The sequence below is a fragment of the Oncorhynchus masou genome, chromosome 18 (genome assembly GCF_036934945.1).
Source record: "Oncorhynchus masou masou isolate Uvic2021 chromosome 18, UVic_Omas_1.1, whole genome shotgun sequence".
NCBI lineage: Eukaryota > Metazoa > Chordata > Actinopteri > Salmoniformes > Salmonidae > Oncorhynchus > Oncorhynchus masou.
This window is the reverse complement of record NC_088229.1, coordinates 21434690-21575860: the sequence shown is the minus strand read 5'-3', so window position 1 is coordinate 21575860 and position 141171 is coordinate 21434690. Positions and strand designations below refer to the sequence as shown.

Below are 141171 nucleotides of genomic sequence, written 5' to 3'. Positions count from 1 at the left end.
GGGTCTGATTATGTCTGTCTGATGCTCTCATCTTACTGTTGGCTGGATGTCTGTCAAACGTTCCCTTTTTAAATTGATTCAGTCTGACATGAGACTCCACTTTAATGAGAAATGTCGCTCAAACAGTGTGATTGTTTTGACTCAGCGGAGATAACTGGGGAATCAATGCCTGTTGAAGCATGGTGGTGGCCGTGTACAGTGCAATTTTGGTTGTGAGGCATTCGCCGCATGAATGAGCATGTGAGCGGTGACACGATTATGCTTGCAGAGCATCCATAAAAAACCTTGCCAAGACCTTCAAACGGTGTCTCCATCTTGGCTGTAGTTATAAAAGAGCTACAGCTCAGACGGTAATCATATGATACAGTCCGTCTGGATGCCTTTCATTTTGTTTTCACTTGCATTAGAATGGATCATTGAATTTTGGAGGTCAAAGCCAGTTATGATGGTTGGTTTTGAATATGATTGATGGGGTTATTGTTGACTAGAGTGTTGGCTATAGGCCAGCAAATGCTGCGACTGCATGTAGCCTATACTCAGCTGGAAATTGGTGTCTGTCAGCATATGAAAAATATATATGCAGTTATTGTATGCAGTCGTGTTAGTCATAGTCATGAATCTAAATATGACCCGGAGCGTGGGTCAACCCTCTGGTTACCTAGTATGCATGTGGTGTGATGTCTCTTTTATGTTAGATTATTATAAACACATGATCTGAATGGGCTTTAAGATGTAGTAGGGCCTACCTTATCTTATCAGCCATAAAAAAACGGCCTCCTCTTCCTCCTCTCATCTAACAAATGCTCTCCTCCTCCTCATCTCAAAAACAGCCTCCTCTCATACCACTGAGTCTCTCAAGCCTCTCAGTCATGACTGGGTGCTAGTGCTGGAAAAGTTGTCACAAAGATTGCAATGATATGGTTTCTCCCATGTGGATCTTCACGTGCAATTTCAGGTTATTATTCTGCTTGAATCCTTTGCCAGTGGACAGTGGAGAGGTCAGATGTTGGGGGTTCACTGAACCAGTGCCCCACTTATCTTTGGCAATATCACCCATATTGAGGTCCCGAAGAGGTGAGGAGTGGATTTTCTTTCTACCGAGAGGAGAGGTAATGTTTTGTTTTGTAGTCAGGGAGACTGCAGGTGTTATGCAGCATTCACAGTTAGTTATCCCCATTCACAGTCAATAAGCGTGTAATGGTTTTATTCATGTTTGTGAGCAGACATTATGTAAGACTGGAGCATGCAACTGTCCATGAAATCTAAAAGCTAGTACTAACATCTGCCATTACGTTTTTCATTTATGAAATATGCAATCTACAAAAGTCCAGCTAGACACAGTCCATTGTTGCCTTGATCTAATCAGTAGAGACCCACAACACAGAACATCTAAATCTACTCCAGATAGTGCTTCAACCTTATTGGATAACATCCAGTTATATTAACTCATGCATGGACACATACGGCACTGCTGACACACTTTTGAATCCTGCTTTTTCAGCCGTTCCCCTGACAACAATATTACATCAGGTGATATGTCACAAACACTTAATTATAGCAGTACCAAACTAACCATTATAAACTGGGTCATTCGAGCCCTGGAGGCTGATTGGCTGAAAGCCGTGGTATATAAGATGGGTATGATGCAAAACTACATGTTTACTGTTCTAATTACGTTGGTAACCTGTTTTTAACAGCAATAAGGCACCACAGGGTTTATGGTATATTTTTTTTTACCTTTATTTAACCAGGCAGGTCAGTTAAGAAAAAATTATTATTTTCAATGACGGCCAAGGAACATTAGGTTAACTGCCTGTTCAGGGGTAGAACAACAGATTTGTACCTTGTCAGCTCGGGGGTTTGAACTCGCAACCTTACGATTACTAGTCCAACGCTCTAACCACTAGGCTACCCTGCCACCCCATATGGCCAATATACCACGGCTAAGGGATGTATCTAGACACTCCGCCTCACATCGTGCCTAAGAACAGCCCTGAGCTGTGGTATATTGACCATATACCACACCCCCTCGGGCTTTATTGCTTAAACTATAACATCTTTGAGAGAGCACAAGAAGGTAGACAGACAGACAGACAGACAGACAGACAGACAGACAGACAGACAGACAGACAGACAGACAGACAGATGAAGAGAGCGAGCTGCATCAGCAACAGTGATCCCCTGAACCAGCATTGTAATCCTCTAATCCCCAACACTGAACTGACAGTAGACCGACAGGATCCGCCATGCAACCAGCCCCACACTCTGCCTAAAGCCCCACACCATGCAGCCCCACACCGTGCCTTTCTATGGAACCTACCTTCCAGGGAGGAGATGTGTGTCCTCAGATAAACTCATGGAGGCCAGGCGGAGAGAAGAGCAGGACAGAGCTCCTACCCGGCTACACGGGAGACACTGGACCCTAGTTAGGTCACTCACACTGCAGAACCCCAACGGTAGCCCTGTTGCCTCTTCCTCTTCTAACACATAAACACTCACAATGCAAACATCCAGCCAGGAATGCATTAACAGAGACCGGCACACACTCACTCATTCACACATACATACATAGACAGACAGTGCATCTGCCTGAACACATTTCATTGGAGATGCAGTGGGTCCTCGTAGTGTAGCCAGGAAGAAAAGCCCAGGGAGATGCCAATCCAACCAGAGAACCAGAGAGAGAGAAATCAGAATAACACTGACTGGGAGGCTCTGAGTGTCACAAATGAAACAAAGTACCACCGTGCCCTTACCCCTTTCTCTTTCTCCCCCTTCTCCAAACAACTCTCACTCGCTCGCTCTCCCTTCCCCTTTCTCCCTCTCGTTCTTGCTCTGACTCCCTCACTCTCTTTTTCTGACTCTCTCCGTCCCCCTTTCTCTCCCCCCTTCTTCCCCCTCTCCCCCTCTCTCTCTCCTCTCTCTCTTTCCCCTCTCTTGCTCTCTCTCTCGTTCCCCCTCTCTTTCTCTCTCTCTCTTTCCCCCTATCATTCTACCTCCCTCTCTCTGTCCCTCTGCATCTATCTGTTTACTACTCCCCCTCTCTGTGTGATGGCATATTTTCCTGTCTGTTTACAATCCTACTGTATCTCGCACACTTGCATCAACATTTCCTGTTTTTTAAACACCTCAAAATGACACCATCAGACAGATACTTATATTTAGCAAACATTAAATGCCCATTTTAAATGCATGGTTGACATTAAAATCTGCATAAATTAATTACTAATGTATTGCCACTTGACCATTCAAAACTGGCAAACATCTGAACACAGGAGAACCAACTTGTCACTGAACAGATACATAACAGTAGCAACTTCTACTTATATCAATCAATAGCATCACAGTACAGCAAACCGCTATGAAAAGCCTTTCCATTATAATGTTATTTGTTCACTAATAAGACAGTCGCAGGATGTGGAATGGAGATGGACATGGGTGCCTGTCCCCATCAGCATCGCTGCTTGTCTCTTATTCAAGTCTCAATTTGCTGGGTGATGCATGAGACTGACTCATTGGCATACAAAGCTCTAACCTGTTTACTGTGTGCCTGTGTCTTACTTTATGCCAGAGAACAGACAGCCCATAACCTGAGAATATAGATGGACCAAACTGGTTGTCCAGAAATCCACAAACTGACTGTCCAGAACAGATTGAGGCAATCACTGATATCAGGGTACTTTTTTATCAAATGTTCAAGTGGGTACTTCAAAGAAATCCTTCTCTGAATAGAGTATTTATTTTGAATAGGATATTAAGATGAAAGGACGAAGCAGTCATTGAAGCAGTCATATTAACAAAAGCCGAAAAGGGTAGAAACGTGATTATGTGCGAGCCAACATGTTAAAAAAAATTATACAGTTGAAGTCGGAAGTTTACATACACTTAGGTTAGAGTCATTAAAACTTGTTTTTCAACTATCCACAAACTTGTTAACAAACTGTAGTTTTGGTAAGTCAGTTAGGATATTTACTTTGTGCATGACAGAAGTAATTTTTCCAACAATTGTTTACAAACAGATTATTTCACTTATAATTCACTGTATGACAATTCCAGTGGGTCAGACGTTTACATACACTAAGTTGACTGTGCCTTTAAACAGCTTGGAAAATTCCAGAAAATTATGTCATGGCTTTAGAAGCTTCTGATAGGCTAATTGACATCATTTGAGTCAATTGGAGGTGCACCTGTGGATGTATTTCAAGACCTACCTTCAAACTCGGTGCCTCTTTGCTTGACATCATGGGAAAATCAAAAGAAATCAGCCAAGACCTCAGAAAAATAATTGTAGACCTCCACAAGTCTGGTTCATCCTTGGGGGCAATTTCCAAACACCTGAAGGTACCACGTTCATCTGTACAAACAATAGTACGCAAGTATAAATACCATGGGACCATGCAGCTGTCATACCGCTCAGCAAGGAGACGCGCTCTGTCTCATAGAGATAAACGTACTTTGATGCAAAAAGTTCAAATCAATCCCAGAACAACAGCAAAGGATCTTGTGAAGATGCTGGAGGAAACCGGTACAAAAGTATCTATATCCACAGTAAAACTAGTCTTATAGCAACATAACCTGAAAGGCCGCCGATCAGCAAGGAAGAAGCCACTGCTCCAAAAGCGCCATTAAAAAAGCCCAATTACGGTTTGCAATTGCACATGGGGACAAAGATTGTACTTTTTGGAGAAATATCCTCTGGTCTGATGAAACAAAAATAGAACTGTTTGGCCATAATGACCATCGTTATGTTTGGAGGAGAAAGGGGAGGCTTGCAAGCCGAAGAACAACATCCCAACTGTGAAGAACGGGGGTGGCAGCATCATGTAGTGTGGGTGCATTGCTGCAGGAGGGACTGGTCCACTTCACAAAATAGATGGCATCATGTATGGATATATTGAAGCAACATCTCAAGACCTCAGTCAGGAAGTTCAAGCTTGGTCGCAAACGGGTCTTCCAAATGGACAATGACCCCAAGCATACTTCCAAAGTTGGGGCAAATGGCTTAAGGACAACAAAGTGAAGGTATTGGAGTGGCCATCACAAAGCCCTGACCTCAATCCTATAGAAAATTTGTGGGCAGAACTGAAAAAGCGTGTGTGAGCAAGGAGGCCTACAAACCTGACTCAGTTACACCAGCTTTGTCAGGAGGAATGGGCCAAAATTCCCCCAACTTATCCTGGGAAGCTTGTGGTAGGCTACCCGAAAAGTTTGACCCAAGTTAGACAATTTAAAGGCAATGCTACCAAATACTAATTGAGTGTATGTTAACTTCTGACCCACTGGTAATGTGACAAAAGAAGTAAAATATGAAGTAAATAATTATCTCTACTATTATTCTGACATTTCACATTCTTAAAATAAAGTGGTGATCCTAACTGACCTATGACTGGGAATTTTTACTAGGATTAAATGTCAGGAATTGTGAAAAACTGAGTTTAAATGTATTTGGCTAAGTTGTATGTAAACTTCCAACTTCAACTGTATTTGTCAGCTTACCTCAACCCCAGGTAGCAGTTCAGTCAGGGCTTGAAGTAAGAAAGAAGGACACAACATCAATATATTGAGCTTTTCCTTCACTTTGTGGTCCAACTCATCCCAAACCACCTCAATTGGGAGGTGTGGTGATTGTGGAGGCCAGGTCATCTGATGCAGCACTCCATCACTCTCCTTCTTGGTCAAATAGCCCTTACACAGCCTGGAGCTGTGTTGGATCATTGTTGTCCTGTTGAAAAACAGATAATAGTCCCTCGAAGCGCAAACCAGATGGGAGTGTGTATCGCTGCAGAATGCTGTGGTAGCCATGCCGGTCAAGTGTGCCTTGAATTATAAATAAATCACTGACAGTGTCACCAGCAAAGCACCCCCTCTATCATGCTTCCCGGTCTTACAAAGACACAGCGGTTGGAACCAAAAATCTCAAATTTGGACTCATCAGACCAAAGGACAGATTTCCACCAGTATGTCCATTGCTCATGTGTCTTGGCCCAAGCATGTCTCTTCTTATTGGTGTCCTTTAGTAGTGGTTTCTTTGCAGCATGAAGGCCTGATTCAAACAGTCTCCTCTGAACAGTTGATGTTGAGAAGTGTCTGTTACTTGAACTCTGTGAAGCATTTATTTGGGCTGCAATTTCTGATGTGCAGTTAACTCGATTTACCTTATCCTCTATGGTAAAGGTAACTCTTGGTCTTCCTTTCCTGTGGCGAGACCCAGTTTCATCATAGCGCTTGATGGTTTTTGTGACTGCACTTGAAGAAACTTTCAAGTTCTTGAAATTTTACAGATTGACTGACCTACATTTCTTAAAGTAATGATGGACTGTCATTTCTTTTTGCTTATTTGAGCTGTTCTTGCCATAATATGGCTCAAACGCAGGATTGGCTCAAATGCATAAAGAAGGAAAGAAATTCCACTGTCACGTTCTGACCTTAGTTCTTTTGTTATGTCTTTGTTTTAGTTGGTCAGGGCGTGAGTTGGGGTGGGTTGTCTATGTTCGTTTTTCTATGTTGTGTTTTGTGTTTGGCCTGGTATGGTTCTTAATCAGAGGCAGGTGTCGTTAGTTGTCTCTGATTGAGAATCATACTTAGGTAGCCTTTTCCCACCTGTGTGGGGTGGGTGATTGTTCCCTGTTTTGTTCTTTGTGTCACCATTCAGGACTGTTTCGGTTTTCGTTTCAATTCACATTGTTATTTTTGTATTGAGTCGTGTTCAGTTATTATTAAAGTATCATGGACACTTACCACGCTGCGTATTGGTCCGATCCTTGCTACTCCTCCTCAGAAGAGGAAGAGGAAAGCCGTTACGTCCACAAATGAACTTTTAACAAGTCACACCTGTTAAATGAAATGCATTCCAGGTGACTACCTCAGGAAGCTGGTTGAGAGAATGCCAAGAGTGTTCAAATCTGTCATCAAGGCAAAGGGTGGCTACTTTGAAGAATCTCAAATATAAAATATATTTTGATTTGTTTAACACTTTTTTGGTTACTACATGATTCCATATGTGTTATTTCATAGTTTTGATGTCTTCACTATTATTCTACAATGTAGGAAATAGTCAAATAAAGAAAAACCCTTGAAACTTTTGACTGGTATGGTACCTGGCTACCATTTACATGGGATGGGTTGAGTGAAGTCCTGGATGACCCCAGAATGATTACCAGCCATCTGGAAAACAGACTTCCCCCTAGGCCAAAAGGTGTCCCCCTCTCTGTTCCTCTAATGTTGAGCCCCACTGTAACAATGATGAACATTTAAACACCACCTGGAACACTCAGCCATCACAGTTTATCACTCACACCCATAAGGCTGGTTGCATAGAGCTCCAGGACTGGGACTGACAGCCATGGAAACAGCTTAGATCTGTGCGCTCTCTGCTCTGTGAGCTGCTCTGTGGCTTAGGGGCTGCCAGGGAACCATCAAAGAGCCATAAAGAACAAAGGTGCTGCCATATCAACTCAACGCTCCCAGAAGGGGATTGCAGTTCTCACACACTCAGAACACCCACTCTGGCTGCCACCACTCTTCAATCAACTTGATCACTGATACATGCTTTTTTTATAGGGGCTGTCAGTGACTCATGCTGATCTGGTGAGCTGGCAAGCATGTCCATTTTGTGGCAGCATAATGATATGGGTATGCTTGTCAGGGACTGTGGAGTTTGTCACAATCAAACTAATTAAGAATGGAGCAAAACCCAGGTAAAAAGTTAGAGGAAACATTGCCTCAGTCTTTTGAATAGCTAACCCTGGGATAGAATTTTATTTCCCAGCAGGACAATTACACAATGTTAAATGCCAAAGACACACCAGAATGGCTTTCCAAGAGGTGTTGAGTATTCCTAAATGATCCAGTCTTCGTCCTGACTTAAATATGCAGAGACAAGGTTTGAATATTGCTGTCCATCAATGATCCAAAACCAAATTTACTGAGCTTGAGAAATTTTGACAAAAGCAATGGATATATGTTGCGCTAAGAGCAAAGTTGGTAGAATCGTATTCAAAATTATTCACCGCTGTAATGGCTGTCAAAGGTACAAAGGTAATTTGTCTATAATTTGTCTTTCACTTTGGAAATGTGGAGTAGGTTGTGTGGAACGATAGGGAAAAAAATCTAATTTAATATATCTCCACATTTAATTTTAAGGCAGCAAAATGTGCCCAGGGCGTGTAGACTTTCACTATAGGCCCTGTACAGCTACAGGGCTCTGGGCTACACATCCCTTGGAAGATTTTATGCTTCCATTCCATATGTCCTGATGGAAGTCAAGTTTTAATATTAGAAATGTAAGGTTGCTCTGACATTAGATTCATGTGTGTCAGAACCAGGTTCATTGATTCCAGCACGGTGTGTGCTTTTCAGCTTTACCCCAGTTGATTGATCATGTATCAGTTATTAGCAGAAAGACTGAATGAAATGAAGGTTTATAAGATGACAAATTCAAGGCTTAATGTGTCATTATGGCATAAATTCATACATATCTCCTTTTATGAGGGAAAGAGTGTTATTATAACAGTAGGTCTGAGAACACTCAGTCCTCACAAAGCTGTCTGTTTATTACACACCATCCATCTTATTCTCACCATGTTTCAACATACCTTTGTTATTAATACTCACTGGACACACACTGGCTGAATCAACGTTGTTCCATGTAAGTTCAATGAAATGAACGCGGAATAGACGTTGAAATCTAACTCTCTCTGTCAGTGTTGAACCAATTGATGTGATTCTTCTTTTGCCTTTCGTTGATCTTCTATATTTACAGTAAAATAATTGTTCATTGCCTAAAGCTAAAGGATTTATGATTAGTTTTGGTTACACAAGAAGACAAGATAATGGCAGGATTATTGTAAAACAACAAAAGGGCACCTGAAACACCTATGATGTTTGTCTGCGTGTCTCTGGTAGCAGAATGTTTCTGAGGAAGCATGTACATGTCCAGGTTCTTAATCAAAATCTTTTTTCTTTCTTTCTTTTTTCTTTCTTTTTTTCTTCATTTCTGTGAGGTGAGGAGGATGTCAGGTCGAGCTGAGCACTGACTGAAAACTGCCCTGTCCTCTTCACCCTGGATGTTTGACTCATAGGGGGCAGATTCTGTTTCCCCTTTGTCATGTGTGTGTTTATTCACAGCAGTGAGTCCCGATGATCTCAAAATGAGGCTTCTGCTCCTTTTTGTCGTCTTTTTTCTTGTACAGTTATTTAATGATTTAGACCCGGTAATTTAGACCCGGGAAGGCTAATGAGCGCACTGCACTCTCTGACCAGTAGTGACATTTATTGGTAAATTAAGTGTTGCAGGATTGCAACCTGTTCAACGATGTTCTAGCGGAGTACAAGCCAGCTCTTCTATGTAATCTAAGGGAGGAAAGAGCATAAAAGCTGCCTGTCAAGATCACAGCAAGAGAGAGACAGAGGCAGAAAAGTTGAAGTGGTAGAGAGAGAGAGCGATAGTACACTGAGATGAGCCCAGATAAAGAGCTCAGCCCAGAGATGTGTTTCTCCCCCATCATGTCCTTCATATACTCAAGGAGGGGAGCAGTTCTGTTCTGTAGCTATTGTTGGTTCAGTAATTTCCCCTTCTCTAATCTATGTTTTTCTTGAATCATCTTCCCACCATTTATCGGAATGTTTGTAGGCCAAGCCCAATAGCCACACAGCCAAATAGTCTCTGTCTCATCAGAGTTTAAAGGCTCAGAATCATGGGCTTATTCATATGGACCTTCGTGTACAAATTACATTGATTGACCTGTACTCTGTACTGGTACCCCCTGTATATAGCCTCATTATAGTTATTTTGTGTTACTTTTTATTTTATTTTTTACTTTAGTTTATTTAGTAAATATTTTCTTAATTATTTTTTCTTTAAACTGAGTTGTTGATTAAGAAAGCATTTCACAGTTGTATTCGGCACATGTGACAAATACAATTTGATTTGATGGATGCATTCAACCCCCTACTTTACTTTTCACAAAATGCTACATGATGTGTGAGGAAGGATGAGGAAGCAGTAAGGTAATGTTGTCATAAGAGCACTGTTAGTGGCATCACATCACAACCTTGCCACAGCCAAGAGGAGATGTGTGTTTAGAGATGGCGCCTCGCGCAGACAGCCTTTATCTCTAAAAAAGTTGATTTTCTGTCATGCGGCTTCCTTCTCTTCATCTTCTAACAACCATGTTCACAAGACATAATAACGTTATGCCAGAATGAATTTTTGATGGAAAGGGAATTTCTTGTTGCTCAGCCTCTTTAATGAGATATCGAATGCTGTGTTTGTTTGCCCCGAGGAGAAATGCGATTGTGATTTGATTACGAGAAATAGGATTATGGGATGAATTTGTTTTTGTGTGCTGCTGATGAAAAGGAGGAAGTGGGTGTTGGTAAATTAAATATCTGTTATATCAAACTAGGGAGTGAATTTAATATGGCAAACTTTAATACTCATCATAAATAGCTTCCACATCTACAAACTGGCTCCTAGCCAATTATTTATTTACTCATTAGCTGTCTGCACTCAGAGGCTACCAGGTGAAGCAGTTCAGGTCCTTGAAATCATTGCTCCACAGTCAGATGTGACACCTCTATGTCCTCTGTCTTTATGCCAGCATCGCCTCCTGTTAATTGATGAACATAATGACTGTGTGTTTGCCACAGCACAGGGCGTTAGGAGCCTAAAATAGAGACAGTGAACTGTAGGAAGGACTCTCGGTCTGAGGGCCTAATCCAACAGATTAGTGATAATTTACAGTCCAACTATCCGGGTTGAAACAGACCTGATCGGTGCATAGGGGGTAGATGGAGAGAGAGAGAGAGAGAGAGAGAGAGAGAGAGAGAGAGAGAGAGAGAGAGAGAGAAAGTGGAGAAAGTGGGAGAGGGAGGGACATACAGAGGGACAGAGAGGGACAAGGGGCGAGAGAGAAAATGGATGAATTAAGTAGTGAGAGAGAAAAGGACAGTTATGTGGGGGAGAGAGAGGAGCGGGTGCCTAAGAGAATGGTCTGAAGGTGATAACGTGCGGCAGGACCCCTCTGGGTACAACTAACCATAGTGCTGTTGCGTGCATGCAGATGACTCTATCCTTCAGCACCCAGTCTAGCCTCCTACATTTCCTATCTCTGTCTTTTTTTCTCTCCTCTCTCTCTCTCTCTCTCTCTCAGGCATCGATCAATTACAATGCACCACCATTCTCCACCTCTGTGTCCAAAACTCTTTAACACAACAGCAGTTCATTTCACACAAATCAGGCATTTGGTGGGATGTCCAATGGGGAACAGGGACTGATAGGTGGGTGTTAGTAGGAAGGTCACCTATGAGCCATCATAATGGACCGATCAGAGATGTGCTTGGAGAACAGAATGAGTGAATTAGTGGGAGACAGGATGTCTGGCAGATAGTCAACAGTCTCTAGTGTATGTCTAGTCCTCACCCTGATGATGCTTTTAGTCTCATTTCATATACATTATATACATTCAGAGGAGTCATACACCACATGTTTATGAGGGGGCACTGGTGGTTTAATTCAATATTTTGTTTGAATAATACATTCAGTGTATAAGAAACTTCTATTTTACATTCCACATATGGATGAGATTGAAGGTGCAAGTGACCGTTCAGTGTCAACGGGCTTTGCCAATATGTGTAATAAACCAGACAGACTGATTTGACCATACTTGATTCTGCTCACAGATTATTCTCAATGTGTGGTGACAGAGGAATCGAATGCCTCTCTGTTGCCCTCTGGTGGCTTTAAATGTGGCCTAATATGTCATGCTTTTGCTATTGTGTTCACTCACGGACATCTTTGTATTTACTGTTGTCAAAGTATTACTTATTCTTATATAAATTTCAGACTAGCAACAGTGACATACCACCTCTTTATTATACAGACAACACTTTAACAGCTAGAGGAATGCAGATCATAAAGAACTTGTAATGTTTTATACAAAATGTAAAATACAAAAGACAATAATCATACAAAATAAAAACGTAGTATCTTGGATACCTGTAAACTCATATGCCTACTAAACAACGGTAAATCTAATCTATATAAAAGTGTCAATATAAAACATTTTGCTAAACAACATTCTATAAAAAATCATCTATGGCACACCAGTTGGTTGAAACATTGCCTGTTTGTTTCTATGGTCTCCAGCTCACCCACCAGCCATTTGGGGCTCAAGATAATTGTCCATTATCACTCAGTACAGAACTCTGGCCTCCCTCTTACAGTAATAGATTTCATGACAGGTTACTGGTCTTCTCTTAACTGTTCTGGCTCTAGGAGGTACAGGCTCTGCTGGGTGGGCTCTGCATTCCACGTACAGTTCCTGAGTTCCTGTCTCAGCTCAGACAGCTGGTAAGCGTGATTAGTGAGGGTACCGTTGACCTGGGACAGGTATCCATCTGACTGCCTCTCCAACTCCGCCCTGATCCTCTCCAGATCCTTGGCCAGGTGACTGAAGCCCTTACACTGGCCCTCCACGCTGGCCACGCGGCCCCCCACCTCCACCACCTCCTTTTGGACTCCAAGCGCAGTGGAGCGGCAGCCCTGCACCTCCCCGGCCAGCCGCCTCCTCAGTTCCTGGAGCTCTCCCTTCATCCGGGTCAGCCTCTTCTCACCCACCCCCAACATGGAGGCCTGGCGCCCCAAAAGCTGGACCACACCCTTCACCTGCTGGGCCAGGCGCTCTTCCCGCTCCTGCCAGGTGGTGTTGGCGCGCCCCACATCCTGGACCACCAACCCTACAGAGTCCTTCAGGCCCTTCAGGGTGAGGTTCATGGAACGGGCGTTGAACTTGAGAAGCATGATTTCACCCTGGACTGAGCTCCCCTCCTCTCCCTCCTGGTGGTCTTCCCTCTGGGACAGTCTGGTCAGGAGGCTCTGCAGGGTGACATTAAGGCTGTTCAAACGGTTATTCTCCATGTCCAGGAGACCATTCTCCTCTCCTCCTCCTGTCTTATCCTCCTCCACCCTGTGAGTGTTTGATGTGGCTTCGTCTCCCTGGAGAATGGGCTGAGAGGAGGATGTGCAGAGTAGTTCCAGGCCGCTCAGCTGTTTCTGCACTCTGTCCACGTCCACCTCTAGCCTCCTCCTGAGGGACTCCACTTCTGTCTCCAGTGTGGGCACGACATGGCCCTCCAGCAAGGCAGGGGCTGTAGCATTCTCCAGATCCCCCAACGCTGTCAGCAGACGACCCTCCAGAGCCTTCAGCTTCCCCTCCAGACGGGCCTCCAGGCTGCCTGCCCCGACCTCTCCCTCTGAGCTACTGCCCAGGACCCCACCACTACCACTGCTGCTTGTGCTCCCACCCCTGACCTTTCCACATTCAGTCAGGTTGAGCTTGGCCTCCACCTCCTCCAGTCTCCCCTCCAGCATTGCCTCTACATGGGCCTTGTGCCCACCCAGCTCCACTCCCAGGTGCCCCTGGGACTGGTTGAGGCCTGCCACCAACTGTTCCAGCAGATGCACCCTCTCACCTAGGCCAGTGACTCTACCACAGCAGCCCTCTCTCAGGTCATGTCCCTGGATCTGAGTCTGCAGGTATCCAAGCTCCTTCCTAAGCCCAGTGGCGCTGACCTCCAGGGCCAGCTCCATTAGATCCTGTCTCTCCTGCTGCTCCCTGTGGCATTGTCGACTCACCTCCCTGGCCCTCTCCCCACAGCGGCTCTCTGCACTCTCAATACACTTCTTAAACTCCCCCAGGATCTCCGTCCGGGCCCCGCCAAGCTTGGCATCCACCAGATCCTCCATTGCCTTCTGGGTGTCTCTCGCGTCGGCCCTTGTCAAGCTATCTGCACCACCTGACATCTTCTTGAGGGTTCCGTCATGCCTGATCACACTGCCTCTCAGCTCCTCCAGCTCAGCAGCCTTGGCCTGTAGCTCAGTCCGGAGCCCCTCAACCCGCCCTGTCAGCTCGCTCAACCCTGGGAAATCCTGGCCCACATCCAGCCCCTCTGCATCGGGGTCTCCTCCAGGGATGTCTGCAAAGCCTACAGTGGAGTGGGGGGAAGAGGACAGAGCGGGGGCGGGGACAGGGCTTGGTGCTGCAGACAGCAGGGCGGAGAGCATCCTGTTGGCGTCCTCCCATAGTGAGGCGCGCAGGCCATCCTCTAGTCCGTTCACCATCCCCCTAAGCGTCTCCAGACCCTGGGACAGCCTCCGCACGTCCTCCTCCATCCTGTTCAGACGCTCAGTAGACTCACTATCCACTGTGTCCCGAGGCTGGCCTACAGAGGGGAAAAGAATGTTACAGACACAATCATACTCACAAGAGTGCAGGGAGAGAGCGAGAGAAAATGTAATGTAAGAATAAATGTTCATTTTTAAGGATGTTAAGTCTTTGAAGAATGTTGCCAAAATCAATGGAATTTCAGGACAGTTAAGCACTCTAGATACATATAGATATTAACTTTAAAGCCAGCAGTAGAGGACACAATGTTAGAATCTTATTAATATTGAATGTCATATTTATGTTGTGTTGCAGTACAGAATATGCATTGGAATAACACTCCCAGTCTCACCATCCATTTCTTGGCTGCCAGCAGGGGGAGCTGTTTCATCAGTGACAGGCTCCAACTCTGAGTGAAAAGGATGATCAGTGAGGTCTGGGTGATCAAGATGATCTGGTCCAGGCTGCTGGTGATTGTTTGGCTCCAGATCTGGTTCAGGCTGGTGATGGTTTGGTTCATGCTGGTCTGGCTCCTGGTGGTCTGGTTCAGACTGGTGATGGTCCGGCTCGTGGTTGTCTGGCTCCTGGTGGTATGGCCCCTCCTGGTCTGATTCAGGCTGGTGATGATCCGGCTCGTGGTGGTCTGGCTCCTGGTGGTATGGCCCCTCCCGGTCTGATTCAGGCTGGTGATGATCCGGCTCGTGGTGGTCTGGCCAGTGGTGGTCTGGTTCAGGCTGGTGGTAGTTTGGCCCCTGGTGGTCTAGTTCAGGCTGGTGGTGGTCTGACCCCTGGTGGTCTGGTTCAGGCTGGTGGTAGTCTGACCCCTGGTGGTCTAGTTCAGGCTGGTGGTGGTCTGACCCCTGGTGGTCTGGTTCAGGCTGGTGGTGGTCTGACCCCTGGTGGTCTGGTTCAGGCTGGTGGTAGTCTGACCCCTGGTGGTCTGGTTCAGGCTGGTGATAATCTGACCCCTGGTTGTCTAGTTTAAGCTGGTGGGGGTCTTGCCCTTGGTGGTCTTGTTCAGGCTGGTGGTAGTCTTGCCCCTGCTGGTCTAGTTCAGGCTGGTGATACTCTGTCCCCTCATGGCGGTCTGGTTGGTGGTGGTGCTGTGGCCCAAAGGTGTAAGGCTTGGAAGATGACCCTCGGTAGGAGGGGTGGGTCAGAGGAGGCCCAAAGGGACGTTTAAGGTAGGACTTGACGTTGCTGGGAGGAGGGCCTTTTGCTTTCACTGGGTATGACTTCATAGGAGGAGGTCCCTTCATGGGAGGGCCCTTGGTAAGCATTGGGTACGATTTCATGGGAGGATGGCCCTTGCTCTGACTCCAGGGGTTTCCTTTAATGGGTGGGCCTTTGAATGGTGGGCCCTTGAATGGAGGCATCGCCTTAATTAGGTGTTGGGAGGCTGGGAGTCCCACCATGCAGCCGTAGCCAGAGTATCCTGGACAGCAGTGCCATTCCAGCTCAGTGAGAGTCTTATGGGCAACTTTATAGACAGGCTTGTACATCACATGATATCTGAGGGTTAATGAAAGAAATAACATAAGCACAAGCAACTACCAAGCTGACACCTGTGAATGGTGAGAGGAGACGTTACAGCCCTATTTTCATACCGTTTTCATATGGAAAGAGCAGCAGAACTAATAATCCGGTTGTTTTTACAGCAGTTTTACAGCAGTTTTACAGCAGTAGTCCTCGATGTAGATGTGGCAATAACAGTAGTAATTGTGGATTTATGATACAATCTGTAATAGTTATATCATGTAGTATCAATTATGAAGATGAACTCACATGAGGGTTGGACACTTCTGACCCCAGGCACACTTGTTGTACTGAGCTTTGACATAAGGAGCTACCCCATCCTGCACGGTGAATGAAACAGTCTTCTCAACAACGTAGGCACAGTGGTTTCTGTCAGAGAGAAAAGAATGAGAGAATAAGATCACACACTTTAGATAAGATTCTTAAACTTGCCCCTTTTTCTAAACCTAAAAACCCTCTTGCATTTCCCACTGGCTTAGATATTAAAATGAAAACAAAAACAAACAGACTGCTACACAGTAAGTTAACCAGCTTTAACTGAGCATCAAAAGCGAAGCTAATGTCCAGCGCCACCTCCCCAGAGGGAACAGCCCAGTTTATGTTCAGAACGAGTACTCACTTGAGCCTGCTGGTGGGCTTCCCATGGACATAGGGATGAGGATTGGGCCCAGCCTTGTAGAGGATGTACTCGGAGGGTCTGTAGAACTTGGCATCAGTCAGAGACAGAGTGGCTGACAGGAGGAGGATGGGAGGTAATGCCACTGCAATGTGCATTGTTGCTCCCACGCAAGGAAAGGTAGATGAAAAAAATCGAATGAAAAAACTGCTGCCTGAAGTCAGAAGCAATGGCAGTATAGCTTTTAAAGAAAAAGTAGGTCTGCCTCAAAGTCAAGTTTCAACCCGCGTGGGGGGAATCATACAACTTAATTTTTCAATGGCATCAGACAAATGTAGAAAGGATGTATAGTTGAGATGCCAGCATCTCACTAAAAATACCTCACAGAACTAGAAAACATGAAATTCTAAAGAAAAGACTTCATTCTTAGTTACCCGATTCCATACATGAGAAGAAGACATGGAAAAAGGTTGTCACAGAGAGAGAGTTCTTCAGCACTCAAGTCAAGAGCCAGTCTATTAATGTGGTCCTGGTGCAGTCTGTGGCTATGAGTCTCTGTCGGGGTGACAACAGTCCACTGTGAGCTAAAAGGGCTGCTGTTGGACCCTAATAGGGAGCACCCTCTGGCATTATTTGCATATCCCCCTCCCACATTGCCCTCCTGAAAGTAACACAAGTGTGCGACTGGAGGGAGAGGCCTGAGTCCCCCATATGTGTAAATGCTCATTAATAGCATATAACAGTGCTACCATGAATAGGTCACCACCATTACTGTGTCTGCTGCTACTTCAACATGTATTATGACATAATACACCTCTAGATTAACAGGGTCGGACAAACAGTCACAGATCCTTTACCCAACATACACAGCTACTGTCTCAGGTTATAACTAATAACAGGGCACTGAGGCAATATCTATTTTTCGGAATCAGTAATGTTATGGATATTCTATGAATTACTTGATCTTAGCCATAATGACCCATGTCTAATAGTATGATTATCTCAATGAGTGAAAGGTCAGCTGAAGAGACAGCCAGGGTCAAGGAATTAAATGCAACACGTAATTGAATGTATCTCTATGGTCATGGTTATGTCGTGGGTTATGCCTTTGAATTTTAGGCTACTGCTAAGGGGACATCAGAACACCCTGTCACCCTTACGTAATAACCAGTAAGCACTTTTTCTGTTCCGATCATCACAGCACATTTGTTAAACAAAATAAACAGCTAATGATGGAAATGAAGCATGGCAGTTGGCATTTCCCCTGCTCTGGCCATTTCATAGGCTTCATAGATACAGTATATTCTACCCACCACTCTACTCTACCCAGCACTGAACACATCTATGAAACATGGCTACTGCTACACAGCTGGTCTCTCACCCCACTCTCACACCCACACCCCACCCAGACCTAATGGCAAACTAACAGGACCAACCAGGAACAAAGACAAACAAATAGCCTGGGTTGTAACACACCCACCCCTCTTTACCTCCTCCCCCAGAGAACCCACATACTCAACACTCAACCACAGCATCTGTGTTTGTTCAGTGCATCAGTGCCCAGTAAGGTGGCTAGTTAGTGGGTATATCACAGGTGGAATGATTTAGATGTAGATGTGATTTATTAGGATCCCCATCAGCCGACGCCAATGGAGACAGCTAGTCTTACTAGGGTCTGACATATAATGAAAAATACATTACAGACAAAAGACTTTATGATTGACATATATTTAATTACATAAACATGTAGTGTGTGTGTGCGTCAATCAGTTAAACATACATAATGTAGTCCTACAAGCAATGTACATATACGTTCTCAATAACCTGAGTCCCCTAAATCCTGCAGTCATTGGTCTTGCCCAGGAGTCAAGTCCCTGGGTTTACTTTGTGGTTATTTAGGCTAAAAGCATACCATTAATTTGAGTATTTATAGAAAACCATGTTAACATATTGCTGTGGACTGTTTCTAACCCAGGAATGATTTATTAGCTGGACCTTGTTAGCCTCCTGTCTCCTGTTTGTGCCTGGTCCCACCTTCTTTACCTGGGAACTCCCTGTCACCTGCTGATGCACAATAATAGAACTGTGTGTGTGTGTGTGTGTGTGTGTGTGTGTGTGTGTGTGTGTGTGTGTGTGTGTGTGTGTGTGTGTGTGTGTGTGTGTGTGTGTGTGTGTGTGTGTCTTTACGTGTGCATGTGTGTGTATAACACACATATTTGGTGTATAAGTGTATTTCCAATCCCTTAGCTCCAAGCTACTCCACCATTTGTTCTGTAAACAAGTCCTCATTGTTCCATAGGCAGGACCTGACATACTCCAAAACACAGGAGCTGGGTTTGGTCCTGGACTAGTCATGCATCACAAGCACACCTTTATTCTAGTAGAGCAGGCCACTCCACCGGAAAGGGCACCGAATGACATCACAATGTAACAGCTGTTCCAGGCTCGACGTCTCTGCTCACCTCCCCATCGTAACGCTCACTTCAGATTTAGAATGTTCACATGCCTATCATCATGAAAAGGGAGAGGTCTAATTTACCTGCCACACACTTTTCTGTGTGGAGTCGCCAGTGAATAGATAGAATGGAGTGTGTGTGTGTGTGTGTGTGTGTGTGTGTGTGTGTGTGTGTGTGTGTGTGTGTGTGTGTGTGTGTGTGTGTGTGTGTGTGTGCCCACATTTGTTTAATTACTCTGCTCTCTTTCTCTTTCTGACTGTTTACCATTGACACCAGACGTCTACATTCTGAGCCTGCCTGTAAACTCTTTAAAGTGAGGTTTATGTTTTCTATGTTTCACCAAGGTTATTGTGTCTGAAGAAGAGTGTGACAGTGTTTAACTTGGAATCATCCATCAGATTACATCATAAAAAGTATGTTACTGACAACAACAACATAACCTTAATCATTTTACATGCAGGAAAACCCCCATCAATTGTACACTAATGAGATTGTATTTTAGTGCAGAGAGATTACTCCAGGTTCGGGAATTATCTGCAGCTCTCTTTTTCAGTTGTTTGTTTGAGTGACCACTTTCATTTGTGTAGGCCTATGTTTCCTCTGCCGCTACCACCACTAAGTACCACTATCATGCTTTAAAAGGGAAAATGTTTGTGTTCAGTATTATTGTCTATGTATGACAGAGCTGTGTTTTGCACATATACTATGTCTGGGTTATTAATCACATTATCTTGGTATTCATTCATTATGAGATAATATTGATGTAGGACAAATGTTGATAAGAGCAAACCTCATTTAATGGCCACATGGGGAAGCAATAGCTTGTGGCACACCCACACCCATGTGAGAAGTTCGGTGTGTTTGTGTTAATCAGGCCTCATGGCTCTGTGTCCACATCTGAAGACAGGCAATACCTACCTGCACTTACAGAACACCTCTCACTCAGTCCTACCACTATTATTGCTAGTCAATGGGAACAAGAGACTGTAATGAAAGTTCCATTTCATAGCAGAACCTGCTGGGTCTGTAGCAATGGGTGTTTGACCTTTCTATAGATGAGAACAATGTTTGAGGCTCTGCCCCTGGTGTAGTGAAACCATTTAGAGACGCTTGATAATCCTGCTTGTCTCCACAATGTTTGGTAAATCCGCCTTTAGTTTAAATGCACCACAGTTATTGAATACCTCACAAAACAAATTACACCTGAATTCCCTGGTGCCAATAGTGCAGTTTAAAACGGTTGTTAAATGAGTTCACTAAAGTGTGAAATTGTTTCAATTGATTATTTTATAACTTGTTGTAATAACCTGATGTAATTTATTTATAGCTGTCTTGTAGTTTTGTTATATTTTTGTTGTTGCTGTATTTATGTAATGTTTGTCCTCAGGGCACCATTGTAAATGAGACAATGGTCTCAGTTTAGTTCCCCTGAATAAATACAAGTTAATCAAAAATATATAATAACAATGTGCCAAAGTATTATTTTTCCTTCAGAGAGAAAAAGTTTGTCCATTCTTTTTGTGTGCTGAGCCTCTCGGCCAAATGAGTTGTTAGTGGACCATGTCTTTAAACATTTGCATTTGAAACTGTTGGAGAATGAATCATTATCCATTGATACACCATGAAACAAAAGGCTGGTCCTCTGCAGACCAGCCTTAACCTACTGTTAATATCCCAGGCTCTTTGATGTTCCCTCCAGTTCCCTTTCATATTTTAGGCCTCTTACCAGGCCAAATGTGCCCATGCTAATACATTAGCCCCTATGTGCCCCCTAAAGTATCTGCTGCTTCATAGATAGCATGTTGTCATAGCAACAATGATAGGCCTACACCCCGAGAAGTCACATGCCCATGCCCTGGTAATTAGACCTACAGCTGCTTGTTATCACTGGGTTAGTATGTCCCACGTGTGGTTTGTGGGGCTGATTGGTCCAGTAGGTGTTCTGGGATTTACCATCATTGGGCTCCCGAGTGGCGCAGCGGTCTAAGGCACTGCATCTCAGTGCTAGAGGCATCACTACAGACCTTGGTTCAATTCCAGGCTGTATCACAACTGGCTGTGATTGGGAGTCCCATAGGGCGGCACACAATTGGCCCAGCAGTTAGGGTTTGGCCGGGGTAGGCCGTTATTGTAAATAAGAATTTGTTCTTAACTGACTTGCATGGTTCAGTAAAGGTTAAATATGTTATTTATTTTTAAATATCCAACCACAACCATTAGTAATGGTTGTATCCAACCATAAATTATATAGAAGTAGAATGGGTAGAACAGACGTAGTTCACTAAAAGCCACATGGTTTTCTACTGGTGTGACATGTCAACTCTGTTGACAGTTAGCAGCCTGATGATCTGTCAAACTGTAAAACTGATCCCATGCCATGACCCCACTCTCCAAGGGTGTCTTAGGGGAAGTGGGATATGCTAAAAACACATTACTATTTCACCACACACTTGTACATGTGCGAATCAGGACAAATATAAGCACCCCTTATTTGACCTTTTGACTTCTTATTTACAGTAAGGGCCACTGCCTAAAGCCTTGGGTTTCCCCTTGGCTATCTTTGCTCTGAGGCTCCACCATGGATGTCATCTTGGTGAAATGTATGGTCCCCAGGAGCACCAGAGCTCTGGCTCCTTTTATTTGGTAAATAAAGGCAGGAGGATCCCTTATGCTGCATGTTCTCTATTCTATTTTGCCTCTAGCGTGTGAGTCTTGCGCTGGCTTTTCATCAGCCGGTGTTCAAAGTCTCTCCACTGGCTGCGCTAATTACAGGGCTCCGGGCAGCACTTTGAGACCGCTCATGCTGGCTCTTGAGAAAAAGCCGCGCGCCTGATTCTCATGACGAGATGAACCACACATACATGCAGTAGCTCCGCACTGACAGAATCAGTCAACCAACATCATTGGGACATTCCGCACCGAAAGAGACTCACAACTTCACCCAGGACAGGACACTATTAGCTGCACCATCCGATAAGAGGTTGCGCTAGAGCGTATCTGTGTTTGTTTTTTTACTTAGTGAAACGCTTCCAGTGTCAATTTTGACATTTGGCAGCCTATTTGAATGCTGCATGAGTTAATTCCTCCATTCAACCCTGGATATAACCGAAGAACTCACGAGATGTAGAGTTGTCTACTGGCAGTGGCACCTGAGTGGCGGTCGGCTAATTGTTAGACCATACTGTCAGTGTAGACTTTTGCGGAACGGAGAGGAGTCCACAAACCGAGGATTACCTGTTGGATACTTTTACTAGTGCTGTCACAGGGAAAGGTGAAACGGCATGGCTGTGGACGGTAATTGAGATCCAATAGTCGTGCATGCGACATCTCAATAGACGAATCATCCCCTATCTTCTCTTGTGATATACTTTCTATTTTCGGTAAAACCAGATTAAGCTAAACAAGTGCGCAGTGTAGCATTCGTTTTGCTGACTTGCATGACCACTGCCCCTGCTTATTTTTGGCTTTTGATTTCAGAATTTAGGTGGAATTTTTATGCAGCACAAACAGAAACCGCTGTCCGGACGGCGTGGTGCTGAAATTGATAGCGATTAAGGGTGACGGATTAGGGTCCATTTGTTTACAGTGACCACTGGCCATATAACCCATTCCTTATAATTTAACGCCTATTTTGAAATGAAGGAACCAGTTGTTCACTGAAGATTGGGTACATCTCAGATTCGATGTTTTCAAACACTTCTAGTGTATTTTTATTGAAGTTATTTTTCTAAGTGTCATGAAGCAACATACACCCATGCCCCATGCTGAAGACCTAGACTAGAGGGTTGATATCGAAGGGTTATGTCCGTTATGAAATGTTCTCCACCAGTGGCATTCATATGGCTTGGCTTGATAACGAGCTGCCTTTGCGAGCCTTGGCTCTGTTGGGGGTCTGGAATAAGGGGGATACTGGATAATGCAGAGGAGGGGCACAAGCAAAAGGACCAAAATATACCCTTTCATCTCCTCTCCTCTCCTCTCATGCTCTCCTCTACTGTCTCTTGTTCTGTCCTCATTTAAACTTAACCTGTGTCAATTAGAAAATAAACATTTGAATGAACATCACACACACACTACTCAAAACATCACTTCCAACACAGACAGAAAATCAACTCAATCTGGCACATTACTTAGTAATGACCTGTGGCTGGTTGCCAGGTTATGCTGCAGTAATGGTGTGTTTACTCTAGCTAGCACCTTTTCCCTTCATTATGATACAGAAAAGACACTTTCTGCCTGTAGAATGGGATAGGGTGTGTGTCTGCCAGTAACTAAACATAATGATGAGCGACTGATTTATATGCAGTAGTCATGTGGAGTTGCCAGAAATGCCTGGGAGCTATCTGGGTAAAAGTTGAAGTTCCTTTGAACATCAGCTCATAATGACTCAGTTTAATGGCTCAGCCATTATAACACCTGCTTGGTCTGTCTGGAAAAACACCTAGTAATGATGGTTGAGCCCATCTGTCAATGAGAAGGCACCCAGGGTTTTACAATTCTTTGGCATATATTTTTCCAGATTTCACAATGCATTTCTAGTGCAAATTACAGCATAGTCAGTGAGAGAATTTCAAGCACCACAAGCCTGTGACTTTACTGCCACTGTTATAGTCAAATCGTATTGCTCAAATCAAAACTGTATGTGTCTCTTTTACTCTTGTAGCGGCCTCCAGTTTCAGTTTCTGCCGGCCTGCTGTGGAATACAGAGCGCTGCCGGAGGACTTCAACCACCTGAGTCGACGGACAGGAGGGAACCTGACTTGGCATGACGGGCGGGGTCAGAAAACAGCAGGGGGCCGGACAGTGAAGCTGCTCCAACAGCCTGGGACAGAGAAATATCAGGTGGAGTACCTCAACTATTTAAGATCTCTATTTCTGCATATCAGATCATAATCACAGATTAGATGTGAAAAGTGACCCCATTTCTGTAGAGCTTTACAGCCATGATGCTAATGGATGCCTTTTTATACTGTATCTGTTCCTAGTCATCCACTACATCTCTAATTGGTATGCCTATTCTAGATGCACATGTACATTTAGAAAAAGGAAAGAGCTTCATGGGTTATTATTCCTCTCAGATCAGTCTTTTTCAATCATTAATTGACGTGTATGTAAGCTTCTCTCTGGCCCTGTGTAATTTACCAACACAAAAGCTTCTCTCTTCACAAAGACAAAATATAAAAATTATTATATGACAAATGCAATGGACTTTATCCATTGTTCCAACACGAGTAGCACTTTGTTCGTGGAGAATGGAAGATGCTGTTTATCCAGAGGGCTATGGGGCACTCAGACTGTCCAGCCTTTTATAATGACTTTAAAAAGAACTGCTATCCTTCCTATGTACAGAGACACCAGCCTTTGTCTGTGGACTGAGAGCTAAAATGTGCAATATACTGTATGACATCTAATGGCTGTGGTGAACCTTACAGTATGTGCTCTGGCAGATATGTTTTATAACAAAGCATGTCTAGGGGGGTCCTGGTTCTCGGTTCCCGGTGCCTGGTTCAATTAATGCTAGGGTAATAGGGGGTAACTAGCCCATGGGGCATCTCTCCCCTTGTTTTCAGTCACAGGTGGGGACTGGATTAGGTGTGAGCAGTGCAGTAGGTGGGCTCGTGAGTTGTGCTCCAATTTTACTGGGGATAGCTTTATTTGTGACCTACAGGTACAAATTAGAATTGTGCAATAGCGAAGCATTTGCCACATCAATGTTACACTGAGTTAATTAGTTCAGTTATTGTTATTAAATGTTATATTCCAATGTTATTTAATGTTATTATTTATATTCCATTCTAATTTTATATTCCAAATATATATGTTTTTTGGGGGGGAAACCTTTTGCTCCTGAATGTCATTTTAAAGACTGTAAGGATTTAAATTCTTGCATTATTCAAATCATATTTAGTGCAATTGTACATAATGGATTGTATAGAAAATGAACAACAAAGAAAGAAAAAAGAAAATTAATGTGCAGGTGAGTTAAAAAGAGGGACTTTACATAAAATCTCCTCATAGTGCAGTTATTAATGGTGACATGTGTAAAACCATTTCCCCCCCATATTTTATTGAAATAATTAACGCAACTAGACTTGAAGTAACGCAACTAGACTTGAAGTATTACTTACTAAAGAATTTCTAAATAAAACTGATTAAATGGATTTTAACACACTTCTGTGAAACCCTATGCCATAACTCTTCTACCGGGGGGGCAGTTACACCCGGTATTTAAAAAAAGCCCCTTTTTTGAAAACAACATTTCCTGAAATAACTGAAAAAGTGTAAACTGTAGCCACTTTTTTACCTTTATAGTTTATTCGCCTAAGCATGATCTTCCACATATCAATTTTTTTCCAGACTCTTTTGTGTCAAAAATTAGACATGTTCTTAGGGGGGGCTAGTTACCCACTAGCACCCTATCTGATATATTATGGTATTCCCTTTACGTGGTATTACAGCGCAGTGAACCTTTTGCGTTTTTTAAATTGACTTTAAATCATGTTATTGCAATTTCAATGTGACTGTTTTTTTACCAATGAATGAAGGAATCTCTGCTATACATTGCGGTTTCCAAGTACCCTACAAATTTGGGTTGATGACAGAGATACTTCCCTTCCCCTTCCATGCATGCATATGCCTCATGCTTTATTTCTTTCACGATCAATGCAATGCATTACATAATCTTGTATCATGAATGTCTGTGATGAAAAATGCAGGGAGAGAGCTTATTTGTTTTTGTTTGTTGCTGGCCAAATTCAGGCCAAGGGGTGTAGCACTAGTATGTTGAGTTCAAACCTTTTGAACTTTAAGTGGGGCTGCTGGAGAAGAAGAGCAGAGCAGAAAAGGAGAGAACACTGCATTCATTGATTTTTAAATTGAATGAATGATCAAAGGCTTCATTTGATTAGTCACCCATATCCTGCTGAGATTCCAAGTGAAGGAATTTGGTATTAGGATAAGACTGACCCACATGCACTCTGGTTTGATGCTGATGCTCATTGCTCACAGAACTATGTTCCCTGATCTTATAGTTTCAGATGAATGTATGTGTTTGATCTGCAGGGGGACCTTTTATATGATAGGCTTCATTAGTGATGGGTTTAGTGTGGATATATGCTAATGTGAGAGCAATAACATTACTGTCGGGCAGGCGGTATCAGAACAAGAGTTCTGATACCAACAGTCTCAGAGACAGTTTATATCAACAAGTCATCAGACTGCTGAACACTTGAACTGGACTGACCAGCTGCTCATGCACACACCCACACAGACATACAGTACACACACACACACACACACACACACACACACACACACACACAGTACACTACAAGACCAAAAGTTGCCCGACGAACATCTCATTCCAAAATCATGGGCATTAATATGGAGTTGGTCCCCCCTTTTCTGCCTTCTTCTGTGAAGGCTCTTCACTAGATGTTGGAACATTGCTGGGGGACTTCCATTCAGCCACGAGAGCATAAAATATATATATATATACAGTGCCTTGCGAAAGTATTCGGCCCCCTTGAACTTTGCGACCTTTTGCCACATTTCAGGCTTCAAACATAAAGATATAAAACTGTATTTTTTTGTGAAGAATCAACAACAAGTGGGACACAATCATGAAGTGGAACGACATTTATTGGATATTTCAAACTTTTTTAACAAATCAAAAACTGCAAAATTATTCAGCCCCCTTAAGTTAATACTTTGTAGCGCCACCTTTTGCTGCAATTACAGCTGTAAGTCGCTTGGGGTATGTCTCTATCAGTTTTGCACATCGAGAGACTGAAATTTTTTCCCATTCCTCCTTGCAAAACAGCTCGAGCTCAGTGAGGTTGGATGGAGAGCATTTGTGAATAGCAGTTTTCAGTTCTTTCCACAGATTCTCGGTTGGATTCAGGTCTGGACTTTGACTTGGCCATTCTAACACCTGGATATGTTTATTTTTGAACCATTCCATTGTAGATTTTGCTTTATGTTTTGGATCATTGTCTTGTTGGAAGACAAATCTCCGTCCCAGTCTCAGGTCTTTTGCAGACTCCATCAGGTTTTCTTCCAGAATGGTCCTGTATTTGGCTCCATCCATCTTCCCATCAATTTTAACCATCTTCCCTGTCCCTGCTGAAGAAAAGCAGGCCCAAACCATGATGCTGCCACCACCATGTTTGACAGTGGGTATGGTGTGTTCAGGGTGATGAGCTGTGTTGCTTTTACGCCAAACATAATGTTTTGCATTGTTGCCAAAAAGTTCAATTTTGGTTTCATCTGACCAGAGCACCTTCTTCCACATGTTTGGTGTGTCTCCCAGGTGGCTTGTGGCAAACTTTAAACAACACTTTTTATGGATATCTTTAATAAATGGCTTTCTTCTTGCCACTTCCATAAAGGCCAGATTTGTGCAATATACAACTGATTGTTGTCCTATGGACAGAGTCTCCCACCTCAGCTGTAGATCTCTGCAGTTCATCCAGAGTGATCATGGGCCTCTTGGCTGCATCTCTGATCAGTCTTCTCCTTGTATGAGCTGAAAGTTTAGAGGGACGGCCAGGTCTTGGTAGATTTGCAGTGGTCTGATACTCATTCCATTTCAATATTATCGCTTGCATAGTGCTCCTTGGGATGTTTAAAGCTTGGGAAATCTTTTTGTATCCAAATCCGGCTTTAAACTTCTTCACAACAGTATCTCGGACCTGCCTGGTGTGTTGCTTGTTCTTCATGATGCTCTCTGCGCTTTTAACGGACCTCTGAGAATATCACAGTGCAGGTGCATTTATACGGACACTTGATTACACACAGGTGGATTGTATTTATCATCATTAGTCATTTAGGTCAACATTGGATCATTCAGAGATCCTTACTGAACTTCTGGAAAGAGTTTGCTGCACTGAAAGTAAAGGGGCTGAATAATTTTGCATGCCCAATTTTTCACTTTTTGATTTGTTAAAATTTTTTGAAATATCCAATAAATGTCGTTCCACTTCATGATTGTGTCCCACTTGTTGTTGATTCTTCACAAAAAAATACAGTTTTATATCTTTATGTTTGAAGCCTGAAATGTGGCAAAAGGTCGCAAAGTTCAAGGGGGCCGAATACTTTCGCAAGGCATTGTATATGGGGCTTTGGTGACAGAACAGATGGCACTGTGATAGACTGCATCCAATTTGCTGAGTAGAGCGTTGGAGGATATTTGTAAATGACATCGCCGACGCCAAGGATCGGTAGGATAGTCAGTTTTACGAGGGTATGTTTGGCAGCATGAGTGAAGTAAGCTTTGTTGTGAAATAGGAAGCCGATTCGAGATTTAACTTTGAATTGGAGATGCTTAATTGATGTGAGTCTGGAAGGAGAGTTTACAGTCTAGTTAGACACGGGTATTTATAGTTGTCCACATATTCTAAGTCAGAACCATCTAGAGTAGTGATGCTAGTTCTTCCACACCAATCTTGACAAACCATTTCTATATAGACCTCGCTTTGTGCATAGGGGCATCGTCATGCTGAACCAGGAAAGGGCCTTCCTCAAACTGTTGCCACAAAGTTGGAAGCATAGAATCGTCTAGAATGTAATTGTATGCTGCATTGTTAAGAGTTCCCTTCACTGGAACTAAGGGGCCTAGCCCAAACCATGAAAAACAGACCCAGACAATTATTCCTCCTCCACCAAACTTTACAGCTGGCACGATGCATTCGGGCAGGTAGCATTCTCCTGGCAGCTGCCAAACCCACATTAATCCGTCGGACTGCCAGATGGTGAAGCATGATTCATCGATCGAGAGAATGCTTTTCCACTGCTCCAGAGTCCACTGCTCCAATTTTTACACGCTACACGCTTCAGCACTCAGCGGTCTCGTTCTGTGAGCTTGTGTGTCCTACCACTTCGCGGCTGAGCCGTTGTTGCTCCTAGACGTTTCCACTTCAAAATAACAGCACTTACACTTGACCGAGGCAACTCTAGCAGGGCAGAAATTTGACAAACTGACTTGTTGAAAAGGTGGCATCCTATGACGGTGACACGTTGAAAGTCACTGAGCCCTTCAATACGGGCAATTCTACTGTCAATGTTTGACTATGGAGATTGTATGGCGGTGTCCTCGATTTTATACACCTGTCAGCAACGGGTTTGGCTGAAAAAGCCGAATCCACTAATTTGAAAGGTTGTCCACATATTTTTGGCCAAGTACTTTATATTCATGCTCCACACACATCACAACTGCTGCTACCAGACTCTTATTAAGCTGCTTAATTTAAACACATTGCCCTCAATCTCCTCTTCCCCGAAACACATGTAAATATTGGACTATAAATTGTGCCTTCCTGTATTATACTGATGCTAAAATGTTTATACTGAGCCGTTTACTTTGTTTGTATTCTTATCTTGTATTATTTCTTATTGTTGCATTGTCGAGAAGGAACCTGCAGTAAGCATTTTGTTAGATGATGTTTACCATATGTATCCCGTACATATGACTAATACAATGTGAAATGTGAAACTTGAACCTTGACACCCACTGCTGCTTGGTGTGTGTGTGTGTGTGTGTGTGTGTGTGTGTGTGTGTGTGTGTGTGTGTGTGTGTGTGTGTGTGTGTGTGTGTGTGTGTGTGTGTGTGTGTGACGTAGAAGTCCGTCACTGGCCGCGGGCAGCATTTGGTTCTTTAACGCACACACATATTCATCACTCCTCTCTGCGCCATTATAAGATAAGTTAACAATGTGGGTCGACACACAAATTAACTTCTGTCTTGGTGCATGCATTTCACACTTGTCAATGTTCATATTTGAGAGATACAATAATTATTATACTTATCAATGTTGTGGATGAGCGCATTGTTTGTTTGTTCTGTTTCTCTCTCCATCTCTGTAGCTTCCGGGTATGCTGGAAAAGGACCCGAGCTAAGGGAATTGGGTTGGCTTTATAGTGCATGTCCCAAATGGCTCATTAATGCATATGGGCATATTGAAAGATATTGTCAGTAGTGATGTAATGTTGTAAATGTTATGCTGTGATATTGTTTAAAACCGTGTTGCAATGTATATCCTTTAGTATGTTTAGTTCATGGAAAATGTAGGTTTGTATTGTTAATTGATTAATTAATTAGGGTTAATTGTTCTGAGGGGAGGGGCTAGCCCTACAAAAGGAGCCTCTCTTTCAGTCATGGAAAGGCAGTTTGGATTGAGATGTGGATGGGGCAGCATTGTTTTTAAGCTGTCCCATAAGGTAGATGTTGATGGCAGTATTGTTGTTTTTTGTTCTGGAATCACTTGTAAATAAACACCTTTGCACAGAAGAACTTTTGCGGTTCCGCCATCTTTTTATTTTGATAGAGGTTAGGTTATCCAGTTTAGCCTTCTGGCCTACTCTACGTGACATATGGTGGCAGTGGTGGGATGGCGTACCGCAAATCAGTGAATTCCAACAAGAGAGGTAAAGGAATGCGTACAGGATTGTGTTCTCAGCAACAGCATCAACTGTCAGAAAAGGTACCTGAAGTTGAACCGGGGTGGAATACCATGGAATCGTCTGGTGAAGAAGAGGTCAAGTATGAGAAACTTGGAGCCCGACCGCGGGGCCAAAGACAACCAGAACGGGGTTAGCTGCTGACTGAAGGAGCAGTTGGAGGACCAGAACCACACCCAACCATGGTAACCCTTTTTCAGCAACTTTTCACCTGCCTTGAGAGGAGGGACAAAGACTTCAAGCAGGAGTTACGTGGCCTACGCCAATCTATCCTCACAGCTCCCCACCAGACGGAACTCGTCAGTGAGAGCCCAAGATTGGGTCTTCCAACACCAGGACGACAAAGGCTCGATGCAGCAGGGACTTCAACTCCACAGCAGCCACCCCAAGCAGTAATGAGGCCAGCACCAGGAGACCAGTCCAGCAGTGTTAACGTCCATCTTCCAGCATTCCTGAGGAAGGAGCCAAAGATGCCCTCATACCAGCAGGGGAGGACATTGAAAACTACCTGCTGAGGTTTGAGCGCATGGCTAAGACGTGGCAGTGGGCCTGCAGGCTTGTCCAAGAAATAATCAGTGCCTTGTTCAGCCTCATTGGGCAGAGGCCAATGGGCCTTTCACAGCAATGGAGATGGATCTCACGGGCAAGGCCTTAGAGGCTTACACAGCAATGGATGAGGGTCTGTCCAATGTCTACAAGGGCTTGAAGGAAGCGCTGCTGGTGAAGTTTGACATCTCACCGGAAACCTACCGTCAACGCTTCAGAGCTGCATCAACGCCATCGGGTGAGTCGCCGACAGAGACGTACCACCGCCTCAAGGGTCTCTACCGACGATGGGTTCGAGGAGCCTCTCTTTCAGTCATGGAAAGGCAGTTTGGATTGAGCTGTGGATGGGGCAGCATTGTTTTTAAGCTGTCCCATAAGGTAGACGTTGATGGCAGTACTGTTTTTTTGTTCCGGAATCACTTGTAAATAAACACCTTTGCACAGAAGAACTTTTGCGGTTCCACCATCTTTTTATTTTGATAGAGGTTAGGTTATCCAGTTTAGCCTTCTGGCCTACTCTACGTGACTGTGTGTGTACAATAACCAAGGCTTATTAGCTTTTGCATGACTTTGCCAGAAATGCTGTGGTTGCAGAGATAAGCTACAGTGGTATGAACACGAGTTAAGTAAAGGATGGCAGTGGTGTAAAGTACTTAAGTTAAAATACTTTAAAGTACTACTTATGTCGTTTTTTGGGGTATCTGTACTTTATAATTTATATTTGACTACTTTTACTTTTACTTCACTACATTCCTACAGAAAATAATGTACTTTTTTGCTCCAAACATTTCTCTGACACCCAAAGTACTAATTACATTTTGAATGCTTAGCAGGACAGGAAAATGGTCAATTTAAACACTTATCAAGAGAACAACCCTGGTCATCCCTACCACCTCTGATCTGGCGGACTCACTAAACACATGCTTTGTTTGTAAATGATGTCTGAGTGTTGGAGTGTGGCCCTGGCTATCGATACATTTTGAAAAACAGAGAATTTTGCCATCTGGTTTGCTTTATATAAGTATTTTGAAATTATTTATACTTTTACTTTTGATACTCAAGAAGTATTTTATGGGTGACTTTTACTTGAGTCATTTTCTATTAAGATATCTTTACTTGACAATTGGGTACTTTGTCCACCACTGAAGGAATGTCACTCCCATCACTATATTCCAGGCAACTGCATTGTCATGCATTATATCTGTGTGGCTAAGATCATGAAAGTGGTCCTTGGTGACCAGAAGAAAGAAAGACCCCTGGGTGTTTGAACAGATGTTTTGAATGAAGGATGTGCTAGTTTAACTGACGTGGTGAGGTTGTCATCCCTTGGTGCACTCAAGATTAAAACACATCACTTAAATGGGAGGGGAGGGGTCTGAGAGATAATGGAAGCAGTCGAGTGCCAAAAAAGAAATATGACATTGCATAAATAAAATATTCAGTGTGTGTGCTTGGGTGTATTTCAGCGCCGATCAGGCAACTCCTATGGAATCTACCACACCAGCCCCACCCAGCCTAGTCTGATCCAGCCTGTGGTGTTATGGACTCAGCAGGACGTCTGCAGGTGGTTGAAGAAACACTGTCCTCACAACTACCTGACCTACGTAGAGGCCTTCTCTCATCACGCCATCACAGGTATTAACTAGGACACGTGTATTACAGGCATCAAGAACATCATTCATAATTACAGAATCAGAGTAAAATACAGTGGGTTTGAGTAGATACAAGTGCACTAACCCGAAATCATCATTTACAATCATAAAAGGAGACTAAAATACAGTAAGAGTGGATGGCTGGCAGAGTAGAGTTAGTTGAATAACTATGCTTGTAATACTCTTTACCCAATACAGGTATCAAAGGGTACAAGTGCACTATTCATTAATAATCATGCAATGAGATTGGAATACAGCAGGTGTGGGTGGATACAAGTGCACTAGCAGAAAAACCATAATTCATCATCAGAAAAGGCTAGTAAAATACACAATACAGTCGGTGTGGGTGTGTATGAGTAGTGACAGTTGAATCACTTAATGACAGCCTCCTCTCTCTGTTCCCTGTCAGGCCGTGCTCTGTTGCGTCTGAATGGGGAGAAGCTGGAGAGGATGGGCTTGGTGCAAGAGACACTGAGGCAGGAGCTCCTACAGCAGGTGCTTCAACTGCATATGCAAGAGGAGGGACGAAACCTGCAGCTCCTTAGCAGAGGTGTGTGTGTGTGTGTGTGTGTGTGTGTGTGTGTGTGTAAATTTGAGATAACATTTGAGTGTAATTCTAACAGTTCCTATTTTCTCTCCTTGTCTTTCTCTTGAAACAGGTGTCTCCTTTGGAAATATATCGTAACATAACATTCCATTTCTGACTGGGTTGTTTACAGTGAAAACTGGAAAGATTATAGAGCACTTCAACCATGTACAAGCTGGGAGTCTGTACACCATTCAGAAACTTGGACTGTAATGTGAACCACATGGAAACTATTAACTCTGACGAGGACACATGAGATGATCACATGCCATATCCAACTCAGACAGAACCGGGGGAGATGGAACACTCCCAAATATACATACAGTACTGTGATCAATAGAACACAGCCCCGACTTTGAAAAGTTGGATATTGGTTTTCCAACTAAAGGGACAGACAGACTATACAGTTCTATCTGTGATTTGAAATTAAAGGATGTTATTAAAGGCTTCCTGTCAGATTGGCTGTTTGTGTCTTGTTGCCCATTTTTATGTTATTTTATGTTTTAACCATACAGCTGTGCAAGGTTAGTTGTGAATTATATATTTTTGTCACAATGGTTCTTCTTGGAAGTATCCTATAGTGTACTCTATTTTGGGGCTTAATTGTAAATTGGATAGATTGTTGTGAAATACATTTATGGTGAAGGGCTCCTTATTTCAGACAAATAAAATGTATTATGTACTTAACATTGGCCTACGTGATTTTACTGTGACTCCAATCCACTACTGGTGAAGATCAACTACATTACCCACAATCCTCTTGAATACATGGCGCTGTCCACCAGCCGGCACCGAAGAGGGCAAGAGGAAGCTGAGTGCAGCGGGAAGAAAATGTCATCGCGCTCAGACAGGTACTGGTTCTAACAGCATAGACTATTTCATTCTTATACCTTGTATTAGCTGATGTTGTTTAAACGAAGCCTGAAATATATAACTATGTGCTGAGCACTGCATTGGATTTATGCCTTTCGTTGTAGCCTAATCTACTACGGCATCATTTGACCTCCCAGAGCTCACAGTGGCTTGCTTAGCTGTAACGTCCCACCTGCGCATAAACACACAGTCAAGTTGGGATTCATAGAATGTTTGAAGTTTTATAGATTGAATTCAAATACCGGTTAACTGAGTCGGATATCAAGTTTGATCATTTACCAATGATCATTTTAATGCTGTGTGTCAGCTGCTCTGCCGTCGCCAATAAAGTATGTCACCAAGCAGTCGCGTAATAGGATCAGTCTAATAATGGACATCTGCCTTGGATCTAGCACATAACACAACAGGATGACGCTATTGCATTGCTCTGCTCTCAGTATGTATCTGCTGAAATTGTAGTTTTTGAGTGTATGTAGATTTTTACAGTAATAACTAGGTAGCCTACACAATGGTAAAACAAATGTGTGCCATCAATGGACACATATGCTGAATGAAATGCAGTGGCCTGGCATTGTGCAAGGAAAAACTGTGACAAAAATATGATACAACAGCAACTGTCAGTAGGTCAGAGACGGAGTCGTAATCAGACAAACACTTGGGAACATGATTGCCCTGCAGGATATCTCTGTCCTAGCCTGGTCCCAGATCTGTTTGTGCTGTTTTGCTAATTCTTGCCAAACAGATCTGGGAACAGGCTATCTCTGTCAGGATCAGCATAGGAGATGAAGATCAGTAGAGGGCGTCCTGGTGTAAACAGGCCTCTATTAATAACGGTCACCAACTCTGGGATCCTTTTAAACACACTTAGACAAGGAGGGAGGGAGGTGAAAGTAGAGAGGTAAAAGGAGAAAATTGGTGACATTTTCCTTACTCTCCTCTGAGCTGAGATTAGGGAAGAGAGAGGCTAGATTCAGTGGGTAGATTGTAAAACAGGTCTAAAGAGACAACCTCTAAAGAGACGACCAGAGGTTGTCTCTCCCTCTAAAGTGCGTCAGGTGGATTGTAATCTCTTTTCTATGGGGGTTAACTTTGACCACATTTGCTGCCTCAGTAAGCGTTAGCCTGTGTGAGCTCTACTGTGTTAGTAGTGAGTACTGTAGTGAGTACTGTACCTGTTGGGCCTGAGCTGGAGCAGCCAGCCCTCCCTGTTTCGCTGCAGATATGACTCTGCCTGCATACACTGGAGCCAGAATCTCAGGCTGCTGGTCCATGACGACCCGAAGGTAAGTGGTCTGTTTACATAGTGGTGTTGTATGCATGATTATTGGAATGGATGCTGTCTGTGTGTGAGCACTAAGAAAACACAGACAGGGCTGTGGAAGTCATTCTGCCTGTGTGTGTTGAGGGAGTTGGGATGAGTTGTCCCATCCCATGTCAGTTGAAACATACTGGTGATGAGAGGTACAGGGAAATGCAGGATCTATCTACCAAAAACATGTGTTGAAACAAATTAAGATTTTTATGTTGGGGCTTTAGTGGTGCCTGAACAGTACTAAATGCGGATTTAGAGTCTGATGTAACCGCTAAGCTGGTTTTTAACCTTCAGTTGAGCTTGATAGTAAACAAGGGTGTGACGGAGTTGGTATAAACCTTATCAGTGACGTTACCTACGAAAGGGACCATTATAGTACTTTATAACACTCCTAAAAAATGTCCCTCCTTTTTCTTGTACTGTAATTGTACCCAAAGCTCTATGTTAATAACAGGTTAATGATGATATGATGATTGTTGTTTCACAGTGGTAGTGGGGAAGACTCGTTAGATCGGCTCCTGCCTGGCTCTCCTATCACGGCTCCACGCAGGAAAAGCACATCTCAGACTAAGACAGAGCCTCCCCTGCTTCGCACCGGCACACGCACCATTTACACAGCCGGCAGACCCCCCTGGTATGATGAGCACGGTGCACAATCCAAAGAGGCCTTCGTCATCGGTACAACAGTTATGGGTGTATGCCTTATTTAATTGTCAGTGTGTGGAGTGTTAATTGTGATTTTTTTTATGTTGTATGTGGAGTGTTGTAATGGTCTTTCCTTATTGTATGACTTGTTGTTGTACTTAAACATATATGTGTGTTTGTCGGCAGGGTTGTGTGGGGGCAGTGCGTCAGGGAAGACCACGGTGGCCAATAAGATCATTGAGGCTCTGGATGTCCCCTGGGTAGTGCTGTTGTCCATGGACTCCTTTTACAAGGTGAGAGACTGGCATTCATTTGGCTTGCTTGAGATTTAGCATCTGGACATGGTACTGTAGGTTAAGAGGAGTTCCTCTCCGTTCCTCACAAAAGACTTGTTGACAGACACCCTTGTGATACTGTATGAATGAGCCTACCCACAATCCATCCCTCTTAATGATGTTAATCACATGTGCAGCACATGGGGAAGAGACTGTCCACAGCCTGGGTAATCCCCTCCCACACTTCTTCCTTCCATCATGTCTGTTTATAGAACACCAGGGAATAACATGCACCCTCACCCATGGACTCAACATGCAATCACACACACACACACACAGGGTTGGTGAGTAACTGATTACATGTAACAAATTGTAAACAGATTACAGATACTTTTGAAAAATGTGTTGATTACTTCATAGATTAGATTTAAATTCAAAAAGGATGTTTCTTAAAAAAATACATTATGACACCTTTTCACAATGACATTCAATTCAGCATGAAAAAAGGCACAAGTTTAGGTTTGTTCCACCTGAGTAAGTCTGACCACAAGTCTGTTTTCTTCCACTGCTTCTTAAAGGGATAGTAATCCGAAAGTAAATTAAAGTATTCAGATTATGCTACTGAGTTTGGGTAATCCAAAAGTTACATTACTGATTACAATTTTGGACAGGTAACTAGTAACTTTAATGGATCACATTTAGAAAGTAACCTACATGAGCACACGCTACATGGGTAGGCAGCATTACAACTTTTTGTTTTTACACATTCACCTTTTCCTTTTACTCTATGAAAGATTCCATTGTGTTTCTGTGTCCATCCTTCCCTGAAGTTTGCTCTCCTGTACCCCCTAGGTTCTGACCCCTGAGGAACAGACCCTGGCAACCAGTAACGACTACAACTTTGACCACCCAGGGGCGTTTGACTTTGAGCTGCTAGTTGCCACCGTTAAGAGACTCAAACAGGGCAAGAGCGTGAAGATCCCAGTGTATGACTTCACTACACATGGCAGACAGAAAGACTGGGTGAGTGCAGAACCTGAAGGCCATGTACCAAGGGAAAACTCTAGATTCTCCTGATATATTTATCCACTATAAATAAACAGAAGAAGGGTATAACTGGCAGCTGTTGCAGTTCTGAGCATTTCTGTTGTGTCTGTCTCTTCCCTGTGTAGAAAACTGTGTATGGTGCAAGTGTGGTCATCTTTGAGGGGATCATGTCCTTTGCAGACAAAGAGCTTTTGGAGGTAAGGCTGTATGATCATCACATGTTTATAACTTCTTTACTGAATCAGTTGAGTCATCTGTGACTGCAAGGTACAGGAACATAGTGCTCTATTGCTGCTCTGTTTGTCTCCAGCTCCTAGACATGAAGATCTTTGTGGACACTGACTCAGACATCCGGCTGGTACGTCGGCTTCGCAGGGACATCACAGAGCGCGGGCGGGACATCGAGGGGGTCATCAAGCAGTACAACAAGTTTGTGAAGCCTGCGTTTGAGCAGTACATCGAACCCTACATTCGACTGGCAGACATTGTTGTGCCACGAGGTGAGAGATGGAACAGTACCCGTTAGAAAGGTCAAAAGTGCAATATTTTTGCATTCTGCATTTTGGCATCTGCCGTTCTCAATATAATATTTGTTAACCATTGGCAGCTAATACCAATATGAAGGCATATGTATCCTGCTGATATACTATGGTTTCGTAGCCGATATTCTGTGCAGATATTGTTAATTATGTGGTAGCCATTTGAGCTACTGAAATGTTTCTCTCCAAATTAAAATATGTTGTTTCCAAGTGAAAATATAATTCCCTCTGCCAGGTGGTGGTAACATGGTGGCCATTGACCTGATTGTCCAGCATGTCCACAAGCAGATGGAGGAGGTGAGTGAGCAGCAGAACACTATACTCAGTAGACTATATACACTGAGTGTACAAAACATTAACAACACCTGCTCTTTCCATGAGACTGACCAGGTGAATCCAGGTGAAAGCAATAATCCCTTGATTGATGTCCCTTAAATTTGTTAAATCCATTTCAATCAGTGTAAATGAAGGGGAGGAGACAGGTTAAATTGGGATTTTTAAGCCTTGAGACATGAGACATGGATTGTGTATGTGTGCCATTCAGAGTCTGAATGGTCAAGACAAAAGATTTAAATGCCTTTGAACTGGGTATGATAGTTGATGCCAGGCGCACCGGTTTGTGTCAAGAACTGCAACGCTGCTGGGTTTTTCATGCTCAACAGTTTTCCTTGTATCAAGAATGTTCCACCACCCAAAGGACAGCCAACTTGACACAACTGTGGGAAGCATTGGAGTCAACATGGGCCAGCATCCCTGTGGTACGCTTTCGAAACCTTGTAGAGTCCATGCCCTGACGAATTGAGGCTGTTCTGGGGACAAAGGGGTGGAGGGGGTGCAACTCAATATCAGGAATGTGTTCTTAATATTTCTGAGCTGCAGTGCATGAGAAGATGGTGCCACACAGTAGCAGAATGCTGGAGTATCTGTAGAGGTATTGTGAGGGGATGAGTGACTGACATCTCTTTGCCTTTCTCGCTCTCGCTCTCCACCGCTCTCTCGCTCTCGCTCTCGCTCTCTCTCTCTCTCTCTCTCTGTTTCATTCACCTTCTTGTACATTCTGTCTCGATCTCTCTTTCTCTCTCTCTTTGTGCAGCGTGAGCTCAGTGTCAGGTAGGCTTACACATCTCTTACACCTCCTCACTCCCTCCCCCGTATTTGAGTTTTTGTAGTGGTGTTATTCACAATACCCCCACCAGGTGTCTCAGGGTGACTACATGGACTCCTTTTATTGAAGAACTAGTGGGAGAGCAGAACAGTGTTTAGTCATTGTCACCTATTCAAATGTATTCTCCTTTGTGTTGTTTCCTCCAGGGCAGTCCTGGCCTCGGCCCAGCAGACTCAGCCCCTCCCCCAGACCCTCAGTGTGTTGGAGGGTACGCCTCAAGTTAAAGGCCTGCATACCATCATCAGGTCAGATCACGTTCAAATAGAGCCAGTCTAGAATCAACACACTTTTTTTTCTTCTTCTCATTCTCCTCCAACTAATTTGTGTACTTCAGGAATCAGGAGACCAGTCGAGACGAGTTCATCTTCTACTCCAAGAGGTTGATGCGCCTCCTTATTGAACATGCTCTAACATTCCTGCCCTCTCAGGTATGTGGACATTATTTACCAATGTTTATAGTGTATTCTACTGTAGTATGTTATTTTGTTATATATGATTAGACATAATGTCGCTAACTTCATCCCTATTGTATCATGTAACAGTCATGCACGGTACAGACTCCACAGGGCCAGGAGTATGATGGGAAGAGAAGCTTCAGTGGAAAAGGGGTGGGTACTGTACAGTCATTGATACTACTCCTGTTTCCCTGCACTATGTTTGGTATTCCTTTCTAGTAGTATGGACTTTGTGTGTTTGTCAACATGCTGAAGCTCCATCCTCCTCCCCCCAGATTACAGGTGTGTCTATCCTGCGGGCAGGGGAGACCATGGAGCCTGCTCTGAGGGCTGTGTGTAAGGATGTCCGCATCGGCAAGATCCTCATCCAGACCAACCTGGACTCAGGAGAACCAGAGGTACTTTAGAAAGTAACAGAATAGAATAGATCTTTATTGGCTGAAGAGAGGAGACGTGGTCCTATTTAGAATAGTCACACTTACTGTATATCCAGCTCACTGGGTGTCTTCCTAGTAACAATATCTGCCTCTTCCTGACCGTTCCTGAACCCTGTTTCTCCTTCATCCCTGTCCAGTTGCATTACCTGCGTCTGCCAAAAGACATCAGCGAGGACCATGTCATTCTAATGGACAGCACTGTGTCTACAGGCGCTGCAGCCATGATGGCTGTACGAGTCCTATTGGTAAGGGGGCAGTAATAGACATCCCCATCCCATAAGTACAGAGAGACACTGTCTTCAGGATTAATCACTCATTGCTATAATAACCATAGAATTATAATTAGTATTTGTATTTCTATGATATTACTAACCATACTAAATGGCTGAGTTTTAAAGTGATGGCCATAGCACTAAATGTGTTGTGTTGTGTCTATGCAGGACCACGAGGTGCAGGAGGAGAACATTGCGCTGGTCTCTCTGCTCATGGCAGAGTTGGGGGTGCACTCGGTGGCCTACGCCTTCCCTAAGGTCAAAATCATCACCACAGCTGTGGACAAGAGTGTTGATGACTTCCTGCAAGTCATTCCAGGGATTGGTGGGTTTGGCATCGATATAGCTAACATGTCTTACCCCATACATTAGTACAAACCACTCCCTCCTGTTGTAACCCACTGAGCACAGATGTCAGTTCAACGTTTAGTTTTGATATACATTTGGTTGAGTTGTCAAATAACCTGAATTCAATGTGAAATCAGTAAAACATTTCACCATGTCATTGGATTTAGGTTAAAAGTTGGGTGAAAGAAAATAAAATATGAAATGCCCTTACGTTGATGACTTTTGCATATCCATTTAGTTTTCCAAGTTGATTCAACTAGTTTTTGCCCAGTGGGAAGTCAGTAATGTTGATTGGCCTATTTAATTAGAATTCTGCTTCAATGACTACACCTTTCTGTAATCCACCTCAGTCATGTGCTCTTCACGGTGATATCTGATGTGTTGCTCCATGTAATTTAACTCTGGATTTCTGTGTTTTCTGTCATTACAGGGGACTTTGGGGACCGCTACTTTGGGACAGATGGTGGATCATCAGGCTGGAGTGACGATGAGGAACAGGAGCGACCGAAACAACAAACATGAACGTGATTCTGTGAAACACAAGGTTAAAGGCTAGCCTTGTGAAACCAGACTGTGAATTTGTGATAATCAGGCTGGTTTAACAAGGCTAGTTAAGGGCAGGATTAACCAGCAACACCAATCAGAGCTGCTATAGACAGACACAACAAATGGTTCTCTATAAACAAGACATTACTCCCATTTATGTACAGCAAGACATTTTGTATTCTATTTTATGGTACATATTACAATATTTAAATGGAGGGATTATTGTTCTATTTATACAGTTGGATTGTTCAGTTCTGGACTGCTCAAGCAGAACATGTTTATATATGGGGCTACATGAAACTGAATCAGTTTCATCCCTTCTGAAGAAGATGCTATCTTGACAATTGCTATGCTATCTTGACAATTGCTATGCTATCTTGACAATTGCTATGCTATCTTGGCAATTTTATATGAAATAGATTATTGAAGGTTTGGTAGTGAAGCTTCCTAACCTGTAGGGGGAAGCATTGTTCAATTTTAGTTGCTGTGTTGCCATGTTGTGTGTGTGCACCCAGATTACTCAAACCACACTAGAAATCAAATGACGGTCTGCAATTGGTCCATTCCTTTTATTGAGTGAAATTACACATCGTGTACTGGAAATTGCCCATTATTTTCAAGTATTTGAAAACGTATAGCAATTTGAAAGGTATTGAGTTGAAATGGTATTGAATCCTCTCCACACATGACTGCGAGAACAGTCACTAGCAATTAATCAAGGATGATCTTCACCTGAACAAAGAGATCATGACATGTGCTGATGTTTGATGCTAAATGCCAAATATGAGATATCTTTGTATCTATCTTACCCCAATTTTTTAGGGTGTGACATACGTTACGTTTATTGGAGTCATTTTTACCTAACATAGTACACACATGTTGAATGCATTATATTTTCTACCTCTTCCAAGCATAGCCTACATTTAGAGTTATGAGAGAGCACTGTTTTGTGGGGAATTTGTTTATTTATAATCACAATATTTCTCTGTGAGAGCCCTCAGAGTAGGTGGCTGTGATCATGGATGTCATGCAATGCATGTTGTATTCTCCAAGACAGCACAAGACTCGCCTGCCCATGTGACGACTGCCTCAAGGTTAACCTGTTACTATGGAGACAAGCCCACCAATGAAAATTCAGCAGACGGTTGCGATGTTGACTGTAAGCTTTTTGTTTTAAGGGTGACCTATTTTTTTTCTCCAGCTAGTCAGACACAGACCCCTCTACGCACACACACACACACACACACACACGCCTCCACATTTGAACATTTTTCTCTGGGAAATGCATGTGTTATTAGAGTGTAATTATGGAATAAAGTGAATGTCAGATTATCATTTAGGAAACAGTCACCCTTACTTACATCTACTTAAATTCCTAATCTAGCTCTCATATCATCATGGCCACCTAATCATCCCCAGCTTCCAATTGGCTCATTCACCCCCCCCCCCTTTCCTATTTAACTATCCCCCGGGTCGTTGGTGTAAATGAGGATGTGTTCTCAGTCAATTTACCTAGTAAAATAAGGGTACAACAATTATAAACATCTACTTGAATGCATCCAACTTTCTCAATGCCTTAATAGCCAATTAAATCATGTTTTCCTGTGATAAATCCTTAGCACGATTGTAGAATTGTAGAACGTTTGTCTTCCATTAGTCACCACCAATGTTTTTCAGAGCTGCCTTTGGTTTCAAGAGCAGTTTGATATTGATTTATATTATTTTGCCTACTATGGCTGCTTTTAGACAGGCAGCCCAATTCTGATTTTTTTTCTCAGTAATTCATCTTTTGACCAATCAGATCAGCTTTGAAAAAGATCTAATGTGATTTGTCAAAAGACCAATTAGTAGAAAAATATCAGAATTGGGATTCCTGTCTAAACCCAGCCTGTGCTTGATTTGTGTCTTTATTATATGGCAATAATTTGATCATGATGTTGTAATAGGCAAAATAATAAAATCTTAACAGATCATGAACAGCGCATATGACAAAGAGTTCAATGGAGGGACAGCTTTAGACTGTGCTGTGGTCTAGTGAAGTTAGCTGGCATGGTTGGACAAATAATTATTACCTTCTGGTGGAGTTAATCCCGTCTAATAAAAGGCACATGAGGTACATGTTTAGATTATATATATTTTTAAGTGAAGCTTAGAGAAAACAATTTTTCAAAGTGCCACTTTATTACAAAAGTATAAACTTGACTGACATTTTCATGAATAGTAATCTTGATATAAAACATTACAATCTTTTGCATTTTTAGCACTTAATTACACGCTTCGAGTACAAGACCCTGTAGTCTGATTAGCAAACACACAACATTAGCTGCCACATAAAACTTAGCTGGGCTTTTCAAATAACACACCATAACTTAAATTGCTTGGAAAAATTAAACAAAAACATCAAAATTCACATTGTTTCATTGCTTTGCAATTTTCTCACCAGATAAGTCATTCCAAAAATACAGCCAAACATAAATAGTAAAAGATAGATTTCTTGACACCAATTATATATTTATTATTCTTTCTCTTTTTGTAACATACGCACGTACACATTGCATCAACATACAGAATAATAACCACATTATGTGCTGGGTATATTTGGTCAAATGAAGTTCTTTAGTGTCCAGGTTGAGATTACATTTTGTGTTATACTTCAGATACGCTCCTTTACAATATCTCTGTTGTGTCGTTATCATTTGTTGTCACTGCACAGCTGAATTTTTTATTTTCATTTAGGATAACACTGGCAATTGAGAGGACATAAAAATGTTCATCAAGTGTAGTGATGAGATCGCTACAGAGAGTGTTAATGAATGCTCCACCTGCGTTCAAAGCTTAGGAGGGTGAAATCACCATAGTGAGGCTGAAGCAGTATCTTGATTGAGCCACAGTTTTGAGACTGAGGATGGAGCTATTACATTTGTGTAGACTTCAACAGTATGTCCCCTTGACTTGATATGGCCCCTGACTTGATATGGCCCCTGACTTGATATGGCCCCTGTGGTTCAGATAGTAGTATCCTTTTCTCTCTGTGTTGAAGACGAAGGCAGTGACCAACTTGACAGTAACGATTGCCAGAGATTCCTAGTAGCCAAAGCTATCCTGAATTAAAATGACATTGTGCTCTCTAAGAGAAACAAAGCAACATAACAACTAAACAATCAGTAAAAAAAAAAAGTAAAAAATGTTCTTCATTACCACATGACAGTGCTTGATTTTTGTTTGTGTTTTTTTAGCATGCAACATTAAGCAGGCAAAGTGCAGGAAAAGGATTGGCAAGTAAAAACAGTAAAACGGAAGTAAAACACTTAATTTACAGATGGTAGTGGAGACAGTCCATGTGATATGTAACAAATGAAAAGGGAAAAATATCTGGTATTTTTATCTGTGAATATGGTCAAAATTATTACTTTTTCTTTAGGAAGAATGCCAACATTTTTGCAATTTAGTTAATTATTCTCTCATTTGACACTTTGTCCCTGAGCTTTCAAGTCCTTTGATTAATATTAATTTATTTTATATTATTATTTTAATTCCTTCCTGAATCACACATCGACCAACTTGGGGGAAAGGTCTGCCATAAACAGACTAAGTGCTACATAGAGAGAAAACTGAAAGTTGTGCTCGTTCGTAAACTAGGGCTCCAGGATTGCCAGTAAAATAACACTGTTTTAACCATGGAAATGAATTATGAACTCAGCAAAAAAAAGAAACGTCCCTTTTTCAGGACCCTGTCTTTCAAAGATAATTTGTAAAAATCCAAATAACTTCACAGATCTTCATTGTATAGGGTTTAAACACTGTTTCCCATGCTTGTTCAATGAACCATAAACAATTAATGAACATACACCTGTGGAACAGTCGTTAAGACACTAACACTAGTCAATTAAGGTCACCTTTATGAAAACTTAGGACACTAAAGAGGCCTTTCTACTGACTCTGAAAAACACCAAAAGAAAGAAGCCCAGGGTCCCTGCTCATCTGCGTGAGCGTGCCTTAGGCATGCTGCAAGGAGACATGAGGACTGCAGATGTGGTCAGGGCAACAAATTGCAATGTCCGGACTGTGAGACGCCTGAGACAGCGCTACAGGGAGACAGGACGGACAGCTGATCGTCCTCGCAGTGGCAGACCACGTGTAACAACACCTGCACAGGATCGGTACATCCGAACATCACACCTGCGGGACAGGTACAAGATGGCAACAACATCTGCCCGAGTTACACCAGGAACGCACAATCCCTCCATCAGTGCTCAGACTGTCCACAATAGGCTGAGAGAGGCTGGACTGAGGGCTTGTAGGCCTGTTGTAAGGCAGGTCTTCACCAGACATCACCGGCAACAATGTCACCTATGGGCACAAACCCACCATCGCTGGACCAGACAGGACTGGCAAAAAGTGCTCTTCACTGACGAGTCGTGGTTTTGTTTCACCAAGGGGTGATGGTTGGATTCGCGTTTATCAGACTGTCCGCAATAGGCTGAGAGAGGCTGGACTGAGGGCTTGTAGGCCTGTTGTAAGGCAGGTCTTCACCAGACATCACCGGCAACAATGTCACCTATGGGCACAAACCCACCATCGCTGGACCAGACAGGACTGGCAAAAAGTGCTCTTTACTGACGAGTCGCGGTTTTGTTTCACCAGGGGTGATGGTTGGATTCGCGTTTATCATCGAAGGAATGAGCGTTACACCGAGGCCTGTACTCTGGAGCAGGATCGATTTGGAGGTGGAGGGTCCGTCATGGTCTGGGGCGGTGTGTCACAGCATCATCGGACTGAGCTTGTTGTCATTGCAGGCAATCACAACGCTGTGCGTTGCAGGGAAGACATCCTCCTCCCTCATGTGGCACCCTTCCTGCAGGCTAATCCTGCTCGTTCTGTGAATGATTTCCTGCAAGACAGGAATGTCAGTGTTTTGCCATGGCCAGTGAAGAGCCCGGATCTCAATCCCATTGAGCACATCTGGGATCTGTTGAATCGGAGGGTGAGGGCTAGGGCCACTCCCCCCAGAAATGTCCGGGAACGTGCAGGTGCCTTGGTGGAAGAGTGGGGTAACATCTCACTGCAAGAACTGGCAAATCTGGTGCAGTCCATGAGGAGGAGATGCACTGCAATACTTAATGCAGCTGGTGGCCACACCAGATACTGACTGTTACACCAGATACAGACCCCCCCCTGCTCAGGGACACATTATTCCATTTCTGTTAGTCACATGTCTGTGGAACTTGTTCAGTTTATGTCTCAGTTGTTGAATCTTGTTATGTTCATACAAGTATTTACACATGTTAAGTTGGCTGAAAATAAACGCAGTTGACAGTGATGACGTTTCTTTTTTTGCTGAGTTTATTTCTATGATTTTACCCATTAAAATGGGGGAAGAATTTAGGCAATTTTCCCTCTAATTGTGCTGTGCACATTGTTAAAATAGTGCTACCATCCTACAGATTTCTCTGTAATAGTTTTGTGCTCATTTCTCATCACTACCTTTGGATTCAAGATAGGGGTTTGACCCAGCAAAGGACTTTCTCTTCAGCCCGTTAACCACTGACCAACCCTTTTGCCCTAGGCTCTGAAAGGCAGGAAGTTATGACTGTAATGTAGACAGTATGTGTGAGTGAGCATGAGAGGGGCTCAACCAGCTCTTCCCAACCCTGGTCTTCTTTTTGCTGGGAAGGAGGTAAGAGGTCAGATAGGTCACAGCCTTAAAGCCCAGTGACATACATCTCCATGCCATCGTTGAAGGTGAAGATGGTAGTGGTGCTGGAGTTGGCAGTTCCGCCCTGCTTCAGTTCCCCAATGCTCTCGTACAGGTTCTCCCCAGGCAGCAGCAGGGCTTTGGCTGGAAGGTGCTGTAACTTGGGGGTCTGCTGTGTGGGCGGCGGCGGGGGAGGCTGCTGCTGCTGCAAGGGCTGATGGGATTTCTTCCTCCTGGGCCTGAGTGTGGCGCAGGTGTTTGGAGGCCGTTCGGTTCCTCCAACTCGCTTCCAACCACCGCCACCTTCCATAGGCTCATAAGTGGGGTCGCACTCCTCCCCCGTCTCGATGGACTCATAACAGTGGTCTTCCAGAGTGGCAGAGGCTCCTCCGACGGGTTTCCCCTCTTGCGGGGCCCAGGTCTGTGGCTTGACCACCACACTGAATCCCCCATCTCGCTCCCGGTCCCGGTCACCACGCCCCAAGGTCCGGAAGCCAATGTTTGCTGGAGGAGACCCAGGAACAGTTCTCTTCTTCTTGCCTGGTTTGCATACCTTGGAGTACATCTCTGCAACCTGTAAACCACACAGCACAGGACAACCGTCAGTACAAATCAAACTGATAAACACCATACACACATACAGTACTTTGTAATGACATACATACTCACCATAGCAGTGGAAGGCTGTATGTTCTCTCCACTGTGAGGACTCAGAGGGCCTAACGGTTTGTTTTGGAGCATGGTGATGTCATCATCCTCTGGAGGCTTCCATATGTACTGCTCTCCATTACCCATGAACACTGCCTCCTACCAGCCAATCAGAGAACAGGATGAATGGGTTGTCAACTTCACATATGATTAAGAGGAAACACAAAAATAAAACAATGCTTTTGTATAATACTTGGTGGACTGTAATGAAAAGTAATGTTTCAGGCTTACTGTTCAAAATCCCTTTTTGCTCCTCTCTGCTAAGGAGTATACAAGTCAGTCCATTAAACCTCTACGGGATTGGTGTCCCTAAACCGGGACGGTTTTGCTTACGTACGCTAATGTGACTAGAATGACGTTGTAAGTAAAAGCCAACTTTCCAGGACATAGACATGTCTTATATCGGCAGAAAGCTTAAATTATTGTTAGTCAAACTGCAGTGTCCAATTTACCAGTGGTGGAAAAAGTACCTAATTGTCATACTTGAGTAAAAGTAAAGATACCTCAATAGAAAATGACTCAAGTAAGAGTATAAGTCACCCAGTAAAATTATATTTGAGTAAAAGTATTTGGTTTAAAATATACTTAAGTATAAAAAGTAAATGTAACTGCTAAAATATACTTAAGTATCAAGAGTAAAATTATAAATCATTTTAAATGCATTATATCAAGCAAAGTAGACAGCATCATTTAGGACAGCCATGAGCACACTCCAACATTCAGACATAATTTACAAACGAAGCATGTGCGTTTAGTGAGTCCGCCAGATCAGAGACAGTAGGGATGACCAGGGATCTTCTGTTGATAAGTGCGTGATTTTGACAATTTTTCTGTCCTTCTAAGATTTCAAAATGTAACGAGTACTTTTGGGTGTCACGGAAAATGTATGGAGTAAAAAGTACAATATTTTCTTAAGGAATGTAGTAAAAGTAAAAGTTGTCAAATATATCAATAGTAAAGTAAAGTACAGATACCCCAAAAAAATACTTAAGTAGTACTTTAAAGTATTTTTACTAAAGTACTTTACACCAGTGCAATTTACAATAGCTATTACAGTGAAAAAATACAATGCTTTTGTTTGAGGAGAGTGCACAACAACAAAACACTTTTATCACAGCTGATTTGATACATTCACCTCTGAAGGTAAATAATGTACTTACATTCATTAATCTTGCTTGGATGTGTCATCCTGAGAGTCCCAGAGATTTAATGTACCATAGTTTAGTTTGATAAAATCTATTTTTATATTCAAATGGTGTCTCTTCAGCTTTAATTTCTTTCATCACATTCCCAGTGGGTCAGAAGTTTACATACACTCAGTTAGTATTTGGTAGCATTGCCTTTAAATTGTTGAACTTAGGTCACGTTTCAGGTAGCCTTCCACAAGCTTCCCACAATAAGCTGGGTGAATTTTGGCGCATTCCTCCTGACAGAGCTGGTGTAACTGAGTCAGGTTTGTAGGCCTCCTTGCTTGCACACGATTTTTCAGTTCTGCCCACAAATTTTGTATAGGATTGAGGTCAGGGCTTTGTGATGGCCACTCAAATACTTTGACGTTTTTGTCCTTAACTTTGGAAGTATGCTTGGGGTCATTGTCCATTTGGAAGACCCATTGGCGACCAACTTCCTGACTGATGTCTTGAGATGTCGCTTCAATATATCCACATAATTTTCCTTCCTCGTGATGCCATTTTGTGAAGTGCACCAGTCCCTCCAGCAGCAAAGCACCCCCACAACATGATGCTGCCACCCCCGTACTTCACAGTTGGGATGGTGTTCTTCGGCTTGCAAGAATCCCCTTTTTTCCTCCAAACATAACGATGGTCATTATGGCCAAAAAGTTATACTTTTGTTTCATCAGACAAGAGGACATTTCTCCAAAAAGAACAATCTTTGTCCCCATGTGCAGTTGTAAACCGTAGTCTGGCTTTTTTATGGCAGTTTTGGAGCAGTGGCTTCTTCCTTGCTGAGCGACCTTTCAGGTTATGTCTATATAGGACTCGTTTTACTGTGGATATAGATACTTTTGTACCCGTTTCCTCCAGCATCTTCACAAGATCCTTTGCTGTTGTTCTGGGATTGATTTGCACTGTTTGCACCAAAGTATGTTCATCTCTAGGAGACAGAATGCATCTCCTTCCTGAGCACTATGACAGCTGCGTGGTCCCATGGTGTTTATACTTGCGTACTATTGTTTGTACAGATGAATGTGGTACCTTCAGACGTTTGGAAATTGCTCCCAATGATGAACCAGACTTGTGGAGGTATAAATTTTTTTCTGTGGTCTTGTCTGATTTCTTTTGATTTTCCCATGATGTCAAGCAAAGAGGGACTGAGTTTGAAGGTAGGCTTTGAAATACATCCACAGGTACACCTCCAATTGACTCAAATGATGTCAATTATCCTATCAGAAGCTTCTAAAGCCATGACATAATTTCCTGTAATTTTCCAAGCTGTCTAAAGGCACAGTCAATTTAGTGTATGTAAACTTTGACCCACTGGAATTGTGACAGTGAAATAATCTGTCTGTAAACAATTGTTGGAAAAATGACTTGTGTCATGCACAAAGTAGATGTCCTAACTGACTTTCCCAGAACTATAGTTTGTTAACAAGAAATTTGTGGAGTGGTTGAAACACTTAGGTTGGAGTCATTAAAACTAGTTTATGTAAACTTCAACTGTAGATGTGTGAAGGTTAGTGTTTTCTCTGTAGGGAAGGTAATTATCCATCATGTTTGACATTCCTGGATGTGTGTAAACTTAACATTTTTATTATCATAGCATTTTTGTATGTTCTCTGTAGTTATGTACTTGAAAATGTATGAATTGACCAATTCGGGCACATTTGGGCAAACTCCTGGCAAACCTGATAAAATATATAGTGTAGTAATGTAATGCTTCACTGGATCAGTCTGAAACTTTGCACACACACTGCTGTCATCTGGTAGCCAATATCTAAATTACACAAACTCCTATCTGGATATATAGCCTTTCTCTTGAATTTCAAAGATGATGAAGATTTTTTTAAATAGAAAACGCATATTTTTGTGTTCGTATTATCTTTTACCAAATCTAATGTGTTATATTATCCTACATTCATTTCACATTTCCACAAACTTCAAAGTGTTTCCTTTCAAAAGGTATCAAGAATATCATATCCTTGCTTCAGGTCTATAACTACAGGCAGTTATATTTGGGTATGTCATTTTAGGCGGAAATTGAAAAAAAAGGGTCCGATCCTTAAGAGGTTTTAAAATGGGCCTTGAGAGAGGAAATGTGTGCAAACAGACATATAAATGCATTTCATTTGGCTCTAAACATTACAATTAAATGTGTAGCTCTTAACAGAATTGCTTGAGCTACAAAGAGGCATCAGGAGAAATCGACTTTCAATGCTCTATATACAAAACACATAAACACACACAAATACAATCTTTAGTAATACATGTAGGGAACTGCAAAGACACGTACAAATAGGCAGAAAAATGCAATGAAATCTGAACACATTGCCTTCGTCACAAGGTCTGACTTTGGCAAGGACTTCCTACATGAACAAACTTTATCTTTATCATTCTGTACCATCAGCCATTTCTCTACCAACCTTGGGGAAGGTGGGCAGCTTGAAAGCATCCACATTTTTCCGGGGCATCTTCATGCTGTGAGGGTGTGGCGGAGGCGGGGCAGGGTGTGATGGTGGAGCGTGGCGGGGAGGTGGCAACGGTGCCTCCCCCATATCGGTCCCGCTGTCTCTCTTCTGGGGGACAGCCTTGTCCACCTTCCGGAGCTTCCGGACGCAGGCGTACTCTGCAGTCGTCTCCGGGGGTTGTGGATGAGCCATAGCCTGGGGCATGGGCTCAGGCTCGGGGAGTGGTTCATTCAACCCATCCCCGTCTAGATCAGGGGGGGCAGGGGTGTTGGCTGGGACGGCCGGAGGGGCTGGGGTGTCGGTCTCTCCGGCCCTGCCCACTATGGCGTAGAGGTTGTTATCAGGGCCACGCTTCGGGGAGGAGCGTTGACCTACCTCAGAGTAGGTGTGCTCCCCGTCCTCTCCGGTGCCAGAGGGGATCTGGGGTAGCGTCCTTCCCCCTGACCGGAGGTCAGAGTTGGACCGGCGGCTGGGCAGGAGGTCCATGCTAGACGGACGGTTCTTTTTAGATGACTCTGCAGGACACATGGAAACCAGAAAGGTTGGCATTCTTTCACCTACAGTATATGAAAAAAGCCTTGTAAAAGTGGTAAGGATCAGTGTTTGTTATGTGGTGAATATTTCTACAAACTGAGCTGAACAGTGACACTCTTATGCCTAAGAGTTTTACTCACTTTTGCCATTGCAGTTTAGCTTGTTCATCTCACCGTCCGACTTGCTGATGGAACGCAGCTTTGACTGCCTGAGTATACTCTAACAACACATAAACAGACAAATGTTTTTATCAATTGCTTGTGAATGCTAAATGTATCCATGTTTTACCTAAAGTGTTAAATGTGGTTATTGGAGTGATCTCTACGACTCACCATGTCCATCAACCTGTGTTTCCCACTTTCACTGGAGACATTATGAGTCTTTCCCTTCCTATATTAAACACAACAATTAATGTATTATAAACATGCAAACAGCTGTGTCCGTGCGTGTGTACGTGCATTTGTACGTGTGTACGTGCATTCGTACAGGTGTTACGGACGTCACTCTGCTTGCTAAGCGAGTACCACTTCCTCCTGATTTGGCTCACAACGAGAGGCTCGAACCCAGGACCTCTGCCTTGCTAGCACACGTAACCACCCTCCTTGACAACGTACCGACCATTTAAACTATCAAAAGATATCTAATTCGATAGCTCCATCGGCAAAATTACAAACTAGCTGTGGAGTGAGTTTACAGTATGTTCTTAACTCTGTTCCTCATAAATGTGTGTATATCCATGTGTGCACATGGTCATGCACATTAACTCATCTCACCTCTGGCAGCCCACACAGAGCACCACGATGAGGATGGTGACGATGAAGGCTGAGGCAGCAGCGATGGCACCCAGCAGCAGGACCTTGCCGTAGGTAGGAGACGTGAAGTTCAGCCCGTCCTGCATGGAGGCCATGTGGGAGCGCTGGCGCTCTCTCTCTCACAACCACACACTCACCACACACATGCAGACCACAACCTCCCTGGGATCTGCCGAGATGGAGAAGGAGAGGAAAGAGATGGGTTGTTTGTCATACAGATCAGCTGGTCTTATTTAAGAACACAGAATTACAATGGGGATTGGGGCAAACATATCCTTCAAATAAATGGAGAACATGTTATGACACACAACAGTTGCTTCTATTGCTCTAGTTGCACCAATAACAAACAAAAGGAAGACAGGAATATACAAAAAGGTCAACCATAGCATTTCTGCCACTCATATTCTTTGTCCTTCTCTTTCTGTCTCTCTTCCCCTCCATTGACTGTCATTTACCCTCTGGCCTCTTTATCTGCATTTGGGCTTGTTAAGGATTTGTGCCATTTTTTTCTCTTTGCTTTCTGACAGATCTAAAAACATCAGGTCGCTAACCTGTAGTGTCCAAAGAGCCCATAGTCCTAGATGAATATCAGTCCCAGCAATGGAGTTGATATCCAGATTCAAATTTGTGCTGGACTTATGTCCTTGAAACGAACACAGTGTAGTCTAAACCATACACTTAGTCTTCAGTCTACACAGGGACCATCCTTACCAGGACCTTTCCTCCACACACAGATATCAATCATCCTTGAGACACCAGTTGAAGATATTCTGATATATTTGTTTGTTTAAGTGTAATATAATTCTTCACCTCTGTAATTATCATAGTTTTCCAAAGTTTTTAATCATTTATTCAAAACACTGTAAATATTGCAGAGTCAATGAGTCACAGCGAAGATAAAATTACTGCAATACAGACAGACACAGGAACAGAGAGAGGAGGCCCACATTGTTATCTTATTCCAAAACCAAAGAGAAGACAGAGAACAGAGGAAACAATATTTTCTTTGATTTTTTTTTGGTCCTCCAAGCTTTTTCCTCTCTCAGTGAAAGAGATGTTTTAGGTAGGCAGTTTGGTTCAAGCAATGAGGACAAGTTCTTATCAGGATTGTTTAATGATGCCCTCCAAATCTCCAAGGGACATCAGATATGCAGATGTGTTTCTGATATAACTGCCCTGGGACACTCTTCAAGGTTTACTAATGAATAACTTATTGAACTACACATTTACAGAAGCAAAAATATTCACCACCAATGGTTTGAACCAGCAACCATCAAGGTACTAGCCTATTTTGAAACAGGTTCCCAAACCTCTTCTCGCATATATATTAATTGGAGAATATACTGTAACGCTCTTCAAATGATGGGATTCATATGACTTATCCCACTCTGGTCTACAGTAGAGTCTAAAGTCTCTATACCCTCAACCTTCATGACTTCCCCAGAGCATATCATAGCCTCTTGTTGACCAACAGTTGAGGCTGAGTAGGTACGGACTCAATTAGTACATGGAAGGAAAGAGGCGGGGTGTGAGAGAGGATCAACTTTGCCTCTGCATGTGGCTATTGGGACATCTGTGCTTCTGAATATATGAATACAAACTATGGAGTGCCATAACATGGCATGAAAAACATTTGACATTTAAATCCTCAGGACACACATCATGCTGAGGTACAGTATATTATGCCTTGCTGTCCTTGTTAACAGTACAACATTGTTTTAGGCCCCACTCCCCTCATCTCCTCTCGAACACTGATTCAGACCAGCTGCTAGATAATTAGTAGGAACAGTATGTCCAGTGTCACAGGTGCTTTTCCCCTCTTCAATTAACTCCTACTAGGTTACTCCTATTTCCTTCTCTCTCTCTCCCTCACACACACAAACACACCATTTTCTCCCCTCTCTGTCTGGCATCCCTATCTCTCAACCATCTCTTCAATTTGACATAATAGTAAATTGTCTCCTACAAACAGATAGCTCTGCACTGAATCCTGTTCCAGTATAGAGGAAACAGGTGGGGAGGTGTGTGGGGGGTTCCCAACATGTGGAAATTCCCAACATATGGAAATTCCTGACAGGGAATATCACCACCAACAGACACTGTATGCATTATTCTGCCAAGTGTTGATACTGTATCTTTGAAGCATTTATCTGATATCCTCTTTGGGATTGGGAGTAGATAATCAGTGGAATGCACACACTTTGTTTCCATGTTATCCAGAAGAGTGTCAATGGTGGTTAGATCAATTCAGTGGCTATGGGACCAATGAGCCAATTTGGTATGCACTAACATGGTTAGTATTGTAGCACATTAGCATACTAGTGTGGGGATCCAAAATGGCTGAAACAGCTCAGTTAAATTAGCTTTAGCCTTACCATTGCAGTGTGTTGTGATGGTGGTCTGTACAGTGCTATTAGGGCACATGTCAACATTGCAAATTATATGGGAGACAAAGTTCTGATTCCTCCAAAAATATGGTTTCATCCAAACCGTCTTCAGCTTTCTCACAAGAACGACACAGAGTGCTTTCAACAGAGCCCAAACGCTGGCAATTAAATCCCTGGTTGATATATGTTAATATAATTTATTAATAAAATATATTTTGCCACACTAGAGCAACTGTCAACCCCTACATACAGCTCTTTTGGCAATGACTGTCCAATACATTGAGGCAGGAAACATGCTTTATCACACTTCTGTGTTACCTTACTACTTAATGGACGTACTTATATATTTTATACTGTGTGTAAAACGTGTCCTAAAAATGTTAAAGGCAGGAGGTGAAAAGACCTGTAACATTATAAAATGTAAAACATTTCTCACCAGAATTCAACTGTCAACACTCTCCCCAGAGTTCACCCAGAATATGCATTTTGTAACACTCTCACCAGAATATCCTGAAACACCCAAATGGATCCACAATGAGATTCTATTCATTCACAATTCTGACAGATTCCAGTGTAACTACACCTAAATCACATTGAGAACAGACCACAGATGTAGAGAGCAAGAGCAAGGCAAGAGGAAGAGAGGAAGCAGAGTAGGGCTGGGAGGAAGGTGAGGAAGAAAAAGAGAGGCCATCAGCATGTGCGTGGGAGTTCCGTGGCAGGTGCTTGAAGGAGCTGAAAAGCTGATGATGAGAAGAGGCTGTCATTTCCAGTCTCTCTCTCTCTTTGCGTTTCCCCTAGGTTCTTAGGCAGAATGACGCCTCAGCACTGCAGTGTAATCTCTGGCCCTCGAGCTCTTTCTCTAAACGAACCAATTGGACGTTGCGCTCCGAGCAAAGCAGTCAAATGGCCCTCAACCAGAGGCTCCTCTGCTAAACAAAGACCCTCTCCCCAGCCAGATAAAATCCCCTCATCCTATGGCACTCTACTACGCATTTAAACCGCTAACTGTAAATGCTCAATCTTCTTCTAATCTGGTCCTTCCCCATATCCCTCACTCTAGACATCCCCTTGTGCTGCCCTACCTGCCTGGGTGTAAGTGTTGTGACTGGCCATGATGTCGGGGTATCAGTGAGCTAAGGTGAGGACATATGTTATGGGTCCTTGAGAAGCAAGTTTTAGAGTATTTTGACACACCTCTTTATGCCTACATTATGTATTTATGCATGCATCTCCATGCTCATCTGTTTTGTGACGGGATCTGGGGGGTTTAAGATACTGGGATTGAAATCTTTAAAAATGTGGCTGTGCTTGTTAACCTACCATCAGCCCTTAAGCATCATATGCACTAAAGATTAGCCCCTCATGGCTGATTGCAAAGGGCCCACTCTACAAAACAAAACCAAAGTCACTAATAAATATTTTTCTAACAATACAATACAACAGCAACTGAATAATTTTTTTATTATTTGACATAGAAACACTCATGTATTCACCAGATCCTTTTTATCCTAGTAAGAGACTCACATTCTGTGATTTGCTTGTTATAGCCAAGAAGGAGACGGAGGAGGGAGGGAGGGAGGGAGGGAGGGAGGGAGGGAGGGAGGGAGGGAGGGAGGGAGGGAGGGAGGGAGGGAGGGGGAGGGAGGGAGGGAGGGAGGGAGGGAGGGAGGGAGGGAGGGAGGGAGGGAGGGAGGGAGGGAGGGAGGGAGGGAATGCAGAAGTCAGTGAAAGAAACAAAAAAATGGTTGGGAGAAGCACGTAACTGGAACATCCTTCATAAACCCCAGGCCCACACAAACAGATCTTCCTCTGCCTCAAATCTAGGGCTCCAGTAATTAAAACATGTCAGCACTCCCTCTCTCCACCTCTCTCTGGGTGATTTCTATGCTATCAGTTGAACACAGGGAAATAAATTATTACAGGATGTTCCTTTAGTTTAAAACGAATATGAAAGACCAACCGAAGCATGCAATGCTCCAGTAATATAATCCATAGACAAATAGAGGAGTAACAGCAACACCTTAGAGTTGGTAGGCTAGGGTTACCCTAAGGAGTATACACACAAAGAGAATACATGTATCAAAAAAGAGACCTTTGTAAAATCATTCTGGGGGTTCCAAGTCAATTGTGTGGTCTCCAAAATACTGCTAATGGCAGTTCTGACACTTCTTTCAGGTGTCAAGAACAGTGAGTGGACAGAGGTAATTGTGTTAAGTGGCTAAACGTCTGTGCATCCAACTGGGAATGTTTCTGGAAACTTTAGGTAGCCTAAAGTTCCAGTAGAATTCCCATTGATCAGCCTTATTGTTTACCAATACAGTCAATCAATACACAAAAACATGATCACATGATGAATGTCCCCTAGAGACATAGTATGATGCCAAATTAAGGCATTTTACTGGTGGTCAGTAATCTGCTTATCCATCACAACATCAAAACCTTTCACACACACACACACACACACACACACACACACACACACACACACACACACACACACACACACACACACACACTCTCATATGCCAACAGATTTCACTTCATTGTCTCTATTCTCTATGTCCTGAACTGTCCCTGGCCACAGCAAGCAAAGCAGCTCATCTGCTTCAATGCTGATCAATCAATTGGGAGAGAGCAGACCCACCTTATATCTGAGTCATTCCAGTCACACACACACACCACAGAGCACAATTACCCACAATTCAAAACCCATGGGTCTGTGTGTGTGCATGTGTGAGAGAAAGAAAGAGATGTATGATCCTGTGATGATGTGAAAGAGGTAAAATAATTGCTTGCAATAACGATGAACCATTTTAGCCCTGAGTGAGGGAGAATATTGTCTCTGAGACCATTCTCAGTTGCATGTTTTCACACTTGCATATGTGTGAGTATTGGGTGCCATAAAGACTTCATAGGCTACAGGAAGCTGCTCATATACTGGCCCTGTGGTTCTTCTCCCCTTCCATGGCTCTGAACTCCAACTGAGATGAATTTGTCTACACCTTATACAGCTGACAAAAGCAAATCCCAAACCACATTTCTCCTTTGATACATTTGATCCTGTAGCAGGCTCAGACATATGTATTCTCCACAAGTAAGCAACACACGTAGGCTACACGCGCGTGCGTATAGAGAGAAGGGTGTTAAACGCTTCCGAACCATCAGTCCAGTAGTCTGCTATGTGCCCGTATAATGATTCGCGCCCTTGCCTGCACCAACCACAACACTCTCATAGGCTGGGTTTTAACATCGAGAACCCCGACAGCTCAAACTGCGGTGGTTCCGGAGACAACAGGTTAGAGCCCAAACACCGAGCAGGCATGGCACACCATGACACTGGCCATGACAGAGAAGACGGTGTGAACAGATAGATCACGCAAGGCGAATTTAGCAGTGCCAAGGCATTTGTCAAAGAAAGCCACCCCCAAAAAGGTTCAAATCGATGCAGTGGTGTGTGTGTGGTTTCATTCACTGTCTGACTAAACTTGGGGATCTCTATTCGTTTACCCCTTAGTCTATGGTTCCCTCCATAATTAAATAATTTAAAAAAAAACATGTCAAGATCAAAGTGAAAATGAACGCACAACGCCGGTGTTGCTTGGTCCCTAAGGTCAGCATTTTGCAACTCACACCACAAAGACATGCCCCCATTACCCCTTTTTGAAGGGGGGGGGGGGCAGAAAACAGTCATTGTATCAATCTAATGTTAATTATCTTTCATGATTCACAGAGGCCTCTTGAATGCTAAGCATACGACATCGACGTGGGCTACACATAAACGTTTACATATTGCTCGCATCCAGGTTATCTGATAAATCGGTTAATTAGACATCGAATCACAAAAGCCAAGCAGTGCAGTGACATTGTGGCTGTTGCACACGTGTCTGCTGTACTGTATGTAGGACCACTAGAAATTATGGTAACGGAGCCTGTGAACAACACAAAGGAAAAAATCGCACAATGCTATGTATAAAGCTGACCAATCAATGATCAAATGGCAAAATGTGAAAAGGCTAATCAAATGTATGTCAGCAAAAACATCTAGAATCTAATGATGTATATATATGAGAATTTCTCACATGCTGACAGACATGCTTAAGGCAGAGCATTGTGCCAGGAGCTAATCTCATACTCACTCAGCTCAGCGATTCGGGATGCGCGACGGCGCGCAGCATCCACCTTGGTCGGTTCCTTCAAATTCTGCTTCCACTCGGACCATCCACTCCCCACTAGCATAATCAATTAAAGGCGATAACCCGAGCTTCTTGTGTGTGAGAAAACATGAGCATAATGCATCATTGCGTTTGGCATTTTTTGACACCTCCGTCCACCCCCTGTGAATGCGAACCGTTTCCAAAGGGAAAAGCAAAGCAAGCAGACAGATTAACTATTGTTCACTGTATCACCTGTGTTGTATCGAACTGTCAGATTTTCCTCCACAGTTTTTCAAACCCCCTCCATCTATCTCTCTACACTCTATTCCTCGCTCAGCTCAATGTTAGAACCATGTGACGGAGAGAATTTGAGAACCCCAATTATTAGTATTTTGTTTCTATCTAGCGCCATCACTCGGACGGACCGGGAAGCGAATGAATGCAATGGAGACTGGAATAACATTTGATATCAAAGTCACAGTTGTGGACGCCTGTGCTGAAATAGATGATAATGTATAAACCAGCTGCGGAAAAAGTACCCAATTGTCATAGTTGAGTAAAAGTAAAGATGCCTTATTAGAAAATGACTCAAGTAAAAGTGAAAGTTACCCAGTAAAAGACTAAAACTATTTGGTTTTGAATATACTTAAGTATCAAAAGTAAAAGTACCAATAATTTAAAATTCCTTATATTAAGCAAACCAAACGGCTAAATGGTATTGTTTTTTAAATGTATGGATAGCCAGGGGCACACTCCAACACTCAAACATAATTTTCAAACAAAGCATTTGTGTTTAGTGAATCCGCCAGATCAGAGGCATTAGGGATGACCAGGGATGTTCTCTTGATAAGTGTGTGAATTGGACCATTTTCTGTCCCCCTAAGCATTTAAAATGTAACGAGTACTTTTGAGTGTAAGAGAAAATGTATGGAGTAAAAATTACATAATTTTCTTTAGGAATGTAGTGGAGTAAAAGTAAAAGTTTTCCAAAATATAAATAGTAAAGTAAAGTACAGATACCCCAAAAAACTACTTAAGTACTACTTTAAAGTATTTTTACTTCAGTACTTTACACCACTGATGTAGACTACTAATAAATGTGTAATACTAATGTGGTGAGTGGTATTGATTTTGAATCACCAAGGATGGCTAAAAAAGGTTGGTTGGTCAGGCTAATGTGGTATACATCACTGGATTAAAACGAATAGGCCTATTATTCCGGAGCCAATTTTACTGTCTCACAGGTCACAAGAAGCTGGAGCATAAAATAAAAGCCTTGTGAAAAAGTGTGCCCTCATCACTGTGATTCCAACCCGGCCTATTGAGTGAAGCTGTCCTTCAGCATCAACCAAACACACGCACAGTGACGTGCGCGGGTTTCCCTGTTTGGTTTATAGACTACATGAGTTTGACTTCCATTTGTAGTAGACGTCTACTTCCACGGTTCACGATGTGGGAACCAGTGGGTCCCTCTAGGCCTACGGAATGTTTGTACGTGACCACAGATGAGGGTTGCTTGAAAGTTAACAATTTGGGGGGTAAGAATGGACCAATATATGTTTGTCCTGTATTTCAGAAAATATCACGGAGACCATTTTGTCTGGGTGTACTCAACGTGTATGGCATTGTCCCTTACACCAGCACCACCACATGCTGGCGTTTTACACTAGTAGTCCCAAGCGTCCTTAGCGCCACACCTACCGGAGCATCGGAGTCGGGCTATTACTATGCCCCCTACCCTCCCCCTCGTTGTAACACAGACCTTACGTGTTTTTCATCTCGACCAGTTTTATTCCACCTCCGCAAACCACAACACGTCCCCGCACCATAGCTTGTTTGGATATAGGACTATTAAATTTGCCCCTCTGAATTTATTAAAAGTCATATTGCGGTTTTGTTTCGCGTATTTGAAACCTGTTTACGCAGAGATATAATGGGGTGCTGTTCAGGACGATGTATGCTGATCTTCTTCTGCACTCTCCAATTGGTGAGATCATTCTTCTGTGATGATGCCATCTCTACTGTTTACATACTTTAAAAACACACCTGCTACCATTGCCTTGCTTTACTTCTTCTCCTGAACGATTAATGCCACTTCCGCTGGCTGATGTTGTTGAAATTGTATACTGATATTGTTAATATTTTCAGATTGAGGAAAGGAAGTAGGCATATTTTACAATTTGAGATATAAACATTTGTACATTATAGCTAGTTCCCACGACTCACGAAACCCAAGTCAAAGAGTCTTAACATTTCCATATCCAACTAAATTGAATACAAATATGTTGTAGTAAAATTATGTAGCCTAATAGTTGGACACATAGCCTATATTTGTGTTCTGAGAAAAACATATGTAAGTTCTATTAATATAATATAAATATTACGGGTCAATCAAACATCAGTTAATATACATTTTTATCTAGCTAAGATTTTTGTATTCATGCTAATTTATTGTGTGTTTTAGAGTACACCATTTCCATGTTTTTCTTGAGTTGCCGATGGGGAAAGGGAGCCAACCCCCACTCTGTCTGAACCTCAGACTTTGTCCTTGCTCTTTCTTCCCACCCTACCCCCCTTTTGAGTGATGGAGAAGGGCGACCTCAGAGGACAGAACTCATATCCCTGCTCTTCCCCTCTCCATGCAACATGCTTTGTCCCCAGTGGCTCAGTTACCTTGACAACCCAGAGAGAGCAGTCATCATAAGGAAAAAAATATGTGCAGTGGGTGTTTTATAGGGTATGAGGAGGGGAATGTCCATTTAACAAGTCACAACACCATCATCCATCTCTCATTGATTCAGAACCAACTGTAGATTAGAATCTCTGAAGAGTCTGGACCCAGTGAGTAGATGACTTGGTAAGATGCTTTATCATGCATAATACTGTAATAGAGTTTTCCCCCACCCCCTTCTCCTTCTCCCCCTCCTGCTCTCTCCCTTTGACACACCAGATGACAGCATTGGAGAGGCAGGCTTTGGACTTCCTTGGGTACCAGTGGGCTCCCATCATGGTCAACTTCCTGCACATAATTATGGTTATCCTCTGCCTCTTTGGCACCATTCAGTACAGACCACGCTATGTTGTTCTAGTAAGTCACATCTAGGCCACACTACTTTTGTGTTAATCTGCCCCCACCTTGTAATCAACATGGATAATTCGATGAAATGTGTCAATTCTTCATAGAGACTGGAACTGTGTTGAAGGCAAAGCCATTTGTATAACTATTGTGGAATAGCGTTGGCCATTGTTTGAATTCTGTCATGTATAGTGATTTGCCTCCATATAAATAGATACACATTACAGTGCATTCGGAAAGTATTCAGTCCTTTTGATTTTTTTCCACATTTTGTTACCTTACAGGCTTATTTTAAAATGGATTCAATTGTTTTTTTCTCCCTCATCAATCTACACACAATACTCCATAATGAAAAAGCAAAAACCGTTTACAATTTTTTTGTGCTCCTTTATAAAATAAAAAACGTAAATGTCACATTTACATAAGTATTCAAACCCTTTACTCAGTACTTTGTTGAACCACACTCATGCGTTGTCTTGGCTGTGTGCTTAGTGTCGTTGTCCTGTTGGAAGGTGAACCTTCACCCCAGTCTGAGTTCCTGAGCGCTCTGGAGGAGGTTTTTATCAAGGATCTCTCTGCACTTTGCTCCTTTCATCTTTCCCTCGATCCTGACTAATCTCCCAGTCCCTGCCACTGAAAAACATCCCCACAGCATGATGCTGCCACCACCATGCTTCACCGTAGGGATGGTACCAGGTTTCCTCCAGATGTGATGCTTGGCATTCAGGCCAAAGAGTTCAATCTTGCTTTCATCAGACCAGAGAATCGTGTTTCTCATGGTCTGAGAGTCCTTTAGGTGCATTTTGTCAAAATCAAAGAGGGCTGTCAGGTGCCTTTTACTGAGGAGTGGCTTCCGTCTAGCCACTCTACCATAAAGGCCTGATTGGTGGAATGCTGCAGAGATGGTTTTCCTTCTAGAAGGTTCTCCCTCGAAACAATCCTGTCTCAGAGCTCTACAGACAATTCCTTTGACCTCATGGCTTGGTTTTTGCTGTGGCATGCACTGTCAACTGTGGGACCTTATGGGGCGGCAGGGTAGCCTAGTGGTTAGAGCGTTGGACTAGTTACCAAAAGGTTGCAAGTTCAAATCCCCGAGCTGACAAGGTACAAATCTGTCATTCTGCCCCTGAACAGGCAGTTAACCCAGTTAACCCAGTGATCCTAGGCCATCATTGAAAATAAGAATTTGTTCTTAACTGACTCACCTAGTAAAATAAAAAAATATAGACAGGTGTGTGGCTTTTCAAATCATGTACAATCAATTGAATTATCCACAGGTGGACTCCAATAAAGTTGTATAAACATCTCAAGGATGGTCAATGGCAACAGGGTGCACCTGAGCTCAATTTCAAGTCTCATAGCAAAGGTCTGAATACTTAAGTAAATAAGGAATTTCTGTTTCTAAAAACCTGTGTAGATTGACGAGGAAAAACATATTTAATCAATTTTAGAATAAGGCTGTAACGTAAAACCTCAAGGGGTCTGAATACTTTCCGAATGTACTGTATGTGTCTAAAATGCTCATCAAATATATGTTCATCCCTCAGTACCTGCTGTGGACATTACTATGGGTGGCATGGAATGTCTTTGTGAGCTGTCTGTACTTGGACCTGGGAGGACTTTCCAAGGTATTGATCACTAATATTCAGACCCACTATCAACTAGCCTAATATATTTGCCACACCTTGAATTGTGTGTTCTTTTGCATTGAATCAATCAGTCTCTTTTTTTCCAAAACAATTATATACCATAAACATGTTATCATGAACAACCCATATGCTGTGTCACTGCAGGAGAGCGACCTGCTTTCTCTGGGTGTATCATCACACCGTTCATGGTGGAAAGACAACAGTCCAGGCTGTGATGACAGGGACCTTCCTGCCACTAGATGGCAGAGTCTGGAGAGCCCAGAACTCATCTCTGCTCTGGGATGCTGGCTGGAATATCAATACATAGAGGTCCTACACTGCATTGTACAAGTCCTAATCTCTGTGAGTTCTCTCTCTCAGGAGAGGTAAAACAAAACTATATTATAAAATGTTAAACATTTCTCACCAGAATTAAACTGTCAACACTCTCCCCAGAGTACACCCAGAATATGTATTTTGTAACACTCTCACCAGAATACCCTGAAACACCCAAATGGATCCACAATGACATTCTATTCATTCACAATTTTGACTTATTCCAGTGTAACTACACCTAATTCACATTGAGAACAGACCACAGATGTAGAGAGCAAGAGCAAGGCAAGAGGAAGAGAGGAAGCAGAGTAGGGCTGGGAGGAAGGTGGGGAAGAAAAAGAGAGGCCATCAGCATGTGCGTGGGAGTTCCGTGGCAGGTGCTTGAAGGAGCTGAAAAGCTGATGATGAGAAGAGGCTGTCATTTCCGGAGCCAGGTTCCCAGAGCTGCTGCCTTGCTGTCTCTGTCTGTCTACCTCCCCACCCATTTCTCTCCCTCTCAGAAATAAATTCAGAACGTATCTATGCTGTATTCTTCATTGTAATGTAATGTTGAACTTGTGGTCTCTGTGTTTGTGCCTACAGTTCTTGGGATTTGCCTACGCCTGCTATGTGGTCAGCACCTTCACAGAGGAGGACAGCTGTACGTGAATTTTCAAAGTGCATTTTACACGTGGTCACAACAAACAAGAAAACACACAAACTAGAACAGATACTAAAGCATTAAGTCACAGGCACATAAATGTAATACTATCAATGCCTCTTTTTTCCCTTCCACCCCACTTTTTAGTTATTGTAATAATTTATACCCTTCTAATTATGAGTTGGTTCAAACTGTCTAGAGGTTAAAAGAGAAGATTCAATAGAAAAAGTACATTGACCAAGTTAGTGTTGCATCATTATATATTTATTCATATCATTATGTTAATTTTTTTTTTTTTCAGTTAATTTCATTGGTGGGGTTAATTTAACCAATAAAGCCCGAGGGGGTGAGATACAGTGCCTTGCGAAAGTATTCGGCCCCTTGAACTTTGCGACCTTTTGCCACATTTCAGGCTTCAAACATAAAGATATAAAACTGTATTTTTTTGTGAAGAATCAACAACAAGTGGGACACAATCATGAAGTGGAACGACATTTATTGGATATTTAAAACTTTTTTAACAAATCAAAAACTGAAAAGATGGGCGTGCAAAATTATTCGGCCCCTTTACTTTCAGTGCAGCAAACTCTCTCCAGAAGTTCAGTGAGGATCTCTGAATGATCCAATGTTGACCTAAATGACTAATGATGATAAATACAATCCACCTGTGTGTAATCAAGTGTCCGTATAAATGCACCTGCACCGTGATAGTCTCAGATGTCCGTTAAAAGTGCAGAGAGCATCATGAAGAACAAGGAACACACCAGGCAGGTCCGAGATACTGTTGTGAAGAAGTTTAAAGCCGGATTTGGATACAAAAAGATTTTTTAAACATCCCAAGGAGCACTGTGCAAGCTATAATATTGAAATGGAAGGAGTATCAGACCACTGCAAATCTACCAAGACCTGGCCGTCCCTCTAAACCTTCAGCTCATACAAGGAGAAGACTGATCAGAGATGCAGCCAAGAGGCCCATGATCACTCTGGATGAACTGCAGAGATCTACAGCTGAGGTGGGAGACTCTGTCCATAGGACAACAATCAGTTGTATATTGCACAAATCTGGCCTTTATGGAAGTGGCAAGAAGAAAGCCATTTATTAAAGATATCCATAAAAAGTGTTGTTTAAAGTTTGCCACAAGCCACCTGGGAGACACACCAAACATGTGGAAGAAGGTGCTCTGGTCAGATGAAACCAAAATTGAACTTTTTGGCAACAATGCAAAACATTATGTTTGGCGTAAAAGCAACACAGCTCATCACCCTGAACACACCATACCCACTGTCAAACATGGTGGTGGCTGCATCATGGTTTGGGCCTGCTTTTCTTCAGCAGGGACAGGGAAGATGGTTAAAATTGATGGGAAGATGGATGGAGCCAAATACAGGACCATTCTGAAAGAAAACCTGATGGAGTCTGCAAAAGACCTGAGACTGGGACGGAGATTTGTCTTCCAACAAGACAATGATCCAAAACATAAAGCAAAATCTACAATGGAATGGTTCAAAAATAAACATATCCAGGTGTTAGAATGGCCAAGTCAAAGTCCAGACCTGAATCCAATCGAGAATCTGTGGAAAGAACTGAAAACTGCTGTTCACAAATGCTCTCCATCCAACCTCACTGAGCTCGGGCTGTTTTGCAAGGAGGAATGGGAAAAAATTTCAGTCTCTCGATGTGCAAAACTGATAGAGACATACCCCAAGCGACTTACAGCTGTAATCGCAGCAAAAGGTGGCGCTACAAACTGTTAACTTAAGGGGGCTGAATAATTTTGCACGCCCAATTTTTCAGTTTTTGATTTGTTAAAAAAGTTTGAAATATCCAATAAATGTCGTTCCACTTCATGATTGTGTCCCACTTGTTGTTGATTCTTCACAAAGAATTACAGTTTTATATCTTTATGTTTGAAGCCTGAAATGGGGCAAAAGGTCGCATAGTTCAAGGGGGCCGAATACTTTCGCAAGGCACTGTATATGGCCAATATACCACGGCTAAGGCTGTTCTTAAGCACGACGCAACGTGGAGTGCCTGGATACAGCCCTTAGCCGTCGTCTATTGGCAAAATTGCTATTATAAACTGGTTACCAACGTAATTAGAGCAGTACGTCAACATTTTTGTTATACCTGTGGTATACGGTCTGATATACCATGGCTTTCAGACAATCAGCATTCAGGACTTGAACCACTCAGTTTATTATACCCATCTAAACCATCGCAGTTGTACTTATAGTGTTCAGAATTGGGCTGTATGTGCCATTACTTTCTCAGGGGGGAAAAAATCATACATATTCGGCACACACAGTGTCGTTCCAGACCATACAAACGTACGTGTGTGTCTGTGTGTGTGCGTTGGCACATATTTGATATTGTAGTACACTCTTAGAAAAAAGGGTTCCAAAAGGGTTCTTCGGCTGTCCCCATAGGATAACCTTTTTTGGGTTCCAGATAGAACCCTCTGTGGAATGGGTTCTACATTTTACCCGAAAAGGGTTCTACCTGGAACCAAAAGGGTTACTCAAAGGGTTGTCCTATGGGGACAACCGAATAACCTTTTTACCGTAGGTACTAGGTAGCACCTTCTTTTCTAAGTGTATTCAATATGTTTCTGTGTGAGACTGTGCAGTTACCTTATTATCTCGCCATCGTGTTTTGTTTCACAGACTATAAGTAAAGATTTCAAGTGGATTGAAAATGACTGACAGGCAAGGAGGGCAGAAGAGGTACAAGAGAGTGGAATATCTCCAGTCAGTGAAACAGAAGACATTCCCACAATGCTCACAAAACATCATTCCTCTGCCTACCAGCACTCTTAATACATACTAGAGTAAACCAGCATGAGTTCTCTGTTTAATGTAATGATGGTCAATACTAGCTTAATCCCAGATCTGCAAAGGTGGAAAGAGTACAGAAATATCCTACTCAAGTAGAAGCACTGTTAGTTTAATGACATTTTATTCAAGTAGATGTCAAATTACAGGTGTAAAAAAGCTACTCAAGTAAAAGAAAAAAGTAGCAAATTTAAAATAAAATAAAAATAAAAATAAAGAAGTTACTTTTCAAATAAAAACATGAACTTGATACTTAGCTAATTTCGCTAAGGTTACCTGAAAGTTGTTACACATTATCTTTTCCATGCATTACATTAAAAAGAAAGAGAGGAAATGAATGTTCAGTGCAAGGAACTAGGAACTGAATTCAGTGCAAAAAGGCACATCTGCATGTAAAAAACTAAGAATTTGTCAAAGTTATACTATTAATATTAGAAAATAAAGTAAACATTCAAAGTGTATTTATGATTTTAAAAAGCAATACAAAATAAAGTGCCTAAACAATAAAGTTGACAGACTTCAATACACTTCAGGCTCCAGAAATAAACATGTCTAATCCTACACCCATTCATTACCCCTTCGTTACTTGTTACTTGTCCATGGGACCGGGTGACATTCACTCACTCCCCCATTCACACACACTCACTCCCCCTCTTTCCACTCACTAAATCACTTGCTCACTCACTCACTAAATCACTCACACACACACACACACACACACACACACACACAAACACACACACAGACACACAGACACACACACACACACACACACACACACACACACACACACACACACACACACACACACACACACACACACACACACACAAACTCCCTCTTTCACTCAATTACCAGGGGTGGAAAGAGTACTGAAATATCCTACTCAAGTAGAAGTACTGTTACTTATATACAATTTTACTCAAGTAGAATTAAAATTACTGACTGAAAAAATATCAAAAAAGTACAAGTACTTGGAAATGCTACTCAATTATAGTAACGAGAGTAGTTGTAATTAGTTACTTTACACCTCTGCAGATCTGTTTGTGTTTTTGCCTGCTCCATTGTCATTGTCAAGTTGTTTGGCATAACTATTCCTAGTTGGCAAGAGAGCAGAAACAGACTGGCACCCAGACTAGGTCAATACAGGTACACTCAGAACACTACTGATACTTCTGACATAACATGTATCAGTGTGCAGGAAATAGTATTCGTTGTATTATGACATAATGGCACTTTGTAAAAATAAGCAATTATGCAAACAGTTGAATATGGACCGAATCCTATAATTGTGTGTCCTACATTGATGTTAATGAGAGATTTGCACGAAAACTACAGTCACGTGCAAATTATCAAAGTTATGTATACAGATTTGAATTTAGGATTTGGACCTACACTACCGTTCAAAAGTTTGGGGTCACTTTGAAATGTCCTTGTTTTTGAAAGAAAAGCAATTTTTTTGTCCATTAAAATTACATCAAATTGATGAGAAGTGTAGACAGTGTAGACATTGTTAATGTTGTAAATGACTATTGTAGCTGGAAACGGCTGTTTTTTTAAAAGGAATATCTACATAGGCATACAGAGGCCCATTATCAACAACCATCACTCCTGTGTTCCAATGGCACGTTGTGTTAGCTAATTAAAGTTTATAATTTTAAAAGGCTAATTGATCATTAGAAAACCCTTTTTCAATTAGATATTCCATTTAAAAAAACAGCAATTTCCAGCTACAATGGCCATTTACAACATTAACAATATCCACACTGTGTTTCTGATAAATTTGATGTTATTTTAATGGACATAAATAATGACATTTCTAAGTGACCCCAAACATTTGAACGGTAGTGTATGTGAAGGTATCTGTCTGTGTGTCTCTCTCTCTGTTTGTGTGTGTGTGTGTTTGTGTTGCTGTCTCTCTCTCTGTGTGTGTGTGTGTGTGTGTGTGTGTGTGTGTGTGTGTGTGTGTGTGTGTGTGTGTGTGTGTGTGTGTGTGTGTGTGTGTGTGTGTGTGTGTGTGTGTGTGTGTGTGTGTGTGTGTACACAGTACAGTACAGTAGTTCATACATGAGAATGTACTGATTCCAGACACCAGAGGAAAAACATTTAGTAAATAATCTTCAATATTGTGATAGAAATAAGTTAATGTCAGTGGTTCATGTAAAAAACAAAAATCTTAAAGATATAGTCAGGAAGCATCTCCTAGGCCTACCTCTGAATGTAGATGTCACTGCTGGAAAAAAGCCCTGAATGTATCTTTAAGTGGATTTTGTTGAAATAAACAGCACTTGTCTTTTAGCTAATGTGTGCAATGTGTTTTGTTAATGTCATATTACTAATTTACTTTCCTTACTACTGATAAAAATCATATTTAAAAAAATATTTTACAAGACAGGTCAGTTAAGAACAAATTCTTATTCTCACTGATGGCCTAGGAACAGTGGGTTAACTGCCTTGTTCAGGGGCAGAACGACAGCTTTTTACCTTGCCAGCTCAGGGATTCAATCTTGCAAACTTTCAGTTTGTCTACCTGCCGCTAACCACTAGGCTACCAATCCAATGTTAATCATTGGGTTGGTCAGTGAGTATCACTCAATATTATTCAATATTTGCTCAAATTTTTTCAACTCAGAGTCCAGTCCATCAAATCAGAACATGATATAAGTATTGCAGGGCTGTAGTGTACTCAGAGCCTATGATACAGTATCTCTATTAAGCACTGACAACATCGTGTTTGTCGGTCAATTAGAGAAACAGAATAATTGCATAATTTTGTGAACGGAAACAACTCACTAAATTGCTTCACTGCACTGTTTCACACTTTGTCTCATAGTACTTTAAAAAATATATTTGTGTATTTAACCTTTATTTAACCAGGAAAAGCCCATTGAGACCCAGTCTCTCTTTCAAGGGAGACCTGGCCAAGAAGGCAGCAACAATCAATACATTACAGAATTAAAACATACAATACAATACAACATGATTCAGCCTAAAAAAAGCATTTACACTCCTCTGTAACAGTCTCCTATCAACATTTTAAATTAATTCAATGGCACTAACTATCTAGGTGAAGCCTGGATTGTAGACTATTCCATACCTTTGGTGCACAGGTAAGCCTACTCAAGTGACTTGCAGTCGTCAAGATAATATCGTAATGTATATCTAAATTGTAATAGAGAGTTATTTTTCTAGCATGTTTGCAGGGTAGCCTAGTGGTTAGAGCGTTGGACTAGTAACCACAAGGTTGCAAGTTCAAATCCCAGAGCTGACAAGGTACAAATCTGTCGTTCTGCCCCTGAACAGGCAGTTAACCCACTGTTCCTCGGCCGTCATTGAAAATAAGAATTTGTTCTTAACTGACTTGCCTAGTTAAATAAAGGAAAAATACAAAAATATATAGTAGATTGAGCCCCAAATAATTCGGCCAGTTTCTGGACGTTCCCCATCACTCTTCCGTTCGATTGGTTAGCGCGCTGGCTGGTCATCGCGGCAGAAGGTTAAAAAATCACAGTCGGTATTGAAACGCGACTACCGCGGTACTCCCATTGAAGATTAATTACTTCCGACGTTTGGTCTTTGACGCACCGCCCTTGTTGTGCCGCTGACGTCAATCCCCTTCATTTAGACCCCGGATGAACCTGCCAGTGGGGGAAGTGAATAGGGCCATCAAAGCACAGTAAATGAAATTTGGTGGAGGGGGGGAAGCTCAAAAAAACTCTTAGCAGTGGACTCTTCGGAACACCTCCAAATTGGATTTAAGTAAACGCATGGGGACTGGCAGAATTGAACAGTGGAGCTGGAGCTAGCTTGCTACTGACTAACGTAGTATATAGAAGAAGAAAAAACTTGCTTTTAGCAAGCTAGCTAACGTTTCTCTACTGGGATCCGAAGAAAACGTAGTTTTTGAGAGAACAGACGTCTAATTGAAAGGCTTCTACACAAATCCAGTGGCTTGCTTCATGAATTATGTCTGCAACAAGTATTGACCCTCAGGTAGGCAGGCTGTATTTGCCGGGAAGATATCCATTCAGCGTCAAGAAGGCCTTTAAATTTGATAAAAGGGGGTTATGCGTCCAATCCATCCCTGTTACCATTGCTGAGATATGCGATGCTACCAATTAGCTAGCTAACGTTTACTCAAATGGGGTAATGGTTTGGTAGTTAGCCGCTAGTTAGCATTTAGCAATGTGGTTTGCTAAAAGTCTGCATTTCCCGATTGTTAGGAAAACTTTAATCTGTTGCAAAAGTGGTTAACCAGCGCTAGCAAGTTGTTTTCAGAATTAACGACGCCCAATATTATAACTAACCCCTTTCATATGTGCTAACGCTATGTCAAAGATTGAGCCTTATATCTGTAGTTAGCTAGCCAGCTAATGTAGCTAAGCGAACTTCTAATTTTCAGTGCGCGTGTATTTTTGTCTAGAAAGTAGAATACTAAAATGTTTTTTTTAATATCTTTTTTTTTTACATTTAAACCAATTACACGGGACTGAAGACTTCAAAAGGACAAGACGCTAAAGGTAAGAGCACTGTAGCTAACGTTATCGTAGCTTTGCTAGACAATATTTGTCGCTGGCTGCTAGCTAGACGATGATTGCTCAGCCGGTGGCGGGTCGCGAGCACAGACCATGCACTACCAACAATGCACCTGCGGTGTAAATACAATGCTGGCTCTTGCAATACAGTAACATTGGTCAAAGATGAAGTCAAGTCCTGCTAGGGCAGGGGTTCCCAAACCTTTTTGGCCTGCTACCCTATTTTGATATAAATACAAAAAATCGCGACCCCACCATGTAAAAAGGTGATGTAATCAACGGACCATGTTTACCTTTTTAATTGGGACTATGACAGTCTTACAAATCAGTCTGAAAGTGCATTTTACAGTATTTCAAAGTATGGTTTTAAGTGACTGAAATGCATCAAACATATTGGGAAATTCAGAAGATTGGGCAGTTTTATTATCATCTGTGTAGGAAAGATCATTTATGTTCTCTAATTTATTCCCTCAATCCACACACAATACCACATAATGACAAAGCAAAACCAGTATTTTAGGCATTTTTGCAACACACCCTGGAATTATTACATGTACATAAGTATTCACACCCTTTACTCAGTACTTTGTTGAAGCACCCTTTACAGCCTCATGTCTTATTGGGTATAACGCTACAAGCCTGGCACACCTGTATTTGGGGAGTGTCTCCCATTCTTCTCTGCAGATCATTTCAAGCTCTGTCAGGTTTGATGGGGAGTGTTGCTGGTTCAAGTCTGGGGTCAGGCTGGGCCACTCAAGGACATTCAGAGACTTGTCCCAAAGTCACTCCTGCTTTGTCTTGGCTGTGTGCTTAGTGTTGTTGTCCTGTTGGAAGGTAAACCCTCACCCCAGTCTGAGGTTCTGAGTGGTCTGGAGCAGGTTTTCAAAAAGGAACTCTTTGTACTTTTCCCCGTTCATCTTACCCTCTCCATACTAGTCTCCCAGTCCCCCCTGCAACCCCCCTCCCAGCATGATACAGCCATCACCATGCTTCACTGTAGGGATGCTGGCAGGTTTCCTCCAGATGTGACGCTTGGCATTCAGGCCAAAGAGTTCAATGTTGATTTAATCAGACCAGAGAATCTTGTTTCTCATGGTCTGGGAGTTTTTAGGTGCCGTTTCTGGCCACTCTACCATAAAGGCCTGATTGGTGGAGTGCTGCAGAGATGGTTGTCCTTCTGGAAGGTTCTCCCATCTCCACAGAGGAACTCTGGACCAAGGCCCTTCTCGCCCGATCGGTCAGTTTGGCAGGGCGTCCAGCTGTAGGAAGAGTCTTGGTGGTTCCAAACTTCCATTTTAAGAATGGCAGAGGCCACTGTGTTCTTGGGGACCTTCAATGCTGCAGACATTTTTTGGTACCCTTCCCCAGATCTGTGCCTCGACACAGTCCTGTCTCGGAGCTCTACAGACAATTCCTTCGACCATATGGCTTGGTTTTTGCTCTGACATGCACTGTCAACTGTGGGACCTTACATAGACAGGTGTGTGCCTTTCCAAATCTTGTCCAAACAATTGAATTTACCACAGGTGAACTCCAATCAAGTTGTAGAAATATCTCAAGGATGATCAATGGAAAATGATGCACCTGAGCTTAATATAGAGTCTCATAGCAAAGGTCTGAAGAGTTATCTAAATAAGGTATTTCTGTTTTTTTATGTATATATTTGCAAACATTTCTAAAAAACGTTTTTCGCTTTGTCATTATGGGGTATTGAGTAGATTGAGGGGAAAAAAATATGTAATCAATTTTAGAATAAGTCTGTAATGTAACAAAATGTGGGAAAAGTCAAGGGGTCTTAATACTTTCTGAATGCACTGCAACTGCTAATGGAGGTTTACTGAAGTAACCCCAGTTATATGACCCAAGGATAATTTTCTCTCGCAAATAGTCTAGCTAACAGTCATCACACCAGATTCTTTGACATGATTTCAGGGATGCCTTGTTTTGCAAGTCTTACAGTACTACAGAACAACATTGCTAACATCAGATTTCTATTGTCTTCTCAGGCAGGCATACATTAAGCATGTCTTGTTTTTTCGTGAATGAAGGAGGGATACTTGTGTGTTTGTCTGTATTGTTAAGTAAGCATTTCACTGTTAGTCTGCACCTGTTGTTTAAGAAGCATGTGACAAATACATTTTGATTTGACAGTGAAAAATAACCCTACTATCAGTCTTTCCGGTTTCAGTGCAAAATGGCTCACTCCACCAGAAGGAAACTGTCCATGATAATGACTTTGAGCCCTATCTCTCTGGCCAATCCAATCAGGTGAGTGACTTTTGAATTCATGGTGTGTATCTTTGTCATTATAGAATATTTTTCAATTTGGCTGCAGGGGAGGACCACAAATCAGTACTGTCTCACAGGAGAATAGATGTTTTCTTGGCTACCTTGTTAGCAGATATTATTACTCCATTGATATCATTACAGAAGATGTGTGATGTCTAAGTACTGCACACATACCCTTTTAAGTCTTAAAGTCAGGGTTGTTGGGGTATAAGCTAACGGTCATTGGAGTATTGGTGGTGGTAGGTCATGTTGTTGACATTTAGTTTAATGTGTCAGGATTTAAAAAACAAATTGTACTTACACTCCTCTTTTTCCATCTTCTAGAACAGCTACCAATCCATGACTGACCCTTACCTGTCCAGCTACTATGCCCCCTCCATTGGATTTCCCTACCCTCTGAGCGAGGCCCCTTGGTCCACCGGTGGCGACCCCCCTATCCCTTACCTGACTCCCTATGCGCCCCTCAGCAATGGAGACCACCACTTCATGCATGACACTGTGTTTGGCCAGCCTGGGGGACTTGGCAGCAGCATCTACCCGCATAGGTTTAACTTTTTCCCTGAGAACCCGGCCTTCTCCGCCTGGGGTACCAGTGGGTCTCAAGGCCAGCAGACTCAGAGTTCAGCCTATGGGGGCAGCTACAGCTACCCTCCCAGCTCCCTGGGGGGCACACTAGTCCCTGATGGCCAAACAGGGTTCCACAGTGACACTCTGAGCAAGGCACCAGGTATGAACAGCCTTGAACAGGGGATGCTGGGGCTGAAGATGGGTGGGGATGTGTCTGGCAGTGGCTCAGGTGTGAAGAGCGTGAGTTCTGTGATCGGCGGCAGTGGTGCTGTAGCTCAGGCTGTTGCTACAGGCAACGGTGGAACACCAATTGGCATGCCCCCTCCTAAGCCCACGTCCTGGGCCGCTATTGCCAGCAAACCAGCCAGGCCACAGCTGCTGAAGGCCAAGGCCAAGCCAGGCATACCCATGGGGGGAGCTCTGCCACCACCGCCCATCAAACACAACATGGACATTGGGACATGGGATAACAAGGGGCCTATAAGCAAAGTGGTCCCTCCGCTGCCCCCCCACCACCACCATCAGCAGCTCCACTCTCATAGCCATGCCCACCTTCCCCATGGTCTCCCCTCTCCCCCTCAGCAGTCCATTCAATCTGCCCAGTCCCTTGTGCAGCAGATGACCATGGGCCCGCCCCCTCCACAGTCATACCAGAACCACAACTTAGGCCCGTCCCCTCAGACCCGCTGGGTTGCCCCGCGCAACCGTAATCCAGGCTACGGAGGGGGCAGCATGGACAGCAGTGGTTCCTCTAGTGGCGGGGGTGTTCCTCCAGGTTCTGGCTCAGGTCTCGAGAACCACCCTGTTCTGGAGAAGCTGCGGGCTGCCCACAGCTACAACCCTAAGGAGTTTGACTGGAACCTGAAGAACGGCCGCGTGTTCATCATCAAGAGCTACTCTGAGGATGACATCCACCGCTCCATAAAGTACTCAATCTGGTGCAGCACGGAGCACGGCAACAAGCGTCTGGACTCAGCCTTTCGTGCCATTAGTGCCAAAGGCCCTGTCTATCTGCTGTTCAGCGTTAATGGCAGTGGGCACTTCTGTGGCGTGGCAGAGATGCTCTCGCCCGTGGATTATGGCACCAGTGCTGGCGTCTGGGCGCAGGACAAGTGGAAAGGCAAGTTTGACGTGGACTGGCTGTTTGTGAAGGACGTGCCCAATAGCCAGCTGAGGCACATCAGGCTGGAGAACAATGACAACAAGCCGGTGACCAACTCCAGGGACACTCAGGAGGTCCCTCTGGAGAAGGCCAAGCAAGTGCTGAAGATCATTGTGGGCTTCAAACACACCACCTCCATCTTTGATGACTTCTCCCACTATGAGAAAAGACAGGAGGAAGAGGAGGTTGTCAGAAAGGTAATCAATCATTAGTCTCCTATTGATCGCAAAGATCCTGAACTGATCATTAATTAAGGATGGGTTTCGTCAATGTTTGTAATGATCCAAAAACCATAACAAACATCTCCTTCACATAGAGATGCAAACCCTGAGTTTGTATTTCTTATTTTGCCCCATCACAGCGAAATGTCTACTGTTTTGTATTTGTTTGCTGCCATTTTATTGCGTTTTGTGCAGTAGGTGTAACCATAACTAAATTCCTCTTCTCTTTCAACAGACCTATGAGCCAATTCCAATACAGCGAGGGTCCCGACTTGATCAGGTAAAGGAACTTTTCTAAAATGTCACTTCTATTTGGCTTCTGCCCATCGACATTCTACATATGTCTCTAAGGGAATAATATACCATGGTTGTGGGGGAGAAGATTATTAATTTATTAACTTTTTTCTAATGGTAACCATTTTGTTTTTTCTTCCCCTCCCCAACCAAGGAACACCAAAACCGAAGTAAACCACAATAGAAGACTACTCCTTATAGTTTGATCAACGGTTGTACTTGGATGGACATATTGAAATTTAGGTCATAAAAAAACAAGAGGACATAAAGAAATTTGTAACTTATATTTCTTTTTCTATTTAATTTTGATGACTTTGGCCCACATCAAAACTTTGAGGCACCTTGCTCCTGGTCTGGTTCCCAGTCTCCAAGTTGTGTGCACCAATCAAATTGCTTCATCATTTTTAGTGTTCTATATTCTGTATTTTAACCCTGGTCTCCTATTTGTTATACACGCACATCCTTAATTATGATTAACAAATATCTGCACGTCTTTAAAAAAACATGCTGCTGATATTCAGTGACTGTTCAACTTGTGGTGTGAGTGTTGGAGAAACTTTAAGTGCTTGTATTGCTTGTTCTGATTTAGGAAGAGTGAATGTGACAACAGAATCTTGACAAATGTTTGATAACTACATGGAACACTTTTATTTTGCGTAGAAGTGTTCTGTTTTGCCCTTGTCCATCTGAGAGTGGTTTGTGGATGGTAGAGGATTGTCTATCCAAAAAGCTTCTGCAAATGATTGATATTATGGATAAAGTGAAAGTTTTTTTATATATATATATGTGTATATATATGTAAAAAAAAAAATTATCACTTGGCTGATCACTGTTGTGACAAACTATGAAAAAATGTGTGAAAACATCTCTTCCACAGAGTGGAGCCTTAGCATTTCTTTCTGACAACAGTGTCAATTAAATTATATTTGCTCTACTGTACCTCAAGTGTGTTAGCAAAAAGATTCAAAGGAAAGATGTCTAGAACATCCGCTCACAAGGGAGGTCCCTCGCTTTGTTTTTGATGGGGTGGAAATGCAAACATACTCAGTTCAGGTTCTTAGCCAGACAATACGATTGTCTTTTCCCTTATTTTAAATCATGTCTTTCCTTTATCATATCTGTTACATTTCTCTGTTCCCTGTTATTCCAACAATGGGGGTCCCTGTTTGTCACTTTGGGGACAAAATGTAGCATGTACTGCTTTTAAATTCAAGATTGGCCTGTCATTTTGTTTCTGCGCCTTGTCATTTCCATACGAATTAAAATGTGGATATTTTTCTTGCTATAACCCTTCCACTTCATCCTCAGAAATGTTAAGCTTTAATGTACTGGCAAAGCTAATTGAGAACGCCTGAAATGTGTCTCCTTATAATTAATGTTACTGATTTAATGTCAAGTGTATGAAAACCCAGAGAATGGTCTTCATGGTATCTGTGTGATTTCTTTAATTTGGGGGGGGGGGGGCTTGCTGTACTGTGTATGTCTGTATGCAAGTGTGAAAGACTGAGAGGGAGTGTGATTATTGAGGGAGTCAGATTTATATAATGGTATAGGAAGTGATTCATGATAATATATGAACATTTACGAAAATAAATGGAGAAAACAAACGTTTAAGTCACCCCTGAATTACATATGCATTGTATCAAAGGTCACTATCACATTCTTGGATTTGATCATGGTCATTATTAAAGGTATACTATCTGTTGTGTTTTTGGTTTGTTCCATTGTGAGTGAAAGGTATCACATCTGCATCTAAGTATGTTTCCCTTTGTAACCCTGTTTCCCTTTGGGGGGAAACTCATTCTTATTATTCTTTTAGATAGAGAGTGGTGCCTAAAGTATACTAGATGTTGACATACGGTTGAAGTCAAAAGTTTACATACCTTAGTCAAATACATTTAAACTTAGTTTTTCACAGTTCCTTACATTTAATCCTAGTAAAAATTCACTGTCTTAAGTTAGGATCACCACTTTATTTTAAGAATGTGAAATGTCAGAATAATAGTAGAGAGAATTATTTATTTCAGCTTTTATTTCTTTCATCACATCCCAGTGGGCCAGAAGTTTACATACACTCAAATTAGTATTTGGTAGCGTTGCTTTTAAATTGTTAAACTTGGGTGAAACGTTTCGGGTAGCCTACCACAAGCTTCCCACAATAAGTTGGGTGAATTTTGGCCCATTCCTCCTGAACGAGCTGGTGTAACTGAGTCAGGTTTGTAGGCCTCTTTGTTCGCACATGCTTTTTCAGTTCTGCTCACAAATGTTCTATATGATTGAGGTACTGGCTTTGTGATTGCCACTCCAATACCTTGACTTTGTTGTTGTTAAGCCATTTTGGCACTTTGGAAGTATGCTTGGGGTCATTGTCCATTTGGAAGACCCATTTGCGACCAAGCTTGAACTTCCTGACTGATGTCTTGAGATGTTGCTTCAATATATCGACATAATTTCCCCTGCTCATGATGCCATCTATTTTGTGAAGTGCACCAGTCCCTCCTGCAGCAAAGCACCCCCACAAAATTTCTCACAAGGATGAACCAGACTTGTGGTCTACAATTTTTTTTCTTAGATCTAGGTTGCAGTTGTAAATGAGAACTTGTTCTCAACTAGCCTACCTGGTTAAATAAAGGTGAAATTAAATCAATAAAAGGTTGATTTCTTTTGCTTTTCACATGATATCATGCAAAGAGGCACTGAGTTTGAAGGTAGGCCTTGAAATACATCCACAGGTACACCTCCAATTGACTAAAATTATGTAAATTAGCCTATCAAAAGCTTCTGAAGCCATGACATAATTTTCTGGAATTTAACTAGCTGTTAAAGGCATAGTCAACTTATTTTATGTAAACTTCTGACCCACTGGAATTGTGATACAGTGAATTATAAGTGAAATTATCTGTAAACAATTGTTGGGAAAATGACTTGTGTCATCCACAAAGTAGATGTCCTAATCAACTTGCCAAAACTATAGTTTGTCAACAAGAAATTTGTGGGGTGGTTGAAAAACGATTTTTAATGACTCCAACCAAGTGTATGTAAACTTCCGACTTCAACTGTATCACACCTGGGTCAAAAACATGTCTCCGCTGAAACGAATTGGCATAGTCCAAACCCCAAAACGCCTTTATTATTTAACAAACAGAACTGTACATAATTCACAGCACATCCAACCAAAGCTATCTGTTTACTTAAAATAGGGAGGTCAAATCTGTCTTGATTTTACCTTACCTTTACTTATTTGTCCAGTATTTCATCCCACGAGCTCATAGTTGCTATGCTTCTCACCACTGTAGACTAACTACGTTGATATTTGTTATTGCCTAAAAATACAATTACTTCAATGATTTGGATCGACGTTAAGGTGATTCCTCTCTTGGCATTCACCGCGTGCCTTAATTGTATTGTTATTAAATCAAGGTCTGCCGTGAACACGAAAAGCGGTAATCCAAATTTTCCCTATAAATGTACCTAGAATACAGATGAATTGATTCCTTGAAATAAGGCCAATAAACACGAGCAAAACCGTTTCCATGTCACCATTACCTCATTACCTTTTCTTCAGGAATGTAAAGTTGAATCGGATCACAAAGGCATATCTACACAACTACGTCGATAGAGCATTTGTCGCACGCTGTTAAAATGTATTTGCTGTAGGTATAGCCTAGAATCCTATCTCATATGAATCCACAGTGTCAGAAAAAAACACCAATCAGTGTCCATATACATTGGTCCAGTTTCAACAGGGTGCCACTATCATTCCAGAAGCATCAATTCGAAAGCCTACGAAATGTCCGTATTTGGCTACAGAATAGCCTACATTTAACAGGCTAGGCCTAAAACAATGGTCCAGGCAGCAGGCGTCCGCATCATCAGCACCGCTCCAGCCGTAATAACGCATAAAGCGAGAAAGGACACCGGTTGAAATACATTTGCCCTATATCGTAACCCTGATTTTCAGAAACAGTTGTCCACTTGTTTTGTTTTCACCATCTCCGAACCCAATCTAGCAGGATTTGCTTATCTTCTTCCCATCCAAGACGTCCGTTTATTGAATGCAGTGCTCGAGGATGAGATCGAGGAAGCTTGACGTCATGGACAGGACAGGGTCAAACTCCCCCCACCATAAACCGACCGAAATATTTTTAAAATGAGCAAATGAGCATGACATTTTGCAGAATGGGGCATTTATTGCACAATAAATCAGCCGCCCCACTAAACCTGCACAATATTTCACACTGCACAGCAGCAGCACACACAGCAGACAGACATCATTCAGCTTCATCACAGAAAATGAGAATTGCCTAATCATGATGACCTACTCATATTTGAGAATAGGACATACCTTGGATATTTCTGCAGTAAAGTAATCTGCAGAAATAAATTTTAACCAACGTACTGTTCACTTCCAGTGTTTCCATAATACATCATATCTGATTTGCAGTTGCGATTTTAGCATGTTATTTTTAGTGGGGGAAAAAAATATTGTAGATGCATGCCAACAAAGCCACTACACAACACAACTAAACAATACAGTAATTGCATTATAACGGTGACAATCAGTGCCCACAACTGTTACGGCCTACATAAAGTTGTCCCAACAGGAGAGCTTACTTTTCAGCTCTATGGAGTGAATCCTTACCACTGCTACAACTGGCTATCAGTGGAGTCTGGTCTGGCAGAAAAACAGTTAATTCAGCTTCATTTACTGCCTTTTTAAAAAACATATCTGATATGGCTGACTTGCTTACACAAATGTGGCTTCTAGTGACAATTGAGATGTACAAACTATGGGATAAGGGACAATCTGTAATTTTGATCAAGACAATGATCGAGCTAAGTCGGACATAGTTAATATAACTATTTGGTCAGTACTTTTGAAATGTACAGCGACAGAATTCAGAACATGGACCGTTCTTACAGTATTATACCTGTACACCAAGTCAAAAGCGTATGATAAATAAAGGGGGCATATAAGCAGACAATGAAATCTCTTACGAAATTAGATGATTACATTTCTCTTAAACAGGCTATAGGCTATGTGAGGGTGAAAGGAGCCAAATTATTAGTGTGAGGCACATAGTGTATGTTGTGTAGTAAGCTGTTAGTAGCCTTAGTATTACTTTCTTAGCTACAGCATACATATCTTCCTGACATATTACATAATTTATACAGCAGCATACAATACATTTTTGGACTGACCTTGTTGTGCTGTGCTCACTTGAACAGGAAGGTGGTGCTGCGGTCCTTCTTGTGGCAAATTTTGTCATCAAACTGTGTCATCAAAGTCTGGCATTCTCTGGATTTATAGTGCTTTCACGACAACTGGGTCCTCGGAAAAAAACTAATTCCAAGGTGGATGACAGTTCAAAACGTATTTTCCCAGTTGGAGCTCGTTTTTTTCCGAGGTCCCAGTTGTCTTGAACTCACTGAAGTCTGAGATTTCCCAGTTCCGAGTTTCCAGTTGTTTTGAACTCGGCAGAATTTATGCTGGACTGACACCATGGCCAATGTATTCAACCTTTTCTGGCCCATGGTGTTGCATGTGAATGTTTATCCTTTTAAACTTGGAAAATAGAACCCTAAACACAGACTTGGACCACACACCGACTCCACTGAATAGCAGGCTCATGATTGCTTTGAAACGCTTTCAGATTGCAACTGATTCCTTCCAAACCACTTATTGTTGAATTTGCTGTAGTAGGATGTCCCTTGGGGGTATAGGTACCTATGTAGGACATGCGAGGGTTAGGTTAATAAACAGGCTGGAGCTAGAAACTCGTTGTCGTGCGTCCTTATTTTAGATCATACTACATGGTGTCAAGTGGTTTTAAAACTCACATAAAAGTGAAGGACGTACCAAGTAAATCATACATTCAGGCTGTTTCAAAGCAGGGAGGGCTGTTAAGAGTTGCGTAAATTCGAATCTGGTATCAGGATAAATATAACAATGAGTCACCGATTGTATACTATGTATTTTTTATTAGCTAAGTAATAAATGGCAAATGCAACTTTCGTATATATGGGCTCACTGTAATACCACGCAGGGCAGAACAGAGAACTGACAAGATGTATGTAAACAGTGTTCTTATACTGTGATAGACATTGTCCCAACCCGTCTGTTGGTCTATCACAGTAGAGGCTGGGCGTGGTTTAAACTTGCCCAGCCTATCGCAGGCGCTCAGGCGGGTCCCCGCCTCTTGGAGCTTCTTGGAGTCCTCACTCGGTCGATGTATAGATTCATACTGTTCTGGTATCACCCCCTAGTTATAACAGTTGCTCAGTTCCTGCTATTGTGTTGTTCAGTATTTTTCCATTTCAGTTAAACCTCATGATGACCACCCCTCCCTATCACAACTTTGTAAGATACAGCAAGTCACACCATGTGCTCAATATTGTTACATACAAACACAAGGACAAAGCATCTGCTGGGCTGTTATCTACAGTTTTGCAACATGCAGGTCACACCATGTTACTCAGTTCTTGTCACACACAAACAGGCAAGTAGCAAGCAGTTGTTTAATCTCATAATGATGCTCCAGTGCACAAATGCAGACACCTCACACAACCAACATAAGATAATATTTAATCATATATATATATATATATGATAAGGACTATAATGTAAAATACAGAATCCCACAGGGCACAGTGTTGGAGATAAAACAGCGCATATCATTATTTTGCTAGCTAACGAGAAAGGACTAAATTACTGCTAAACAACATGTTGCAAGAAGAAGCTGGCGGGATTGCAGGATTTGCGACTCCAAATTCAACGTGCTCTGGCGCTAACACGGACAGGCCAGTGGCTAGTGCTGACGGATTTCGCATTAGTCCCCCGGATAATTTTGTTTGTTTGCATTCAAAACTGGCCGAAATGGATCAGGCGCTTTGAAAGGTACAGGATAGCATCAGGCTTAAACGTGAAAAATGAGGCATTCCAAGTTAATACACTGATCTACTCTATATGTGATGAAGCCGAGGATATATTAAATGCTTCAACGTTGACCGAGGAAGGGAAACTTAACTACAGTGGCGTTAAAGACTGTTTTGAAACGCATTTTGAAGGGAGACACAACATTATTTTTGAGAGAGCTATGTTTAATTAATATGCGCAAACAGGAGCAGGGTAAAACCACCGGCAGTTTTATCACAGCTGTTCACAAACTAGCAGAACATTGTCAGTTTGGCGCGCTCAGGGAAGAGCTGACCCGAGATCGGATTGTAGTTGGAATAAGAAATATATAACTTTCTGAAAAGTTACAGTTGGATTCCTAGCTTACCTTGTCCAAAGCTGTAAACCAGGTTAAGCAGAGTGAGACAGTAAAAAGACTGCAGACGATACAGCTCCTTGCAGAACGAAGAGAGTGGGGAAATACATGCATTTCATACAGAGCTAAAAAAAAACGGAGGGGAACACAGAACAGAGACAGTCATGGAGAAAACAATCACAGACAGCACCAGTAGCTAGTTAAAGTATTTGTCGCAAATGTGGGAAATCCCCTTTCCACAGATGGAAAGATTGCCCAGAAAAGGATGCGGAATGCAGGAAATGTCACAGGAGAGGGCACATTTCAGCTGTCTGTCGATTAAAGCAAATGCACGAGGTCTCAGAGGAGGTACAGCAGGACAGCATCTTTATGGGAGAAGTAAAGGAAAACAATGCTGGCTTGCATTCAGACATTAAACTCAATGGGGAGGTTGTGTCATTTAAACTAGACACTGGGGCAGCAGTGACAGCTATCCCAACTGGGCTGTATAGCTATAGCAGAGACGGCCCTTTGCTCTCTTACAAACAAAAAACTGTACGGGCCCAGTAATAAGATTTTACCAGTTGTAGGGCAGTTGGTGATTAAACTGGAGAGTAACGACAAAAGTGCCATCCAGCCTGTCTTCATCATTGACTCTCTGGCCAGACCGTTGCTGGGGCTGCCAGCAATTGAAGCATTGCAACTCATTGAGAGAGTGAGCGAACTGGAGGACCCAGGTGAGGTTTTCAAAAAGAAATTCCCAAAAGTGTTTTCTGGTCTAGGAAGGATTGTTGACTACAAAATCCGCCTGAAAGTGGATGCTGTCTCCTATGCCCTTACCACCCCCCGCCGGGTGCCTATCTCTTTATTGGCCAGAGTAAAGGAAGAGTTGGGGAGGATGGAAGACATTGGGGCAGTGTCTAAAATAGAGAGTCCCACAGACTGGTGTGCAGGGATGGTGGTGGTCCCAAAAGCCAATGGGGAAATAAGGATCTGTGTGGACAACTAAATTGAATGAGGCACTCTGCAGAGAGAGACACATCTTACCATCAGTGGAGCAGTCACTGGCTCAGTTGGATGGCTCACAAGTATTCACAAAGCTGGATGCCCGCTCAGGTTTCTGGCAGATACCGCTGTCATCAGAGAGTAGGGCACTCACAACGTTTATAACACCGTTTGGACGTGACTGTTTTAATGTTTTGCCATTTGGAATCGCTTCCGGTCCTGAGCATTTCCAAAGACGTCATAGTCCACGCGGACGATGTGCTCATGTGCGGAAGGGACAGAGCAGAACATGAAGTAAGGACACTCAATGAAAAATGCACTTTTGCACAATCAGAGGTCTTGTTCTTGGGACACAAAATCAGTGCAGCTGGAATAGAGCCATCACAGATATGCCCAGACCCCACAATGTGGCTGAAGTCAGGACCTTCTTAGGCATGGCCACATATGTGGGTAAGTTCCTCCCACAGTTCTCAGATACAACCAAACCTCTGAGAGACTTACTAGCCAAAGAGAATGATTTGTCATGGGGTCACATGCAACAGGTAGCGTTTGACAAAATCAAAGGAGATCTGGCCTCACAGAGAGTGCTGGCCCAGTACCGTCCCCACGCCAAGACAAAAGTATCAGCAGATACAGGACAACATGGAGTGGCGTCCAATAGCATACATCTCCCGAAGCTTATACGACACAGAGCAAAGATATGCTCAAGTGGAGAAGGAGGCGTTGGCTATCACATGGGCATGTGAAAGGCTCAGCCAATACCTTATTGGCCTGCAGTTTACAGCAGAGACTGACCACAAACCACTGTTGGCTCTGTTAGGGACAAAAGCACTGGACGACTTGCCTCCCAGAGTTCTGTGCTTCCGCCTCAGATTACTGAGGTTCACCTACAAGATGGTGTATGTGCCAGGGAAGGCACTGATCACAGCAGATGCACTCTCCAGGGCCCCAATTAAACGTCCATTATCAGAGGAGGAGCAATGTTTAGAGGGTGAGGTACAAGTGTCCATTAATGCAATAAGGGACAGTCTACCTGCATCTCAGACCAAACTGCAGCAGATTGCAGAGGAGCAACAACGAGACCACATCTACCAACAGATATGTGCAAAAAGGGATGGCCCAGGCAGGAGGAACTGCCCCAACTGCTGAAGCCCTATTGGGTGCACCAAAGTGACTTCCACTGTAATGGAGATCTTCTCATGAAAGGACAAAGGATAGTTATCCCAGAGACTCTACAACCAGAAATGCTAGACAGAGTGCATTATGGACACATGGGGATAACCAAATGCAGACTGAGGGCTCAACATTCAGTGTGGTGGCTTGGTCTGAGTACTCAGATTGCCAAGCTAGTGGCCCAGTGTGAGGTCTGTACAAATGTCAACCTTGTCATCCGGAGCCAATGATGGCAACGGAGCTGCCAAAACGGCCATGGCAAAAGGTAGGGGCGGATATGTTCTATTGGAAAAATGACACTTATCTGCTAGTGGTAGATTACTACTCAAGATACATTGAAATAGCAAAGACACCCATAACCACATCAGCTGGTGTTGTCAATGGATTAAAGTAAAAACATTTCCAGGCAAGGGGTCGCTGAGGTCCTGGTTACAGATAACGCTTCCCAGTTCTCTGCGAGCTCCTTTTCTGCTTTTGCCGCAGAATATGACTTTATACATGTGACCAGTAGCCCCTACCATGCACAGAGTAATGGTGAGGCAGAGAGCTGTGAAAACAATCAAGGGACTGCTGAAAAAGAACAAGGATCCATACAGGGCTCTGTTAGCTTACAGAGTTACACCACTGCGTCATGGGATTTCGCCTGCCGAGCTCCTGATGGGCAGGAGGCTGCGTTCCCCATTGCCTGTCTCGCCAGCTCAGCTTAAACCCTGATGGCCTAACAGGAAGGCCTTCGCTGAGAGGGACAAACGGGTGAAACAAACACAAACCGGAGACTTTAATCGGAGCCACCGTGCTAAGGAGGGGCCAGAGCTGACCGAAGGTCAACGTGTGTGGATTACAAACTCAAAGACACCAGCAATAGTGCTGAGGAAAGCGGATGCCCCACGCTCCATGTGGTGGACACAGGCTCAGGAGAGGTACGAAGGAACAAAACACACCTCACAGCTCTTCCAGATCTACCAGCCACACAGACTGAGGCCACAGAAAATGCACAAAAGGAGGGTGAAGGAGAGAGAATGCTCACAGAGCCACAAGCGTGCCCAAAAAGGGATGTGAAGCCACCAGAGTGGCTGAAAGACTATGCTACGTGAAGAGAAAACATACTGTTGGGGACCATACCCAGCAAAAAGAGACTGTACCTAAGTTAATGTTCATACTGTGTGATTTAATGCTTTCATACTGTTTCAGGATGGGAAGTAGCATGTTAGAGAATAATACTAGTTTCCAAATTGCATTTCAGTTATGCTTCAGTGATTATGCATGTTGAGTTCTTGTTCAAGGGAGAGGGGAAGATGTCGTAGGATGTCCCTTGGGGGTATCGGTACCTATGTAGGACATGCAGGGTTAGGTTAATAAACAGGCAGGAGCTAGAACCTCATTGTCGCACGTCTTTATTTTAGATCATACTACATTTGCGATTTCCAACTTGTTGTGTATTGTTTATGTTCAATAGCTACGTTTTAGCTATACTTTCTCTTCATATGACAAGGATTGAAAGGATTTGCCAGTACATTGTCAACTTTATTCATGATGATGACTGCTTGTCTAGCTTACATTTACATTACATTTAAGTCATTTGGCAGACGCCAGAGCGACTTACAAATTGGGTTAGCTTGCTAGCTAAGAAATTGAAAGTATGATGTTGACATGATCAGTCCCATCAAAGCTACGGTAGAAATATACATTTTTTTCTGGGTGGGGGGGGGTCTAAACAGGTGGCCCCGAATGACGTGTAGCATTACCATAGTCACTCTCCACTGGCTATGGTGCTGAAACTGCACTGATGCTCGTAAAGTTGCTTTCTACTAGCTTTGTTTATTGTCCCCCAAAGTTAAATTAGGGAGGGATTGTGGATCGGTCTCCATCGTCCTTCTGTCTCTCCATCTGTTAGTCACACGAGATATCTCGGACAGCACTGGCCCGATGTTTACGAAAGGTGGGTGAATTATGCGTTTTGCCATTGAAATCTGGCATTTACAAAATTACACTAATTGGCCCAAGGCGGGAGCAATAGTTATTAACTGATATTTGTGAGTCACACCAGAGAGGAATAGGCTAAGCGAGAGGGATAACTCGGAACAAAATCTGTCTTTTCCAGCAGGTGGCGTTTTTTATTTGGCACATGACATGGAGTATAGGCTATATAAGGAGTGGATGAGCGAGAGACTGCAAAGCTCGACATTCAGGGCTACCGGCTGACCTGGCCAGTTAATCAAGCTTTCATATGGCCCGCTTGGGACAGTAGACTAAATTTTCAAAAATATATAGGCTATATAAGCTACTTGTATTCATACATTCACAATCTTCCCAACAACTGACGCTTCACACTTGTTATCAACCTGCTTCCAAGCGGTGTCAATAATGTCAAAGCCTTCCCTGTTCATCTCAAGTGACGCCCTTCCTCAACTTCCTGGATACACCCGTCTAGGTGGAGGCGGGGAGCCCATCAATTCACTGTTGAACATCCGCACGCCATTCAAAAGTCCTCCACCTTTCAATCTTTTTCATATCAGACATAGCGATGTCATTATTAGCAAATAAAGGTTTATGTAAGGCCCACGGACCATGTAGGCCTACACTATGGAGCTGCTTGCTTGTCAATACATGAACATTAGCCTATTTACACAAATCACTTGTTGGTTAAATACAAAAATCAATATTGTAATAATGCTATGCTGTAGTCTAGGCCTATATAATTGTTTAAAAATCAGATTAATTCCCGAAACTGTTCATGAGCAATGTCGTTTATTTATTCGTTGAATATCAACTGTCAGGTGACAAGAGCGCAGAACTATGGACACTGCTGATTGCTGCGCAGAAATGAATCGGTTCTAATAAACCCAGTCTCTGCGCAACAATCTTAAATGCAATCTCTGGAAAATACAACCGTTTTGATGGAAATTATTGAAAAGAGCGGGATCCCAGCGTTACAGTGTTATAGGGCTATAATTTATTTCTCAACTCCAATTGGCAGCGTTTTACAATCTTTAGTGTCTATCATGACAATTAAAAAAAGTTACTGCGTGAATCGCGTCAGCCATTCACATGTGTTTTACGTAGGCCTCTATTAACTGTACAATTCACACAATTACACTATTTATAAACATAACAATTACATGATTTTATGAATGCCAGTGGGAGTTTTTTTTAAAGACATTATACAAGCAACAAGGTCATATTTAGTCTGTGACATAGCTAATGATTAGCCCTTTGGGGTATTGCTAAAATAGCACACCTGCCTGATCATATGGACCATATAAAGATATTGCTTTTCATCAATATGCTAGTAGGCTAATTTTTGGAGGGGAATATTACATTTTAAACGGTTTAATATAGGCTATATGTCATCATTGAGAGTGGGGCATGGTTTTATTTTTGTTTTCCAAACAATCAGTGTAAATAAATATGTGATTATATGGTTGGCTATAATATAAGGTATTTGCCCAAACTGTAAATGAAACGTGAAATCACCCAGATTTAAATTATGCTTGCTTTCCTGATATCTTGGCCTGGGTCAGTAATTTTAAAATTCAGGCCAGTAGTTTTCACTTGGTACTGGCCCAGTGTGCCACTGGCAAATTTACCTGAATGTCAAGACCTGGACAGGTACCCAGGCTAACTGCCCTCCATTTTTAAAGACATTTATTTTCATTGTTAGATATATAAAAGCTCATCTGTGGTCAACTAAAATGTGTTAGTCACACAAGATATCTCAATTGGCCCAATGGGGGTCGATGCATCATTCATGGGGGATGACATGTTTACTGTTGTCTTGTTTCACTTTTCAATTTCAGGGACAATAAATAATGTTTTCAAAGTTCTACCAAGTGAAGCAACATTGAATTATAAATATTTTAAACCAACTTATTCTCAGACCTGGTGTACGAAGGCATAATTTAAAACATGTCAGAAACAAGTCATTTTTTTCATAGGCACATTGTAGTTAGGCCTGCAATCCTCTACACAAACCATTTTGTTAGACTGACATTATAGCCTACACAGATATACACACTAAGTTATTGGCAGTGTCTTTGTGTGGGTCATACACGAGTGACTTCGGACAAATTCCACAAGTCCACACGGTTGGCTTCTCCAAACATGAGGAATACTCCGAGGCCCATGGTATTCACCATTGTGAAGAGTGAGAACACGTAACCCCAGGAAGCTGTGACCTCAATCAGGTATCCAGAAACATAGACCAGCACCAGACCTGTGGGATACACAAACTGGTCTCATTTACACAGTCAAATACAGTACATAGGCCTATAATACACTTAACCGTGAGCATTATATCATTCTGATGTACAGTATACATGGGGGATTGATATTTAATACCTACCTGTGAAAGCTCCACACATATTCATAAATCCTGTGGAGAAAAAAATATATTCATTTTTGGGAACAAAATATTTGTTTGTCAATCAAAATGGAATAGGAAGACAATGATACCCAAAGACACTGACAGTGTCCAGTTAAGATAAATTCTTATTTACAATGACAGCCTACAACGGCCAAACCCAGACGATGCTGGGCACAATTGGTCCAGCGATGTCCGGGTTTGGCAGGTGTAGGCCGTCATTGTAAATAAGAATTAGTTCTTAACTGACTTGCCTAGTTAAATAAAGGTTCAATTTTAAAATTGTTTTAAAAAACTGACCAAACAAGGCTCCAGCGCACGATGGGGCTAGGTCCTGTACATTCACAGACACACCACTAGCACATGGGGACAATGACAACGGGTTAGTATACTAATAACTATATTACTGGATGAGAAGTTACCCTTCTCATCCAGTAATACGGGTATACCTCTATTATGTGGATTGAATAATGTTACATGAACACACACAGAAACACACCTGCTGTTGAAGGTGGCCAGGCCCACAGCAGCAGAGACAAAGATCACAGCGGAAGGGAATGAGAGTGGTCTGCAGAGTAGCAGGAGGAACACACTGGACACACCCATGGACATGAACTGTATGAGGAGAGAGAGAAACACACTGATGGACTTGTTTAAAGATGTCCTCTAGCGATTTATGAACATTTAATTTTGAAAAGTGACAACCAAAGTATAAAGACAGTAAAGTACACACATTGAAGGGTAAAAAAAAAAGTTTTGAACAAAATTGTGTTTTTTAGACACAAGTGCAAACTTCAAGGGAGTAGGGCATTTAAGGAGTCATTTTGATGGGAATCTGTGATGTCATCAGCCTCACCCTTGCTTGAGGAACAATAGAGAACTAAAGAGGAAAAGCACACCCCCCACTTGTGCTATGTCAAAACCTTTTGTAAAGTAAATCAGGTGATAAAGAGGTGAAAAATAGACTGGAGTGCCACTTTAACTTAAATTCCCTATTTCAAGAGATAGAGTGCTTTGCAAAGGTATCCACCCCCCTTGGCATTTTCCTATTTTTTTGCATTACAACCTGTAATTTAAATGGATTTTTATTTGAATTTCATGTAATGGATATACACAAAATAGTTCAAATTGGTGAATTGAAATTAAAAAAATGTATTGTTTCAAAAATTCGATCAAAAAAACAACAGAAAAGTGGTGCGTCAGAACAATTGTAGAGAGAATGATTTATTTCAGCTTTTATTTCTTTCATCACATTCCCAGTGGGTTAGGAGTTGACATACACTCAATTAGTATTTGGTAGCATTGCCTTTTGATTAACTTGGGTCAAACATTTTGGGTAGCCTACCACAAGCTTCCCACAATAAGTTGAGTGAATTTTGTCTCATTCCTCCTGAAAGAGCTGGTGTAACGGAGTCAGGTTTGTAGGCCCCCTTGCTCGCACACACGTTTTCAGTTCTGCCCACAAATTTTCTATGGGGTTGAGGTCAGGGCCTTGTGATGGCCACTCCAATACCTTGACTTTGTGGTCCTTATGCCTCATGATGCCAACTATTTTGTGAAGTGCACCACTCTCTCCTGCAGCAAAGCACCCCCACAACATGATGCTGCCACCCCCATTCTTCACAGTTGGGATGGTGTTCTTTGGCTTGCAAGCCTCCCCTTTTTTCCTCCAAACATAACAATGGTCATTACGGCCAAACAGTTCTATTTTTGTTTCACCAGACCAGAGGACATTTCTCAAAAAAGTACGATCTTTGTCTGTGGATATAGATACTTTTGTACCTATTTCCTCCAGCATCTTCACAAGGTCCTTTGCTTTAGTCCTGGGATTGATTTGCACTTGGTGCACCAAAGTACATTCATCTACAGGAGACAGAACGCGTCTCCTTCCTGAGCAGTATGATGGCTGCGTGGAAATTGCTCCCAAGGATGAACTAGTCTTGTGGAGGTCTACAATTATTTTTCTGAGGTCTTGGCTGATTTCTTTTGATTTTCCCATGATGTCAAGCAAAGAGGAACTGAGTTTGAAGGTAGGCCTTGAAATACATCCACAGGTACACTTCCAATGGACTCAAATGATGTCAATTAGCTTATCAGAAAGCATGATATATTTTTCTGGAATTTTCCAAGCTGTTTAAAGGCACAGTCAACTTAGTGTATGTAAACTTCTGACACACTGGAATTGTGATACAGTGAATTATAAGTGAAATAATCTGTCTGTAAACAATTGTTGGAAAAATGACTTGTGTCATGCAAAGTATATGTCCTAATCGACTTCAAAGACCATAGTTTGTTAAAAATAAATTTGTGAAGTGGTTGAAAAACAAGTTTTAATGACTCCAACTTAAGTGTATGTAAGCTTCCGACTTCAACTGTATATATTCACCCCCTTTGCTATGAAGCCCTTAAATAAGATCTGTTGCAATCAATTACCTTCAGAAGTCACATAATTAGTTAAATAAAGTCCACCTGTGTGCAATCTAAGTGTCACATGATATGTCACATGATCTCAGTAAATATACACCTGTTCTGAAAGGCCCCAGAGTCTGCAACACCACTAAGCAAGGGGACCATCAAGCAAGCAGCACCATGAAGACCAAGGAGCTCTCCAAACAGGTCAGGGACAAAGTGGGGGAGAAGTACAGATCAGGGTTGGGTGATAAAAAAATATCCAAAACTTTGAACATCCCACGGAGCACCATTAAATCCATTATAAAATGTTGAAATATTTTGGCACCACAACAAACCTGCCAAGAGAGGGCCACCCACAAAAACTCATGGACCATGCAAGGAGGGCATTAATCAGAGAGGCAACAAAGAGACCAAAGATAACCCTGAAGGAGCTGCGAAGCTCCACAGAGGAGATTGGAGTATCTGTCCATATGACCCCTTTAAGCCGTACACTCCACAGAATTGGGCTTTACCTAAGAGTGGCCAGAACAAAAGCCATTGCTTAAAGAAGAAAATAAGCAAACACGTGTGGTGTTCGCCAAAAGGCATTTGGGAGACTCCCCATACATATGGAAGAAGGTTCTCTGGTCAGATTGACCAGAGATTGACCAGCTCAAAATTGTGCTTTTTGGCAATCAAGGAAAACGCTATGTTTGGTGCAAACCCAACACCTCTCATCACCCCGAGAAAACCATCCCCACAGGGATGGTTTTCATCGGCAGGGACTGGGAAACTGGTCAGAATTGAAGCAATGATGGATGCTGATAAATACAGGGACATTCTTGAGGGAAACCTGTTTTGGTCTTCCAGAGATTTGAGACTGGGATGGAGGTTCAACTTCCAGCAGGACAATGACCCTGAGAATACTGCTAAAGCAACACTCTAGTGGTTTAAGGGGAAACATTTCAATGTCTTGTATTGGCCTAGTCAAAGCCCAGACCTCAATCCAATTGTGAATCTGTGGTATGACTTAAATATTGCTGTCCACCAGCTTAACCCATCCAACTTGAAGGAGCTGGAACAGTTTTGCCATGAAGAATGGGCAAAAATCCCACTGGCTAGATGTGCCAAGCTTATAGAAACATACCCCAAGAGACTTGCAGCTGTAATTGCTGCAAAAGGTGGCTCTATAAAGTATTGACTTTGGGGGGGGGGGGTGAATAGTTATGCATGCTCATGGTTTCAGTTTTTTATCTTATTTCTTCTTCGTTTCACAAGAAAAAACTATTTGCATCTTCAAAGTGGTATGCATGCTGTGTAAATCAAATGACACAAACCCCCAAAAGTCCATGTCAATTCCAGGTTGTAAGGCAACAAAATAGGAAAAATGCCAATGGGGGTAAAAACTTTCACAAGCCACTGAACTGTAACTAATCCTGTTATGTCAGATAAGAAACTATTGAGACCCTTGACAAAGATGAGCAATAATGACTGTATAAAATAAATAATTCAAATACTGAGCTATATTGTATGAAAAAAAAGGGAAATTATATAATTTTTCTCAAAAACATAGGGATCAAGATGATTGACATCCTTAACTATTCTCGTAAAGTAATCAAAAGTTCAGTATTTGGTAGCATATTCCTATCCCGCAATGACATCAAGCTTGTGACTCTACTCTACTTGTTGGATGCATTTGCAGTTCGTTTTGATCGTGTTTCAAATTATTTCATGTCATTATTGTTGTATGTCATTATGTTGTATGTCATTATAGTGGATGATAGCATGATTACGGATCATCCTGAATGAATCATGAGAAAGTTACAGAGAGTCACAGATAAGACATGCTAACCTCCCCTGTTATTGATAATGTCTTAGGGGTATGATCTTTGACCCTCTGTATTTCTCAATCATCATTATTCATGATTCATTCAGGATGATCCATAATCATGGTATCATCCACATTAATGTAGAAGTGTTTAGAAACATTTTATTCTTATTTTCAATAAAAGTGACTCTAAAATGACACAATACATTTTTACAATTACTTTCTATTGGGTACAAAATAATCTGAAACAACCGAAACTAACTGCAAATGCACCCAACAAGTTTGTAGAGTCACAAGCTTGATATAGCCATTCATTGCATGCCAGGAATATGGGACCAAAGACTAAACGTTGACTACTTTATTTATAAGAATCTTTAAGGGTGTCAATAATTTTCACCCCTACCTTTTTGAGAAAAAAGTATTATCTTTCTCTGAGCAAATGTTTAAATTATTATAATAATTTTTTAACAGTTTTTTCATTATCCATTTTATACAGTCATTATTGCTAATCTTTTTCAAGGGTGTCAATAATTCCAGACCTCACTGTATGTTAGTCAGGGGAAATAATTGCATGAGCCCCAAGGATATGTCTGATTGCCTTGTCTGGCATGAAAATGGGGAGCTCTAACCTGTCTGAACAAATCTCTTATGTATAGCTGTACCTGTACCTTCTCTCTGTCCACAAACACACTGAATATTGGGTTCAGTTACACAAGAATAGAAGTTAACGATTCTAAACCAGGTAGGCTTACCTGCATCATCTTCCTAACAGATGATGTTCGAAATCCTAGAACAAAAAACAGTCTGTGACTATGAAATGGCTTCAATCACTTACTAAGGAAGCAGCAAAACAAACAAATGTTGTACTCTAATCTGACATTCTTGTACCCTGCTGAATGAGGTGATCCGAAATTATGCCTCCAAAGAGCGCAGATGCGATTGCAACCAACCATGGAATTACGTTACACACCCATCCCTGGAATAACATATATTAGAAGTATGAGTTACAATACAGATTACACTAAATTGCAATGGTTACACAATTTATTATTTTGGGTGAAGAAGACCAGTATAATTAAGACATGCTTTTTGGATAAGGTAAAGAAAGTGGCTGAAGAGATAAAGGTTTAATACCTTGGCGTGCGGATATGTATCTTTGAAAAAGGTTGGTAGCCATGACATCAATGAGTAACAAGTACTGCTGAAGCATAGGTGAGCAAAGACCATGGCACTGAAGAGATGTGAAAGAGGGAGAACAAGAGACTAAAAAAAGCAGTAGAGCCAGGCAAGCAGGCAACATCAAGGTAAATACAAGAAGTTGCAAAACATTTGTATAACATCCACGTGCCATACTGTATTACATCCACAATCAATATATGCAAAAAATAAAGCTGTACCACACAGAGGGCTGTTTGAACATTTTTAGCCAGCGTTTCTTTGACAGACCCGAACTGGATCCATGGCTTGACAGCACTTGGTTTGTGTTCATTTGACCTGCAACCGAAACACACATTACCATATAAAGCAGTATGATTATAGCAGCCAACCTCTTGAATCATACATAACAACCACGTCATTCAGTGAAACAACTAACATGTATAATACATGCATTACATTTTGTAGATACTTTCAAACTAGAAATATATTATAGAAGCCTACCTCATATGAAATCTAGAACCTAGAACAACCACTTAATTCAATGAAACAACTATTACATACAACACATCCAATGCACATTTTTTGATTCTTTAAAACAAAATATATTCATGCAAAAAGCACCAGTTCTATAGATTATTATATTGCTACCCTAGAGTACCTCTCAGTAGAAATCTCCACACAGTCAATGACCACAGTCCCGAGAGCAGACCAGCGCCATAGAACACACTCTCCCAGCCATAGCGTTCCAACATCACGGACCCCAGTCCTCCCACCATCAGTGTTCTGACTCACAAGCATAGAAGCACAATGAGGAAGAAGCATTTAGAACATATTTCAGATTAAGCTATTTATGATTAAATTATAAATCAGAGATGGATGTTGGTATAATTAGAGACCTGTGTTCAGTTATTACATGTATAACTTACCCCATATAAGAGCCACTGCCCATGGTACTCATCAGAAAGCCTCTTTCCCCTTCATCCACTCGTTGGGAACAAAGACTGGCCAAAGAGGGGTAGTGGACACCTGAGAGAAAGCAGCTGTTATCAAAGTTACCAACCCATTCCAAAAGAGGAGACAGAGGGTAGAGACTTTCTCTGTTTCCACCCTCTCACCTTGTAATAGCCCCATAAGGAATCTGGCCACCGTCATGGAGGTGAGGGAACTGATGCCCAGTTGCGCCAACAGAGGGGTGCATGATGTAATGGAAGCCCAGGATGTAGTGGCAAGAAGTAGGACCCGTTCACCACCAATTCTGGCAAAACAAACAATCATGAGCAGAGTCAGAGCAGTCTTCGCAGCACACAAGAAAGGTGATTTCCAGCTTCTAACATGGACATTATATAACAGGCAATCATTCAAGCTCAAATAATACAAATCCCAATCCCAATAGGTAGCCATTGTTTCTCTCATTCAGACCACCAGAGGTTGACCCACCTGTCGCTGACATGACCTCCCAGCACCTGAGTGAAGCAGTAACCCCAGAAGAAGCCCCCCATTACCACACCCGACTGCGTCTTGCTCCAGCCAAATGTGGTGGCCATGTTGACAGCACAGATTGGCATGGCCATCCTGGCACAGTAAAGGAGACACGTGCCCAAGAAGAGCATCACCGTCCACTTTTGAGCCAATGGTCTGGGGGCAAATAGCAAGAAAGAGAGGGAGAGGTAATGATGGATGATAATACTGATAATCTACATTACACTATATGTAAAAAACAGATAATTGGTCTTTTATCATTTCATTCCCTACAGAACATCATGTATCAGTAGTGCTGAGCGATTAACCAAAATTTCAGTTATTTTTCGTTTTTTAAACAACTTTTAAACAACAACTGTTCAATGATTTGAATTCCATTTTGTTTAAAAAAATATATTTTGTGAACTCAATGCGCACATCGCATAGTTTCTCTAGAGATAAAGATCCAGCCTGAACTGTGCTATGTAGTAGGGAGTTGTAGTTTCCAATAGACCAATATTCTGCACATTTGGTAATCAACTACAATTACAATAATCCATTGGTCATTTACTTGTCTTGGTCTGAGTTTATTTATTCTACTCAAGAATAATGCAGACAGTGAGTTGACATAGAGCATAGCCGTAGGAAGTAGTTTCAGGGTGTTTAAAAAAATATTGAATCTGAACCAACCTCAAAAAGCACAAATAGCTCAGCATTATGTATCAGTAGAGAAGACAGCAAACCAGTTTGTCTGACTACATCAAGTGAAGTGCCTTAATGAAGCCACCAGCATTGGATAAAAGTTTCAGCAGACAGAGCAAGCTAAAATATTTTTTATAGTATTTTGTGTGATGTCTAATTTAAAGACAAACAGGGATCTAGTTTAATATTAGATACTTCTGTTAAGTTACATAGAGCAGTAAAACACTACAAATATGTGCAAATTAATTAAAAGTGTGACCAAGATCTAAATCTACTTTCACATTGGAGCTTCTAACAACCATTGTGAATGTTGTGAACACACAGAAACTCTAGCCTGGTCCCAGATATGTTTGTGTTATCCTGTCAGCTCCTTGTCACTGGAATGACAGGGAGTTGACATGATCACACAAACAGATCTGGGACCAGGCTACCGAAACACATATTGAACCCAAGATAAGTGTCTACAGTGGTGTAAAGTAATTAAGTAAAAATACTCACTAAATGGACTCACTAAACAAACATGCTTCCCTTTGTAAATTATGCCTGAGTGTTGGAGTGTGCCCCTTGGCTATCCGTAAATTAAAATAACAAGAAAATGGTGCCATCTGGTTTGCTTAACATAAGCAATTCAAAATTATGTATATATATATATATATATATATATACACTGCTCAAAAAAAATAAAGGGAACACTTAAACAACACAATGTAACTCCAAGTCAATCACACTTCTGTGAAATCAAACTGTCCACTTAGGAAGCAACACTGATTGACAATAAATTTCACATGCTGTTGTGCAAATGGAATAGACAACAGGTGGAAATTATAGGCAATTAGCAAGACACCCCCAATAAAGGAGTGGTTCTGCAGGTGGTGACCACAGACCACTTCTCAGTTCCTATGCTTCTTGGCTGATGTTTTGGTCACTTTTGAATGCTGGCGGTGCTTTCACTCTAGTGGTAGCATGAGACAGAGTCTACAACCCACACAAGTGGCTCAGGTAGTGCAGCTTATCCAGGATGGCACATCAATGCGAGTTGTGGCAAGAAGGTTTGCTTTGTTTGTCAGCATAGTGTCCAGAGCATGGAGGCGCTACCAGGAGACAGGCCAGTACATCAGGAGACGTGGAGGAGGCCGTAGGAGGGCAACAAACCTGCAGCAGGACCACTACCTCCGCCTTTGTGCAAGGAGGAGCAGGAGGAGCACTGCCAGAGCCCTGCAAAATGACCTCCAGCAGGCCACAAATGTGCATGTGTCTGCTCAAACGGTCAGAAACAGACTCCATGAGGGTGGTATGAGGGCCCGACGTCCACAGGTGGGGGTTGGGCTTACAGCCCAACACCGTGCAGGACGTTTGGCATTTGCCAGAGAACACCAAGATTGGCAAATTCACCACTGGCGCCCTGTGCTCTTCACAGATGAAAGCAGGTTCACACTGAGCACATGTGACAGACGTGACAGTCTGGAGACGCCGTGGAAAATATTCTGCTGCCTGCAACATCCTCCAGCATGACCGGTTTGGCGGTGGGTCAGTCATGGTGTGGGGTGGCATTTCTTTGGGGGGCCACACAGCCCTCCATGTGCTCGCCAGAGGTAGCCTGACTGCCATGAGGTACCGAGATGAGATCCTCAGACCCCTTGTGAGACCATATGCTGGTGCGGTTGGCCCTGGGTTCCTCCTAATGCAAAACAAGGCTAGACCTCATGTGGCTGGAGTGTGTCAGCAGTTCCTGCAAGAGGAAGGCATTGATGCTATGGACTGGCCCGCCCGTTCCCCAGACCTGAATCCAATTGAGCACATCTGGGACATCATGTCTCGCTCCATCGACCAACGCCACGTAGCACCACAGACTGTCCAGGAGTTGGAGGATGCTTTAGTCCAGGTCTGGGAGGAGATCCCTCAGGAGACCATCTGCCACCTCATCAGGAGCATACCCAGGTGTTGTAGGGAGGTCATACAGGCACGTGGAGGCCACACACACTACTGAGCCTCATTTAGACTTGTTTTAAGGACATTACATCAAAGTTGGATCAGCCTGTAGTGTGGTTTTCCACTTTAATTTTGAGTGTGTCTCCAAATCCAGACTTCCATGGGTTGATAAATTTGATTTCCATTGATAATTTTTGTGTGATTTTGTTGTCAGCACATTCAACTATGTAAAGAAAAAAGTATTTAATAAGAATATTTCATTCATTCAGATCTAGGATGTGTTATTTTAGTGTTCCCTTTATTTTTTTTGAGCAGTGTATTTATAAACTGTGTGGTTTGAGCCCTGAATGCTGATTGACTGAGAGCCATGTTATATCAGACGTATACCATGGGTATGACAAAACATTTATTTTTACTGCTCTAATTGTTGGTAACCAGTTTATAATAGCAATAAGGCACCTCGGGGTTTGTGATATATGGCCAATATACCACGGTTAAGGGCTGTGTCCAGGCAGTCCGCGTTGTGTCATTGCCCTTAGCTGTGGTATGTTGGTCATTTACCACACCTCCTCGGGGCTTATTACTTAAATATATATAAATATATATGTACAGTCGTGGCCAAAAGTTTTGAGAATGACACAAATATACATTTTCACAAAGTCTGCTGCCTCAGTTTGTATGATGGCAATTTGCATATACTCCAGAATGTTATGAAGAGTGATCAGATGAATTGCAATTAATTGCAAATTCCCTCTTTGCCATGCAAATGAACTGAATCCCCAAAAAACATTTCCACTGCTTTTCAGCCCTGCCACAAAAGGACCAGCTGACATCATGTCAGTGATTCTTTCGTTAACACAGGTGTGAGTGTTGACGAGGACCAGGCTGGAGATCACTCTGTCATGCTTAATGAGTTCGAATTACAAACTGGAAGCTTAAAAGGGGGGGGGGGGGTGCTTGGAATCATTGTTCTTCCTCTGTCCACCATGGTTACCTGCAAGGAAGCACGTGCCATCATCATTGCTTTGCACAAAAAGGGCCCCAGAGGCAAGGATATTGCTGCCAGTAAGATTGCACCTAAATCAACAATTTATCGGATCATCAAGAACTTCAAGGAGAGCAGTTCAATTGTTGTGAAGAAGGCTTCAGGGCACCCAAGAATGTCCAGCAAGCACCAGGACCGTCTCCTAAAGTTGATTCAGCTGCGGGATCGAGGCACCACCAGTACAGAGCTTTCTCAGGATTGGCAGCAGGCAGGTGTGAGTGCATCTGCACGCACAGTGAGGCGAAGACTTTTGTAGGATGGCCTGGTGTCAAGAAAGAAGCAAAGAAGCCCCTTCTCTCCAGGAAAAACATCAGGGACAGACTGATATTCTGGAAAATGTACAGGGATTGGAATGCTGAGGACATGGGTAAAGTAATTTGAGCACTACCATCAGTCCTGTGTTATGCCAACAGTAAAGCATCCTGAGACCATTCATGTGTGGGGTTGCTTCTCAGCCAAGGGAGTGGGCTCACTCACAATATTTCCTAAGAACACAGCTATGAATAAAGAATGGTACAAACACATCCTCCGAGAGTAACTTCTTCCAACCACCCAGGGACAGTTTGGTGATGAACAATGCCTTTTCCAGCATGATGGAGCACCTTGCCATAAGGCAAAAGTGATAACTCAGTGGCTCGGGGAACAAAACATTGATATTTTGGGTCCAAGGCCAGGAAACTCCCCAGACTTTTAACCCATTGAGAACTTGTGGTCAATCCTTAAGAGGCGGGTGGATAAACAAAACCCCACAAATTCTGACAAACTCCAATGGGCTGCCATCAGTCTGATGTGGCCCAGAAGTTAATTGACAGCATGCCAGGGCAGATTGCAGAGGTCTTGAAAAAGAATGGTCAACACTGCAAACCCAAATATTGACTCTTTGCATCAACTTCATGTAATTGTCAATAAAAGCCTTTGACACTTATGAAATGCTTGTAAATATAGTTCAGTATTCCATAGTAACATCTGACAAAAATATCGAGACACTGAAGCGGCAACCTTTGTGGAAATTAACATTTATCATTCTCAAAACTTTTGGCCACGACTGTGTATTTCAATACCAAATACTTTTGAGACTTTTATGTATTATAAAAAAACATTGCTTGACATGTCTATTTTCACTACGTAACCGCTACAGTGAAGACGTTTTCAAATCTATCGTTTTCAGCTTCTGCCATAGGCAAAGCACCGAAAGCATAATCCAACTCCTTACCTGGGCCATATCGCAGTCTGCCGCTGTGGTTCCTCTCCCTCCGAACCATTGTATGCGAATACTTTGTTAGGAATATTTTTCCCGGGAACTTCCAAGTTATGTTTAGTTTCACCAAATATTTGCCACAATGCCATTCAATGTCTGGTGTATTTTCAAATTCACCGTCCACAGCTCTACACGTAGATTTCGTCGGGAAACGTGCGCTTTGATTAAAGAAAATATGGACACAGCCTTGGCAAACAAGCTGGACAGGTAAAACTAGTGGGCAACATGAAACATGCATATCTCTCTGACAGCTTGGCTGGCTGAATGACTGGTTTCTTGCAATCAGTGCAACACAGAACGCGTTCCAGCTCGTCTAGTTTGTAAATAGCGGCAGTCAATCAACAATGTGTGATCGCGAGGGTTTACAATTTAGAACGCGCCCTCAGATTCCACGGCCGCTGCAGTAGTGAGCCAATGCTTCAAATGGTGACCTACTATTCATCATTCACAATAAATTGCACATTCCCAATAAATAAATTAACCTGAGCAGCAAGGCTACACAATGCAGGAAACAATGCTCTTAATGGATTGTCATACATTACCTACTGTATAAGGCCGTATTTCAATAAAACTGTCACTCAAAATAATTGTTTATTTCCATATCTGCAAATATTACCTCAAAAAACGTCCAATAATAAGAGGGGAGTTATCTGTAGTCTCTATGATCACATTGTCTTACAGTACAATATAAAGTTGTATGAAATGAAGACTGGACATTTAGCAGCAGGTACAAAATAAACATATTTCAACTCCCACATAACATAAACAAGGCGTGAGTGCTTCTGTAATGACCTTAACCAATTCAACAACATTACACTACATGCATCTGGGCAGTAAATGTAAAAATTCTAACTGGTAACTAACTCTTAATAGCAAACTGGTCATGTGTACCGAACTTCTCTCTACTCCCGTAGGAGAGAAATAAGTACAGCCCTTCTACTGTGAAAGGTCAAGGTTTCCACCATCTACAACTTTTCAATCCTCAACAAAACAAGGCAGAGCTCCATGTGTCTTTCAAAGACAGAAGGGAATGTAAACTCAGCCAACCATTTAAAAGAAACCCGTATTTCCATGTAAGCAATAATTTCATTCAGCAGTAGACAGGTTAATACCAGAAGACCGGTTAGAACCTATCAAAGTACAGTAGATAAAAGGCTGGGTAACACAGTTTCCACTTAATCCAAACCCTTTATCTAGAAAAAGTGGCGTATAGCCTATTCCTCTCTTTCCTTTACACATGAGTCTAATTTAGTCTTAAACTCTACCTTATATGTATAAAATCATAACTCCCATACTCAACGTGGCAACCCAGTGGCTTAAAAACAAATAAAACAAAATGATACTCAGAACTCACCATGATACTCAAGTAAAAGTGAATAATACTTATTTTTCAAGTAATCAAATATAAACCAGCAATTTAAATTTGTCTTTCAAAATGTCTATAAATGTGGGTACTCTGTTGAATGTTTATATCATCATAGCAGTTGTCACTTTTTAAAATACAGCCATATACTGTTTGCACAATCAATTAAGTCCTCTCATATATGCAACATGAAAAAAGTATTTATATTGGTATATAATATATGTTATTATTACGTTATCATCCAGTCGTTGACTGCTTATAAATAGGAGAAAGGAAGTGTGGTAGTCCATGTCACTGCTCGTTCATTTCACTTGGGATCCTCAATAGTGCCTTTGCTGAGGTCTGTCATTTTGGGGTATTTGACTTTCTTCTGGTCCAGCTCGTTCTGAGCCCATAACAGCAGCTTGAGTAGCTTGGCCAGTTTGGGTGTTGACTCCCTGTTCTCATAGTCCAGCACAGCCTGGTTCACCTCACTCCACACCTGAAGAGCATTGAGAAAAGAAAGAAAGGTGTTTAAATTACAGGAATACAGTCACACATAGAACACCCCCAAAAAGAGACCCTTTTACTCATGCACATTAAGGCTCTTTCTTTACATTAGTAAAATATGTGTAGTAAGAGCTGACTCTTCAACATCAGATTTGCAACTTATCTGTTTACAGTATCTTTACATTAATATTGGATGTGGTGTGGCCAAAGCCACATTCCTGCTTCATGTGTGTTTGCAGCTATTAGCATACTGTAAATACCATAGTATATAGACAAACAAAATAAGGATCTAAACCATATTGCACATAATGTTGCACACTTGATTAATGCAATGATTCACAAATGTGTGGAAATTTTAAAAGCATTTCATTTTCAATTTGGCTAACAACAAAAACACTGTCTCCTGGAATTAGGATAATTAAGGTCATTCTTGCATGGGCATGTGGCATCAGAGAGCCATTGTCTTTACACTATACCACTCAGAGGGGGTACACATGTCCCACACTACCTATGGAGGTGGCTTGGGAAAGAGCGATTTGAAGCTAGATTGGTCTCTTTACCACATAAAAATACAGTGACCTCTGTAATTATCGGGACAGGGTTTTCTATTTGTTCCTTCTTCTTTAGGGTCAATACTTCAAAAGGTTGGATTAAAAATCAAACAATGACTATGAAGTGCAGTCTGTCAGCTTTAATTTGAGCATATTTTCATCCATATTGGGTGAACCGTTTAGAAATTACAGCGCTTGTTGTATATAGTCCCCCCTATTTTAGGGGAGGAAAAGTATTGGGACAAATTCACTTATATGTGTATTAAAGAAGTAAACAGTTTAGTATTTGGTCCCATATTCATAGCACACAATGACTACATCAAGCTTGTGACTCCATAAATTTGTTGTATGCATTTGCTGTTTGTTTTGGTGGTGTTTCATATTATTTTGTGCCCAATAGAAATTCATGGTAAATAATGAATTGTGCATTTTGAAGTCACCTTTATTGTAAATAAGAATAGAATGTTTCGAAACACTTCAAAATGCACAATACATTATTATTTACCATTCATTACTATTGGGCACAAAACAAACAGCAAATGGATCCACCAAATTTCAGTCACAAGCTTTTTCTACTACTTTAATACACATAAGTGAATTTTTCCCAATACTTTTCCTCCCCTAAAATGGGGGAACTATGTACAACAAGTGCTGTCATTTCTAAACAGTTCACCCGATATGGATGAAAATACACTCAAAATAAAGTTGATAGTCTGCACTTTAATCTCATAGTCATTGTTTGATTTTTGGAGTAGAGCCAACGCGGAGTGCCCGGATACAGCCCTTAGCCGTGGTATATTGGTCATATACCACAAACCCCTGAGGTGCCTTATTGCTATTATAAACTCGTTACCAACGTAATTAGAAATGTTTTGTCATACCAGTGGTATATGGTCTCATATACCACAGCTGTCGGACAATCAGAATTCAGGGCTCGAACCACCCAGTTTATAATAGCCTAATAAACAATTATTACAGATGATAGGCGACACACAGACACACCTTCTGTCGCTGCATCATGTTAAGCAGGTCTCCAAAGGGCGACTCTTCTGGGTTGTCGAACGCAAGAAGAGCCAGCGTCCTCTCCATCTCTGTCAGGCACTCACGGCTCTCCTCCCCCTGCTCTGCCAGCTGTGTCTGGGCAAACTCCAATGCAGACTCTGTCTCCTGCAGCCTAATTAACTCAATCAAGTGCTGTTGCTACAAAGAGGAAAAGGGGAAGGAGAGAAGAAATGGAGAGGGGCTTTTTATGTTGACTGAGAACACATTGTCATTTACAGCAATGACCTGGGGAATAGTTACTGTGGAGAGGAGGGGGGATGAATGAGCCAATTGGAAGCTGGGGATGATTAGGTGGTATGAAGGTCAGATTGGCAATTTAGCCAGGACACTTGGTGTTAACACCCATACTCTTACAATAAGTGCCATGGAATCTTTAGTGACCACAGAGAGTCAGGACACCCGTTTAACGTCCCATGTGAAAGACGGCACCCTACACAGGGTAATGTCCCCAATCACTGCCCTAGGGCATTGGGATATTTTTTTAGACCAGAGGAAAGAGTGCCTCCTACTGGCCCTCCAACACCACCTCCAGCAGCAACTGGTCTCCCATCCAGGGACTGACCAGGACCAACCCTGCTTAGCTTCAGAAGCAAGCCAGCAGTTGGATGTAGGGTGGTATGCCGCTGGCAAAGGAATGAAATATAAGTTTTATCAAGTGTTTTGGTGTGGGCAATGAACATCCACAATAGATGTTGTTGTCTTGGACAAGCTCTGATCCTAAATCAGTCCCGAGGGCATCCTTACCTGCAGGTGAAAGTACAGGTAGCGCTTGGTGTCAAGCAGCTCTGGGTGTAAGCTGTTGATGAGTGCGATGGCCTCCTGTATCTGTCCCTTCAGGATCAGCTCTCTAATCTTTATCCTCTCATCTAGAGAGTCCAGGTCCACACTGGGCTCGATCCCAGACTCCATCCGAAACTTCTCGGCTGCCTCTTTAAACCCCTCTGCACAAACACAGACAAGAGTGAGACCATCAAAATCACAAGAAAAATCAACTGGATAGATCAAGGTAAAATGTGGGATTCTGCTTCTGTAAGTAGAGACAAGCTGAAGATTCAGAAAGGTTAACTTGGATAGAGAGCGGCTCAGATTGGAGGTTGTTTTAGCAGCAACTGACACAAAAGTGTGAATCGTGGAATACCTGTCACAAGGTAATTCATAATGAGCCGGTTCATGTCCGCCCTCTGTATGTGTACATTGTTCAGTTTGTCCATCCATTCATCTTTAGTAATATCTTCTGACTTTTCCGCGTAATTCATCATTGACATTGGGATCCTGCAAAGTTTAAATAAAAAAATATGTTAGCTAGCAAGTAGTAATTGCACCGACATGTCGAGAGTGACTGTGGTCGAGGCTGAGGTAAATTTGGTTTTATATTCACACATTCATCAGACATTCGCTAAAAGCCATTTACAAATGTAAAAATCAATAACTAATTAACCACGTCACAGAATCATCAAACTAGATATGATTCATTCTACAAATGTCTAGCATACATTTACAAGCTTTGTTTTGAGTAGAAATTCCAGTTTTGACTTAATAGAAATACATCAAATCTATCATATTCCATTTTAAACTGTATAAATAAATAACTAATTCACAGTTTGTCACAAAAACATGAAACTATGTATGATTTATTCCATAAATGTATACTTTACAACTTTTGTTTTAGGGAAAAATTCCAGTTTTGATTTGATAGAGGGCATGTAGTCTGTCTAGAGGGCGTGTGGTTGAAGTTCTAACGAGTCTGTTATACCCTATTAGAATGGGCCTGACATAAAATTCGGCATCTTCAGTAATATTAAATTAAATTACGGGGAAAAACTACAGATTGAAGGGGTCAAGTCTGGCCAACAAAGAAGACAGGTCGATGGATCAAGAGGACCAAGACAACCAAGAGGATCAACATGGAAAAGCACATTTGTTGTCCATTAAAATAACATCAAATTGATCAGGAATACAGTGTAGACATTGGTAATGTTGAAAATGACTATTGTAGCTGGAAACAGCAGATTTTTTATGGACCATTATCAGCAACCCTCACTCCTGTGTTCCAATGGCACATTGTGTTAGCTCATTTTAAAAGGCTAATTGATCATTAGAAAACCTTTTTGTAATTATGTTAGCACAGCTGAAAACTGTTGGTCTGATTAAAGAAGCAATAAAACTGGCCTTCTTTAGACTAGTGAGTGTCTGGAGCATCAACATTTGTGGGTTCGATTACAGGCTCAAAATGTCCAGTAACAAAGTACTTTCTTCTGAAACTCGTCTGTATATTCTTGTCTGAGAAATGAAGGCTATTCCATGCGTGAAATTGCCAAGAAACTGAAGATCTCATGCAACGCTGTGTACTTCTCCCTTCACAGAACAGCGCAAACTGGCTCTAACCCGAATAGAAAGAGGAGCGGGAGGCCCAGGTGCACGACTGAACAAGAGAACAAGTACATTTGACTGTCTAGTTTGAGAAACAGACGCCTCACAAGTCCTCAACTGGCAGCTTCATTAATTAGTACCCGCAAAACACCAGTCTCAACGACAACAGTGAAGAGGCGACTCTGGGAGTCTGGCCTTCTAGGCAGAGTTGCAAATAAAAAAGCCATATCTCACTAGCCAATAAAAAGAAAAGATTAAGATGGGTAAAAGAACACAGACACTGGACAGAGAGAGATGGCTTTTTCTTTGCAACTCTGCCTAGCATCCCGGAGTCACCTCTTCACTGTTGACGTTGAGACTGGTGTTTTGTGGGTACTATTTAATGAAGCTGCCAGTTGAGTGACCCCAAACCTTTGAACGTTAGTGTATGTTATGGTTCACTCTTAGTTTTCCTTATCTCCATTGTGGAACTTCCATGTTGATCATCTTAGTTCTCTTGATCCATTCACCTGTCTTCTTTGTTAGTAAGGCCTGACCCCTTCATCCTGTAGTTTTTTCCTCTAATCTAATTTAATATGACTGAAGATGCAGAATTTCTAATAGGGTATAACAGACTCGTTAGAACTTTGACCACATGCCCTCTAGACGTACTACATGCCCTCTATCAAATCAAAACTGGAATTTTTACTCAAAACAACGTTTTTAAAAAGTATGCTAAATATTTATAGAATAAATCATATATAGTTTGATGTTTCTGTGACAAATGGTGAATTAGTTATTGAGTTATACAGTTTTAAATATAATTGTATAAATTGTATGTATTTATATCAAATGAAAACTGTAATTTCTCCTCAAAACAAAGGTTGTAAAAGTATGCTAGACATTTATAGAAAATATCATACTTTGCTTGATGATTCTGTCATAATCAGTGAACACGTTATTGATTTATATAGCTTTAAATGGCATTTTATAGATGTTAATGTATTTCTGTCAAATCAGAACTGGAATGTTTATTCAAATCAAAGGTTGTAATAGTATACTAGACATTCATAGAAAAAAAATCATACCTAGTTTGATGATTCTGTGACAAATGGTGAATTACTTATTGATTTATACTTCTTCAAATTACATTTAATAGATTTTATGTATTTATATCCAATCAAAACTGGAATTTTTCCAACGACAAAAAAAAGGTTGCAAAGTATGCTATACATTTATAGAATAAATCATACCTAGTTTGATGTTTCTGTGACAAACGGTGAATTAGTTATTGATTTGTACATGTGTAAATGGCTTAGGATGAATGTTCGAATGTGTGAATATAAAACCAACTTTACCTCGGTGTGGTCGAGTGGTGTTTGAAGAACAAAACAACGTTAGTTATGTAGCTAACTAAATCCTTTATATTCGAAAGGTTAGCTGGGTATTAACAATGATATCATATCTACCATCTATACGAGGAACAGAGCAAATATTCTGGTCTCACACACCAAACCATTTAGTCTGAAATTAGCTCGCTAACTATCGTTATTTGTTGTGTTGATACTAGCTAGATGGCTAGCTAACGTTAGGTTGTTGGTGCATCACCCACCAACATGTAATTGTAACATGAGTGAAGAGTACAATACGATACATAATAATAATATATTATCGCTATCAAATATAGTAGTCAGCTTTATTGTTCAATTAAATATACCTGTAACAATCGGCTACGGATGTGTAGTTGCTTCAAGCTCTCTCGCGTGAATCACGACAACCGAACGTGATTTGGGGAAACAAAACTACGATTGGCCAGTGGAATGATGTCATGGTTACCAAGGAACAGCAGCAGTGATGGGGTCTGTTCAGAAGGGTTCAACGTTGCAAAAACTTTCAGTTAGAAATGTATTTCGTGGAACATATATTTTATGTCTTGTAGAATAATGCTGCAAGGTTCTAAACGTTCACCTCATTGTATATACCTTGGTGTAACTTCAAAGTATGTTCTGTGGAACTAACGCAATGTGAAAAAGTAAAGCAAAGACAGGTATTACTTCTTAGCGTACCCTGACGAAAAATTATTGCAGTCAGATGTATATAACTGCAGTTAGAGTGCAGTATATCTGCCGTTATTCTGCAATTACTGCATCCAAAATACCACAGTCGACTACAGTTGCTGCACTTCTTTTTTTTTTTTTTTTGCAAGGGTAGGCATACTTGGGTTTTCTCTGAAGGTGTATCTGGTTGAGAATCACCTAGGACTACTTTACTGTATTACATCTCTTCAAAAGTCCTTCAAATGCAAATGACTTCATCACGTTGTAGCTATGTTCATTTATTTTAAGTAAACATTAGTTTATAATGCAGTAATAAGGCTGAGGGGCATCCCAATCAATGATCGTGCGGCGCGCAGGTCGATTGGAAGGTGTTCGGGGGCGGGGCCAGTATACTGCTGCAGCTGTCCATGGTTGGGTTTGGTGAGTACGCGCGGTTCTCTGGGATGAAACCATAATCAGACACCGTTATTATATCTCTTTGGATCATTTCTCTATACAGCGCATCACAGCCGACTTCAAGAGGTAGGCATTGATGTGGATTGTTTATTTTTTAAACCTATTCTCCCTTGCCCTTGAAAATTACTGCTGATTTGAGCGAGTCCTGTCTTGCAGTTAGATAAGGCCAGCAACAAACCAACATGGATGCTGCGCAGTGCTGATGCAGCTACATAGATTAATCGCTCCAAGCATCGCATTTAGGCTACAAATTCAAAAAATAATCATGAATATATATCATAATATTCTAGTTGTCCTTATTGCAAAACGGACATTCCATGAATGATGATCATGTATTCCATTTATTTGAACAGCGTTATAGTGTACGGATTTTAACAGCCTCAGAGTTTACGGGTTTTACATTTGTCGTTTTTTGTGACAATTTGATTGGTCAGTCATTTGTGTCATGGCCTAAAAATTGTAATAGTTTGTCTGGAGGTTGAAGAAAGGGTATTTTACGGCTAGTGCGCCATCTCAATAAATCTAGCCTATCTATGGTAGGCTGCTTCCTTGGAAGTCAATAACGATTCTCCTCCCCAGGACCACATCACATAAAGTCTCACCATTTACACTAATTACTTGAGATGTAGGATCCAATTAAGTACATTATTTGAGTTTACGTCTTTTTTTATTCAGGGACAGGCCTATGATGGAAAATGCTCAAAATTAAGCATTTTAGCCTTACCATCACTGCAGAAGGTCCTTGACGTTTTCTGAATGCTGTAGGCCCTTGGGGTTCTCTGAATGCTGTATGCCCTTGTGCAGTCTGAAGCTGTAGCATCTTGATGTTTGTGATTTGTCGTTAACTTCTTACAGATTTCCTATCAACAATCCAAACAATTGACAGTGAGAGAGTTGACAGAGTAGCTACTTTGAAAATAGACCTCCGAAGGGTACACATTGCAATTAATATCAGTGATTTGTGTGAGACCTCAGTTCTCAATTAGACACTGAGTGACTGAGAATGACAACACTCATATCTCATGTAAGTGAATTTGTTATTGATTTAGTAATAGCTACAGGATCCTGGCATTTGTAGGCCTATTCTAAGTAGAAACCCAATAGATATACAGTAAGAATATGTGACTAGGTTGTCTGATCTGTTGTCGAAAGGAAGAGGGCATCTAGGTTTACAGCGAGATGATTTACTCTACTCTTTCCTCTTACAGGGTAGGAACCCTGCTGAGAGTACAGCATTTTGGAGTGGCGGTAGGGAACCACATATTTGTGAGAATGAAAGATATACTGCTTCAGTCAACACACAGGGTCCTATAGGCTGAAAAATAGTGTAATGATGACTCATTGGTAAATAAACATGTGCAATCCTTCCTTTTCTCTGTGTTCAGATCGTGAAGGACGTGAGGCATCATGGCAGCACAAGAACAGGCGAGGCAGCGCTCACTCTCCACCTCTGGTGAATCACTCTACATTGTGCTTGGCATTGACAAGCTAGCCACTCCCGACGATATCAAGAAATCCTACAGGTCAGTCAGAGAGGCGCAGCCACTTACTGTAGCAGTTATACTAATACTCATCAATAATAATATAGCCACATTATTTTCTAGAGTTGTGCCACATATAAATATAGTCTTATGTTTTGTTAATTGGTACTATCTGATTCTCACTCTTATGTGTTCTTAGAAAACTTGCATTGAAATTCCACCCTGATAAGAACCCAGATAACCCGGAAGCTTCTGACAAGTTTAAGGAGATCAACAATGCCCATGCCATTCTGAACGACCCCACCAAGCGGAACATCTATGACAAGTACGGCTCCCTGGGACTGTACGTGGCTGAGCAGTTTGGCGAGGAGAACGTGAACACCTACTTTGTCCTGTCCAGTTGGTGGGCTAAGGTGAGACTGCGAGGTGCTATAGGGAGGTGGGGGGGTCGACATGTAGAATTGACTTTGTGTTAAAGATTAAATGGCATATTTTATAACACAAACCCTGTAAAAACAAAACAAAGCCTCTCTAACACTGTTTTCCTTGATTGTTATTGTTTTATCTTCTTGCCACACTCTCTTGATCACTCTTACCTCTCTCTCACACACACACACACACACACACACACACACACACACACACACACACACACACACACACACACACACACACACACACACACACACTGCCTTGTTTTCTCTCTGCAGGCCCTGTTTGTGTTCTGTGGCCTGGCCACTGGCTGCTACTTCTGTTGTTGCCTGTGTTGCTGCTGTAACTGCTGCTGTGGGAAGTGTAAACCGCGGCCTCCAGAGGGCCAGGAGCCTGACTTTTATGTGTCCCCTGAGGACCTGGAGGCCCAGATGCAGTCTGATGAGAGAGGTGAGATCGACTGCTTATTGTGTAAGAAACATGTTTCTGCATGAACACAAATCACTTCATCACTGACCATTGACTTGTTTCAATTGCATTGTAATTTACTATGGAGTGCCATCATTACTGACCATCTATATCTTACTGTGTGTGTGTGTGTGTCGCTCTCTCTCTCTCTCTCTCTCTCTCTGACAGAGGCTGGTGGTGAAGCAATCTTGGTGCAGCCATCAGCGACAGAGACCACCCAGTTGACGTCAGATGGTCACCATTCTACCTATCAAACCGACATGGGCTTCAACTAAACCCCACCCCTGTCCTGGCCTGTGGCCCTGCTCCACCTTAAAAGGATGAACGAGAAGGGCAATCTGTTTAAACTTCACTAAGAGAGCCAAGTCCTGGAGAGGAGATGGAGGAGTGAGCGTGGCCCACATACAGAACTCTTTAAGATACACTTCCCCTTTCCACCCGCTCCAGAGTGGTCCACTCCCGCCTCAATGTAGGAAGAAAGAGAAAGAAAACATTTGCTTCCCTTCCGTTTGTTCTTTCATATACTTTGGCCTTTGACCTCACAAACCTCCAACCCCACAGTCCCCTATCCATATTTCATGTCATTGTGTAGCATGCACTGTTTTGAGATAAATAAATAATTGCCTTCATTTTTTTTATTCATACTGTTGGTGCACACATGTGAGTGTGATTCATTTGGGGCACAGTTTACTTTGTTTTTGCTCACTGATAAGAGAGGTTCGGTTCAGGGAGGTTGTGGATAGTGAGGTGTTTCTGTTCTTTGTCTTTGCTGCATGACGTCATCATTAAACATTCAAAATAGTGCTAGACAATTCTCAGTTTAAAATTGCCATCAGCTGATGCCAGTTATAAACACATTGCTCCTTTCTTTAGGCACTTAAACCCATAGATTTAGACTCCTGTTTACCTGTGTTTGTGCCCTTCCCATTGCATTGAGGTTATATTGTGCTGAGATCTGTGCATGTAGAAGGGTGGAAAGGGAGGGCAGGGCACACAAGCTGCATTTTATGACAGCAATATCATGAAATACTGATGATGACATTGCTTTCTTAACATTTAGTGGGTCTTGAATTTAATTGGCTTGGTTTGGTCTGTTCTTGTGTGAAGGAAGCATCGCTTTGTCCTGCCCCTAAAATCTGAATTGAATGCTTGTAATCTTGCCCCTGACTTCCCTGCATCGAAGAACTGACTAACACCAGAAGATAAATATCATACATAGGTTTGTTAACATATGTAGTCATGTATATTTGGTTTAGTTTTACTTGCCACTGTGCCACCCACAGTCCCGTTGGATTGTTGGGATGTGACCCAGACATCTCTGAGCACCACTTCTCTGCACATTTGAGTGGTTGTTCTCAATATCCAGTTATTTTATGTTTTACCTGTGCTTAATTTTCTTGTGGTTCTGAGTGTTACCCCACACTGTCTAACCCAAGGACCATGACCTGATCCAATTAGAGGGGGACATGTTTTCATTCCAAGCACTGTTAATTTATGTTTAGATGTGGGTGTAGGGAAAAGTTGGGAGCATTTGAAGAATATTATCATCTTGGTTTTTATAATTCTGTTGAAGGGAATTCAGAAGTGTTGTAATTGTCCAATGCTTTGTTAATTTATTTTTACCATCATTGAATTTTGAGTGTCGGTATTGGTACTTTCTTAGGTCATAAGTAATTTCATCAGTGGGCTAGCACTACCACAGGCAGCTCTTATCCTATAACCAGAATAGATTTATGTTTTTAATATAAATATATACAACTAAATATATGTAAAGTGTAACTAATGCATAACCTGCCATTATCTTAATTTGTTTCTTTCATTAATGCCAATTATGTTTCAATGGTTTACAATGGATGGCTGAGCTCCTCTCATCTGCCCTCTGCTTTTGATGGTATGGTTGTTTGACATGTGTGGTCCTTTTACAGTGTTTGCTGTGCCCTCCTCAGAAACCGCCCCATAGATATACCTACCTGTTATCGCTTCTTCATTGAGATGTTGGAAAATGCTAATTGTTAAATGAGTTGAATGCAATGTGAGTTCAAAAAACTACTGGACCAATGATCAGGAAATGGTTCCATAAAAATGTATAGATACAGATTACATAGTATATAGTATAATGATATAGTAATTTTATGAACTTTATTTTATTTAAGTTAACTTATTTTGTCATGTTTTGATGATGAACGGCTATAGTTATAAATGGTATGTTTTATTTTGATGTGGCCATTAAATTTTGCAACGCATGGTTTAATGGTTAAGGTCTGTTGTACATACACTTAAATATTACGTATAAATCTGGACCTTTATGTTGTAGCATGGTAATGTGTGTGTGAAAGAAAACAAAGTGGGTCATTGATCTGCTGTTGTTAAATAAATGTTCCTGAACATTTACTGTTTTCTTTATCATTTCAATTCTCATGCTTCTACAGTATGCTACAAATATATGATTCTCGTAGGCCTACCGGGACCTTCAAATAAGCCAACACTAGAATATGAAAGGCGGCTTGGTGCCTTAATATTGCCAGTAGATGGAGACAGAGCCCGTGCTGTGGAATCCTCTGTTTCGCGCCCTCGCTCACTTTACCACCTGATGGATATTTTCCCAAAGATCCAGCAATCTGCACAGGTGCCCAAATTGAGTTTCCCGCATTAGCAGCAACGTTCTTACAACATTAATTGGGAAAGTAGCTTATACTGTAAAATAGCATCGATTATCAATGTGGCGCATCTTCTGTATACAAATACCTATTGTTTACCTAACCGGAGCTCATTCCCCATTATCACACACACTCTCACGTGCGGAAGAGTAACTCTCATTCTTATAATTATAGGTTGCTTTTTTGCTCTTGAATAAACAACATTACATTTCCAATAAGACTACAGTATAGTGTTTTCTTCGCTTTTCTGTAAATGGCATAGGCATGTAAACCATTGCGTGAGGCTGAATTTGAGCATAGAGAAGCATTTGAGAGATCTAGTATCGACGAGTAGGGATTGGACTCCATTTAGCAAGAGCAACGTTAGCTTGAACACGGAAAATACGTACCAGGTTAAACTGAGTTTTTCATAAATCTGCTGATCATGAATAGGCGAGGTAAGTCGGTTGCATTTAATTTACTAAGTCTAGATTGTTCAATTGTTTAATTACCAACTGACATCCTACTCAGAATCACGCGGGTAGATACAATACGTTATATTAGACAACCTAGCCTCTACTGCTATGCGTGATTGGCCACACGCAATGTTATTGTTAGATCTACAGGTAGCCATATAATTCATTACCATGGACAGCGCACTGGTCGAAAATGAGTACAACATACTGGGTCAACACAGTGGCTGGCCTACATGATGTAGCTACACATTTGTTCAGGACATTTTCAGCCTGTCCTTCTAAGGTGGCGTTCATGACTAGACTACATAAATGTATTATTTACTTCATGAAGATGAACTGTATGTTTGAATGGCCAGTAGCTGCTGTAATTAATGTCAACAACTGATCAAAAATGTATGCCCAAGCATCTATGGTTTGCATTTCAGACCGTAACATCTATACTCCTTTAAAAGTTTGCAGTGGGGAGAATGTTTCACCAAGGAACATTTCCATTGGAATATCAAGAAATGGTCTGACTAACAGTCTATCAGAGGAGGATGAGGATGATTTAAAGATGGAGCTAGCAAAGGTACTATTACCTCTGTGTCTGTCCAGTTGCCATTTTGTCCCATTCCTCATGTTGTCAAACATTGTCACACTCATGTTTGATCAATGTGTCTCTTAGGATAATATTTTGTAAAGATTTCATTTAACATCATACCGAAATGAATGGAAAAAGACAAGTCACAGAATAATTTCCAATCCAATTATTATTACTACCTCTGGTTCCTTGAAGGTAAACTTTTCTGTAATTTTGTTCTGCTCAGACAGAGGATGAGATGCAGACATTGCGGCAGGTGCTGTTGGCCAAAGAGAAATATGCGGTGGACATCAAGAGGCAGCTGGGAATGGGCCCCTTCAGTGAGATTAAACACAACATGTCCAAAGGCTGGCATGAAGTCCAGACCTCCAACATGTAAGTACGTCCTTTGAGATGTCATCATGATATCACACTGCTTCAACCACCTATACACCATCACCACCACCAGAAAAATGTCTTAAAATAACCTGAGGTATTAGAAAGAGCTTCACAATAATACATCAGATATAGCATCAGAATAGTATCAGAATTGAAGGCATTCCAAAACTGTGAATAGATTTCAAACTAATGAAGAGCCAAATGAACCAGGGAGGTTTTGACTCTGACCTAATGTGAGTAAAAGTTGGGCAAAGGTCAATCAACAACCATGCCTGCCAAAGAAGCTATTGTAGCTATTATTATTTCTGGCAGAATGTTGTGGAAAAGCATGCAACGTCAGCACCCTGTTTTAGCCTGGCGTGATAGTTGCTGGGTACTCCTGAAAGGCACACTCATGTTTGGTACTTAGTGTTCTCCAAGATGGGGTTTTCCAAAAGTGCTGTTGTTCTCACATGTCAACTAACAAGTAATATGTGGGGACAGCTGATGGGATTTTGAGGTCAACTAGGATCAGATGCCTGTTAATAGCCTGTCTAATAGCCTGTCTTAACACTGTTAGTAGCATTAACACAACAGGCTATGGCTGGCCTGGCCAGGGAGGAAGCACTTCAGTTGGTGATAACAGAGGGGGTGGAAGTATCTGGCTATATGCACTAGGACGGGGATGAAGATGATGTACGAAAAATGTATGCACTCACTACTGTAAAACACTCCGGATAAGAGTGTCTGCTAAATAACTCAAATGTAAATGTCCATCCATGCTCACTCCATTTGTCCTGCTGCTGCTGTTGCTGCACGGAGCTCGTTAATGTGACGTTGTCTCAGAGATGTTCCTTTTTAGTTGTTCCAATTTTAAATCTACTTTAAGGAATTGGAGGAGACCCAAAAGTGGAACGTGAGGATGTGGTCGATATACAAATATGAATAGAATACCACTTATTGGGTAATTGAACACAGTACCTCCGTGACATGGAGATTGTGAATTGCCCTTTTCAACAATAAAAAAACTCCTGGCACTTCATATAGTCAACACTCTCTCCCTCTCTGTGTCTCTAGGTATAAGATGACCCATGACACTATTTCTCATGCAGGACAGATCAGCACTGCTGCCATGTCCACAATGGGTGTGGCCATCACAAGGAGACTGGGAGAAATGAGGTACCCTCAGCCTTCCCTTTACTCTTTTATTATCCTCCCATACATCCTCCCATTCTTTCCATCTTCCTTTACCACCTCTAAAATTAATCTGTCCACTATTGAGGCCACCTTTCATATTCGTCATCTCTTTTCTTAATCCGTTAAATTATCCATCCATATTTTTAATCCAGCTAAATACTGTATATTCAGCTATTTTCATGCAGTTCATCTTCACAGGACACATTTGTTGAGGACAAAGGTTTCTTCATGCGGACTTGTTTATGAATGCCAGGGAGAACACAACAGCTTTAATCCAATCAGATCAGCCTGTCTTAGTTGGCAACAATATCTGTTTATCTACTGTACTGTTCCTACAAAGCCTTTAAATGGAGCCTGTGTAAATGGTAGCTACCGATGTGATGCATTTTTTCTTTCCATTAATGGCAAGCACACACACACACACACACACACACACACACACACACACACACTGCACTGCCAATTTACACCTCCACGTGGCCTTTTGATTACTGTATCTGACCCATCTCTCCATCCCCATCTCTTTCCTGTGACGCTGCACACTTACCGGATAGAGCACTGCCTTTGCCAAGCCCACCTCGGTAAGGATAGTAGGAGTGCCTTGGCCTCCAGCCTACTGCACCAGATTGTCTCACCTCTGAAGCTTTGTGATGATAAAACATCTTGATTTCAATGTGATGTATTCTCAGACTGTTGCATTAGCTTTAGCCTCGGGGTCCAGGCTCCTCGGCCCTGCAATACTATATTACCTTAGACCTGAGTGAACTACATCAACTAACTAACTAGTTAACTATAACTAACTACTGGGTGAAGTGTTGCATTCGTTTATACCTGAGTGAACTGCTGATAGATGCATGTTAATGTTGCTGACCTTTCACCCTTCACCTAATTAAGCTGCTACTGATATTATCTATTGTTCTTGCTCACATGCTGTACTGCAGTAGGCATACCCTACTATACGTTGTACTGCTGTAGGCTTGCCCTACTACATGCTGTACTGCTGTAGGTCTGCCCCACTACATGCTGTACTGCTGTAGACCTGCCCTAATACATGCTGTAGACCTGCCCTACTACATGCTGTACTGCTGTAGGCCTACCCTACTATATGTTGTACTGCTGTAGGCCTGCCCTACTACATGCTGTACTGCTGTAGGTCTGCCCCACCCTATGCTGTACTGCTGTAGGCCTGCCCTACTACATACTGTACTGCTGTAGACCTGCCCTACTACACGCTGTACTGGTGTAGACCTGGCCGACTACATACTGTACTGCTGTAGGCCTGCCCTACTACATACTGTACTGCTGTAGACCTGCCCTACTACATACTGTACTGCTGTAGGCCTACCCTACTACACGTTGTACTGCTGTAGACCTGCCCTACTGCACGTTGTACTGCTGTAGGCCTACCCTACTACACGTTGTACTGCTGTAGACCCGCCCTACTACACGTTGTACTGCTGTAGACCTACCCTACTACTCGTTGTACTGCTGTAGACCTGCCCTACTACATGCTGTACTGGTGTAGACCTGCCCTACTACATACTGTACTGCTGTAGGCCTACCCTACTACACGTTGTACTGCTGTAGGCCTACCCTACTACACGTTGTACTGCTGTAGACCTGCCCTACTACATGCTGTACTGGTGTAGACCTGCCCTACTACATGCTGTACTGCTGTAGGCCTACCCTACTACACATTGTACTGCTGTAGGCCTGCCCTACTACATGCTGTACTGCTGTATACCTGCCCTACTACATGCTGTACTGCTTTAGGCCTGCCCTACTACATGCTGTACTGCTCTCACTCATCTCTCTTTGTCTCTCTTTTGTCTCTCTGAAACACCAGCCCCTCCTTGGGCCACTCCATCAGTGTGCCTTCTATGAGTATGAGGTAAGACACTGGGCCCGCCTGTTTCACTCTCTGACATCCCTGATATTCTGCCCTACTACTACTTCCTGCTGTACCTCCATAGGCGGTGAATGACATTTGAATTATATTAACCTCATCCCCAGGCTAATTGCGAACAGCGCTTGGGGAGGAAGACTTTGGTGAACGAGATTATAATTACATTAATGCTGCAAGTAAAAAAAGTTACATTTAGTTTGATTTATCTTTCAGTGAATCGTTTAACCTGAAATGGTTCTGTACCTCAAAGTGATTTAAATTGTTTTAGAGATCATTTATCTTTCTGCCTTAGACATTCCAATACATTCAAGTCCTTTGAAGACATGGTGGGAAGCGTGAAGGTTAGTGTCTGTGTTCTCTCACAATCACAAACAAGCGCAAAGATCAGAAAATTCTGTATTGTCTCGTCTTTGATATTCAATTCCTCATCTCTCTACTGTTTCCTGTCTCTCACACAGAACAAGGTGTCCGGGAGTCGAGGGAATGACGGAAATGTCTCTGGGTTTGGCAGAAGCCCATCTCAGAACAGTGGTTCCTTCTAACATAATCCACCTAATTGTCCCTCTTCCATCTATACTCCTTTAACCACTTTCACCTGATGTCATTGTCCACACTACCCCATCAGACATTAAACATTTTGTAGGCTGTTGATGAATGAATAAATTACCAAATACAGTTTCTATGGATTCCGTGTGGGCTATGCAGAGATATTTAACTTTTTGTTGTTGTTGTTGGAGTGGGGTAGGAGAGATTTAAAATGTCATACTGTGAATGGAATGTCATCAAGGTACAAATGTTTTTCTACAATTTTATAGAATGTAGCTTCAGTAGTGAGATAGTAGTAATGCATTTTTTATAGCTTTGTCAGTGTTGGTTCCAACCATTCATTAATTTAAAATGTTTAAATAGTATTTCCAATATCCAGCTATTTATATTGTCCTGTTGATTGAAGGAAAATATTAGTTTTGGCTTATATCCTGCTACTGCATTCTAAGAACATAACAATCCCAAATGTACAGTGAAGTATTTTTGTACTTTGAGAATTTTTAATTAAAACGTATTATATGTGGTCTGGTCTCATGTGTAATGATTTTGGATAACATAACGGTTAGCCTAACGAGATACATAAACGTGATTATTGCTGTTTCACAGTAACAGTCATTTTTGTCAAAGAAAAACGTATTCCCTGACCGGGAATCGAACCCGGGCCGCGGCGGTGAGAGCGCCGAATCCTAACCACTAGACCACCAGGGAAAGTTGAAGAAAATAACACAATATAGTTTTTAACCTTCAACAAGATTAATTAATTAATTCTTAAATGCGAAATTCCACGCCATAGCTAGAAGAATGAAATGAAAACAGTGAATCAGAACATTCACTGGGTTCAAGTTCGCTGACTTATGCTCAGTTCTTCGTGTATTTTATTGTTTCCACAGAATTAACGTGGCAAGGGCATTGCAACCAATGATTGCGATTTCATTGAGCGCTTGCCTTGCCTGGTGCAAACGCTGTATAAAAGGGCCCTGTCCACGCCCATGAGCAGCTCGTCCAGTAGGCGTCATATCCTGCACTGTATAAAGCTACCTGCCTTTCGCTCTTCAGTAGCCTGCCTATTCCTACACTGACGACACCATAAAGACCTTGAAGGGCCATTTCAGAGAATATACCCACAAATGGGCAATAAGAGTCCTTTAGTGTAATTCACTGATCTTTGCCAACCATCCTCAATCCTTTGTTGTTTTGCAGCATCACCAAACAAAAAGGTAAGATTGATTTGATTGCTTTTAGATTAAGGCAAACAATATGGACCTCTGACTATGCCATCTTCAATGTCAATTGTATAACCTATATTGTCTAATAATGGACAATGTGTTTCCAACCCTATATATTGACCTATTAAAGAAAGAGCTATGGTACTAAATTATATTGTATTTATTGTCCTGGCACTAATCATTACAAATGCACATTTCACATTGTCTTTAATAATGTAATAAGTATGTGGATTTTGACTGCTGATGTTTTAGTCTCTTTGCATCTATATTTTATCTGGATGGTCTGTTGTTTATTATGCACCTGCCAGTGTCACTGTCATTTATTGTGCTGCACGTGAGGTTATATTGTATTGGTCCCCTGCTGGCATTGTCTTTGCTCCCTAGGATCCTTGGGACCTCCCTACTCTAAACCCTAACCCTTACCCTAACCCTAACCATAACCATAACCTAATCTTAACCCTTACCTTAACCATTTTACAGTTAAACTTCAATAGGGTAGGGACATCCCAAGGAACCTGGGATAGCACAGATCCTGTTGGCATGAATCAAATCTAATTTTATTGGTCTGTACATATACATTGTGGATGTAATCACAGGTACAGCGACACGCTTATGCTTCTATCTTCAACAGTATACTAATACCTAACAATATGCACACATACAAAAAATATCAAAATGAGCAATGTCAGAGTCCGGAATATAAATATATATGTATATACAGTATGGACAGTATATACAGTTTGGACAGTATATGAATATTAAAGCTGTGTACAGCAGTAGTTATAAAGATTGAGCCTTGACTAGAATACAGTAAAACAGTATGAATATAATATGTAATGTGGATGCACATTCACACATCTAATGTGCCCCACAGCAGTAAACATTTATTTAAACTTTCTTTTTCCACTGTGCGAAGGGAATTGGTTTATCCTTGAGATGTTTTTTTTGCAACTGCCTATGTAGCACAGATGAGAATTAGGCTGGCAATCTCCAGCCATCTGGACAAGAGCTTCTGTCCTGTTTGGACCGGTTTGGACATGATAGAACTGATTTAGCATCGAACATGTAATCATGAGGTTGCTTCTCAGTGAACTATTTACTTTTGCTTATAGTAATGTAGTTTGGTTGGGGAGTAAAATCACATTTTTGGCATGTTTCATTCCACTGCAGTGTTTGAGATGTCAGTGTGAGTGTTTACCACAGTTGAACTGTTGGCAACCTTTCTCTTAGAAAAAGGTTTTTGATTCCTGTATAGTCCTGCTTACTGCTATATTCTGTTTTTTTGAGTGGCTTAGTCAGTACCTTAGAGGTCCTGTAGGGGTTAGCCCCAGTGGTGAGGCCTGCCACGCACCGAGCTGGTGCACAGCACTCTGTTACCTGGCTAGGTTCCCGGAAGTTGGGACATTATACCTGCAAACCCGGGCCCCGCACTGTCCAGTTATTTTCAGAACATGGTGTTGAAATCAGACTCTCAACTGTTGACCTCTATCACGTCTCTAAGCCAACATTGAGACCTGCCTATGATAGGCTTTTGTTAATGGATGATGCTAGTAATCATGAAATAGGTTGTCAATTTGCACAAAGGCTTTTGCACAGCTTTTTGTCTTTGTTCAGGATATTGTGTTATGGCACATTCAGTGAGATCTAGCATGCAGCATTCATAGACAATATTATTTGGCTCATCCCAGTATCACTTGCCTCTGCTTGCAAGGTTCCTGTTTCCACACTCGTAATAATCTATTCTTCTCTCTCTCCTTTCCTCTCTCTCCCTAAGGTCTTCCATCTTTTAGCGTTTTTGAAGGAAAGGTCGAAGAAAATGGCAGCAATTCCATCTACCGGCTCTCTCATCGCCACCCATGATTACTACAGAAGGCGCATAGGATCCACCTCTAGCAACAGCTCTTGTGGCAGTTCTGAGTATGCTGGCGAAGTCATTCCACACCCCCCAGGTACAGATGATCAGATAACTGCAACGGTGCCTCTGAAATGGCACCATATTCTCTACATAGTGCACTACTTTCGACCAGGGCCCTTGGGGCTCTGGTCAAATGTAGTGCAGTATGTAAGGAAAGGGGTGCATTTCAACTCACTCTCTCTGACAAATGCCTTTATTTAGGAACATATCCTCTATCTCTCTGTGCAACTTGATCTGACGAGGTTCCTAATCTTCCTTTTGTATTATTTTTCTTAGGTCTGCAGAGACAGGACTCTGGTCACTGGTGGTCTTCTTTCTTCTTTGCAAACAAACAGAACCAGCCTGGCAGCATGGTTGGATCTGAACAGAAGTGAGTTCACTAACCTAAGAGTCACATAAATGGATCAAATCCATGCATGGTTTAAATGTTGTGCTTGATTTCTCCTTTCTTTGTATGTCTAATTTTGACTAACAAGTTGTTACTAATTGTAGCCATGTACCTCTGTCTAAACAATATTTCCCTCTTGTTGCAGGAGTGGAACATACACGGTGAACAACGGTCAAGTGACTTGTATTGCCAGGGAGATGGTGTTGAAGAGGCAGCTCAGTGAAAGCAGTGACTCTGGGAAGATGGAACATGGGAGCCCACCACCCTCCTAACTCCTTCTCCTCAACACCCAACTCTTCACCACCCCATGGAGATGGAGGCAGCGGAGACTACTTTTTTTTACCTTTTAGTGATGGAGGCTGCTTTTCCTCCCTCTTTGTTTATAAATAATATATTCTATCTTTTTATAAGTAAAGACTAAAAAAGCCAAAGTTTTTTCCCCCAAATGTCTGTCTGATATCATGCTTTTTGCTGTTAAATAAATCAAAGTATTTAATACATTTTTCTTGAATTGTATTTAAGACCCTAAATATATATCTTTGTTAATATTTTAGTCTATATAAAGTTTACACACAGAAAAGATTAGGGCAGAAATTGCTCTCTAGTTATTTCACCTGATTAGCCTAGTTAGTGAGAAAGTGTAGTTTATAATAACTTACTCTCTATAACGAGTGAATATTCCTATAACTAATAGCCACTATATTGAACATGTGAAGTGTCCATGGCTCTGATGAAAGGGGATAGACAGACTTTAGAAGGAGCAGTTCTGACATCCACAATATGTAACCCGATAACAATCCTGAGATCTCCATTGTCAGGTTTGTTCATGTCATTACTGATGTGTAGAATCTGTATTACAACATGCTGCCAGCCAGTGTTGATGTACTTGCTGAATGGAATTAACCCGGTTAGGCTGCAATGTGATTAGCAACAGCTAATTTATAAAGACGATGGCTTATATAATACATTACACCTGTTCTGTTCTAAAATATAAATCAACCAACTGTGGAACATTCTGCATTACTCCAGTCATTCATATTGTTTCGCACAATCTCTTGGGGAAAAAAGTGAATGTCAACTATATTTTTGATACGGTCTTTCTATGATCTCAACATATTGGCATGATGGAGTCAACACCTGGTTATATCAACAAGGATCCAATAAAATACACTTTCAGGATTGTTCATTAAAGCATGGAGTTAATGGGAAGAGTTCACTAGTTTTACACTGACTGAAGTCATCAATAATGTTTACCCCAGTTACTGTAGTTAACCATTTAATTGAACCTACTGTATAGTTATACAAGTTATTCTCATTGAGATAAAATCTATTTAGCAAAAGAGACCTGTAGACATGGCTCTTACATACAGGCTACATATAGTTGAAGTCAGAAGTTTACATACACCTTAGCCAAATACATTTAAACTCTTTTTTTTTTTTTTTTTTTTTAGTTCATGACATTTAATCCTAGTAAACAATCCCTGTCTTGGGTTAGTTAGGATCACCAATTTATTTTAAGAATGTGAAATGTCAGAATAATAGTAGAGAGAATTATTTATTTCAGATTTTATTTCTTTCATTACATTCCCAGTGGGTCAGAAGTTTACATACACTCAATTAGTATTTGGTAGCATTGCCTTTACATAGTTTAACTTGGATCAAATGTTTTGGGTAGGCTTCCACAAGCTTCCCACAATAAGTTGGGTGAATTTTGGCCCATTCCTCCTGACAGAGCTGGTGTAACTGAGTCAGGTTTGTAGGCCTCCTTGCTCGCACACGCTTTCTCAGTTCTGCCCACAAATTCTTTATAGAATTGAGGTCAGGGTTTTGTGATGGCCACTCCAATACCTGGACTTTGTTGTCCTTAAGACATTTTGCCACAATTTTTGAAGTATGCTTGGGGTCAGTGTCCATATGGAAGACCCATTTGCGACCAAGCTTGAACTTCCTGACTGATGTCCTGATGTTGCTTCAATATATCCACATAATCTTTCCCCCTCATGATGCCATCTATTTTGTGAAGTGTAACAATCCCTCCTGCAGCAAAGCACCCCCACAACATGATTCTACCACCCCCATGCTTCATGGTTGGGATGGTGTTCTTCGGCTTGCAAACCTCCCCTTTTCTCCTCCAAACATCACAATGGTCATTATGGCCAAACAGTTATATTTTTGTTTCTTGAGACCAGAGGACATTTCACCAAAAAGTATGAAACATAGTTTTTATGGTGGTTATGGAGCAGTGGCTTCTTCCTTGCTGAGCAGCCTTTCAGGTTATGTCGATATAGGACTCATTTTACTGTGGATATAGATACATTTGTACCTGTTTCCTCCAGCATCTTCACAAGGTCCTTTGCTGTTGTTCTGGGATTGATTTGCACTTTCGCACCAAAGTACATTCATCTCTAGGAGACAGAATGCGTCTCTTTCCTGAGCGGTATGACGGCTGCGTGGTCCCATGGTGTTTATACTTGCGTACTATTGTTTGTACAGATGAACATGATACCTTCAGGCGTTTGGAAATTGTTCTCAAGGATGAACCAGACTCGTGGAGGTCTACACATTTCTTTCTGAGGTCTTGGCTGATTTCTTTTGATTTTCCCCTGTTGTCAAGCAAAGAGACACTGAGTTTGAAGGTAGAAATGACTTGTGTCATGCACAAAGTAGATGTCCTAACCGACTTACCAAAACTATAGTTCGTTAACAAGAAATTTGTGGAGTGGTTGAAAAACGAGTTTTAATGACTCCAACCTAAGTTTATGTAAACTTCGGACTTCAACTGTACATACATGTTACATGTTGTGACATAGCCTACAGTACATGTTGTGACATAGCCTACAGTTCATGTTGTGACATAGCCTACAGTACATGTTGTGATGCACAGTGTGATATGTATAGAACCCAATAGTTATTGCGGTCGCTTAAGCGTTTCATTTATGCACGGAAGATATTCTGTGCGTATGCGCAATACACTTTCACATTCTTGCCATGCTGACAGATCTATAACTGGAGAGGAATCAACAATCTGTCAACATCGAAGTTGATAGTGCAGGTGTCTTGAACCAGATTAACCAAACAGTAGTTGTTTTGTCTTGCAGACTGACCGTGAAACTAAACAGAAGAAAATATGGTTTATGTCACGTTCTGACCATAGTTCTTTTGTGTTTTCCTTGTTTTAGTGTTTGTTCAGGACGTGAGCTGGGTGGGCATTCTATGTTGTGTGTCTAGTTTGTCCGTTTCTATGTATGGCCTGATATGGTTCTCAATCAGAGGCAGGTGTTAGTCATTGTCTCTGATTGGGAACCATATTTAGGTAGCTTGTTTTGTGTTGGGGTTTGTGGGTGGTTGTTTCCTGTCTTTGTGTTCTCTGCACCAGATAGGATTGTTTTGGGTTTTGCCACGTTTGTTGTTTTTTCATTTGTGTTCATGTTTAGTTTTTCTTATTAAAAAACATGAACTCGAACCACGCTGCATATTGGTCCTCCTCTCCTTCGATGGAAGAAATCCATTACAGAACCACCCACCACAACAGGACCAAGCAGCGTGGTAACGGGCAGGAGCAGGAGAGGCAGCGATGTCAGGATTTCTGGACATAGGAGCAGAATCTGGACTATACAACTTGGGAAGAGATAGACAGGTGGGCGGTCGACCCAGGGAGAGTGCCGGAGCCCGCCAGGGATTCGCTGGAGCAGTGCGAGGAGGGTTACAGGAGAATGGAGTTGGCGAAACGAGCACGGCGGCATGGATGGAAGCCGGAGAGTCAGCCCCAAAAATGTATTGGGGGGGCACACAGGAAGTGTGGCGAAGCCAGGTAGGAGACCTGCTCCAACTTCCTGTGCTTACCGGAGGGCGAGAGAGACCGGGCAGGCACCGTGTTATGTTGTGGAGTGCACGGTGTCACCAGTGCGGGTGCATAGCCCGGTGCGATACATACCAGCTCCTCGTATCAGCAGGGCTAGAGTGGGCATCGAGCCAGGTGCCATGAAGCCGGCTCTACGCATCTGGTCTTCAGTGCGTCTCCTTGGGTCGGTGTACATGGCACCAGCCTTACACATGGTGTCCCCGGTTTGCCAGCACAGCCCAGTGCGGGCTATTCCACCTCGCCGCACTGGCAGGGCGACCGGGAGCATTCAACAAGGTAAGGTTGGGCAGGCTCGGTGCTCAAGAGCTCCAGTGCGCCTGCACGGTCCGGTCTATCCAGTACCACCTCCACGCACCAGTCCTCCGGTGGTAGCCCCCCGCACCAGGCTGTCTCTCCGTCTCAGCCCTACAGGTGCTCCCGCCTGTCCAGCGCTGTCAGAGCCTTCCTCCTCTCCAGCGCTGCCAGAGTCTCCTGTCTGTCCAGAGCCGCTAGAGTCACCCGTCTGTCCAGAGCCGCTAGAGTCTCCCGTCTGTCCAGAGCCGCTAGAGTCTCCCGTCTGTCCAGAGCCGCTAGAGTCTCCCGTCTGTCCAGAGCTGCTAGAGTCTCCCACCTGCCCAGAGCCGCTAGAGTCTCCCACCTGTCCAGAGCCGCTAGAGTCTCCCGCCTGTCCAGAGCCGCTAGAGTCTCCCACCTGTCCAGAGCCGCTAGAGTCTCCCGCCTGTCTGCAAGGACCCGCCAGAGCCACCAGTCTGCAAGGAGCCGCCAGAGCCGCCAGTCTGCAAGGAGCCGCCAGAGCCGCCAGTCTGCAAGGAGCTGCCAGAGCCGCCAGCCAGCCAGGATCCGCCAGAGCCGCCAGTCAGCCAGGACCCGCCATGGCCGCCAGTCAGCCAGAGGCGCTCCACAGTCCAGTGGGGCCCTTTGTTAGGGTTCCTAGGCCAAGGTCGGCGGCGAGGGTCGCCACTTAAAGGACGCTAAGGAGGTGGACAAAGACAATGGTGGAGTTGGGTCCACATCCAGCGCCAGAGCTGCCACCGTGGACAGATGTCCACCCAGACCCTCCCCTATTCCCTGTCTTGGGTCAGTTAGGATCACCACTTTAGGACTGTTTCCAGATAGGACTGTTTCGCGTTTTGCCACGTTTGTTGTTTTGTAATTTGTGTTCATGTTTAGTTACTCTTATTAAAAAACATGAACTCTAACCACGCTGCATTTTGGTCCCCCCCTCGATGGAAGAAATCCGTTACAGTTTGAGAAGCCATTGTACAACCGGGAGAGCTTTAAGAAAATAACCTTGAACTTATCTTACTCAGCCACTGGAACACAGGAAATGAACATTACAGGCCAGAAAAACGGTAGGAGCAATCCTTATTAACAGTTTAAAATGGGTTCAAACAAAACAATAACCTGGAACATAACTAAACATGTGACTGACAAAGATTGTTCAGAGCACCTGACCTGCGTCAATGTGTGATTTAAAGACTAAGCACCTAAATACCATTGCCTCAACAAACACCATAACCTTCAACAAATACACTCAACGCACCCTCCTCCCCCCTGCGCTCCCTGTTGCTATTCCGGATTTAGCCTTTCTAATTATATTTCAGTCTCTAAATCTGTCACACGTACAGACATGGGAATCTCGCATCCAGCACACGCATGGTCCGAGCATACGCTGTGACTGGCACTCTTTATTTTACCTCAGAGGACAGAGGATATTGTAGGTTACCCTGCTCAAAGTTTAGGGGAGCACAGCAGGTGAGAAAGAGAGAGGGGGGGGTGAGAGACAGAGAGACACATATATCACTTTCACTACCGTGTGAAAGGGCGAGAAGTAAAGACAAACAGACAGAGAAACAGACATTACGTAAAGTGGGTAAGAGGTGAGTGGGTTCAGATGTCATTTTTATATGTGGTATCAGGTTGGGCCTTGTGTGGCAGCAGGCCCGGTAGTCCCGGATAGACAGTCCCTCATCATGGGCTCAGTGACATAAGGGGAATCTGGGGCAAACCTATAGCTGCCTGGCCGAGTCTGAGCTGTGACCCACTAGATCTACTGAGCTGGAATGCAGCCTCCAAACTTTCACAGTAGAGTTGGTAGGTGGAGGAATGGAGGGGATGTGGGATGATGGGGTTCTCCACATCACCCAGAATGTTACAGTAATATGGAGTCTATTAGGAGTGGGACACAGCATTAATATTACTCTGGTTGAGTGTTTTTTGTATTTTTTATTAATTATTTGTATACGTGTTTGACATTTTACTGCATATTTAGAAGCTAGTAACATAAGCATTTTGCTACACCCGCTATAACATCTGCTAAACTGTGTATGTAACAAATAAATGTTAATATGATTTGTTAGGGTTAGGTTTAAGGTTGAGGGTTAAGTTTGAACTGGGATGTAGACATGAAGCTAGGGTTAGAGTTAGGGTTGAGATTAGTGTTAGGTTTAACTGGGATGTAGACATGAAGCTAGGGTTAGACTTAGGGTTGAGGTTAGTGTTAGGGTTGAACTGGGATGTGGACACGAAGCTAGGGTTAGAGTTAGGGTTGAGGTTAGTGTTAGGATGGAACTGGGATGTGGACATGAAGCTAGAGTAAGGGTTAGGGTTAGGTTTAAGGCTAAAGCCAAGGCCAAGGATGTTCTCCCAATTAACCCTTTAAAAATAATAAACCAGTAACCTATAAGTATTATGAGTGGGAAATAACACATTGTTTGTATCACTGTCTTGTCACGCCCTGGTCGAAATATATTATGTTTATTCTTCATTTATTCGGTCAGGCCAAGGTGTGACATGGGTTATTGTGGTGTGTTTTTGTCTTTGTCTGCCGCCAGTCTGCCCAGCGCCGCCAGTCTGCCCAGTGCCACCAGTCTGCCCAGTGCCGCCAGTCTGCCCAGAACCGCCAGTCAGCCAGGATCTGCCGGAACCGCCAGTCAGCCAGGATCTGCCGGAACCGCCAGTCAGCCAGGATCTGCCGGAACCGCCAGTCAGCCAGACTCTTCCAGATCTGCCAGTCAGCCAGAATCTTCCAGATCTGCTAGTCAACCAGACTCTTCCAGATCTGCCAGTCAATCAGACTCTTCCAGATCCGCCAGTCAACCAGACTCTTCCAGATCCGCCAGCCAGCCAGGATCTGCCGGAGCCAACTACCTGCCTGAGCTTCCTCTCAGTGCTGAGCTTCCTTTCAGTGCTGGGCTTCCTCTCAGTGCTGGGCTTCCTCTCAGTGCTGGGCTTCCTCTCAGTCCCGAGCTTCCCCTCAGTGCTGAGCTTCCCCTCAGTGCTGAGCTGCCCCTGTCCCGAGCTGCCCCTCTGTCCCGAGCTGCCCCTCTGTCCCGAGCTGCCCCTCTGTCCCGAGCTGCCCCTCTGTCCCGAGCTGCCCCTCAGTCCCGAGCTGACCCTCAGTCCAGTGGGGTTCTGGGTGAGGACTACTAGGCCATGGTCGGCGGAGAAGGTGGACTATCCTAGGACGCGAGGAGGGGGAACTAAGACATTTATAGAGTGGGTTCCACGTCCCGCGCCGGAGCCGGAGCCGCCACCATGGACAGACGCCCACCCGGACCCTCCCTATTGTTTTGATGTGCGTCGGGGAGTCCGCACCTTAGGGGGGTTCTGTCACGCCCTGGTCGAAATATATTATGTTTATTCTTCATTTATTCGGTCAGGCCAGGGTGTGACATGGGTTATTGAGGTGTGTTTTTGTCTTGGGGTTTTGTGGGATGTCTAGCGTTAGTCTATGGCTGCCTGAGGCGGTTCTCAATCAGAGTCAGGTGATTTTCGTTGTCTCTGATTGGGAACCATATTTAGGCAGCCATATTCTTTGTGTGTTTCGTGGGTGATTGTCCTTAGTGTCCTTGTTCCTGTATCTGTGTTAGTTTACACTAGTATAGGCTGTTTCGGTTTTCGTTACGTTCTTTGTTTTGTAGTGTTTGTATTTAGATTCGTGTTACGTTTTGTTCATTAAACATGGATCGCAATCTACACGCTGCATTTTGGTCCGACTCTCTTTCACCGCATGAAAACCGTTACATATCTCAGTAGGTTTGTGGCTAGGGCCACCAATCTCTGAACGCAGGGAGAATGTGTACACACTGGGATCATGTATTGAGTATTTGCACGTGTCCCAATGTGAAATTTCAACATAAACACAGAGATTCCGGAAGTGATTGATGATTGATAAACTCAGTTACGTCTTTACGCAACAACAACAGAGGGCTCCTGGCAGTAAACTACCACTTAGGTCACCTCCACATGTTTCTGGGAAACTAAAGTTATAAGGAATAAACTCTGGAGAATAAGTTGTGTAATACAAATAGTAAGTTAGTGTTATAGAGCTATAATAATATGTTTCAAAGAATATGTTTCCTGATTGTGAAATAGCTTTTGCATTTTGATCCTAGCCAGACATGTAACCGTAGGCAGCCAGAAACATGTAACCTATTCGTTCAAAACCTCTACTCAGTCGCCATTAAATGTAAATACGTATTTAATTAGGCCATTGCTCAAGACCCCATTAGAACTGAAGAGGCCTGTGAAATGAAGTAATTTTCTCATTTAAATGAAGGATTGCATTTTAGGGAGATAGTATTGACATTTCTTCACATGATGCAGAATACTCTCAGTTCTTTGGAATGGATACAGCTGATAATAACTTTACACACACTAACTTAGTCAATTGCAAAGAGATTGGACTGAGGTAATTCACTCAAACACACAGGATATTAGCAGATGCTGTATGTTCCACTGGATGTCAGAAGGTGAATTCACCAATTTGTAAGTCGCTCTGGATAAGAGCGTCTGCTAAATGACTTAAATGTAAAAATGTATGTAAATGTATGTATGGGCACACTTTAAGCATCTGTGAAGCTCGTAAAAAATCCCACAAATCTGCAGTCAGTGCTGTCAGTTGGCCATTGTTCTATGCTGCGCCCTCGTGGCTGTTATTGGTTTGCTGAAGTTTAAATGGACTGGACTTTCAGTCTCCCTGCTGCTGCTTTCTGACCCGTTGCTGAACTCCTGTGAACTTAGACTGTCACTACAGTTCTTTGCATAGTGGTACACGGTTAGAAGACCTTCCCCGAAGCAGAGAGACATTTACTCTGTTCACTCGTTCTCAGGTGTTGTTTGATGTTTTGCATCTTATGACCTCATCATTCTACTGGCTTCCAGAGCCGGGTGGACTGGAAATGTGGCATAATTATCTCTACATGACAGATTAAGTATACACATTTTAAACGTATTTGAGGCCTTGGAAGGAGACAGTGAATAGTTATGTACTTCAACTCATTTAAAAAAAAGTGATTGGCATGGCTAAGGTAAATGTGACAGAGTATGGACAAATCTTTATAACTGTGTTGGAGTCAGTGGATATAGGCACATTCAGGAGGTGCAGCAGATCAGATAGTGACATTGAAAATTATTATGTACAGCTGCATCCTCGCCTGGTCATTCTGTGGTTATTATATACAGTATCTATATAAAGAGAACGAAGGCCTCACCATGGCAACAGAGCACATCTATCCACAAGGTTACTCCATCTTTCCAACTTTATCTATCCATATCCATCTCTCTCAAACATTGTTTGCACTACATTCCCAATCCAAGAAATTAATCAAAGTAGCCAAGTTTCGGTTTTATTCAGTTACTGACCTCTCTGAAGAGAAGCTTGCAATTCTGCTGTTGGTAACCAACATTTTTTACCGTAGCGTTGACGTTACACTGAAAAAGCGCTATGTCAAAACAAGAACAAGTCCCTCATCATTAGTGATATGTAAGAGGCAGAGAATATCCCGCCTGGGCGGCTTTGCATGAAACAAACAGATGAAAATGTTTTCTTTTGTCTTTTTGTCGCTTCACATATATGAATTAATATTTATACCTATAAACACTTTAAAAAAAATCTAAATATTCAGTCACATGTACTGGAAAAAGCTCCACTTTTAAATCACAATGATAAATGTACAAAACAATGATAAACGTTTCATATAAATGTTATGGTAACAGGTAGAGAGACTTTACTGTCATCATTAAATATCATAAGGGAACAAAAATCAACTCAGAGATTAAGCGTTTCCTGAGGTTCTTGTGTTCCCCCTTGAGGACCAGGAGAGGGGAATGGCTTTTACATCACATCACAGAGGAGCTGTTACGAGAGGTCAAAGTGTACCTTCTAACAACCAGGGAATGTGATCACAATAGAACCATCATAGAATGAGTGGCTACCATTGCGTTTTAACTACTGTGATCCTCCTACCATTATATTATGGTGCTCAGTGATTGAGTTACATGCTAATGAATCCATTTGACTCCACCCGCCAGGAGCTTGTTAAAACACGGCTATTCAGAAGGGAAAAGGTGGCTGGGTTATCTGCAATCGTTCAATAGGAATCTGTGTATCATTATGCTACTGATAAGTCTCAGACAGAGGTAGGCTATTCATGGTGCACTTTGAACTGGCATGAAGCTCACTCTCACTCCTCAACCCCTAAAGAGTCTGACGCTATCAGCCATCACCAGATACCAACCCCAACCTGGTTGTCTTAGTCTAGCCTCACTTCGACCATGTGAATGTCATCTGACCACCTTTCAAATCAGTCACACCTGTCTGCATTTGATATAATGCACTAAATAAATGTCTGAGCAAATATAAATAGGAAGGGTAGGTGAGAAAATATCATGGACAAAAATGTAAAGTATTTGGAAAAATCTGTACATGTAAACATCACACTTTCACTGAGTCCCAAAAAAAAACAGAAAGAAAAAATACAAAGCTTCACATTGGTATACAGTACATTACAACCCCCTGCACAGAACTACAGTCTTGGCTAATGCAGGAGAAGTAACAAACAAAATAATATCAAGAACAATAGAAGTTTTACAGAGCACCACCAACTGTTAAAACAGGCAAGGGTTGAACTTGAAACCACATACATTTTCTGGAACCGTGCTGTACACCACAGAAAAATGATTTAGGTTTAAAATGTTTCTTTTACAACCTTTTGTACAGCTATACATATATCTGACCACATCAGCAATCCACAAGTTACTAGGGCTTTTAACGCTACATTTTTATCAAACATCTATACATTAAATTGTCCTGCCAATGCAACGAGAAATCCACTGGAACAAAATATGTCTACAAATGGTTGTGTTTCATTGGTCACAGTAACTGCAGCACACACATGAAAATGTAGCTCGTAGTCTTAAGACACATTAAGAAGAGACCCTTTTCTGGACACACAAAGAAAAGTGATGCGTTAGTTAGAAACGTGAATTTAGATCAACCCGGCATCAATAACATAATGTGTATCTGCATTGTGATATGTTGTTGTCTAACCTAGCCATCTTAATATGAATGCACTAATTGTAAGTCGTTCTGGATAAGAGCGTCTGCTAAATGACTAAAATGTCAATTTAAGTGACGATGGCAGTTTACTGAATGCTGTTGGAGCTTATGGCTGGCCAAAAGTAAAATAGGGGCAAGGTGAAGGAGACATGGAAGACATTTGAGTGTATCAGGACAGAACCCTACCCACTGGGCACAGACGTCAGTTCAACATCCCTTCCACGTCGGTTCAACGTAACTTCCTAGAAATTACATGGAAACAACATTGATTCAGCCAGTGTGTGCCCCAGTGGGTACACTCTTAGAAAAAGGGTTCCAAAATGGTTCTTTGGCTGTCCCCATAGGAGAAACCTTTTTGATTCTAGGTAGTACTCTTTTTGGTTCCAGGTAGAACTTTTTGGGGTTCCATGTAGAACCCTCTGGGGAAAAGGTTCTACATAGAACCCAATAGGGTTCTACCCTTGAACCACAAATTATTATTCAAAGGATTCTCGTACAGTATGTTCTAGATAGCTATACCTACACTCTTTGAAAAAAGGTTCTATCAAGTTGATTCATCCAAATGAGTCTATTCAAATAATTTTTTTACCTGCATTCAAATGTGTACACACACCTGAGCTCAAAATAACAGTTTCTAAAGCCTGACTAGTCTCGCTAAAATAACATTTCTGAAGTCTGATGCGTGTAAAATATAATTATCTTTTAAAACAGCACTTCTCTTGTGTTGCTAGTAAAAATTCAGATTGAAGTGATTTAGTTAAGACTGTGAGATTGGCTGATTCTTGCCATGTACTTTAAAACCCAATATTGTGCATTTTAATAATGATGTCCACAATATGTTATCCATAAGATGATCAGTTTAGTGGACAAAAATCATCTACATTTAAATCAATACAGACATCCAAACTAAAAAGTAAAACACACTCATATCAGCTCTCATCATAGACCACCGTGATCAACCCATTGTCAGGCATGTGCATCTTAAATGTGTAAATTGAACATGTGAATCAAGTATGATTGTTCTGTAACAATGTCCGGTTACAAATATATACCGTGTTATTTTATCCTGAGCTGTAAAGTGCTTCCAAACTTGCAATAGATTATACATTTCAAATATAATAAAGAAGTCAAATTATGTCATGGATGGTGACAATAAATAAATTACAGATTATTTTGTGCATGTCATTTTAGACTGTCCTGTTCTTGGAATGATCATCGTCACAGCAATGTAGTAGATATATGTGCTGCTGACATCATTTATTATAAATTACACTGAAATACATTCCTCTCTCATATGAATTATCTGACAAATCTACAGTACATTCGGAAAGTATTCAGACCCTTTCTCCACATTTTTCTACATTACAGACTTATTCTAAAATGGATTAAATAAAACATGTTCATCATCAGTCTACACATAATACTAAATAATGACAAAGTGAAAACAGTTATTTTGACATTTTAGCACAAAAAAACCAAAACAGAAACACCTTATTTACATAAGTATTCAGACCCTTTGCTATGAGACTAGAAATTGAGCTCAGGTGCATCCTGTTTCCATTGATCATCCTTGAGATTGATTGGAGTCCACCTGTAGTAAAAATCTCTACAGCATTGAAGGTCCCCAAGAACACAGTGGCCTCCATCATTCTTAAATGGAAGAAGTTTGAAACCATCAAGACTCTTCCTAAAGCTGGCCGCCCGGCCAAACTGAGCAATTGGAGGAGAAAGGCCTTGGTCAGGAAGGTGACTAAGAACTCGATCACTCCGACAGAGCTCCAGAGTTCATCTGTGGAGATGGGAGAACCTTCCAGAAGGATAGCCATCTCTGCAACACTCCACCAATCAAGCCTTTATGGTAACCACTCATCAATAAAAGGCACATGACAGCCAACTTGGAGTTTGCCAAAAGGCACCTAAAGGACTCTGACCATTAGAAACAAGATTCTCTGGTCTGATGAAACCTAGAGTTAACTCTTTGGCCTGTATTCCAAGCATCACATCTGGATGAAACCTGGCACAATCCCTCCGGTGAAGCATGGTGGTGGCAGCATCATGCTGTGGGGATGTTTTTCAGCGGCAGGGACTGGGAGACTAGTCAGGGTCGAAGGAAAGATAAACAAGAGAAAAACAAAGAAAAATACACAGAGATCCTTGATGAAAACCTGCTCTAGAATGCTCAGGACCTCAGACTGGGGCAACGTTTCACCTTCCAACAACAACGACCTTCAGCACACAGCCAAGACAACACAGGAGTGGCTTTGAGACAAGTCTCTGAATGTCCTTGAGTGGCCTAGCCAGAGCCCGGACTTGAACCCCATTGAACATCTCTGGAGAGACCTGAAAAAAACTGTACAGCGACGTTACCCATCCAACCTGACAGAGCTTGAGAGGATCTGCAGAAAAGAATGGGAGGAACTCCCCAAATACAGGTGTGCCAAGCTTGTAGCGTCATACCCAAGAAGACTTGAGGCTGTAATCGCTGCCAAAGGTACTTCAACAAAGTACTTTGTACTTTGTACAAAGTAGAGTAAAGGGTCTGAATACTTATGTAAATGAATATTTCAGTTTTTAATATGTAATAAATTACATGTTTTTTACTTTGCCATTATGGGGTATTGAGTGTAGATTGATGAGGCTATAACGTAACAATGTGGAAAAGTCAAGGTGTCTGAATACTTTCCTAGTGCACTGTTTAAGGTGCTGACCAGGTTGACTACTTAAAATAATTTAAGTGTACAGAGCAATTTTTTTTTACTAAAGAGCTTTGAAAGGGCAACTCCACTTCACTTACACAACAAACCGAAATAATGCCAACGTTTACCAACAATAAAACGACCACTTAGGACAAAGTGCTCAAATGACTGGCCTGTCAAAGTATGTTGATAGAGAGGATGTTACGGTTACAGTACTCTGTGCTGCTCTCACATACAGTACACACACCATAGCAAGGAACTGTTGAGTAAACTGTGATGCCATCACACATGATCAAGATTGTCTTTTGCTTATTTTTTAAACCGTGTGTTTTATGTCATAATTTCTGCTAATGAGAAATGCAAAGACTGGTAGGAAAAAGGAGTTGAGGTGGAGAGAATATGGTGGGATTTTGAGGGAAATCTTTCTCTATAGCAGACCAACAACCGTTACAAGGAGCACAATGCATTCAGCATACATTTCCATGAGACGACCATGTGACGTTCACGAGACAATGTTTATGACACAACCATATGCTGTTCATATCTGACTGACTTAAACCAACCCAAACTGTTAGTCTCTGAAATAAACTCAAATTACTGAACAAAGGTTCATTGACCTCAAGTCTACTATCATTGTATATCAGGTTCTGTCCTATTCACATCTGTCTGATTGGTGCCAGTCAATGAAAGGCCTCAGTTATGAGGATCCAGATAAAGAAGAGCATCTTTCAGAACAGACAACAATGAAGCTACAGTGCTGCCATGAGACATACTTTCTTTTTACACAGCATTCCTGATTGACAAATTACGTTACTGCTCCCAGCGGAGCCTTACAAAATATTATGGGATGTTTGTGGTATATCTGCTATCTCTGGGGAATGTTTTACAGGCTAGCTCATCATGCTGAGACTACAAGCATGAGGAGGAGGTAGAGGTACGCTAAGAAGACCTCCCTTTGCACAAAGTCCCACAAAAAGACTGCGTATGTGGAAATTGGCTTGCATTTACTGATTATCTTCCATATTGCACCCTGTTATACACTTTTCCCAGAAGCATTAACCTTTTGCCTACAATCCAAAGCCTGTAGGTTTGGACACATTACAGTACTTTACCCTCCAGGTTTAACATCCCCCTTTTCTATGATCACACTTTGCATACCTAAACCTTCAAACTTTAAAAACTACTGTTGGGGTTAACAGAGCAGTGTCATAATGCCAAATATGAAGCAATAATTCATGTTTGACAAATACCTCCTCAGTTTAGAAAGAAAATCCATGGAAGGAGGTGACTTTGCAGTGTTTCTGGGGTATGAATGAAGTGGGTGATGAGTAGGTTTGTTATGGGAATGTAAAAAGCTAACTGGGCACTAAGATTAGTTTGAATGTATGGATTTTATATTTGTGTAAATTCTTTGCATTCCTGTGACCATATACAGTATCTACTATCTGTATGGCCCAATTGTGCGATGCAGTTTTACTCCTAGTCTTTACTTTGACACTTTACTCAGTTAAACTCTTAATTAAGTGTCTGTCTGTCTGTCTAAATGTGTTTGACTGAGGGTGATAGTACAGACAGACAGCCTGGGGAGACGGGTCTTGACACGGCATAGTTCGTCCGGTCTGGCCTGTTTATGGTTCAGTTCTGCTGCAGGATCAGGTTCTCCAGCTCGTCTGCAGATCGGAGCAGGAAGGCGGCAGACTCTCGGTACCCGGCGATGAGCTGCCTCACTGCTGTGACCTCAGGGGGGCTGAGCTGAGCCGAGGCACCTCCCCCACCTCCACCCTGACCACTGTGACTGTTAGAACTGGCGGAAGAGGATGTGGGAGCCACAGACTTCATACTGAGATCAGTGGGACCTGGAGAGAGAAATGATAGTGTACTTTAAGTGTGATAACCCCATACAGTAAAGAAAGCACAAGATTACTGGGTCACAATTTATTAGATTAGTCCATCTGTAGATGCTCTACAGATGGTCATACTGTCAACAAACTAGCTGTTGCTATGCAACTGCTTCCTAAGGTTAGGGTTAGGGTAAGGTTTAGAAAAACATTAGGGTAAGGGTTAAGAGTTAGGGCTAGGGTTAGGGTAAGGGTTAAGGTTAGGGCTAGTAGATAGTTCGTTAAAAAATTACTGATAGTCTGTAGATACCCTGTTGAGCATCTACAGATGGACTATCCAAATAAAGTGTTACCAATTATTTATATACAATATAGGCAATCAATAATCACACTAATATAGATACAGGTACATACAGTACAAAAACACATTCTAACTGAATCTCAGTCTAGGACTTGGGTAGAAGCTAATTACCATTGGTCTGTGTGGTGGTGGCACCGGTGGTCGGCAGGTTGTTGCTCATTGCTCCGTAACTGCGGAAGCTGTAGTTGAGGCCCCTGTTGGTGCCGTTGGTGTATACTGGGTCCTGGGACTGGGAGTAGGCTGAGGCAGCCAGGGAGAAGCCTGAGGAGGCAACTGAGGCCGGGTCCCTGGAGCCGTTCTTATCAGCAGTAGCAGGTTCCTCCTACAGGAGTAGCTACAATAGTTATTACACTGTAATAGGAAAAATAACATATTAATAAGAACATGTACATTTTTAGCAAGATATACAGTATTTGAATATACTGTATGTACATACTGGTAATGATGTTACCGACAGAAGAACATGGACTTCATTTACTGTCATGTATAAACAAACACACTCCAAAATAACATGAATTAACAAATGCAATACAAACATTCTGTGAACACATAAATACATGTACACTCACAGGGCCTTGATAGACATCTAGTCGCATCCTCTTGGCAGCGTTGCGTGTCTCACTTTCACAAGCAGCAGCGAGAATGTTCTCTGCCATGGCAGAGGTGAGGTGTGGGGGTGTGGGCCGTGTCTGACAGCACAGACAATAGTGTTAAGGGTGTGCAGTATAATATTCATGCGTGAATGAGTGAATATTTATGCATGTTCATGAAACTTGATTCTGAAATTTTACATTGGCAGATACAAAATGATAGCTTTCTACAAATCCTGGCCATCCCAGTCTCTAAAAACAATCAACCCCTTTCAAATTAAATTCCAAGTTCAAGAACACTGGGAAACTGTGGCACTCCAAAATGTTTCTAAATCAGAGAATCAAGAGCATGTGGGAGGTATTTACAGGTTGCAGTGTTGTTACATTGAACCAGTGGCGACACGTCATTCTGTTTTGTGCACCACATTTTTAGCTACAAAAAACTAAAACAAACTGGGTTTGCCTGCTTTGCATGTTATTTTTGCATTAATACGTGTTACATATCACTTTGCAAACAATGTAAAAAAAAATCTAAATCATTAA

General features: G+C 42.1%; 12 protein-coding genes and 1 non-coding gene across 20 annotated transcripts in view; 7 read left to right on the top strand and 6 right to left on the bottom strand.

The window, feature by feature from the left end:
- Positions 1-12244: 12244 nt before the first annotated feature.
- On the bottom strand, positions 12245-16475 carry LOC135503650 (EMILIN-3-like). The gene is made up of 4 exons (XM_064921805.1): positions 16321-16475; positions 15951-16070; positions 14518-15677; positions 12245-14223 (listed from the first exon to the last, which is right to left on the bottom strand). Exons 1-4 carry the CDS (start codon positions 16473-16475, stop codon positions 12245-12247), a joined length of 3414 nt encoding a protein of 1137 aa, XP_064777877.1.
- Positions 16476-21677: 5202 nt separating this feature from the next.
- On the top strand, positions 21678-32422 carry LOC135559326 (sterile alpha motif domain-containing protein 10-like). Its single transcript, XM_064993505.1, has 3 exons — positions 21678-22067; positions 23437-23615; positions 32243-32422. The coding sequence occupies exons 1-3, from the start codon at positions 22055-22057 to the stop codon at positions 32420-32422; spliced, it is 372 nt and encodes a 123-aa protein (XP_064849577.1). The 5' UTR covers positions 21678-22054.
- A 1360-nt stretch (positions 32423-33782) lies between these two features.
- LOC135504205 (uridine-cytidine kinase-like 1) lies at positions 33783-42709 on the top strand. Its single transcript, XM_064922558.1, has 15 exons — positions 33783-33865; positions 35687-35877; positions 36031-36137; positions 36972-37142; positions 37292-37363; positions 37477-37666; positions 37941-38002; positions 38799-38815; positions 39017-39115; positions 39205-39298; positions 39413-39478; positions 39601-39723; positions 39900-40007; positions 40203-40359; positions 40813-42709. The coding sequence occupies exons 1-15, from the start codon at positions 33783-33785 to the stop codon at positions 40902-40904; spliced, it is 1632 nt and encodes a 543-aa protein (XP_064778630.1). The 3' UTR covers positions 40905-42709.
- Positions 42710-46117: 3408 nt separating this feature from the next.
- LOC135503649 (proteoglycan 4-like) lies at positions 46118-59209 on the bottom strand. 2 transcript variants are annotated; one of them, XM_064921804.1, is made up of 7 exons: positions 58850-59209; positions 52285-52492; positions 51844-51901; positions 51652-51730; positions 50933-51492; positions 47293-47430; positions 46118-47197 (listed from the first exon to the last, which is right to left on the bottom strand). In XM_064921804.1, the coding sequence occupies exons 2-7, from the start codon at positions 52416-52418 to the stop codon at positions 46631-46633; spliced, it is 1536 nt and encodes a 511-aa protein (XP_064777876.1). In that variant the 5' UTR covers positions 52419-52492; positions 58850-59209; the 3' UTR covers positions 46118-46630. The 2 variants fall into 2 exon arrangements, with proteins under 2 accessions (XP_064777876.1, XP_064777875.1); XM_064921803.1 differs by having other exon boundaries at positions 51353-51492.
- Positions 59210-60789: 1580 nt separating this feature from the next.
- LOC135559325 (sodium/potassium-transporting ATPase subunit beta-1-interacting protein 3-like) lies at positions 60790-64149 on the top strand. Its single transcript, XM_064993504.1, has 5 exons — positions 60790-60854; positions 61818-61955; positions 63491-63571; positions 63737-63934; positions 64135-64149. The coding sequence occupies exons 1-5, from the start codon at positions 60801-60803 to the stop codon at positions 64147-64149; spliced, it is 486 nt and encodes a 161-aa protein (XP_064849576.1). The 5' UTR covers positions 60790-60800.
- Positions 64150-71014: 6865 nt separating this feature from the next.
- Positions 71015-78155, top strand: LOC135504204 (YTH domain-containing family protein 1-like). 3 transcript variants are annotated; one of them, XM_064922556.1, is made up of 6 exons: positions 71015-71372; positions 71875-71899; positions 74103-74182; positions 74528-76129; positions 76389-76433; positions 76602-78155. In XM_064922556.1, the coding sequence occupies exons 1-6, from the start codon at positions 71346-71348 to the stop codon at positions 76629-76631; spliced, it is 1809 nt and encodes a 602-aa protein (XP_064778628.1). In that variant the 5' UTR covers positions 71015-71345; the 3' UTR covers positions 76632-78155. The 3 variants fall into 3 exon arrangements, with proteins under 3 accessions (XP_064778628.1, XP_064778627.1, XP_064778629.1); XM_064922555.1 differs by having other exon boundaries at positions 74088-74182; XM_064922557.1 differs by having other exon boundaries at positions 74066-74182.
- A 10451-nt stretch (positions 78156-88606) lies between these two features.
- Positions 88607-102255, bottom strand: LOC135504203 (voltage-gated purine nucleotide uniporter SLC17A9-like). 3 transcript variants are annotated; one of them, XM_064922551.1, is made up of 13 exons: positions 101960-102255; positions 97050-97247; positions 96728-96867; positions 96539-96638; positions 96271-96395; positions 95852-95948; positions 95589-95685; positions 95343-95430; positions 95207-95241; positions 90735-90850; positions 90536-90591; positions 90218-90247; positions 88607-90088 (listed from the first exon to the last, which is right to left on the bottom strand). In XM_064922551.1, the coding sequence occupies exons 1-13, from the start codon at positions 102091-102093 to the stop codon at positions 89919-89921; spliced, it is 1386 nt and encodes a 461-aa protein (XP_064778623.1). In that variant the 5' UTR covers positions 102094-102255; the 3' UTR covers positions 88607-89918. The 3 variants fall into 3 exon arrangements, with proteins under 3 accessions (XP_064778623.1, XP_064778624.1, XP_064778626.1); XM_064922554.1 differs by lacking the exon at positions 95207-95241 and having other exon boundaries at positions 89950-90088; XM_064922552.1 differs by lacking the exons at positions 95207-95241; positions 95343-95430.
- Positions 102256-102576: 321 nt separating this feature from the next.
- LOC135504202 (glucose-induced degradation protein 8-B homolog) lies at positions 102577-109601 on the bottom strand. Its single transcript, XM_064922550.1, has 5 exons — positions 109536-109601; positions 106608-106741; positions 106214-106410; positions 105410-105607; positions 102577-103848 (listed from the first exon to the last, which is right to left on the bottom strand). Exons 2-5 carry the CDS (start codon positions 106732-106734, stop codon positions 103675-103677), a joined length of 696 nt encoding a protein of 231 aa, XP_064778622.1. The 5' UTR covers positions 106735-106741; positions 109536-109601; the 3' UTR covers positions 102577-103674.
- Positions 109602-110254: 653 nt separating this feature from the next.
- Positions 110255-115103, top strand: LOC135504199 (dnaJ homolog subfamily C member 5-like). Of its 3 annotated transcripts, XM_064922547.1 has the most exons (6): positions 110269-110397; positions 111540-111579; positions 111717-111854; positions 112012-112225; positions 112523-112694; positions 112881-115103. In XM_064922547.1, the coding sequence occupies exons 3-6, from the start codon at positions 111739-111741 to the stop codon at positions 112985-112987; spliced, it is 609 nt and encodes a 202-aa protein (XP_064778619.1). In that variant the 5' UTR covers positions 110269-110397; positions 111540-111579; positions 111717-111738; the 3' UTR covers positions 112988-115103. The 3 variants fall into 3 exon arrangements, with proteins under 3 accessions (XP_064778620.1, XP_064778619.1, XP_064778618.1); XM_064922548.1 differs by lacking the exon at positions 111540-111579 and having other exon boundaries at positions 110255-110295; XM_064922546.1 differs by lacking the exon at positions 111540-111579.
- Positions 115104-115207: 104 nt separating this feature from the next.
- LOC135504200 (tumor protein D53 homolog) lies at positions 115208-120934 on the top strand. Its single transcript, XM_064922549.1, has 8 exons — positions 115208-115806; positions 116277-116392; positions 116631-116779; positions 117839-117940; positions 118513-118539; positions 119805-119849; positions 120157-120205; positions 120323-120934. Exons 1-8 carry the CDS (start codon positions 115794-115796, stop codon positions 120404-120406), a joined length of 585 nt encoding a protein of 194 aa, XP_064778621.1. The 5' UTR covers positions 115208-115793; the 3' UTR covers positions 120407-120934.
- A 112-nt stretch (positions 120935-121046) lies between these two features.
- Positions 121047-121118, bottom strand: trnae-cuc (transfer RNA glutamic acid (anticodon CUC)). Its single transcript has one exon. It is a non-coding gene; the product is annotated as a tRNA-Glu (tRNA).
- A 327-nt stretch (positions 121119-121445) lies between these two features.
- Positions 121446-124455, top strand: ppdpfa (pancreatic progenitor cell differentiation and proliferation factor a). The gene is made up of 4 exons (XM_064921801.1): positions 121446-121627; positions 123411-123585; positions 123828-123921; positions 124085-124455. Exons 2-4 carry the CDS (start codon positions 123453-123455, stop codon positions 124209-124211), a joined length of 354 nt encoding a protein of 117 aa, XP_064777873.1. The 5' UTR covers positions 121446-121627; positions 123411-123452; the 3' UTR covers positions 124212-124455.
- Positions 124456-139410: 14955 nt separating this feature from the next.
- Positions 139411-141171, bottom strand: part of LOC135503647 (nucleolar protein 4-like) — a 37816-nt gene continuing 36055 nt past the window's right edge. Inside the window, exons 9-11 of the mRNA XM_064921800.1 lie at positions 140608-140727; positions 140150-140360; positions 139411-139695 (exon numbers count right to left, since the gene is read on the bottom strand). Coding sequence (XP_064777872.1) covers positions 139475-139695; positions 140150-140360; positions 140608-140727 — 552 coding nt within the window. The 3' untranslated portion in view covers positions 139411-139474. The remainder of the gene's footprint in view (positions 139696-140149; positions 140361-140607; positions 140728-141171) is intronic.

What these genes read in the sequence shown, in the direction of transcription:
- LOC135504203 (XM_064922551.1), bottom strand. Translation starts at nt 102,093, where the DNA reads ATGGCATTGTGGCAAATATTTGGTGAAACTAAACATAACTTGGAAGTT. An exon ending in CAGACTGCGATATGGCCCAG is followed by an intron (nt 97,248 to 101,959) that starts GTAAGGAGTTGG and finishes ATTTGCCCCCAG; the next exon opens with ACCATTGGCTCAAAAGTGGA. An exon ending in CCTTATGGGGCTATTACAAG is followed by an intron (nt 96,639 to 96,727) that starts GTGAGAGGGTGG and finishes GCTTTCTCTCAG; the next exon opens with GTGTCCACTACCCCTCTTTG.
- LOC135559326 (XM_064993505.1), top strand. An exon ending in CTGGGACAGAGAAATATCAG is followed by an intron (nt 23,616 to 32,242) that starts GTGGAGTACCTC and finishes GGTGTATTTCAG; the next exon opens with CGCCGATCAGGCAACTCCTA.
- LOC135503650 (XM_064921805.1), bottom strand. Translation starts at nt 16,475, where the DNA reads ATGCACATTGCAGTGGCATTACCTCCCATCCTCCTCCTGTCAGCCACT. An exon ending in CAGAAGTGTCCAACCCTCAT is followed by an intron (nt 15,678 to 15,950) that starts GTGAGTTCATCT and finishes ATTAACCCTCAG; the next exon opens with ATATCATGTGATGTACAAGC. An exon ending in TGGCAGCCAAGAAATGGATG is followed by an intron (nt 14,224 to 14,517) that starts GTGAGACTGGGA and finishes TCCCCTCTGTAG; the next exon opens with GCCAGCCTCGGGACACAGTG.
- LOC135504200 (XM_064922549.1), top strand. An exon ending in CCTTTGCCAAGCCCACCTCG is followed by an intron (nt 118,540 to 119,804) that starts GTAAGGATAGTA and finishes CTGAAACACCAG; the next exon opens with CCCCTCCTTGGGCCACTCCA. An exon ending in ACATGGTGGGAAGCGTGAAG is followed by an intron (nt 120,206 to 120,322) that starts GTTAGTGTCTGT and finishes TCTCTCACACAG; the next exon opens with AACAAGGTGTCCGGGAGTCG.
- LOC135504204 (XM_064922555.1), top strand. Translation starts at nt 71,346, where the DNA reads ATGTCTGCAACAAGTATTGACCCTCAG. An exon ending in AAAAGGACAAGACGCTAAAG is followed by an intron (nt 71,900 to 74,087) that starts GTAAGAGCACTG and finishes CCCTACTATCAG; the next exon opens with TCTTTCCGGTTTCAGTGCAA. An exon ending in TCTCTGGCCAATCCAATCAG is followed by an intron (nt 74,183 to 74,527) that starts GTGAGTGACTTT and finishes TCCATCTTCTAG; the next exon opens with AACAGCTACCAATCCATGAC.
- LOC135504202 (XM_064922550.1), bottom strand. Translation starts at nt 106,734, where the DNA reads ATGTCAATGATGAATTACGCGGAAAAGTCAGAAGATATTACTAAAGAT. An exon ending in TATGAATTACCTTGTGACAG is followed by an intron (nt 106,411 to 106,607) that starts GTATTCCACGAT and finishes GTGTTTGTGCAG; the next exon opens with AGGGGTTTAAAGAGGCAGCC. An exon ending in ACCTGTACTTTCACCTGCAG is followed by an intron (nt 105,608 to 106,213) that starts GTAAGGATGCCC and finishes TCCTCTTTGTAG; the next exon opens with CAACAGCACTTGATTGAGTT.
- LOC135503649 (XM_064921804.1), bottom strand. Translation starts at nt 52,418, where the DNA reads ATGGCCTCCATGCAGGACGGGCTGAACTTCACGTCTCCTACCTACGGC. An exon ending in GCTAAACTGCAATGGCAAAA is followed by an intron (nt 51,493 to 51,651) that starts GTGAGTAAAACT and finishes TGTGTCCTGCAG; the next exon opens with AGTCATCTAAAAAGAACCGT. An exon ending in TACAGCCTTCCACTGCTATG is followed by an intron (nt 47,198 to 47,292) that starts GTGAGTATGTAT and finishes TGTGGTTTACAG; the next exon opens with GTTGCAGAGATGTACTCCAA.
- ppdpfa (XM_064921801.1), top strand. Translation starts at nt 123,453, where the DNA reads ATGGCAGCAATTCCATCTACCGGCTCTCTCATCGCCACCCATGATTAC. An exon ending in AGTCATTCCACACCCCCCAG is followed by an intron (nt 123,586 to 123,827) that starts GTACAGATGATC and finishes TATTTTTCTTAG; the next exon opens with GTCTGCAGAGACAGGACTCT. An exon ending in ATGGTTGGATCTGAACAGAA is followed by an intron (nt 123,922 to 124,084) that starts GTGAGTTCACTA and finishes CTCTTGTTGCAG; the next exon opens with GAGTGGAACATACACGGTGA.
- LOC135504205 (XM_064922558.1), top strand. Translation starts at nt 33,783, where the DNA reads ATGGCGCTGTCCACCAGCCGGCACCGAAGAGGGCAAGAGGAAGCTGAG. An exon ending in ATGGCAGACAGAAAGACTGG is followed by an intron (nt 37,143 to 37,291) that starts GTGAGTGCAGAA and finishes TTCCCTGTGTAG; the next exon opens with AAAACTGTGTATGGTGCAAG. An exon ending in GGCCTGCATACCATCATCAG is followed by an intron (nt 39,116 to 39,204) that starts GTCAGATCACGT and finishes TGTGTACTTCAG; the next exon opens with GAATCAGGAGACCAGTCGAG.
- LOC135504199 (XM_064922548.1), top strand. Translation starts at nt 111,739, where the DNA reads ATGGCAGCACAAGAACAGGCGAGGCAGCGCTCACTCTCCACCTCTGGT. An exon ending in GATATCAAGAAATCCTACAG is followed by an intron (nt 111,855 to 112,011) that starts GTCAGTCAGAGA and finishes ATGTGTTCTTAG; the next exon opens with AAAACTTGCATTGAAATTCC. An exon ending in GATGCAGTCTGATGAGAGAG is followed by an intron (nt 112,695 to 112,880) that starts GTGAGATCGACT and finishes TCTCTCTGACAG; the next exon opens with AGGCTGGTGGTGAAGCAATC.
- LOC135559325 (XM_064993504.1), top strand. Translation starts at nt 60,801, where the DNA reads ATGGGGTGCTGTTCAGGACGATGTATGCTGATCTTCTTCTGCACTCTC. An exon ending in TCTTCTGCACTCTCCAATTG is followed by an intron (nt 60,855 to 61,817) that starts GTGAGATCATTC and finishes TTGACACACCAG; the next exon opens with ATGACAGCATTGGAGAGGCA. An exon ending in ACCTGGGAGGACTTTCCAAG is followed by an intron (nt 63,572 to 63,736) that starts GTATTGATCACT and finishes GTGTCACTGCAG; the next exon opens with GAGAGCGACCTGCTTTCTCT.